This window comes from Mirounga angustirostris, unplaced genomic scaffold (genome assembly GCF_029215605.1).
Source record: "Mirounga angustirostris isolate CCGP_5_RB_7025 unplaced genomic scaffold, mMirAng1.0.hap1 SCAF_11, whole genome shotgun sequence".
Classification (NCBI taxonomy): domain Eukaryota; kingdom Metazoa; phylum Chordata; class Mammalia; order Carnivora; family Phocidae; genus Mirounga; species Mirounga angustirostris.
In genome coordinates this window covers 86,651,112-86,777,670 of record NW_026991719.1, presented here as the reverse complement: position 1 = coordinate 86,777,670, position 126,559 = coordinate 86,651,112, and the positions used below count along the sequence as shown (strand labels likewise).

The 126,559-nt window shown below is 42.4% G+C and overlaps 2 protein-coding genes across 7 annotated transcripts; one reads left to right on the top strand and one right to left on the bottom strand.

Moving 5' to 3' along the window:
• The first annotated feature begins 57,438 nt into the window (after positions 1–57,438).
• Positions 57,439–112,836, top strand: MORC4 (MORC family CW-type zinc finger 4). 6 transcript variants are annotated; one of them, XM_054508815.2, is made up of 17 exons: positions 57,440–57,837; positions 57,958–58,030; positions 63,513–63,645; positions 69,243–69,461; positions 70,088–70,234; positions 72,575–72,707; positions 73,018–73,146; positions 77,053–77,172; positions 78,581–78,681; positions 90,908–91,006; positions 94,243–94,371; positions 96,651–96,719; positions 97,124–97,175; positions 98,565–98,740; positions 110,336–111,029; positions 111,326–111,571; positions 111,917–112,836. In XM_054508815.2, the coding sequence occupies exons 1-17, from the start codon at positions 57,736–57,738 to the stop codon at positions 111,995–111,997; spliced, it is 2,703 nt and encodes a 900-aa protein (XP_054364790.1). In that variant the 5' UTR covers positions 57,440–57,735; the 3' UTR covers positions 111,998–112,836. The 6 variants fall into 6 exon arrangements, with proteins under 6 accessions (XP_064430519.1, XP_054364790.1, XP_054364798.1 ...); XM_054508807.2 differs by having other exon boundaries at positions 57,449–57,837; positions 111,326–111,609; XM_054508817.2 differs by lacking the exon at positions 57,440–57,837 and adding an exon at positions 60,150–60,204 and having other exon boundaries at positions 111,326–111,609.
• A 10,465-nt stretch (positions 112,837–123,301) lies between these two features.
• Positions 123,302–125,646, bottom strand: CLDN2 (claudin 2). Its single transcript, XM_045863832.2, has one exon. The coding sequence runs from the start codon at positions 125,505–125,507 to the stop codon at positions 124,815–124,817; it is 693 nt and encodes a 230-aa protein (XP_045719788.1). The 5' UTR covers positions 125,508–125,646; the 3' UTR covers positions 123,302–124,814.
• Positions 125,647–126,559: the final 913 nt, after the last annotated feature.

Genomic DNA, 126,559 nt, shown 5'->3' with positions numbered 1-126,559 from the left:
GAGATATCACTACCTGATTAGAATGACTTATTTATAGGGTATTCATTATTTAACAATTTGATCTTATCCACATATTTGCAATGAGTAGCACATATGTTACCCAAGTAAAATATTTACCAAGTATAAGTTAATTATGGTAGGTTTTTTTGGTAGGTTTGTAATAAGATACACATTGTAGAAATCAGCCCATTTACAGTGGGAAGCCTATCTGACTAGTGAACGTAAAACCTCTTCAAGTGAACAATTTTATCAGAGACTTAAAAGCAATGAAGTTCGGGCACCTGGGTGGCTCAGTCGTTGGGCGTCTGCCTTCGGCTCAGGTCATGATCCCAGGGTCCTGGGATCGAGTCCCACATCGGGCTCCCTGCTCGGCAGGAGGCCTGCTTCTCCCTCTCCCACTCCCCCTGCTTGTGTTCCTGCTTTCGCTATCTCTCTGTCAAATAAATAAATAAAATGTTTAAAAAAAAAAGCAATGAAGTTCATTTCATTGAGTTTTAAGTTCAGAAGCAATTGAGTTCATGATGAAATAGTTTTTTAGAAAAAATAAATTGAATTTTTTCATTACCTTTAAATTAGTGTTTCTCCACACTAAACAAAAATTGAAAATATGTCTAATTAATTTTTCTCAAGAGAGAACAAAACCAATCTTGTCCTTTTTAATCCCTGAATTTCAATGAAGTAGGGTAGGTCCCCACTAGTCAATTTGCAAATGAGACATTTCTTTTAGGTGGGCCTTAATATTCACAAACTTACTTTTTTTGTTGAGCAATTTCATGATATTCTTCACTGCAGTTGACTAGACTTCAAGTATTACTATTGATCTATGCTTCCTTTTTTTTTTTTTTTTTTACCATAAATAGCCCTTGAATTATCTGTTAGCTCCCTGGGGGACTCTTAGGTTTACATCAGGATCAGGAGAAAACTATATGAGAGTCAAAGCAATGCACAGATGAAACGACTCCTTTCCTACATTATTTCAAGGAGGGGGTGCCATTCTGTTTTACCCAAAAGGAAGGGGAAAATAGACCTGGCTGGAGCTTTCATGGTGATAAGAGAAGAACCATTCAGAACCCTGTTCTGTACTAAAATAAATAGTTCCTCTGTTGCTATGGCTTTATAATTTACCCAACAAACATCTAGAAAGACAGCAGCATGTTCCAAAAAAGTTTAGAGATGTTAAAAAAAAGTCTTAAATTTATTCATAAGGGAGATTCTATTGCATTACATGGGCCAATGTTTTACATTATCTTTATGTCTTCAGAGACAATGCTTGGAGTTAGAAAGACTTCAGTTCAAGTTCTAATATAAGTGTTTTCCCTTTCTCTGTGATTATGATGGGAGCTGGTGGAAAATGATGGATGCATGCATGTTTATTCACATACACAAAGTAAAGAGTCAAGGGAACATCATCCTCCATCTTAATAATACCAAGGAGTTCTGCCAACTCTGAGATTTTCTCACTTGGCTCTTAAGGAAGTTTTCCAATCACCAGGGTATTCTTTTAAAGGCTTAGACAGTAACATACATGTTAACAGAAGGGGCCTGTTAACTAAGGTAGTTGGACAACTCTTTCCAAGCATAATTTCAGAAGGCATGTCATTGATTCATTGATTCATTCAAAGGAACCAAAGTTTATAAACCTGACTCAGTGCTGGAGACATAATGATCAATAAACAGGGTCCCTGGCCTCAAAAGTCACTCAGACTAGTTGGAAGGACGAAGTAAATACCCAATTTTAATGTAGTATGATAATTACTAAAAATAGTGGTGAGATGAATGACACCAGGAGTCCTCTCAGGATAGCCTGGTGATGAGCTATATTGGACCCCTCTGCCCTGAATGATAGGAGCTGCACCTGACGTCAACTTCTCCCAAGGCCTCCAGATACTAAGAAGTTGGCATTACCAGCAACTCCCAGGAAAATTGACACCCAGGCTCAGATCATTTGTTGTCAAAACTCGAGTTCTTTTTGCTCTTCTGGCAAAGCTGCTCTCTCAATTGCTCTATAAAAAGGGAGAGCCACAGGGGCCTGGGTCCCTCTCCTGTAGCACAGACTCAATGTGTCCAGCTGCATCTGGCCCTTGCACAGCTTTCCTCAGGATTTCAGTAGGACAGGGAACTGTGCATCTACTCCTGGTGTCCACCTGAGCACTGTGCATGACATTTGAGGATTCTATGGGAGCATTTAGGAAAGGTTCCCATCCTGTCTGGATCATGGGTGCTTCTCAGAGGCAGTGAGGTCTACAATAAAGCCACCGGCCTGAGTAGTTAATTAGGTGAGGAGGAGGAAAAGCAAGGTAAGAACGCCTCAGGCAGAAAAAAACATCAGACTTGCAAACTTGAAGATGAGTGACACTTAGTGTGCTAGGGAAAGTTAAGACTAGTTCTGCATGGCTGAACTATCTTGGGAGGAGAAAAATGAAGAAAGATGAAGCTGAGGAAGTTAGCAAAAGATAAACACGAATGAAGCCATAGTGAAGACTTGGGATTATACCTTAAAAGTAACTGGGAAGTGCTCGTAAGATTTTTTTTTTTTACAACATATCCATAGGTTACTTCTACATATTTATTCATAGTTAAGGAAATAGCCACCACTCTGTAACCCCAGCTGCACAACCCAGAGTTATTATTTCCCTTTTTTATTTCTTCTGGTGTCTATTTTATAACTCTTAATTCTGTATCTATTCTATTTTTGATTTATCAATTTTACATATTATGATATAATGATATTATAATTATGATATTATTATGAGCCTATGAAGATGATTTAATTCATTAATCCCATTCTTAATTTTGATGTTTTATTATTTTTGTTCTTTGTAAATAATATATACTTGACCTTCCTTATCTCATTTTTTTTCTTAACACTACCTATTAACCCCCACTCTGTGAAATGAAAATATTGGCATGCAGGCTCTTACCTTGTGCTTACCTCCCTGCTACTACTCCTTCCCAGCCCCCCCAACTGTCTTGGCAAAACCGATAACATTATATTCTGCTTTATAACCAGATTAAGTCTTACATGCTTTGTTTATAGGTAGATTCTAAAGTTTAAAAACCCAAACCAACATTACATTATGATGACTATCTAAATACTGAGCAGTGATAGCTCAAGTTGTTTGCTGGGTTATATTCTTGTCTCTGCAGATCCAATGTCAACCCCATGTCTAGTGCATCAGTTGCCCAAATCATGAAATACACTTGGACAGCTTTCTGGTTTTTCCTATAGTTTTTAGTTGTTGAATTCACTTTCAAAGAACCTGCAGAAGAGCCAAGAACTTTGGGGCCCTAATCCTTAAATTTGGCTCAGTATATTCCACAGAAATCCCCTCTACATTTTTAGTTTTATAAATTCTCAGTCAAATGCTGATACCAGATAAATTCTGTGGAGACTATTGATATGAATGTGGGTCCAAAATGTATGCCTCATCGTCCCCACAGAGTTGCTGTGTGGCTTAGCCTGTCTGACTTGATGACATCTCCTCAGTTATTTGCTCGAAATTCACTTATTAATGGAGCCAACTTTATGACTCAGCAGTTTCCTAAGAGGCTCAAAGTCAGCCAGGTTGCAGCAATAGACTGTGCCCTGAAGAAAGTTGAGATTCGGGGCTTCTCAAGCTGGTCATATTTGTTATCCCTTTCCTAGTGCTTTATGCCAGCTGAAAAAAGGCTGTTCTCTGCAGGCTTGTACCAGTTGGATTTACAGCATGAGATGAAGCTGAACTTACTACCAACCCCAACAGTAAAAAGGAGTATGATACTTGGGGCATTTGCACCTTGAGGACAAAAGAACTTGATTTCTTTGACTTGTCCAGTTACCAAATCTTCTCCAGGTAGAAGTGAACTATTTTTATTTGACACGTGATGTGGCATATCAGCAAAAAATGAAACTGGAATTTTGCCCCTCCATAAAAACAATTATAAAACTGGCAAAACTGTCAGAATCAAATTTTTAGTTAATCTCAAAACTAACCAGAGGCTTTTAGCAACATGGGGAGCACTTATTGAAGAAAAACAGCTGATTTTTAGTAAGAACAGCAAGTTTTGTGGTGTTTTAACTTACTCTAGCCCTATCCTTCATCCTCTAGGTTGCCTTGAAAATACCACCCCACATTCCCAATATCAGAGGGAGCAAAAAGGACTGTATTCACAAAGAATTAAACATTATTATTCATAGCTAAAAAAGTGGAAACAACCCAAATGTCCATCAACTGATGAATGGATAAGCAAAATGTGTTGTGTTTGTACAATGAAATATTATTCAGCCATCAAAAGGAATGAAGTACTGATGCATGCTGCAGTGTGGATTAACCTTAAAAATACTAAGCTAAATGAAAGAACCCAGATGCAAAATGCCACATTTATGATTCCATTTATATAAAATGTCCAGAATAGGCAAATCCATAAGGACAAGAAGTAGATTAGCAGTTTCTAGGGAATGAGGGTAGGAGGAATTGAGAGTGACTGCTAATAGGTAAAAAATATCCTTTTTGGAGTGATGAAAATGTTCTGTAATTAAATAGTTGTGATGATTGCACAACTCTGTAAATATACTGAAAACTTTGTACACATTAAAATGATAAATTTTGTGTTATTTGAATCTCAATTAAAAAATTGCTAACACACAAGCTTGAGGAAATCCACAACTACCTTATGTCCCTACCAACTGTAGCTTTATTATTTGATCAGCTTTAGAATTTCCAGTAAAGTTGTAGTCATTAGGGGCATTGTCTATAAAAGTAAGATGTTGGCATGTGGAAGAGGGTGCTCCACTGATAGGAAAGCTGGTTTGGATCACATACAAGCTGCCATCGCAGGCTGTTTTCACTGGGCTCAAGGTCAATTTTAGGTTATAAAGACCTCGGACAGTCTTCCAAGAGGTATGGGAAAACCAGTCAGCTTCGCACTTTGTTGAGGAACAGCTGACAGCCTCAATTCCAAAAACCACAAAACCAAGATAAACAATAATGATGATAAATGACCTATAATTAGGTACATGTGTATGACTAAATTCTAAGTAGATTCTAGGTACTGGATATGAAGTGGGAAGGATGAAGAGAAAGTTGGCAGTCTTGATCTGAAAGATGTCCTTCTTGGTTTGTGGCCATTGTTGTGCATGAGCATAAGTGATACCCCATAGTTTTGGGCAATTTTTATGTGCCAGACACTGGGAACTGTGCTTTGCCTATTAGTACATATAGAAAGTATAACTATTATTCATATTATACTTCTAGATTGAATCTAAAAGAGACCAAGAAGGGCAGCTGGGTGGCTCATTTGGTTAAGCGACTGCCTTCAGCTCAGGTCATGATCCTGGAGTCCCGGGATCAAGTCCCGCATCGGACTCCCTGCTCAGTAGGGAGTCTGCTTCTCCCTCTGACCCTACTCCCTCTCGTGCACTCTCTCTCACTCTTTCTCTCTCAAATAAATAAATAAATAAAATCTTTTTAAAAAAATAAAAGAGACCAAGAAGACCCACAATTAGAACACAAAGCCCATGTTCCCAACATTTCCAAAACACTTCTGTGGATACCTATCTGCTAACCAACTCCATTAGCTTCTCAGGGATGTCTTAGACTGAATTGCCAGTTTTTGTTGGTATTTGGACACTGAATCGAGACAAATCTTCTGGAAACCTGGCTGTGTTCCCTTCAGAGGTGTGACACAGCCGCCCTGGCCTTTGGAGCAGAGCCAATTCCTACATCAAGGTCAGTTCCTTTTGTGAAGAGAGGCAGAGGTTCACAAAGGTGCAGTGGAGTCAGATGGAAGACAGACTCTTAAGAAAGAGACATAGGTTCAAACACAGTGGATGCTGGACTAAAGAACAGATTTGAGTCTGAGAGAGTTATGGGGAACTTAAGAGCAGACTTTCTAGGCTTTGTACTCCAGGCCTCACCTGAAAAGGATGGAATTTGAACCCTGACTCTACAAGTATCCTTATAGCCAGCCACTTTCTTCCCACAACTAGCTTGATTGGGTCTTGGTCCCTTGGTTCCAATCAAATGATCCTTACAGAGACAACATGTTCCACATTGCAAGTGTTGAGGGTTCTTCTGATCATACACCTTAAAGAGTCCATTTACCCCTTAGAAATCCTTTCTCCAAAGGCACTCATACTCTGGCAAATAATAGGCTAATAAATAAGATTTAAAATTCCATCCACCTGCCATGGGCCTCACCATTTCCTGTGGGCTCTCTCTCTAACACATTTATTAAAATCAAACCTGAATAAAGCTACAAGTTCGGTACACTGGGTGACTCAGTTGGTTAAGCGTCTGCCTTCGGCTCAGGTCGTGATCCCAGGGTCCTGGGATCAAGCCCCACATTGGGCTCCTTGCTCAGCGGAGAGTCTGCTTCTCCCTCTGCTCTCCCCCCCCCACCCCGCTTGTGCTCTCTCTCTCTCTGACAAATAAATAAAATCTTTTTAAAAAAACCTACAAGTATAATATGAAAAATAAATAAATAAAATGCCATCCACCTGAATTACCAGTTTCAAAGATGGGATCTTCAAACTTATTTCCTCTTCCTGAATCCACAACTACAGCTGCATCATTCCTCACTCACCATCCTTGGCCTCCTACATCAAACACTCAGAAATCTTCTCTGTAATTCCCATGTCAGATGAGATGGAGCCCTGCATAACTATGTTTTTTAACCAAATAAAAATTTGACTACAAATTTCAATAATGCAGCACCTACAGGTACTCAACTCAGTGGGTCTGGGTATCACTGACATATGGAAAAGAAACCACAACTAAAATTAATGAACACATCCTGTCTATTGATTCATGTGTTCTTAAATGGAAAACTGAAGGAGAATTCGAATGAAAAACTCACAAAACAATTAAGCAGTCCATGTTGGTATGATAGGAATGAGACTAGTTCTAGAAGTGTATCAGAGCTGGCATCTGGACACGACAGTTGGTCATGTCAATTCAGTATAAAAGCTACTAGACCATTAGGTTTTGAGGTGATTTGGTGAGGACCTGTGTCTCCCAATTGATAACAAGATTTGACTACGGTAGATGGCCAGGGAGGAATCCCCTTTCTTTATCAGGAGCTCTTTGTGTGCCTCCTAAAGCTGTATATTTTGTTGGAAACTATATTTTCGCAAAATAAAAAGAGCCTTTCTATTCTAGAGAATCCCATGTAGACTTCTAGAACTGAGACCTAAATATATTTACTACAATACCTGCCATGTTTGTGATACTCCCTGAATACATAATTGTCCAATGGAATGGATCTCTGCCATACAAATAGAGATTATTTATTTATTTATTTATTTATTTATTTATTTATTTAATTTTATTATGTTATGTTAGTCACCATACAATACATCATTGGTTTTTGATGTGGTGATCCACGATTCATTGTTTTCATATAACACCCAGTGCTTCGGGCAGTACGTACCCTCCTTAATATCCATCACCCGGCTAACCAATCCCCCCTCCCCCCTCCCCTCTAAAACCTGATTTGTTTCTCAGAGTCCATAGTCTGTCATGGTTCATCTCTCCCTCCAATCCCCCCCCCCATTTTTCCCTTCCTTCTCCTAATGTCCTCCATGCTATTCCTTATGTTCCACAAATAAGTGAAACCATATGATAATTGACTTTCTCTGCTTGACTTATTTCAGTTAGCATAATCTCCTCCAGTCCCATCCATGTTGATGTAAAAGTTGGGTATTCATGCTTTCTGATGGCTGAGTAATATTCCATTGTATATATGGACCACATCTTCTTTATCCATTCATCTGTTGAAGGGCATCTCGGCTCTTTCCACAGTTTGGCTATTGCGGACATTGCTGCTATGAACATTGGGGTGCATATGGCCCTTCTTTTCACTACATCTGTGTCTTTGGGGTTAATACCCAGAAGTGCAATTGCTGGGTCATAGGGTAGCTCTATTTTTAACTTTTTTTTTTTTTTTTTTTTTTTTTTTAAAGATTTTATTTATTTATTTGAGAGAGAGAGAATGAGAGAGAGAGCACATGAGAGGGGGGAGGGTCAGAGGGAGAAGCAGGCTCCCCGCCGAGCAGGGAGCCCGATGCGGGACTCGATCCCGGGACTCCAGGATCATGACCTGAGCCGAAGGCAGTCGCTTAACCGACTGAGCCACCCAGGCACCCTATTTTTAACTTTTTGAGGCACCTCCACACTGTTTTCCAAAGTGGCTGTACCCACTTGCATTCCCACCAACAGTGTAAGAGGGTTTCCCTTTCTCCACAACCTCTCCAACATTTGTTGTTTCTTGCCCTGTCCATTTTTGCCATTCTAACTGGTGTAAGGTGGTATCTCAGTGTGGTTTTGATTTGGATTTCCCTGATGGCTAATGATGATGAACATTTTTTCATGTGTCTGTTAGCCATTTGTATGTCTTCTTCAGAGAAGTGTCTTTTCATATCTTCTGCCCATTTTTTGACTTGATTATTTGGTTTTTGGCTGTTGAGTTTGAGAAGTTCTTTATAGATCTTGGATACCAGCCCTTTATCTGTAGTGTCATTTGCAAATTCTTCTCCCATTCTGTGGGTTGCCTCTTTGTTTTGTTGACTGTTTCCTTTGCTGTGCAGAAGCTTTTTATCTTGATGAAGTCCCAAAAGTTCATTTTTGCTTTTGTTTCACTAGCTTTTGGAGATGTATCTTGAAAGAAGTTGCTGTGGCCGATGTCAAAGAGGTTACTGCCTATGTTCTCCTCTAGGATTTTGATGGATTCCTGTCTCACATTGAGGTCTTTCATCCACTTTGAGTTTATCTTTGTGAATGGTGTTAGAGAATGGTCGAGTTTCATTCTTCTGCATGTGGCTGTCCAATTTTCCCAGCACCATTTATTGAAGAGACTGTCTTTTTTCCATTGCATGTTTTTTTCCTGCTTTGTCAAAGATTATTTGACCATAGATTTGAGGGTCCATATCTGGGTTCTCTATTCTGTTCCATTGGTCTATATGTCTGTTTTTGTGCCAGTACCATGCTGTCTTGATGATCACAGCTTTGTAATATAGCTTGAAATCGGGCAACACGATACCCCCAGCTTTATTTTTCTTTTTCAACATCTCCTTGGCGATTCGGAGTCTTTTCTGATTCCATACAAATTTTAGGATTGTTTGTTCCAGCACTTTGAAAAATGTCATTGGAATTTTGATTGGGATGGCATTGAAGGTATAGATTGCTCTGGGTAGCATAGACATTTTAACAATGTTTATTCTTCCGATCCATGAGAATGGAATATTTTTCCATCTTTTTGTGTCTTCTTCAATTTCTTTCATGAGTGTTTTGTAGTTCCTAGAGTATAGATCCTTTACCTCTTTGCTTAGGTTTATTCCGAGGTATCTTATGGTTTTTGGTGCTATTGTAAATGGAATCATTTCTCTAATTTCTCTTTCTACAGTTGCATTGTTAGTGTGTAAGAAAGCAACTGATTTCTGTGCATTGATTTTGTATCCTGCCACATTACAGAATTTCTGTATGAGTTCTAGTAATTTGGGGGTGGAGTCTTTTGGGTTTTCCATATAAAGTATCATGTCGTCTGCGAAAAGAGAGAGTTTGACTTCTTCTTTGCCAATTTGAATACCTTTTATTTCTTTTTGTTGTCTGATTGTTGTTGCTAGGATTTCTAGTACTATGTTGAACAATAGTGGCGAGAGTGGGCATCCTTGAAGTGTTCCTGATCTTAAGGGAAAGGCTCTCAGCTTTTCCCCATTGAGGATGATATTCGCTGTGGGTTTTTCATAGATGGATTTTATGAACTTGAGGAATGTTCCCTCTATCCCTATACTCTGGAGAGTTTTAATCAGGAAAGGATGTTGTATTTTGTCAAATGCCTTTTCTGCATCAATTGAGAGGATCATATGGTTCTTCTTTCTCCTCTTACTAATGTGTTCTATCACATTGATTGATTTGTGAATGTTGAAACACCCTTGTATCCCGGGGATAAGTCCCACTTGGTCGTGGTGGATGATCCTTTTAATGTATTGTTGGATCTTATTAGCTAGGATTTTGTCGAGGATTTTGAATCCATATTCATCAGGGATATTGGTCTGAAATTCTCTTTTTTGAAGGGGTCTTTGCCTGGTTTGGGGATTAAGGTAATGCTGGCCTCATAGAATGAGTTTGGAAGTTTTCCTTCTGTTTCTATTTTTTGAAACAGCTTCAGTAGAATAGGTATTATTTCTTCTTTGAATGTTTTGTAGAATTCCCCAGGGAATCCATCAGGCCCTGGACTCTTGTTTTTGGGGAGGTTTTTGATCACTGCTTCAATCTCATTACCGGTTGTTGGCCTATTCAGTTGTCCATTTCTTCCTGTTCAGTCTTGGCAGCTTATAGGTTTCCAGGAAGGCCTCCATTTCATCCAGATTGCTCAGTTTATTGGCATATAGTTGTTGAAAATAATTTCTAATAATTGTTTCTATTTCCTTGGTGTTAGTCGTGATCTCTCCCCTTTCATTCATAATTTTATTAATTTGGATCCTTTCTCTTTTCTTTTGGATAAGTCTGGCCAGTGGTTTATCGATATTATTAATTCTTTCAAAGAACCAACTTCTAGTTTCGTTGATCTGATCCACTGTGTTTCTGGTTTCTAATTCATTGATTTCTGCTCTAATTTTAATTATTTCTCTTCTAATGTGTGGCTTAGGTATCGTTTGTTGCTTTTTCTCTAGTTCTTTAAGGTGTAGAGTTAGTTGGTGAATTCGGAGTTTTCTCTTTTTTTTGAGTGAGGCTTGGATGGCTATGTATTTCCCCCTTAGGACCGCCTTTGCAGTATCCCATAGGTTTTGGACTGATGTGTTTTCATTCTCATTGATTTCCATGAATTGTTTAAGTTCTTCTTTGATTTCCTGGTTGACCCAAACATTCTTGAGCAGAGTGGTCTTTAGCTTCCAAGTGTTTGAATTTCTGCCAAATTTTTTCTTGTGATTTGAGTTCCAGTTTTAGAGCATTATGGTCTGAGAATATGCAGGGAATAATCTCAATCTTTTGGTATCGGTTGAGACCTGATTTGTGACCCAGTATGTGGTCTATTCTGTAGAAAGTTCCATGTGCACTCGAGAAGAATGAGTATTCTGTTGTTTTAGGGTGGAATGTTCTGTAAATATCTATGAGGTCCATCTGGTCCAATGTATCATTCAAAGCTCTTGTTTCCTTGTTGATTTTCTGCTTAGATGATCTGTCCATTGCTGAGAGTGGAGTATTGAGGTCTCCTACAATTAACGTATTGTTATCAATATGACTGTTTATTTTGGTTAACAGTTGGCTTATGTAGATGGCTGCTCCCATGTTGGGGGCATAGATATTTACAATTGTTAGATCTTCTTGTTGGATAGACCCTTTAAGAATGATATAGTGTCCTTCTGTGTCTCTTATTACAGACTTTAGTTTAAAATCTAATTTGTCTGATATAAGAATTGCTACCCCAGCTTTCTTTTGAGGTCCACTGGCATGGAAAATGGATCTCCATCCCTTCACTTTCAGTCTGGATGTATCTTTAGGTTCCAAATGAGTCTGTTGTAGACAGCATATGGATGGGTCCTGTCTTTTTATCCAATCTGCAACCCTGTGCCGTTTTATGGGAGTGTTTAGGCCATTCACGTTGAGAGTGATTATTGAAAGATATGAATTAATTGTCATCATGTTGCCTATCACGACATTGTTTTTATAGATTGTCCCTGTAAATTTCTGTTGTATATCACTCTTGGGGTCTTTCTCCTTTTATAGAACCCCCCCTAATATTTCTTGCAGGGCCGGCTTAGTAGTCACATATTCTTTCAGTTTCTGCCGGTCGTGGAAGCTCTGCATCTCTCCATTCATTCTAAATGACAGCCTTGCCAGAGAAAGTATTCTTGGCTGCATGTTCTTCTCATTTAGTGCCCTGAATATGTCTTGCCAGGCCGTTCTGGCTTGCCAGGTCTCTGTGGATAGGTCTGACGTTATTCTGATGTTCCTCCCTCTGTATGTAAGGAATCTCTTCCCCCTTAATGCCCTTAAGATGGTTTCCTTGGTTCTAAGACTTGGGAGTTTTGCTATTACATGCCGGGCTGTTGGCCTGTTTTCCTTGATCTTGGGAGGGGTCCTCTCTGCCTCTAGGACGCGAATGTTTGTTTCATTCCCCAGATTAGGGAAGTTCTCAGCTCCGATTTGCTCTAATACATCTTCTAGCCCTCTCTCTCTCTCCACTCCCTCCGGGATTCCAATTATTCTGACATTGGAACGCTTCATGGTGTCACTTATTTCTCTGATTCTATTTTCATGGATTCTGAGTTGTTTTTCCCTGGCCTCCTCTTTTCCCTTTTTATCTATTATATTGTCTTCCAGGTCGCTTATTCGCTCTTCTGTCTCAGTTACCCTAGCTGTTAGATTATCTAGATTGGATTGGATCTCATTGATAGCATTTTTAAGTTCTGCCAATTCCCCTTTTATTTCTGCCCTTAGAGACTCTATGTTGCCATTAATTGATTTCTCCATTCTAGCCATTGTCTTCACACTTGCTAGCCTGAATTCCATCTCCGACATCTTGGTTATATCTGCATCCATTTGTAAATCTGCAGCATAAGTCATAATCTCTGAGTCTTTTCTGTTTTGGGGGCTCCTCCTCCTAGTCATTCTGTTGATGGGTGTTTGAGGGAATGTATAGAGTCCAAATTATTGACCAGAACCCAAGCAAGATGCACCTGTTTTCTTGGGACCTCAGGGTTGCTGGCCTCTTGTTTTCCCAGCCTGTCTTCTGCGGGAGGGGCCTGCCGCGCTGTTACTCGGGCAACCGTGTTTGGGTGGAGTTGCCCTGCGCCCCTGTGGTGGGGGGTTGGGCTCAGCGGGAATCAGTTTTTGGGGCTTTTGTTCTCTGGCGCCTTTCCCTGGCGGCTTTCCGCGTCTCTTCCATGAGTCAGAGCAGAAGAGACCATTTCCAACCCTCTGCCTCAGAGCAGAGAGACCGCATTCTGTTCTTCAGTGAGCTCTCCAGGCCACACCGTCTCCGTTTCTGTCCGTGCTGCTATAAACTGCAGTGTCCTGGGTTGTGCGCCCCTCCACAGCGCTCCCAGTCCTGCCTCCAGGTCAGAGCTCGTCTCTGCCCTTTGTGCTTCTAAAACCACCAGCCACTCCCAGTTCGTGTACACGGGACCCCGGCGCTCTGGGTTTCTGTCCCGGGGGCTGTAGTTTGCAGGTGGGACCCCACCGCTCCAGGTTTCCACCCTGGGGGCTGCCCTAAAGTCCTTTCCCCACCGCTACTGGTCTGCGAGTCTGTGCCCCATTGGTAGCGCGCGAGGCTGTCGCTCACTAGCGGTGTAGGATCCCCATGGCCAGGCTCCCTCCCACTGCCGTTTATCCTCCGATATCTGCCTGTGGAATCAGGGCTCCCCGCTTCATACCTCAAAACCAACCGCCTGAGATATTCTGTTTGTAGAGATCCAGATCTTCTTACATCTCAGGCTGGTTTCGTGGGTGCTCAGAGTGGTCTGGTAGATATCCAGCTCAATTCCGGGAGCCAGTTGAAATAGGGTCCCCTACTCCTCCGCCAACTTCCCTGCCCAAGATTATTGTATTATTAAATCTTGTATGGAACCCTTTGAGCACACCAACAGAACAGTGAATTTAGTCATAATAAGGTAGAATGAAAATACTCATATTAATAGATTTTAGTCAAGAAGAAACTGGTGCATTCACACTTGGGTAATTTTAGAGAAAAATATAAGACTGTAACAGGCTTATTTTAAATAAAGAAGGCCTTTAATGTGTAGGAGATAATATTCATGCTGGTTAAACATGTAGGATACCTGGAATTAGAAAACTTGAGTGGAATTCCTTCCTGCAACTCTTCCCATCTATGTGAACTTGAGCACAACTTAGTTAACCTAAATCTCAATGTTCTCATCTGTAAAATGGAGGTTTTTTCCTCTTGGCTACTGCAGGGGCGTCTTGTACTGCCTTCATTTTAGTATTGATCACACTATGTTGTAATTGCCTACTCTGTATTCCTCACTTTTTCACAGTGGCATCCCCTGTCTATAATCTAGAAATTATATATTCTCACATCTAAAAGTATAAATACTGAGACTTAAGGAGTGTTTACCCCTAGAAGTGTAATTGCTGAACTTTAGGAATGCATATCAGGTGTTTCCGAATGGCTCTCTAAAGAGGTCAAACCAATTTACACTCTCAAACGGAGTGTGTGAGTTCCTACTTCCCAACATTGGTCACCACACTTGATGTTATCAGTCATTTTTTTTTACAGTGATGGCTATAAAATGAACAATCATTTTAATATGCATTTATCCAATTAGTAGCAAGGTTGAGTATTTTTTTACATGCTTCTTCTCATTGTGCATCTTCTATGAAATAACAAATTTCAACTTTGGCACAATTTCCTATTGGTCTGTTTGTCCTATTGATTTGTTGTCTCTACATATTCTGTGTATAAATCTAATCTATGATTTTAGAATTCTTCAGTTTGTGTCTTGTCTTTTCACTCTTTATAGTGTCTCTTCAATCTTTTACCTCAATTAGTATTTATAAATCAGTATTCTGTTTATTTGAACATTGCCTCTCAAGCATTTGAAACAAATAAATCATAAAGGTTTAAATGTAGGTGTCAAGGAATTAAAGATTAGTAGCACTAGGAGAATTCTTAACCTTTTCTTCTTGAGTGTTGGGAGACTGAGAATAATCTCAAAGCAAAAATACAATCCTCTTGAGAAGCTCCCTTGGCCTCCAAAACCTAGCTAACAAATTCTTTAAAAAAAATTAAAAGATGACACCAAATGCTGGCAAGCATGTAGAACAACAAAAACTCTCATTTATAGCTGGTGGAAATGCAAAATGGTATAGCCAATTTGGAATTGTTTGGCAGTTTCTTATGAAACCAAACATATTCTTCTCATGTGATCAAGCAGTCATGCTCCTTGGTATTTACCTAAATGAGTTGAAAACATATCCACACAAAAACCTGCACCCAGATGTTCATGGCAGCTTAATTGATAATTACCAAAACTTGAAAGCCACCAAGATGTCTTTCAGTAAGTGAATGGATTAATAAACTGTGGCACATTTAGATAATGGAATATTACTCAGCACTAAAAAGGAAAAGTTTCATGCCATGAGAAGACATGGAGGAAACTTGAATGTGTATTGGTAGGTGAAAGAAGTCAATCAGAAAATCTGCCTAATGAATGATTCCAACTATATAACATTCTGGAAAAGGCAGAACTATGAAGACAGTAAAAAGATCAATGGTTGCCAAGAGTTGTGAGGAGGAAGAGATGAACAGGTGAAGCACAAAGGATTTTTAGGGAAGTGACAATACTCTGTATGATAATATAATAATGGATATATGTCATTACAGATTTGTCCAAATTCATAGGATGTACAACACCAAGAATGAATCGCGAAGTAAACTATGGGCGTCAGGTTATGATGTATCAGTGTAGGTTCATCAAATATAACAAATTTATTGGTCGGGGGGGGATAATGACAAAGGGAGAGGCTATGCATGTGTGGATGCAGGGAGTATAAGGGAAATCCCTGTGCCACCTTCTTACTTTTGCTGTGAACCAAAACTTTCCCTAAAGAAATAAAATCTTTTGGGGTGCCTGCATGGCTCAGTTGGTTAAGAGTCCAACTCTTGATTTCAACTCAGGTAATAATCTCAGGGTCGTGAGATCAAGCCCTGCATCAGGCTCTGTGCTCAGTGGGGAGTCTGCTTGAGATTCTCTCTCTCCCTGTCCCTAAAATAAATAAATAAATAAATAAATAATTAAAAAAGGGTAATGGAGTCTTTTAAAAAATAATAAATAATAAAAAGTAGCCTTCCATTTCATTTTTTTAAATTTAAATCCAAGTTACTTAATATTTAGTACAGTATTTGTTTCAGGAGTAGAATTCAGTCATTCATCATTTATACATTACACCCAGTACTTATTCCAACAAGTGCCCTCCTTAATGCCCATCGCCCATTTAGCACATCCTCCCATCCTCCTCCTCTCCAGCAACCCTCAGTTTGTTCTCTATAGTTACGAGTCTCTTATGGTTTGCCTCCCTCTCTGTTTTTACCTTATTTTATTTTTTCTGCCCTTCCCCTATGTTCATCTGTTTTGTTTCCTAAATTCCACATATGAGTGAAATCATATGGTATTTGTCTTTCTCTGACTGACTGAATTCACTTAGCAAAATACACACTAGCTCCATCCATGTCATTGCAAATGGCAAGATTTCATTCCTTTTGATGGCTGAGTAATAGTCCATTATATATGTATACCACATCTTCTATATCCATTCATCAGTGGATAGACATTTGGGCTCTTTTCATAGTTTGGTTATTGTTGATAATGCTGCTACAAACATTGGGGTGTATGTGCTCCTTCTAATCAGCACTTTTGTATCCTTTGGATAAATACCTAGTAGTGCAATTGCCGGGTCGTAGGGTAGCTCTATTTTTAACTTTTTGAGGAACCTCCATACTGTTTTCCAGAGTGGCTGCACCAGTTTGCATTCCCACCAACAGTGCAAGAGGTTTCTCCTTTCTCCGTATCCTCACCAAGACCTGTTGTTTCTTGTGTTGTTAATTTTAGCCATTCTGACAGGTGTAAGGCGATACCTCATCATGGTTTAAATTTGTATTTCCCTGATGATGAGTGATGTTGAGCATCTTTTCATGTGTCTGTTGGCCGTCTGGATGTCTTCTTTGGAAAAATGTCTGGTCATGTCTTCTGCCCATTTCTTGACTGGATTATTTGTTTTCTGGGTGTTGAGTTTGATAAGTTCTTTATAAGTTTTGAATTCTAACCCTTTATTATATATGTCATTTGCAAATATCTTCTCCCATTCCAAAGGCTGCCTTTTAGTTTTGTTGATTGTTTCGTTGGCTGGGCAGAAGCTTTTTATCTCGATGAAGTCCCCAAAGTTAATTTTTGCTTTTGTTTCCCTTGCCTCCAGAGATGTGTCTAGTAGGAAGTTGCTCCAGCCGAGGTCAAAGAGGTTACTGCCTGTGTTCTCCTCTAGTATTTTGATGTTTTCCTGTGTCACATTTAGGTTTTTCATCCATTTTGAATTTATTTTTGTGTATGCTGTAAGAAAGTGGCCCAGTTTCATTCTTCTGCATGTCACTGTTGAGTTTTCTCAACACCATATTTTTAAAGATTTTATTTATTTATTTGAGAGAGAGAGAGGGAGAGCACAAGCAGGGGGAGCAGCAGAAGGAGAGGAAGAAGCAGGCTCTCCACTGAGCAGGGAGCCCGATGTGGGGCTCGATCCCAGGAGCCTGGGATCATGACCTGAGCCGGAGGCAGACGCTTAACCGACTGAGCCACCCAGGCACCGTATCAACACCATTTGTTGAAGAGACCGTCTTTTTTCTATTGGATTTTCTTTCCTGCTTTGTCAAAGATTGGTTGACCATATACTTGTAGGTCCACTTCTGGGTTTTCTATTCGGTTCTATTGATCTATGTGTCTGTTTTTGTGCCAGTACCATACTGTCTTGATGATGACAGCTTTGTAATAGAGATTTAAGTATGGAATTGTTATGCCTCCAGCTTTGCTTTTCTTTTTCAGGGTTGGTTTGGCTATTCGGGCTTCTTGTGGCTCCATACAAATTTTAGGATTGTTTGTTCTAGCTCTGCGGAGAATGCTGGAGTTATTTTAATTGGTATTGCATTGAATGCATAGATTGCTTTGGGTAGTATAGACATTTTAACAATGTTTGTTCTTCCAATACATAAGCATTGGATGTTTTTCCATCTCTTTGTGTCCTCTTCAATTTCTTTCATAAGTGTTCTATAGTTTTCAGAGTACAGATCATTTACCTCTTTGGTTAGGCTTATTCCTAGGTATCTTATGGGTTTTGGTGCAATTGTAAATGAGATCTATTCCTTGGTTTCTCTTTCTACTGCTTCACTATTGGTGTATAGAAATGCAATAGATTTCTGTATGTTGATTTTATATCCTGTGACTTTGCTGAATTCATGTATCAGTTCTAGCAATATTTTTGGTGGAGTCTTTCGGGTTTTCTACATAGAGTATCATGTCATCTGTGAAAAGTGAATTTTTGACTTCTTCCTTGCTGATTTGGATGACTTTTGTTTCCTTTGGCTGTCTGATTGCTGAGGCTAGGACTTCCAGTACTATGTTTAACAACAGTGGTGAGAGTGGACATCCCTGTCGTATTCCTGACCTTAGGAGAAAAGCTCTCAGTTTTTCCACATTAAGGATGATATTTGCTGTGGGTCTTTCATGCATGGCCTTTATGATGTTGAGGTATGTTCCATCTATAGCTACTTTGTTGAGGGATTTTATCAAGAAAGGATGCTGTATTTTGTCAAATGTTTTTTCTGCATCTATTGAGAGGATCATATGGTCCTTATGCTTTCTTTCTATTAATGTGGTGTATCACGTTGATTGATTAGGGAATATTGAACAACCCCTGCACCCCATGAATAAATCCCACTTGATCATGGTGAATAATTCTTTTAATGTACTGTTGGATTTGATTTGCTAGTTGTTGAAAATTTTGTTGAGAATTTTGGCATCCATGTTCAGGGATAATGGCCTGTAATTCTCCTTTTTAGTGGGGTCTTTGTCTGGTTTTGGAATCACGGTAATGCTGGCCTCATAGAAGGAGTTTGGACATTTTCCTTCCATTTCTATTTTTCAGAACAGCTTCAGAAGAATAGGTATTAATTCTTCTCTAAATGTTTGGTAGAATTCCCCCTGGGAAGCCATCCAGTCCTGGGCTCTTGTTTGTTGGGAGATTTTTTGGTTACTGATTCAATTTCTTTGCTAGTTATGTGTCTGCTCAAATTTTCTATTTCTTCCTGTTTTGGCTTTGGTAGTTTGTATGTTTCTAGGAATTTATCCATTTCTTCCAGATTGCCTAATTGTTGGGCATGTAATTGCTCATAATATTCTCTTATAATTGTTTGTGTTTCTGTGGTGTTGGTTGTGATCTCTCCTCTTTCATTCATGATTTTATTTATCTGGTTCCTTTCTCTTTTCTTTTTAATAAGTCTGGCTAGGGGTTTATCAATTTTGTTAATTCTTTCAAAGAACCAGCTCCTAGTTTTGTTGATCTGTTTTGCTGTTCTTTTGATTTCTATATCATCGATTCTGCTCTAATCTTAATTATTCCCCTTCTTCTGCTGGTTTTAAGCATTATTTGCTGCTCTTTTCCCAGCTCCTTAGGTGTAAGGTTAGAGTGTGTATTTGAGACTTTTCTTGCTTCCTGAGGAAGGCCTGTGTTGCAATATTCTTCCCTCTTAGGACTGCCTTTGCTGCATCCCAAGGTTTTGGACTGCCATGTTTTCATTTTCATTTGCTTCCATGTATTTTTTAATTTCTTCTTTAATTTCCTGGTTAACCCATTCCTTCCTCTTTTTTTTTTGTCTCAAGTATTTTATTTTATTTTTTAAATTTTATTATGTTATGTTAATCACCATACATTACATCATTAGTTTTTGATGTAGTGTTCCATGGTTCATTGTTTGCGTATAACACCCAGTGCTCCATTCAGTACGTGCCCTCTTTAATACCCATCACCAGGCTAACCCATCCCCCACCCCCTCCCCTCTATAACCCTCAGTTTGTTTCTGAGAGTCCATAGTCTCTCATGGTTCGTCCCCCCGTCTCCGATTCCCCCCCAATCATTCTTTAGTAGGATATTCTTTAACTTCCTTGTATTTGTGGTCTTTCCAAATTTTTCCCCGTGGTTGACTTCTAGTTTCATAGCGTTGTGGTCTGAAAATATGCATGGTGTGATCTCAATCTTTTTGTACTGGTTGAGGCCTGGTTTGTGACCCAGTATGTGATCTATCCTGGAGAATGTTCCATGTGCACTCGAAAAGAATGTGTTTTCTGCTGCTTTAGGGTGAAATGCTCTGAATATATCTGTTAAGTCCATCTAGTCCAGTGTGTCATTCAAAGCCATTGTTTCCTGGTTGATTTTCTGCTTAGATGGTCTGTCCATTTCTGTGAGTGGAGTGTTAAAGTCCCCTACTATTATTGTATTATTAACGATGAGTTTCTTTATGTTTGTTATTAATTGATTCATGTATTTGGGTGCTCCCATGTTGGGGGCATAAATATTTACATTTGTTAGATCTTCTTAACGGATAGACCCTGTTGTTATAATATAGTGCCCTTCCTCATCACTTGTTACAGTCTTTGTTTTAAAATCTAGTTTGTCTGATATAAGTGTGGCTGCTCCAGCTTTCTTTTGATTTCCATTAGCATGATAGATGGTTCTCCACCCCTCACTTTCAATCTGCAGGTGTCTTTGGATCTAAAATGAGTCTCTCATAGGCAGCATATACACAGGTCTTGTTTTTTTTTTTTTATCCATTTTAATGCCCTATGTCTTTTGATTAGAGCATTGAGTCCATTTATATTCAGAGTGATTATTGATAGATATGAATTTAGTGCCACCTATAAAGTTGGTGTTTCTGGTGGTGTTCTCTGTTCCTTTCTAGTCTTTGTTGCTTGGCCTTTTTTCCCACTCAAACAGTCCCCTTTAATATTTCTTGCAGGGCTCATTTAGTGTTCACAAACTCCTTTAGTTTTTGCTTGTCTTGGAATCTCTTTATCTCTCCTTCCTTTCTGAATGGCAGCTGGATAAACTATTCTTGGCTGCATATTTTTTCCTATTCAGCATGTTGACTATATCATGTCACTGTCTTTTGGCCTGCCAAATTTCTGTGGATGGGTCTGCTGCTAACCTCATGTGTCTACCTTTGTGGGTTAAGGACTTTTTGTCCCCTAGATGCTCTCAGAATTCTTTTTCTTTGTGTTTTGCACATTTTACTATGATATATCTTGGTGTTGACCTGTTTTTGTTGATTTTGAGGGGAGTTCTCTGTGCCTCTTGGTCCTGAATGCCTGTTCCTTCCCCAGATTAGGGAAGTTTTCAGCTATAATTTGTTCAAATAACCCTTCTGCCCCTTATTTCTGCTCTTCTTCTGGGACTGCTCTGAAATGGATATGATTGTGATTTATGGAATGGCTGAGTTCCCTAAGTCCATATTCATGACCTAATAATTGTCTTTCCCTCTTCTTTTCAGCTTCATTATTTTCCATAACTTTATCTTCTATATCATCTCGTCAGTCCTCTGCTTCTTTCATCCTCATTGTGATTGCAACCAGTCAGTTTTACATTTCAGTTATACCATTTTTTATTTTAGCCTGACTAGTTTTTAGGTCTTTTGTCTCTGCAGCCAAGATTTCTCTGGTGTCTTCTATGCTTCTTTCAAGCCCGGCTAATATTCTTATGACTGCTGTTTTAAGTTCTTGTTCAGATATGTTGCTTATATCCATTTTAAGCAAATACCTGGCTTTGATTTCTTCTTGCTCTTTCTTCTGGGGAGAATTCCTCCATCTTGTTGTTATGTCTACATTTCTGTCTTTTGAATCTTATGAAAGCTTATTATATTTTCTCCTCCTGAAACTAATACTATATTAAGAAGGGGTCATACACTGTCCAGGGCCTGGCACTGCAGAAGTGTTTCTGGTGTATGCTATGCACATTCTGCTGTTGTGTTTTAGCTACTCTTTCCCACAGGTCAGTCCTCTACAGAGTTTCCCCTTGCTTGCAGTGGGGAGTGTTTGGACCTTTAACTAGGTGTGCTTTGGTTTGTTTGCTAAGATAAGCCTGATTAATGGCATCTGGGTGGCTCAGTTAATTATCTGTCTTTGGCTCAGGTCAGGATCTTGGGCTCCTGAGATTGAGCCCCATGTCAGGCTCCCTGCTGACCAGGGAGCCTGCTTCTCCCTCTCCCTCTGCCTTCCTCCTGCTTGTGCTCTCCCTCTCTCTCTCTGTCAAATAAATGAATAAAATCTTAAAAAAGAAAAGCTTGATTAAAAAAAAAAAAACCTGATCCAAGAAAAGAGAAAAGGAACAAAAAAAGTGAACACACAAACAAAACACTATAAGCCTGATTCTAAAGAAAAACAAAGAAAAAGGAAAAAGGAAAAGAAAAAAAAATGAAGCCTGATCCAGAAAACAAGAAAAGGAAACAAACAAACCAAAAAAATGAACAAAACCTGTAAGCCTGATTCTGTTGCTAGCATAAAAACAGGGGCACTGGTTGAGGGCAGTGAGCCTTGGGACCAGCTTTCTGCTGCACTTTGCCATAAATTCTGAGCCACTGCACAGCCATGTGGTTGATTTCTGTACAAACCGGCAGGTGTCCACAGTGCAGAGAAATTCTCCCCCAGGGAAATGGCGCAGGTCCGTGACCACGTGGATCTCTAAAATTTGGAGTTTGGGAACTCAGCCACTCGCCTGAGATAAAACACAAGAGTGCTGTGCTGCCTGCGAGGTGGGCAGGTCAGATGCACGCAGGGTGAAGGCGGGGCTGTGATGGAGGCTGGGGACCCAGGAGAGGTGATTATTTTCTCTCTGTGAGGGCTTCCTGAATGGTGGTGGGTATGAGCTGCCTGCTCCTGGTCAAGAGAGCTGGGTAACCCATTTTCACCCTGCCCATCCTGTTGAAATACTTCAGGGAGCAAAACACGACCACCTACTGGAGGGCAGAGCTGCTTATACCAAGCCCCACCTCCCTGAGCCCCACAGGTGCATCTCCACTAGGGCAAGTTGGCCTGAGAATCATTCCATCAGGCCATCCCCCAGAAGACCAGCAGAAACCCCTCTCATGCACCAAGTCTACTGATCATAGAGTGCCCCAAAGCTTCAGCTCTATGGCAAATAAGATCCAGCTTCTTTTTTATTTTTATTTTATTGGGTTTTTTATTATTTTATTATTTCTTTTATCTTACTTTTTCTTTTTTGTTTTTATTTTTTAAATTTTTAAAATATTTTTTGTTAGCTTCTTTTAACAAACAAACCAAAATACACCTAAGATCTAGCTTTCTTTCATATATATAACTATTTTTTATTTTTTGGATCTGGCTTCTCTTAACAAGTGTACCAAAACACACCTAGGATATAGCTTCCTTTTTTTTTTCTGGACAAAGTGAGAAGATGGAGGAATTCACCCTAAAAGAAAGAACAGGAAGAAATAATGGCCAGGGAGTTAATCAATACAGATACAGGTAAGATCTCTGAACTGGAATTTAAAACAACAATTATAAGGATACTAGCTGGACTTGAAAAAAGCATAGAAGACACTAGGGAATCCCTACTGCAGAGATAAAAGAACTAAAATCTAGTCAGGACAAAGTTAAAAATGCTATAACCAAGATGCAAACCCAAATGGATGCCATAAAAACGAAGATGGACAAGTAAGAGGAACAAATCAGTGATATAAAAGATAAAATTATGGAAAATAAAGAAACTGAAAAGGAGAGAGAAAGGAAAGTAATGGATCATGAATATAGACTTAGGGAATTCAGTGACTCCTTAAGGTGTAATAACATTCATATCATAGGAGTCTAAGGAGATGAAGAGAGAGTAAAAAGGGCAGAAGGTTTACTTGAGCGAATTATAGTCGAAACTTCCCTAATCTGGGGAAGGATACAGATATGGAAATCCAAGAAGCACAGAGAATTACAATTAAATTTTTAAAAAGCCAGCCATCACCAGGACATATCAGGGTCAAATTCACAAAATAGAGACAAAAAAAGAATTCTGAGAGCATCTAGGGGACAAAAAGTCCTTAACCCACAAAGGTAGACACATGAGGTTAGCAGCAAACCCATCCACAGAAATTTGGCAGGCCAAAAGACAGTGACATGATATAGTCAACATGCTGAATAGGAAAAAATATGCAGCCAAGAATAGTTTATCCAGCTGCCATTCAGAAAGGAAGGAGAGATAAAGAGATTCCAAGACAAGCAAAAACTAAAGGAGTTTGTGAACACTAAATGAGCCCTGCAAGAAATATTAAAGGGGACTGTTTGAGTGGGAAAAAAGGCCAAGCAACAAAGACTAGAAAGGAACAGAGAACACCACCAGAAACACCAACTTTATAGGTGGCACTAAATTCATATCTATCAATAATCACTCTGAATATAAATGGACTCAATGCTCTAATCAAAAGACATAGGGCATTAAAATGGATAAAAAAAAAAAACAAGACCTGTGTATATGCTGCCTATGAGAGACTCATTTTAGATCCAAAGACACCTGCAGATTGAAAGTGAGGGGTGGAGAACCATCTATCATGCTAATGGAAATCAAAAGAAAGCTGGAGCAGCCACACTTATATCAGACAAACTAGATTTTAAAACAAAGACTGTAACAAGTGATGAGGAAGGGCACTATATTATAACAACAGGGTCTATCCGTTAAGAAGATCTAACAAATGTAAATATTTATGCCCCCAACATGGGAGCACCCAAATACATGAATCAATTAATAACAAACATAAAGAAACTCATCGTTAATAATACAATAATAGTAGGGGACTTTAACACTCCACTCACAGAAATGGACAGACCATCTAAGCAGAAAATCAACCAGGAAACAATGGCTTTGAATGACACACTGGACTAGATGGACTTAACAGATATATTCAGAGCATTTCACCCTAAAGCAGCAGAAAACACATTCTTTTCGAGTGCACATGGAACATTCTCCAGGATAGATCACATACTGGGTCACAAACCAGGCCTCAACCAGTACAAAAAGATTGAGATCACACCATGCATATTTTCAGACCACAACGCTATGAAACTAGAAGTCAACCACGGGGAAAAATTTGGAAAGACCACAAATACAAGGAAGTTAAAGAATATCCTACTAAAGAATGATTGGGGGGGAATCGGAGACGGGGGGACGAACCATGAGAGACTATGGACTCTCAGAAACAAACTGAGGGTTATAGAGGGGAGGGGGTGGGGGATGGGTTAGCCTGGTGATGGGTATTAAAGAGGGCACGTACTGAATGGAGCACTGGGTGTTATACGCAAACAATGAACCATGGAACACTACATCAAAAACTAATGATGTAATGTATGGTGATTAACATAACATAATAAAATTTAAAAAATAAAATAAAATACTTGAGACAAAAAAAAAAGAGGAAGGAATGGGTTAACCAGGAAATTAAAGAAGAAATTAAAAAATACATGGAAGCAAATGAAAATGAAAACATGGCAGTCCAAAACCTTGGGATGCAGCAAAGGCAGTCCTAAGAGGGAAGAATATTGCAACACAGGCCTTCCTCAGGAAGCAAGAAAAGTCTCAAATACACACTCTAACCTTACACCTAAGGAGCTGGGAAAAGAGCAGCAAATAATGCTTAAAACCAGCAGAAGAAGGGGAATAATTAAGATTAGAGCAGAATCGATGATATAGAAATCAAAAGAACAGCAAAACAGATCAACAAAACTAGGAGCTGGTTCTTTGAAAGAATTAACAAAATTGATAAACCCCTAGCCAGACTTATTAAAAAGAAAAGAGAAAGGAACCAGATAAATAAAATCATGAATGAAAGAGGAGAGATCACAACCAACACCACAGAAACACAAACAATTATAAGAGAATATTATGAGCAATTACATGCCCAACAATTAGGCAATCTGGAAGAAATGGATAAATTCCTAGAAACATACAAACTACCAAAGCCAAAACAGGAAGAAATAGAAAATTTGAGCAGACACATAACTAGCAAAGAAATTGAATCAGTAACCAAAAAATCTCCCAACAAACAAGAGCCCAGGACTGGATGGCTTCCCAGGGGGAATTCTACCAAACATTTAGAGAAGAATTAATACCTATTCTTCTGAAGCTGTTCTGAAAAATAGAAATGGAAGGAAAATGTCCAAACTCCTTCTATGAGGCCAGCATTACCGTGATTCCAAAACCAGACAAAGACCCCACTAAAAAGGAGAATTACAGGCCATTATCCCTGAACATGGATGCCAAAATTCTCAACAAAATTTTCAACAACTAGCAAATCAAATCCAACAGTACATTAAAAGAATTATTCACCATGATCAAGTGGGATTTATTCATGGGGTGCAGGGGTTGTTCAATATTCCCTAATCAATCAACGTGATACACCACATTAATAGAAAGAAAGCATAAGGACCATATGATCCTCTCAATAGATGCAGAAAAAACATTTGACAAAATACAGCATCCTTTCTTGATAAAATCCCTCAACAAAGTAGCTATAGATGGAACATACCTCAACATCATAAAGGCCATGCATGAAAGACCCACAGCAAATATCATCCTTAATGTGGAAAAACTGAGAGCTTTTCTCCTAAGGTCAGGAATACGACAGGGATGTCCACTCTCACCACTGTTGTTAAACATAGTACTGGAAGTCCTAGCCTCAGCAATCAGACAGCCAAAGGAAACAAAAGTCATCCAAATCAGCAAGGAAGAAGTCAAAAATTCACTTTTCACAGATGACATGATACTCTATGTAGAAAACCCGAAAGACTCCACCAAAAATATTGCTAGAACTGATACATGAATTCAGCAAAGTCACAGGATATAAAATCAACATACAGAAATCTATTGCATTTCTATACACCAATAGTGAAGCAGTAGAAAGAGAAACCAAGGAATAGATCTCATTTACAATTGCACCAAAACCCATAAGATACCTAGGAATAAGCCTAACCAAAGAGGTAAATGATCTGTACTCTGAAAACTATAGAACACTTATGAAAGAAATTGAAGAGGACACAAAGAGATGGAAAAACATCCAATGCTTATGTATTGGAAGAACAAACATTGTTAAAATGTCTATACTACCCAAAGCAATCTATGCATTCAATGCAATACCAATTAAAATAACTCCAGCATTCTCCGCAGAGCTAGAACAAACAATCCTAAAATTTGTATGGAGCCACAAGAAGCCCGAATAGCCAAACCAACCCTGAAAAAGAAAAGCAAAGCTGGAGGCATAACAATTCCATACTTAAATCTCTATTACAAAGCTGTCATCATCAAGACAGTATGGTACTGGCACAAAAACAGACACATAGATCAATAGAACCGAATAGAAAACCCAGAAGTGGACCTACAAGTATATGGTCAACCAATCTTTGACAAAGCAGGAAAGAAAATCCAATAGAAAAAAGACGGTCTCTTCAACAAATGGTGTTGATACGGTGCCTGGGTGGCTCAGTCGGTTAAGCGTCTGCCTCCGGCTCAGGTCATGATCCCAGGCTCCTGGGATTGAGCCCCACATCGGGCTCCCTGCTCAGTGGAGAGCCTGCTTCTTCCTCTCCTTCTGCTGCTCCCCCTGCTTGTGCTCTCCCTCTCTCTCTCTCAAATAAATAAATAAAATCTTTAAAAATATGGTGTTGAGAAAACTCAACAGTGACATGCAGAAGAATGAAACTGGGCCACTTTCTTACAGCATACACAAAAATAAATTCAAAATGGATGAAAAACCTAAATGTGACACAGGAACACATCAAAATACTAGAGGAGAACACAGGCAGTAACCTCTTTGACCTCGGCTGGAGCAACTTCCTACTAGACACATCTCTGGAGGCAAGGGAAACAAAAGCAAAAATTAACTTTGGGGACTTCATCGAGATAAAAAGCTTCTGCCCAGCCAACGAAACAATCAACAAAACTAAAAGGCAGCCTTTGGAATGGGAGAAGATATTTGCAAATGACATATATAATAAAGGGTTAGAATTCAAAACTTATAAAGAACTTATCAAACTCAACACCCAGAAAACAAATAATCCAGTCAAGAAATGGGCAGAAGACATGACCAGACATTTTTCCAAAGAAGACATCCAGACGGCCAACAGACACATGAAAAGATGCTCAACATCACTCATCATCAGGGAAATACAAATTTAAACCATGATGAGGTATCGCCTTACACCTTGTCAGAATGGCTAAAATTAACAACACAAGAAACAACAGGTCTTGGTGAGGATACGGAGAAAGGAGAAACCTCTTGCACTGTTGGTGGGAATGCAAACTGGTGCAGCCACTCTGGAAAACAGTATGGAGGTTCCTCAAAAAGTTAAAAATAGAGCTACCCTACGACCCGGCAATTGCACTACTAGGTATTTATCCAAAGGATACAAAAGTGCTGATTAGAAGGAGCACATACACCCCAATGTTTGTAGCAGCATTATCAACAATAACCAAACTATGAAAAGAGCCCAAATGTCTATCCACTGATGAATGGATATAGAAGATGTGGTATACATATATAATGGACTATTACTCAGCCATCAAAAGGAATGAAATCTTGCCATTTGCAATGACATGGATGGAGCTAGTGTGTATTTTGCTAAGTGAATTCAGTCAGTCAGAGAAAGACAAATACCATATGATTTCACTCATATGTGGAATTTAGGAAACAAAACAGATGAACATAGGGGAAGGGCAGAAAAAATAAAATAAGGTAAAAACAGAGAGGGAGGCAAACCATAAGAGACTCGTAACTATAGAGAACAAACTGAGGGTTGCTGGAGAGGAGGAGGATGGGAGGATGTGCTAAATGGGCGATGGGCATTAAGGAGGGCACTTTTTATGATGAGGACTGGATGTTGTATGTAAGTGATGAACCACTCAGTTCTACTCCTGAAACCAATATTGCACTGTATGTTAACTAACCTGAATTTAAATAAAAATTAGAAAAGAAATAGAGAACATTATTTACTGTAGCTAAAATTTGGAAGCAGTCCAAGTATTCTTTGATTCATGAATGGAGAGACAATATGTGGAATATTATTTAGCCATTAAAAAGAATACAATCTTGCCATTTTTAAGGACATGGATGGAACTGTGGAGTATCATGCTAAGTGAAATAAGTCAAGCAGTTAAAGAGAAATATCATATGTTTTCTCTCATTTGTGGATTTTAAGAAAAAACAAATGAGCCAAGGGAAAAGAGATAGAGAGAGACAAAGCAAGAAACAGACTCTTAGCTGTAATGAACAAACTGATGGTTACCAGTGGGGAGGGGTGTGGGAGGATGGCTGAAATAGGTGATGGGGATGAAGGAGTATACTTGTCCTGATGAGCACAGGGTCATGTATGGAATTGTTGAATCACTATATTGTATGCCTGATACTGACATTACACTGTATGTTAACTAACTAGAATTAAGATAAAAACCGAAAAGAAAACAAACAAAAAACCCCAAGTATATGAAGAATTCTTGAAACTCAAGGATAAGAAAACAACTCATTTAAACAGTGAGCCAAAGACCTCAATAGACACCTCACCCAAGTAGATATACAAATGACAATTAAGCATATGAAAAGATGCTCTACAGCATATCTCATCAGGAAAATGCAAATTAAAACAATGAGATGCCACTATGCACTACACACCTATCAGAGTGGCTATATTTCAGAACACTGACGCTTAAATACTGAAGATGATGTCTATTATACTATACCAAGAGTGAAATGTAATGCAAAAGACAGACTTTCGGTGATTATCATTTGTCAGTGTATATTCATCAATTGTAACAGATGTACCCCTCTGATGTGGGATGTTGATAATGGGGAAGATTATGCATGCGTGGGGGCAGGCGTACAGAGGAAATCTCTGTCCTTTCCCCCAGTTTTGCTGCAAACCCAAAAACTGCTCTTAAAAAATAAAGTCTAAATAAATAAATAAACAAAATGTATTTCTCTTATGAGTTAAGTTGAAAACTTTTTAATATGTTTAAATGGCATTTTAACATCTCTTTTATGAATGTCTTTTGAATCATTTTTTATAGAAGATTTGGTCTTTTAGTCCTTTGTTAAAACATTTTTCATGTTTTTGGAATATTGCCCGTTTACTATGATATAAACTTGGTAAATTATTTCTCCCAGATTGTCTTTTTAAAAAATTGTATAATCTTTTGTTATTATTGAAGCAGTACATTTGCATTGTAGTAAAATTAGAAAACATAAGAGGGCAAAAATAAGAAAATTAAATTACATATTCTTACCATCCAGAGATTACCATAAACATAAGTAGATTCCTTTGTGTTGATTAGCTAAGATTTATTGTGTAAATCTTTCTGCGTCATAATATAATGGTTTTGAATACATTGCTGGGTTGATTTCATTAATATTCTCATTGGCAAAATTGTTCTATTGCCATAGCTCTTTCTTTTCAGGTGCAGGATTGAATTTATTATTGAATTTGGTTTTACAGTATTGAAAAAATACTAAACTTACACAGATAAATATAAAATTGTGGTAGTTTAAAACGATGTGTGCAAATTACTTCACATTTTTCCCATTGATAGGAAGGGTCTATACTCCCTCTCCTTAAATCTATGCTTAGTAACTCACTCATTTAAAACTGCTTACCCGGGGGCGCCTGGGTGGCTCAGTCGTTAAGCGTCTGCCTTCAGCTCAGGTCATGGTCCCAGGGTCCTGGGATCGAGCCCCGCATCGGGCTCCCCGCTCCACGGGAAGCCTGCTTCTCCCTCTCCCACTCCCCCTGCTTGTGTTCCCTCTCTCGCTGTATCTCTCTCTGTCAAATAAATAAAATCTTTAAAAAAATAAATAAATAAAATAAAAATAAAACTGCTTACCCTGGGGTGCCTGGGTGGCTCAGTTGGTTAAGCGACTGCCTTCAGCTCAGGTCATGATCCCACGGTCCTGGGATCGAGTCCCGCATCGGGCTCCCTGCTCTGCGGGGAGCCTGCTTCTCCCTCTCCCACTCCCCCTGCTTGTGTTCCCTCTCTCGCTGTGTCTCTCTCTGTCAAATAAATAAATAAAATCTTAAAAACAAAACAAAACAAAACAAAACAAAAAAAAACCCTGCTTACCCTGGGGGAACCTGGCTGGCTCAGTCAGTAGAACATGTAACTCCTGATCTCAGGGTTGTGGGTTTGAACACCATGTTGGGTGTAGAGATTACTTAAAAATAAAATCTTTAAATAAATAAAACAGCTTACCCCGAAATAGCCTTATACTCTTCATTTAAGCTGATAGGAAAAGAAGCTTCATTCAAAGAGCTTTCTAAAAATGAGCTAACCCGGCAGGAGAATTTAACAAAAAGGTTATGAACTGATGTACCTTCACTATAGCCGTAATGGTCAGCTCAGGCTGCCATAACAAAATACCACAGACCAGGTGGCTTAAACAACAGAAATTTATTTTCTCACAGTTCTGGAGGCTAGAAGTCCAAGATCAAGGTGCGGTCAGGGTTGGTTTCTGGTGAGAACTCTCTTCTTAACTTGTAGATAGCCATGTTCTCACTGTGTCCTCACATGGCCTTTCCTCTGTGTGCACTCAGAGAGAGAGAGAGAGAGAGAGAGAGAGAATGATATTTTGGGTCTTTTCCTCTTCTTATATGGACACCAGTCCTTGGAACGAAGGCCCCACCTTTATTAACTCATTCAAACTTTATTAGACCTTCATAGGCCCCATCTCCAAATGCAGTCACATTGGGGGTTAGGACTTCAACATAAGGATTTTGTTGCCATAATTTAGTCTGTAACAACGCCCTAAGGTTCCCTGAAACATGTTGGAGGGAAAAAAAAAAAAAAAAAAAAACCTAATCTAATTCACTCAGCCTGCTTCCTTTACCTATGAAGAAGTAGGCCCAGAAAAGTACTGAGGCATTCCTGAAGTAATATGACTGGACTGTAACTCAGGTCTCCCAGCTCTCTAGGCTTCTTCCTGCTACAACAGAAGAGATGCTTTTTTTCCCTTTGTTCTTACCCATTTCTGTCTGAAAGCTTCCTCTCATTTCCCATAGGGCTCCTCGCCTAGGGGCCATTTTTAACTGAACTGCTGAAAACATCTATTTTTCCCAAGAAGCTGGCAGACAACCAAGATCCGAATCCTAGCTCAGCCTGGACTCAACTGAACCCTGGCAATCTCCACTCCATAGCACATAGCTAACTCTGGCAAGTTTTTGTCTCCTGGGCCTCAGCCCCACTGGTAAAGAAGATGACTATGCTTTATCTGCCAAATGGCTGGGCTTGTCCAGCAAAGTCAAAAGACCCTACAGCTCTAGGATTAACAGAGAATTGACTGCAATTCTGTGACAGGGGCTACTTCCCCCCTTCCTTAGTGGGACTCTATACCTTATTTTGTCATTAGAGTGAGTAGCAGAAATACATTTCAAAAAGTATCAGCCTGTCCTCAGCCAGAAGCTCTTTCCATTCCTGGGATGGCGAAGGAGGTAGCGATGAAATCAACATTATACTGGCATAGTCAGTTTCAAGAAGGCTGTGGTCTCTAAGGCCCCAACTTCACTTTGGCATTCCAGGAAATCCTGCTTTTATTGAGAGTTTTGCCTGTGTAATTATTATTCTATTTTTTGCGATATAATTAATACACCATCACCACAATTTTAGAACATTTTCTTTATCCCCAAAAGAAACCCCATACCAATTGGCATTCCCCTCCTCATTCCCTTCTCCACACCCCAGCTCTAACCAACCACTCATCTGCTTTCCATCTCTATAGATTTACCTATTATGGACATTTGATATAGATGGAATCATATAATACGTGGTCTTTTTTTTTTTGGCTTCTTTCACTTAGTATGTTATTTTCAAGGTTTGTTATTGCATATATCAGAACTTCATTCTTTGTTAATAGCCAAAATATATTCCACTGTATGAATATAACATATTTTGATTATTCATTCATCAGTAGATGTACATTTGTGTTGTTTTTGCCTATTATGAATAATGCTGTTATGGACATTTATGTGCAAGTTTTTGTATGGACAAATATTTTTATTTCTCTTGAGTATGAATACCTAGGGTTGGAATTTCTGGGTCATATGGCAAATCTATATTTAACCTTTTGAGAAATTGCAAAACCATTTTTACACAGTGGCTGCACCCTGTTACATTCTGACCAGCAGTATATGAGAGTTCCAGTTTCTCCATGTCTTTACCAACACTTGTTATCGTCTTTGTCATTATGGCCATCCTGGTGGGCGTGAAGTGGTATCTCACTGTGATTTCGATTTGCATTTCCCCAGGAATAATTAGGGATGAAAAATAATCATAAAAATATGAGCATCTTTTCACGCATTTATTAGCCATTTGTATATCTCCTTTGGAGAAATGTATATTCATATCCTTTGGTTTAAAATTGGGTTATTTATCATGTTTTCATTGAGGTGCGTATTCATATATTCTGGGTATGTAGTTTGCAAAAATGTTTCCCATTCTGTGTGTTGTCTTTTCATTTTCTGCATAGTGTCCTTTGCCCTGGGAATTAAAATTAACATCTTATTTTATAACAACCTTGTTTGAACTAATACCAATTTAATTTTAATAGTTTACAAAATCTTTGCCTCTATGTAACTCCATTCTCTCTCCCTCTCCTTTGTACTATTATTGTCATATAAGTTATACCTTTATACATTGTATTTTCATTAATGTAGATTTATAATTAGTGGTTTATGCAGATATCTTTTAAATTAGGTAGAAAACGTTACAAGCAAAATTTATACTATCTTGGGCGCCTGGGTGGCTCAGTTGGTTAAGCGACTGCCTTCGGCTCAGGTCATGATCCCAGAGTCCCTGGATTGAGTCCCGCATCGGGCTCCCTGCTCGGCAGGGAGTCTGCTTCTCCCTCTGACCCTCCCCACTCTCATGTGCTCTCTCTCATTCTCTCTCACACAAATAAATAAATAAAATCTTTAAAAAAAAATTTATACTATCTTTTATATTTACCTATGTAATTACCATTACCTATGCTTTTTATTTCCTCATGTTGAACCAAGTTACTGTCTATGTCCTTTCATTCCAGCCTGAAGTATTTATTCATTTCATTTCAGCCTCTAGTATTTTTGGTAGGGCAGATCAGCTAGCAAATAATTCTCTCCGTTTTTGTTTATATTGCAATGTCTTAACTTCTTCATTTTTGAAGGATAAGTTTGCTGCATATAGAATTCTTCACTGACGATCTTTTTTCATTATTGCTTTGAATATGTCTTCTCACTGCCTTTTGCCTCCATGGTTTTTTATGAGAAATCAGCTGTTAATCTTACTGAAGTTTCCTTGTATGTGTAAGTCACTTTTCTCTTTCCTACTTTCAAGATTCTCCCTTTGACTTTAATTTTTGACAGTTTGGTTATGATGTATCTCTGAATTTATCCTGCTTGGGAGTTTGTTGAGCTTCTTGGATGTGTAGATTAAGATGTTGTTGGGTTGTTTTTTTTTATCACATTCAGGATTTTTTTTTGACATTTTCTAATATATATATTCTGCTCTTTTCTCTTTCTCTTCTCCTTCTGGAATTCCACTATTTATATATTGGTATGCTTGATGGTTTCCCACATTTCTCTGAGGCTCTGTTTACTTTTATTTATTCTTTTTTCTTGCTGATCCTCACAGAGGATAATTTTAATTTCTCTCTTTTAAGTTGACTGATTCTTCCTTCTACATGCTCAAATTTACTTTGAGCCCTCTGAATTTTTTATTTCACTTATTATAATTTTCAACTCAATTTCTATTTGACTCTTATAATTTCTATCTCTTTATTGATATTCTCTACTTGGTGAAACATCATTCTCATACATTAGTTTAGACATAGTTCAGTTACTTGAATACATTTAAAATAGTTTAAAGTCTTCATCTATTAAATCCAATGCCTATGCTTCCTCAAGGACAGCTCCTAATTAGTCCTTTTTACTCTATGTATAGACTATACTCTTTTTTTTTTAATTCCTCATATTTTTGTTGAAAAGAGGACATTTAAAATAATATAGTGTGACAGCTTTGGAAATTGGATCCCTCACTCCACAGTATTTGTTGTTTTGTTTGTTTGCTTAGTGACTTTTCTGAACAGATTCTGTGAGGTCTGTATTCTTTGTTATGCATGGCAATGAAATCTCCTTAGTTATTAGTGGTCAGGTACTGATTAGATAATGATTTCCTTAAATGCTTGTGACAAATAAGCTTCCCAGTCTTTGCTATGGGGCTCTTTGTGTGTGTTGGGGCAACTTTTGACACTCAGGCAGGCAACTGACAACCATGTCTTAGGCTTCACTTCCTACTTATACAGAGCCTCAAGGACAGCCAGAGGTGAGAACTTATAGCCTCCTCGTGTCTTCCCTGGGCATGCACACAGCCCTAAACATGTGCATGGCTTTATAAATTCCCAGGAATGTGTTGACACTCATCAAAGCTCCCTTGCACATCTCATTCTCCAGCTCTTTCTTTTAAGTTTTTGGACAGTTTGTTGTTTGCCCCAACTATTGTCACTGCCTCAGGCAACTGCTATGTTGAACAATTGCCACTGATTATTTTCGACAGGGGAAAAGGCTTTTCACACTGAGTGAGCTCAGAATCAACTCAAATAAAAAGAAGCCTTGTGAGTGTGTATAGCTGAGAGGAAATTTTCATCTGTCATCTGGGATGGGAGAGGGAGGTGAGAGCAATAGTGGAGAGGGGTCAAGGTGAGGTTACTACGACCCTTTCTTTCCCTCTATCCTGACACACCTTTCATCATAGCACAGTCTTGATATCCTAAGGACCAAGATCAGACACCTTCTTAATGAATGAGAAGTATGATATATGCTGATTAAGAGTGTGAAATATCTGGAGTTAGAAAACCTAGTATGATTCTCTCCTCCAACTTTTTCCAGCTGTGTGTGACCTTGAGCACAACTTAGTTAACCTAAGTCTCTGTTTTCTCATCTGTAAAATGGGAATAACATTAATTATTTAAAGTGAGTTGTTGGGTACTGGCACAAAAACAGACATAGACCAATGGAAGAGAATAGAGAGCCCAGATATGGACCCTCAACTCTATGGTCAAATAATTTTTGACAAAGCAGGAAAAAAGATGCAATGGAAAAAAGACAGTCTCTTCAATAAATGATGCTGGGAAAATTGGACAGCCACATGCAGAAGAATGAAACTCAACCATTCTCTAACACCGTACACAAAGATAAACTCAAAATGGATGAAAGACCTCAATGTGAGACAGGAATCCATCAAAATCCTAGAGGAGAACATAGGCAGTAACCTCTTTGACATCGGCCACAGCAACTTCTTTCAAGATACATCTCCAAAAGCTAGTGAAACAAAAGCAAAAATGAACTTCTGGGACTTCATCAAGATAAAAAGCTTCTGCACAGCAAAGGAAACAGTCAACAAAACAAAGAGGCAACCCACAGAATGGGAGAAGAATTTGCAAATGACACTACAGATAAAGGGCTGGTATCCAAGATCTATAAAGAACTTCTCAAACTCAACACCCAAAAAACAAATAATCAAGTCAAAAAATGGGCAGAAGACAGATACTTCTCTGAAAAAGACATACAAATGGCTAACAGACACATGAAAAAATATTCATCATCATTAACCATCAGGGAAATTCAAATCAAAACCACATTGAGATACCACCTTACACCAGTTAGAATGGCAAAAATGGACAGGGCAAGAAACAACAAATGTTGGAGAGGTTGTGGAGAAAGGCGAACCCTCTTACACTGTTGGTGGGAATGCAAGTGGGTACAGCCACTTTGGAAAACAGTGTGGAGGTGCCTCAAAAAGTTAAAAATAGAGCTACCCTATGACCCAGCAATTGCATTCCTGGGTATTTACCCCAAAGACACAGATGTAGTGAAAAGAAGGGCCATATGCACCCCAATGTTCATAGCAGCAATGTCCGCAATAGCCAAACTGTGGAAAGAGCCGAGATGCCCTTCAACAGATGAATGGATAAAGAAGATGTGGTCCATATATACAATGGAATATTACTCAGCCATCAGAAAGCATGAATACCCAACTTTTATACCAACATGGATGGGACTGGAGGAGATTATGCTAAGTGAAATAAGTCAAGCAGAGAAAGTCAATTATCATATGGTTTCACTTATTTGTGGAACATAAGGAATAGCATGGAGGACATTAGGAGAAGGAAGGGAAAAATTGGGGGGGGAATTGGAGGGAGAGATGAACCATGACAGACTATGGACTCTGAGAAACAAATTGAGGGTTTTAGAGGGGAGGGGGGCAGGGGGATGGGTTAGCCCGGTGATGGGTATTAAGGAGGGCACGTACTGCATGGAGCACTGGGTGTTATACAGAAGCAATGAATTGTGGATCACCACATCAAAAACTAATGATGTATTGTATGGTGACTAACATAACATAATAAAATAAAATTTAAAAAAGGAAAAAAAAATAAAGTGAGTTGTTGGGGGGTTAGATAAGTTGGGACCTGAAATATGCCCAGCATTACCACTGGTCCTGATTAATGGGCTATTTTTTCCTCTCACTTGGATTAAACAGAATACAATGAACTCACCAAAATTACTTTTGAAATCTTTAACTTTTAAGAACTTGACTTTGATTACTTTGAAGAGCAGAGATTGAAAGAAAGATAATTCTGTTTAGCTGGTATCAACACAAATAGGACTAATGATTCCTCCTTTGGTCAGGGCTCATCTGGCTAGCTGTGGTAAAATGGATGGACTTGCATATATGGGTCGTATCTTGTAAGAATCAGACTAATATTCAGTTGGTTGAATATGGGTTCTTTGCACTATTATTTCTGTTACCAATTGCTACATAACAAAAACCCTAAGATGTAGTGACAAAATAACCATTTATTTGCTCACTATGTTAAAGCTCAGAAATTCAGGCAGGGCTCAGGAAGCTGCCTACATTCCACATGGTGTCAGCTGAAGCAGCTCAGCTGAGGCTGGAGGACCCAAGATGGCCCCATTCACATGTCTGGGATCTTGATTCTGATTCTTGAGTGGCATGTCTTGGTTCTCCATGTAGCTTCTCTTTCCAGTAGTGTGGCTCTCCAAAAGGCAAAAACAGAAGCTACTAAGGCCTCTTCAGGCCTAGTCTCAGATATTAAACAACATCACTTCTGTGGCATTCTATTTGTCAAGGCCAGTCACTGGGCCAGCCTATTTTCAAGGACAAGGCAAATAGACTCTTTTTCTTGTTGGAGGAGCAGCAAAGTCACATTGCAAATAGGCTGCAGGATTGAAGGGACTGTCATAATCATCTTTGGAAACAATGTACCATAGATAGATTGTGAGCTTTTGGACCCAGAACCCAATTATCTTTGTTAGAGCTGGATGTGACTATATTTCCATTTGCTAGTCCCCAGGTGATGAGGAAGCAGAACATTATCAAGTTTGTTTTGGGCAAGGATATGTGGGAAAGATGAAAGAAACAACAAAAGAAACTGAGAAGATGCCTCCCAGGAGAGAGGAAGAGAACCACAGGGGCTTGGGAGCCTGGAAGCTAAGTGAATACATGTTTTAAGGGGGAGGAAGTAAGCAACTATAAGACAAATGGTGCTAATAAGTCTAATAAAATACTTCTTTTCTGAGAAGAACTATAAGAAACTGATAAAAAGTATTTTCAGGAAGAGGTTCTGGTGGAGGGGAAAGGGAAGGCTCCCACTTATCATAACCTACCTTCTTCTGTTTGAACTTTCTAGCCTTGCATATAAATTACTCTTTTTTCCAATATGAATTATCTGGGAGGTAAGATTACAGATATTTTTCCAAAATCTTTTTTTCTAAAATCTGTTTTAAAAAGGGCCTCTTACCACCAACAACTTCTCTCGCCTTCCAACTGAAGTTACACAATAAGAAAATGCAAATGTAAGATTGCTCAACTGACTTATTGTTCCTTGATTTCTTCGCCACTTTTTCTCATGGATGTCATGTATAATCTAAAACAAGGCATGCAGAAATCTCTGACTTGAAGGTTGAATAAGGTTTTCAGCTTTTCAATAAGGTTTTCAGGTCTCTGAAATAAAATGAACACAGTGAAATTATCCATATATGAATTTAGGGGAAAGGCCAATTGGGCTGTTCAAATGTGTAGTTCTCAGAGCTACAATATTCCTCAGGCTGAATTTATTTTCCAGAGAAAGTGACTTTGCATCTCTGCACAACATCCCCCTGAAGTGGAATGTGGTTTGAGCCTTCACAGTGTCAAATCCAGTTTCATTAGCATTAGCTTCCAGTTCCCATGATGCTATTCTATGAGGGAGCTCTGTGGAAATTGGGAATTGCTGCAGATGTGACTCTTGACCCCTCTGCACCCTTGGTGCTCTACTGTTTCTCCCCTTCTACCCATGTTCATCAGTAGAAGACCCCAAGGCAAGGCCTGTTCCTGCACGTGAGACCCTCACCAGCCTGTAATTTCACCTTCTATCACAGCTCCTGACCTCCAAATGTCCTGTTCCTCATCCTTACACTCAGCACCGCCAAAGCTAGGCCCACCTGCCATGCTGAGAATCCTCACGTAGCGTCCATATCAATACCTTACCACTTACCTCACAGCCCTGCTGACAGGGCTACAGCTTAGTCCAGCCTGGGACCTGGCAGGGCCTGTAGCTTCTGCTTATCCTTACACTCAGGTCAGCCAAGGTGACCAGCCCTGATCAAGATACATAGACATACACATATATACACATTGACATATGCAAACACACACCATGCACACACATACACAAATGCTAACACACGCACATATATACATACACATGCATGCATGTACATACAGACATAACAAATACACAAAGATAGAGACACATGCCCTTTATTTGGGGCAATCCTTAGGCCCAGCACACATACATTCCTACAAACATACATAGGTATACACAGGTGAACATATACATACACTTACATGTATATGCATGTGTGGAGGAGCTGCTCTCAGGCCCAGTGAGGGCACCCGCCAGCCAGAGAGACTGTGTGTGGGTCTGTTGTTATTTAAGCAAGATGGAGGATTCTGAATTGCTCTCCATAGCATCAGAAAGGTCGAGGGGTCATTTTAAAGGACATCTGGTCCATTTTGTCATCTCCCATAGAGTCCCACCACCCTCAGCTCCATGAACCTTTTCAAATACAAGAGAATAATCTTTCCTGTTTCCATTTCTGGAAAAATTATTTGTCCCAGGTACCTTGCCAAGTGTTTTACATATATCACCTCATTTTACTCTCACAGTAACCCAATGATAGGAGCCATAAACACCATGCTATATGGTCTCCCTCCTGAACCCAACACAGGTGGCCCTCCCTCCTTTTGGTTTCCAAAATCCTTTCATATGCACTACTTTAAGTTGATCTAAGGCTTGCAATAACACTGTGAAGTAGGAAAGCTTGGCATTGTCATTCCCATTTTGCAGCCGAGACTCACATAGGTTAAGGAACTTTTTTAAGACTGTAAAAGCTCATAAAAATAAGCCAGATCTTACCATTTGTAACAATGTTGATGGAACTAGAGTGTATTACGCTAAGCAAAATAAGTCAATCAGGGAAGACAATTATGATATGATTTCACCCATATGTGGAATTTAAGAAACAAGACAGGGGATCATAGGGGAAGGGAGTGAAAACTAAAATAAGATGAAATCAGAGAGGGAGACAAACCATAAGAGACTTTTAACTCTAGGAAACAAACTGAGGGCTGCAAGAGGGGAGGTGGATGGGAGGATGGGGTAACTGGGTGACGGGCATGAAGGAGGGCACTTGATGTAATGAGCACTGGGTGTTAACATGCAACTGATGAATCACTAAACTTTACCTCTGAAACTAATAATACACTATATGTTAATTCATTGAATGTAAATAAACAAAAGAAAAAAGAAAAAAAAAGAAGCCAGATCTTAACCCTCTGTCCACATTCTCTGGTTCCAGTAATTTTGCGTATTTATTCTTTTGTTCCTTTATCGTACATTAATGCTCCTTAACCATTTCAAGAGATTGTACCAAGCACTATGAAAACAAACACTGAATAAGATACAGTCTTGACTTGGAAATAGCTGACATTCTAGAGGGGAAGAAAAACCAGTAGAGAGATATATCATAGTATCACATGCCGGATGCTGGACTTGAGACTTGGATAAACTGGGTGGAATAACTGGTTCTGCTGAGGGAACCAGCATGAAAAGGAGGCCATTTGCGACAGACAACTCAAAGGCCATGCTTTGTCCATGCTGCTGGAACATCCGTCAGCTTTGTGTGTGCAGTAGATGGTAGGCTAGTTGGCCTCTGAAAAATTGTAGTCAGTCACATTCATCTAACTTTTCCTTCTGCAAGGTATGAAAGGCAGTAGTAAATAACCAAAGTACATTTTCTAAGCCAATGCAATATCAGATCATCAATCATATAGGGACTTATAGGATTGTTGTTTGTCACAAATTGCTAAATTATTATAGGTGAGAAACTACATAATCAAAGGTGCCCCTTAAAACTGTTAATGTCGTTTCTTAGCTATTTTAGAAAGTGAGCTACAGGTGAGAATATTCTAGCCTAAATAAGATCAAATATTACCTTTTGCATGGGCATCTTATGGGGTTTTGTTTTACTTTTGATTATTGGATGCCTTTTAGTGTTTCTTTCTCTCTCTCTCAGAAAATTTTAAACATACCCAAGAGTAGAGAGAAACCCATCTAGTTTCAACAATTATCAACACTTTACTAATCTTGTTTCATCTATTTTTTTCACATAGCCATGCTTTTTTTTTTTTTTTTTTCTGGAGCATTTTAAAGCAACTACAGTCTTATTTTTGAGAAAGGTTTTAAGGGGTGTGAAATTAGAATGAGAAAATATATGTTCTTCCAAACCTCCTGGGTCTTTAGCCCTAATTAAATTGCCAGCATGATTTTTTAAAAACTACTCCAACTTCAGCAAAGTCTCTTTTATGGCATTAGCTCAGCTAACACACCGCTCAACTGGACAAGGTGTCTTTTGGCCCTTCTCCCTTTAAAAGTGTCCTGCCAGAACAAACAGAATGGAAAAGTTTTTTGACTGAACACTTCAGATAAGAACAAAGCACAACTCAGACATAGATACATAGCAGTTTGGGCTAAATATAGAGGATTCCACAGTTGTCGCTGTTTGGGAATTTCAGTAGCTTTGTGTTTAAGGTAACACATTTGTCCTTTCTGTCATTGGAACTATGATTTCATTTACTTCCTTGTCCCTTATTTTCAGGAGAGCCACCTCTTGGTTGATGAGCTTAAGAGAGCCTACTATTCACTGTGATGATTACAAGGTGCGAAGTTGTAAGTACCCTAATGGAATAGAATTGTCAGGCTATATCATCATCAGCATTACAAATGGGCAAGGATTTCAAATTCAAATCGTTTTTATTCCTAAAGATACAAGCTTCAATGTTACTTAAAACAGCAAAACAATAGAAACAACCGTTGAATAAAAGGGAAATGGTAGAGTTAATTAGAGTGCACCATATAAATGGAATCTTATAAAAGCATGGTGTGTGGGAAATTGCTTGTTTTATCGCATTTCATGAAAAAAGTAGTATATAAAATTATATGCCCAGGATGAGCTCCCCTATGTAAAAAAGCACATGGAAACAAAATTGGAAGGAAGTATGCCAAAGGGTTAGCAGTGGTTGCCTCTGAGTGGTAGGGTTATGAGTGAATTTTCTTCTGTCTCTTTTTATACTTTTCTGTCTTTTTCAAGTTTTCTACAGTGAGCATGTAATCACTTGTATAATCAGAAAAACATTTTTTCTAAATAAAAGGGACAAGCAAGTCTCAAAACCTCAGTGCCTAGAAGCAGACCAGCGATCTGTTTTGAATGTTTCCAAGGCAGTGAACCAGGCAAAAGTAAGAAGGATGATTTCAGAGTCCCCAGGGGAGACTTGTGTAGTTAGTTCCTAGGAAACCAGAAGTTTTAGCCACTCAAAACACATGTAAGTGTTTTTGGTGTGAATCAAAACCTTCCATTAGACATAATTGCAACAGCAGCTGTTACACAACCTGTATAAACTATTTTTGGTGTGAACCAAAATTTTAACAACATAGAAACTATTAACTATTTCATGGTCACATAGGTGTAAACCTCGTCCACCACTGGCCAGGCTGAGCTGCCCTAACGGGAAATTCCTGATACCTTGGTGGAGCCTGCGGGGAAGCTTAGCCAAGAATTAAGACAACTCTTCTGAGTGTGTCTTTCCTCTTTATCTTATTCTCTTTAAAGGACAAAAGGCAATTTGAAAATGGCTTTAAAAATTTACTGGATTTCTTAAAATGTCATGAGTAATTCATGCCCATTGTAATAAGAATAACAAAAGTATATAAAGACATAATCTCCTCATTTTTTTCTGATTCCATCCACTTGGAAAAACCAATATTAATCTGATGTGTATCCTTACACACTTTTCTCTATGCTTATATAGTATGTACACACACACACACACACACATACACCAAAAGATAGTTCCTCCTTCCTTTATGTTCTTTACAAAACTGGAGTGTTACTTTACACGCAAAGGAATCTGATCGTAGAATTGCCTTGAGTGTTTGTTTTAGAAATACAGATTCCTGGGCCCCACCCTAGGCTAATTAGTTTAGTGAGTTCTATAATCGGAAGAGCTTGATAAATGCTGCTCTCCATATTATTCTACAACTTGCTTTTATCTCTTAACAATACAATACAATACAACATGGTTATCCTTTCGGATTAATGCCTATACATCGAAGTCATGATCCTTTGGTAGATGTAAGGAAAGATGAGCAGATTTGATTACAAAAAGAAATCAAATTATTTGTTTTGCAAAAGACAACGTAGGCAACGTTAAATGATAAAAGACAGACGATGAAAAAGATCTGTGGCACATATAACCGAGGCTTAATATTCCTGATACACAAAGAGGTCTTACAAATCAAGAATTTTCTTTTAAAGGGCACTGTTGTGGTAGGAAGTGGACTCTGAGATGGTGTGAGTAAGCAGGATGTTAATTAAGAAGTAACCTTTGGATCAACAGCTGTGGAAGGGAGAGGGAGGAAGCAGGAGTGGGCAGAGGGAAAAGTAGGGTTGAGATGCAGGCCCAAAGGCAGTCTCAGCCCTGCAGAGTTACCCCTCATCACTTCTGTTCAAGGCCATCATGAGTCGGGCTGTATTGTGGCTGTCACTCACTTTCAGCTTACACCCATGCACCATGGCAATCCATCCATGAACCAAGCTTGGGCTTTTGCCTCCATTGTTGGCTGATCCTAAGGGATGGTCCCATATACCATAAGGGTGAGCAGAGGAAGAGATGCCAGTGAGATATGGTGGAGAACATAGAAGTCTAGGCCACCCACTCATATAGCTGCTTGTATCCTCTGGTCCTTCTTGTGCTGGATTTATCACTTCCTTATGAGAGCTTACTGTTAGGCCCAGTTGACCTTTGGATTTGGTGGGTCTAACACAACCCAGCTCATGATGAACAGTCATGGCCACATGCTCACTTGGTGTCCCATGACCACCTTATTCCAATTCTACCAATACCCAGTAGGCTGCTGGGAGTTGTTTGTCAAAGGCATATAATTCTCTAAGGATGTCACAGCTCTGTTCTGAAACTCCAGGGGTCTGCACTGTGATTACCCCGTGGGCTTTGCCATGAACCCCACCTAGCATCTTTTCCCACCACCACTACCTTTAATACTATAGGGTCACACGGCCCAAGCAGTGGGGCTACTTGCACTATAGTGGAGACATGTTGAAGAGCTCTTCCTGCCTGATGTGAAGACTGATGATGTCAGTCTTCACATCATCTAATATATGGGTCAGAGCAGTATTCCCAAGTGAGGAATATACTGTCTCCATGGCCAGATGTTGTGCTACCAGATACTGTGCTGCCCTTCCTCGTGGTGAGAGGTTCAAAGTGCAATCATTTGTCCTTTACCTCGGATATGATTACTCATTGTGCCCATAACTGATGGACACCTAAGAAATTTATTGATATGCCAAGCCCCTGAAACTTCATAGGGTTTATCTCCCATGTTGCGAGTGATTGTCTATCACCAAGGCCACCAAGATGCAAGACACTTTTTGCTCATCCAGGCTAATTAGCATCGTTTCTTTCACATAATGAAGCACTGTGATGTTCAATAGGGTATCCGGATCTCTTCAGACTGTATTATGATGGAAGGCAAGAGAGTTAATATAGACCTATAACAAAATTACAAACGTATGTTGTTGTTTGTTCCATATGAATTTGATCCTCTTTTCTGAATAGTATAGAAAAGAAGACATTCATCAAATTAATGGCAATATACCATTTACATGAGACCATATTTACATGTTCTAGCAAATATTTCACATCTAGCACAGTGGCAGAGTTAGGATGCTACTTGTTTGAGTTTAGAATAGTCTGTCATTTTCTAAGATCTGTCCATTTTTTTCCAGGGGTTAGATTGCTGAATTAAATATAGATATGACAGGGCCTAACACCCCCGCACGCTTAGACATTACAAATAATATTAATTTCCATAACTCCCTGCTAAATGCAATATTATTTTTCCTAATTTTCCATTATGGAAGAATTTTAAACTTACACAAAGTTGGAAGTACTATACAATTAACACCCATGTAGACACTAACTAGATTTTACATTTTATTACATTTGGTTTATTCTCTATTTTTTCATCCATCTATCAAACTTTCTAATTTTTATATGCATTTCAAAGTAAGTCACAGACATCAGAACACTTCTCTTGAAAAAACTCAGCATGTATATCAATGTTTGTTTACAGTTCTTATTTTAGGTAAAATTTTCGTATAATGAAATGCACAAATCTTAAGTGCACCATTTGATGACTTTTGACAAATGCACGTACCATGTATCATACCATTTAAGTACCTACCACCCCCAAAACATACACACATCTGGGACCAGCCCTACCTGGGTGAGCTAACAAGCTACTCAGCTTGTCCTTTGCGCATAAGTTCGACAAGTGCCTTCTTCCCTCTGAATCCCGCATACCCAGGGACTACATCGCCTTGACTCACAGCTGAAGACTGGTCCTGTGGCCAGCTAGCATCAACATCACCCCCATAGAGAGTCAGCTTGGGGTAAGCTAACAGCACGCTCTTGCCTCACCTGGGGGGCACCCCCATCCCCACCAGAGGTGCCTCCATCCCATCCCTCCAGGGAGCTGAAGCTTCCCTCTCCATCCCCCTGAGATTCTTGCCAGGTAGGAGCCAGGAGGCAGGTGGCCCACATTTGTCAGGATGGGAACATGGAAATCATCAATCACGCACACTCTGTGCTGACCAAGGCGCCAGGCCTAGGGCAGGTCCACTCAGGCTCCTGGTAAGGCCCCAGGAAGAGAAAGAAGGAGAAAGCCAATGAAGTCCAGAAGGGAGAGTGGCTTTCTGTAAGAAGCCCTTATGCCTGGCATGAGCTGGAGGGAAGCAGTCTTGTCCACTACCTGGGGAAAGGGACTGAGCTGCGTGGAGGTCTGGTAGGGCACAGGGGAGGCCTAGGGGTGCTGGGAGGGAGGCAGGGGGCTCATTCCACACTTCGTCCCTGTCATCTCTCTCACACTGGCAGGTACACAGGGTGAGTGCTGACCCCCCTCTCAGTGAGCCTTTTATGGAGCCATCCCTCTGGCTGGGGAGGAAAGTCCTTTGGTAATCCATACCCCTGGCCCTTAGGCCTGAGCCCCTGGCCCTGATTTGCCCTCTGGGATTCTCCCTCCGGGCTCCCTCTGGCCCCTGTCTGTCCTGTCCAGGCTGTCAGCCAGCCCTGCCGTGCCCCCAGCCCCCTCCTTCCCTGGTGAGGGCTCCACAGCTTAATTATTTCCCCTTGCTGTAAAACTGTCTGGTTAATTTAGCTCTCTGGCCTTGATCTGCCAGGTGGGGAGGATATCTCTCTCCCTCCCCCTGCCCTTTATTTTCTTTCTTTATTTTCTGAAATCTGTTTGCCTTCCCTGAGTCTTCACAACTGGAACTGAAATCAGAGCTGTAAAACACACCAAGCCAGTGGCTGTAATGAAACGAAATCTCTGTTCAAATTGTTTATTCATGTTGTATTCCAAATGCTCTGTTTTGTGTGCCAAAGGTTTTACCAGTAGCAGCAAGCCATTGGAGAAATAAGTACTAAATGGAAATCAAGTTAGACCAGCCACAGGTCCCATTCGAAAGGACTGGTCAGAAAAGGAAATCCCAAGAGTAAAGTGGAAAGGGAGTTCCTTCTAATTAGGAAACAGGGTTTCATATATCCTTCTCCATCAATTTGGTTTCATCTTTCTTTTTGTCCTCTGTGTAGTATAAAAGAAAGAGGTATCCAGAGAATGGGGAAGTTGAAAAAGCAAATTCAGCTCATCCTGTAGAGTTAATCTGGTTTGCAGTCTAGGCCAGTGGTGATTCTCAGCCTTGAGCCTGTATCAGAATCACCTGTCACAGGTCTGGGGTGGGCCTGAGAATCCGTGTTTCTAACATGTTTCCTCGTGTCACTGACGCTGTTGGTCTGAGGCCCACACTTTGAGATCAGGAAGTGGGAGTCCTCCTCTTTTGTTTTCCCTTTCAAGTGTGTTTTGGCCATTCTGGGTCCCTGGCAATTACAGATGAATTTTAAAACCAACTTGCCAATGTCACAAAGAAGTCAGCTGGGATTCTTTTTTTTTTTTAAGATTTTATTTATTTGACAGAGAGAGACACAGCGAGAGAGGGAACACAAGCAGGGGGAGTGGGAGAGGGAGAAGCAGGCTTCCCGCTGAGCAGGGAGCCCGATGCAGGGCTCGATCCCAGGACCCTGGGATCATGACCTGAGCCGAAGGCAGACACTTAATGACTGAACCACCCAGGCACCCTGGTCAGCTGGGATTCTGATAGGGATTGTCTTGAATCTGTGGATCAATTTGGGGAGCATTGCCATCTTAACATTAAGTCTTCTAATCCACGATCATGGGATATTTTGCTCCTCATTTAGAGCTTTACAATTGTTTTTTTTATTTGAGTATAGTTGACACACAATGTTAAATTCATTTCGGGCATACAACATAGGGATCCAACTTTCCTATACATTATGCTGCGCTCACAAGTGTAGCTACCGTCTGTCACCAGATAACACTACTACACTATCATTGACCATCTTCTCTATGCTGTACCTTTTATTCTCCTGACTTATTCATTCCATAACTGGAAACCTGCATCTCGCACTCCCCTTCACCCATTTTGTCTGACCTCCCCCGCTCCCCTGACAACCATCAGTTTGTCTTCTGTATTTATAAGTCTGATTCTGCTTTTCATTTTGTTTATTCATTTGTTTTTTTATTTTTATTTTATTTTATTTTTTTAAACTCTTTTAAATTTTATTATGTTATGTTTTTTTAAATTCCACATATGAGTGAAATCACATGGCATTTGTCTTTCTCAGTCTGACTTATTTCACTCAGCAGAATACCCTTTAGGTCTATCCATGTTGTTGCAAATGGCACAGTCTCATCCTTTTTTATGGCTGTGTAACACTCCATTGTGTGTGTGTGTGCGTGTGTGTGTAGAGATATATATATATCACATCTTTCTCATCCATTCATCTATCAATGGATACTATGTTGCTTCCATAATTTGGCTATTGTAAATTATACTGCAATAAACATAGGGGCACATGTATCTTTTCAAATTAGTGTTATCCCTTTCTTTGGGTAAATACCTAGTAGTAGAATTATTGGATCATATAGTATTTCTATTTTTTAATTTTTTGAGGAACCTCCATAGTGTTTTTCCACAGTGGCTGTACCAATTTACATTCCCACCAACAGCGTACAAAGGTTCCTTTTTCTCCGCATCCTCTCCAACTCTTGTGATTTTATTTATTTACTTATGATTTTATTTATTTAGAGCTTTTCAAATATCTTTCAACAATGTCTTGTAATGTTCAGAGAGTAAGTTTTTTACTTTTTATTAAATTTAGTCCCAAATATTTTATTTTTTAATGTTACTGTAAATGAGTTTTCTTAATTTTACTTTCAGATTGTTTTTATAAGTGTATAGAAATTGATTTATATATATTGATCTTGTATCCTGCCACTTTACTGGCTTCATTTATTAAATATAATAGTGGTGTGTGTGTGTGTTCATTAGTTTTCTACATGTAAGATCATGTCATCTACAAATAGAGGTGGTTTTTTACCACTTTCCAATCTGAATGTCTTTTGTTTCTGTTTCTTACCTATTTGCCTTGGCCAGAACCTCCAGCACAATGTTGAATAGTCATGATAAGAGTGGACATCCTTGGGGTGCCTGGGTGGCTCAGTTGGTTAAGCAACTGCCTTCAGCTCAGGTCGTGATCCTGGAGTCCCAGGATCAAGTCCCACATCGGGCTCCCCGCTCAGTGGGGAGTCTACTTCTCCCTCTGACCCTCTCCCCTCTCATGCTCTCTCTCACTTTCTCTCTCTCTCAAATAAATAAATAAAATCTTTAAAAAAAAGAAAAAGAAAAAGAGTGGACATCCTTGTTCCGGATCTTTCTGTTCCAGAAAGTATCAGTCTTTTATCAGTAAACATGTTGTTAGCTGTGGGTGATTTTTAGACGCTCTTATTTGGGTTGAGGAAGATTCTCTTTTCTTAGTTTGTTGAGTGTTTTTATCATGAAAAGGTGTTGGATTTTTTTCAAATGCTTTGTCTTTGTCCATTGAAATGATCATTTGGTTTTTGTTTTTTATTTCTATTGATACGGTTTATTACATTAATTGATTTTCAGATATTAAATTAATCTTACATTCCTGGAGTAAATCCCACTTGGCCATAATATCTAATTCTTTTTACACTTCACTGGATTCATTTTGCTAGTATTTTGTTACATATTTTTGCATCCACATTCATACAAAATAGTGGTCTATAGTTTCCTTGTGTTGCTTTTGATTTTGGTTATCAGTGTAATGCTGGCCTCATAGATGGAACTGGCTAGTGCTCTCTCCTCTTCTATTTTTGGAAGCTTGTGAAGAATTAGTGTTAATTCTTCGGTAAATATTGAATAGAATTCACCACTGAAACTATCTCTTACTAGGCTTTCCTTTATGGGTGGTTTTTGAATGACTAATCCAATCTCTTAAATCTGTTCACTTGTTATAGGTCTATTCAGATTACCTCTTTCTTCTTGAATCAGTTGCAGTAGTTTGTGTTTTTCTACAAATTTGTCCATTTCACCTGTTATCTAATTTACTGGCATATGGTTGTTCATAGTATTCCTTATAATCCTTCCTATTTCTCTGAGATCAGTAGTAATGGACACCACACATTGAGAACCACTGCTTTAGGGGCTGTGCTGAGTAGGCTTGAAGGTCAGGAGTCTCTGGTCCTGGGAGGACTTGTGCAGAGGCAGGGACTGCACCGCATGACCTGGAGGAGTTTCTCGGTCAATGCGGCCAGGCCTTGGGCAGAGCTCGGCACCTACTCCTGGGACACCCACAGTGGCTAAAAAGCATAAGTTATACCTGGGACATCCTGTCAAAGGTTTTGTCTCTATTGAAGTCATCTAACACCTGCTGTCATACCTCCCTCTTCCTGGGTGATGGAAGAAACTGAAGCACCAGTAAACCCCAGGACATGTGGCCCATTATGAGCTCCATGCCTTAGAGCAGAGGTAGCTCCCAAACTGAGCATGCGTCAGAGTCACCTGGGGCAAGGGGTGCTTGGTAAAATCTAGATGGCTGGCCAAGATCCCCAGAGCTTCTGGTCAGTAGGTCCCAGATGGTGGTGGCTGAGAATGTGCATTTCCAGCAAGTTCCCAGGTAATGCTGACTGACACTTCTTGGTCAAGGAAATAAGAAGACTTCTGTGTTCTCGTGCCTGAGGCAGAGAGGCCTTAGCCACTGAGAGAGATGCAGACCAAGGATCAGCCTGAGCAGAGACTGAGGATTTATTTGGGCATCAAATTAAAAATTCTGAGTGACTTGGTTTTTCTTGAGTTAAGGATTAGCGAGAAAAATACCAAATTATTTACAGCATTTGTACATTCTACCTATTTTTGGAACTAATTATTGGATGATGTTGTTTAGGTTCAGCCATTTCAACAAAGGGAAGAGGGAAGAGAACTAACATTTATGAGTTAGGCTAAGATTCGCACCAGGCCCTTTTCATATGTTACCTTATTTGTTTCTCGCGACAACCATATGAAAAGAAATCATTAAAAAAAGTCATCCCCACTTTTTTCACACGAGGAAACTGAACCTCCGCGAGCCTAAGTGACCCGCCTAAGGTCTCACAACTGATGGGAATTGGTCCCGGGTTCCAGCTCTGGCTCCAAAGCCCTTTTACTGGCTTTGTTCATGAATGCATGAAGGACTCGTCCTTACTGAAAGAGCAGAGGCAAGGAGGGGAGGATGTTTTCTAGGAAAACATGATAGAAACAAAATGTTCGCCATGGAGAATGAGGAATGGGACTGAGGGGATAGGTCGGGGCTAGATGGTGGAGGGCCTTGAAAGTCACCTAAGGAATTTGTACTTTGCCATAGTCAATGAGGAGTCCCTGCAAAAATGGAAGAGGGGGTGGGATGTTAAATTGGGTGTAGCTTAAGAGAACGGGAGGTGGTGGTAAGAGCCGAGGGGGGGGGGTTGGTGGAATCAGAGAGCCCTGGAGCTGAAAGGGACCCTAGAGCTCATCCTCAGCACCCATGTGACAGATGGGAAAACGGGCCCGGGGAGGGGAAGTGACTCCCTGAAGGGATGCTGTGGGGCACTGCCCAGCTGCACCCCCACCCTTTAGAGCTGAAACCCCCATTTCCCCCGCTGTAGGGGGGAATGTTGACGATCCTCAGCGTACAGCTGAGCCCCCCGCCAGCAGTGGCCCTTGGCCGAAGAGACCCACCTTGCCCAAAGTCGCGCACCCATCGCAGGTGACGGGTCAGTGCAGGAGCATGAAACACCAGCCCCTTTACCACAACTTAGGACAGCTCTGCGGGGCCATGCTGGCTCCAGAGCTCCCTGTGGGATCGGCTGAGGCTTTTGTTGTGGCTGCATTGCAGTTCAGCTTCCTCCTCCGTTCAGTCCTGCTTTCTTCATTCCCTGTAGGTGTTGACCCTGAGAGAGCTCCCCAAGAAACCCGCAAGGCTCTGTCTCACGCTCTGTTTCCCTAGGAACATGGCCCGTGACACTTCCCCAAGGTCACAGGCCACTTCAGTGGAGTCAGGACAGGAACCCGTGCCTTCTGACTCTCGACCCTTCTACCCCATCTTGCTGACCTCCCACACTGAGGCCTCTCAGACTCCCTCTCCGGCACATCCATCCAGGAACTTGGGACAGGTGACCTTAGGGACTGAGGCAAAAGAGGCTAGGAGAAGCCCCTCCTCCCCCAGGAGCACCCTGCATGGCAACAAGTACATGTATGTGTCATACACTCCGAACTACCTGTTGCAGGTGAATCAGCCAGGAGGAAATGCAAGGTGCCTTTCTGGTTCTCCCAGGGCTCCTTCATTTGCCCGGAGCAATGGCTAGGGGAACCCAGCCTGGACTAGGCAGAAATGAAAAAGATCAAGTAGATGGCTCGGGGCTTTAGACCGTAGGCCCTGGATTAGGGCGAGGCTGGCCCTGGATCAGGGCGAGACAGACAGCGGCAGGCTGGAGGTTGTCAAAGGGCCCCTCCACACCCTGCTCGAGCATTTCCTTGATCCTCATTTTGAGGCAAGACCCAGGGTTTCACAACCTCCACGCATGCTCTGCCCCCCGGCAGGATCTGTTCGCTGGAGTGCTCCCTTACAACGCGCCGGCAGCTGCTGCAGCTCTGTTGGGTGGTGAAGTATGTGGAACCTCATGGTATCGCCTTTTTCCTGCCCTGTGGAGCCAGAGTGATGGGGTTTGTACGCATTCATCTGCTGCTTTTGCTTCTTACTCTGCGGTGGCAGCAAGGCTCTGAGGAGGCCAAATCCTGGACTTCCAGCAGCTTCCTTGGCCCCTCAGGGTCATCCCTCTGTCTTGGGGAGCTGGAGAGGGGCTGAGAGGCAACCTCTGGCCCCAGCTGCAGCCAGGAGGCCAAACTCTTGGGAGGACACGAAGGTTTTGTTTAAACAGCAAATCCCCCAAGTAGTAAACACACCAGTAGTTACGCAGCATTCCCAATGGCCAAAGCAAAGGGGAGACACGGACGGCACACCCTAGAAGAAAGCAGTAAGGGGCGCCTGGGTGGCTCAGTCGGTTAAGCGGCTGCCTTGGGCTCAGGTCATGATCCCAGGGTCCTGGGATCGAGCCCCGCATCGGGCTCCCTGCTCAGCTGGGAGTCTGCTTCTCCCTCTGCCCCTTCCCCCTGGCTTGTGCTCTCTCTCTCTCTCGCTCACTCTCTTTCTCTCAAGTAAGTAAAATTTAAAAAAAGAAGAAGAAAGCAGTAAGTGGGCATTTTTAGTAGTTCCAAGTCTTGAGTCAAATAAAAGTGAGGTCCAAACAGGGCCTTTATAATGTTTCTGCTGTGCTCAGAGGAAGAAATGGCAATGGGTCACTCCACAAGGAAAATTCTGAATGCTCATTCCAGATATAGGGTTCCCGTCGGAATCTCACCAGAATGGACATTTATTGTCCCCGTCCATCTGTTCTGCCCCCCAGGGAAGCTGTATTCTATTTCCATAACTGCACTTCAGGCTCTCCGGCTCCTCCTCCGACCCTGCCACTCATTATGGTAACTGCACCCACCTGACTTCTTTTTTTTTTTTTTTAGATTTTATTTATTTATTTGAGAGAGAGCAAGAGTGAGAGAGATTGCAGAGGGAGAGGGAGAAGCAGGCTTTCCGCGGAGCAGGGAGCCCGATGTGGGGCTCAATCCCAGGACCCTGGGAGCATGACCTGAGCCCAAGGCAGACGCTTAACGGGCTGAGCCCCCCAGGCGCTCCCCCACCTGACTTCTGATGGTCACAGGCAGCCAAGGCTCTCTGTTATGTCGGAGCTCTACTGTCCCCACTGCTACGGTGAGCCTGGCCCCGTAGCGGACACTCCCCCTGGCAGGCCTGACTGTCGAAGAGAGCCAACACTGACTTTCTTAGAGGTGCTAGTGCCCCTCTCACCAGCTCATTCCTCATCTTTGCGACGTGGCGTATCCTGTGGCTTTCTGTTGAGTTTTCCAGGCCTGATTAGTATATCCACTCGAGGACGCTCACCTCTGAATCTTTTTATCCCTACTTCCTCGATTGTCCCAGCAATGCTGGCATTCCAACCTCACTTAGCATGGATCCTCACTTGTTCTGTACTTCTAGGAGCTACCCCAGGAGTGAGTTTGTACCATTTCTTGTGGTCCCTGCCGGGGTGTTAAATCCTATATTCCAGGAGAGTGTTCCCACATTGAGAAACTCACTTTTATCCAATGTTATAGTCTAGCTCCCTCAATCAAGCACTCGCAGAATCCAGTTCCATGTGACTTTTTCCAGCTTCTGCCAATCCATGCTGGCTAGATTTTGCGGCTTCTTGGGGGCATAGTCACTTTCCTCCCTTATCAGGCCTAGCAAGTTCAGGCTGTGCCTTAACCCTCCTTATAGGCCTAGTGGCCAGGAGGGAAAGCGAGTGCACACATTGCCTTGTGGAGCAGAAATTCTGCATCATCTCCAAGCAAGAGGTGAGGAGATTATCAGAAGGGAAGTCAGATCAGTTCTGTAGACAAATCTGGGGATTCAAGATTTTGGTGGCATCAATCTAGATAGTCCCAGACCGAGTGTCAGGGTCCTATGCTTTCCCAGGAAGCATTCTGATTTTGGCATTAGCAAACTTGGATCCATTGGGAGTTTAAGCTTTCTTGGGAGCTCGATAACCACTGCCTTCTATTGGGCTTAGAGCTCCTATTTTCCCCCTATTGCTCAAACAGTTGCTATATCACACCAGATCGTATGTTCCCTTCTACCAGTAGGCCATTCCAGTTCACCCCCTGGTGAAGCTCTTAATAATAATAGGACTGCCACCTTGTGGCAGGGGGCTATCTGTGATGCGGTCCTAACTGCCAACCGGGCAGTGAGTGACCTAGCTCCCAAATTGCATCTACGCACCAATTTCTTGGATAAATCTCCATTTCAAGTGTCATAATTTGAGTTCCCCAGGAAACGGACTGCAAGATAGATTGTAGCATGCAGGATGCTTACTTACTAATAGGTGTCTTTTGGATTAGCAGCTGTGGAAGGAAGCTGGTTAGGGCAGAAGGGAAGTAGAGGTGCACTGCAGACCCACCAGCAGCCTCAGCCAACCCCACAGAGAGATCTGGAGTTAGAATGACCCTTTGGAATTGTCCCAAGTCGGGCTGAGATGGTCAAGCCTTTCATACCCCTTCTTTGGTCCGACACCGTGGGCTGCCTCAGAAAACTTGGTTACCTTGAGTGAGGCAAGTCTCTGTACCTCGGCAATCCCTGAAGGGGCTGACAGCTCAAGTCGGCTTGCCAACAGTGTTCTCAGCAGTTCAGCCCAGAAAGTCCTTTACCGAAATAGGAGATGGGCCAGCATATCACAGCATTCGCCACAGGTACCAGTCCTTAGCCCTAAAAATTGCCAGTGAAAAGTAAAGAATCGAGCATTTATCTTGTCCTTCCTATAGGAATTATATTTCAGAGTAACCAACCAAACAGCCGTGGTTGAGGGTGAGCTCTCTACAGAAGGATCCAGTTAATACATGACAAGAACTTATGGATTGCGGTTTTGCAACTCTAATAAAATTTTTTTTCAGACAACTGAACATCGATTGATGAGACCATAAAATGAAAGGCCGATGGGGAACTTTATAGCAGAATATTCAGGCTGCCTCCACCTGAACCCACTGATCAATCTGAATATCATTAAGTATTGGATCGTATATACTTCCTGATGTGATGAAATAGGAAGTCTTTAGCACTGTCTATGAGCATTCCTGCTTTCAAAAAACTTTTGTGCTAGAATCTAATGAAGGCTTTAGAGCTAACTCATGATTCACTTATTCCTCTAACAAAAGGAGCAAGCTAAATGGCAATATGAAGAAGCAAACAGACAAATGAGAACGTAGGGCATTCAACAGTAGAGGGACTGGGTTTCTTCAGCAACTCAATAGCATGAAGTAAAAGAGGGGAGACTGTTTTAAATTAAAGTAGATTTAAGACAAATACCCCGTGCAATGTGTGCATCTTGTTTGGATCTAGGTTTAAACAAACCAAATGTAAAACGGCATACTTTTGAGATAACTGAGGAGATCAGGATATGGACTGGTACTAGAGGACATCAAAGAGTTGTTATGAATTTTGTTTAGTGTGAAAGTGGCATTGTGGTTATGTTTTTTTAGAAAAGTGTCCATATTTTTAGAGGACACTGACATATATAGGGTAAAATGATATGATGTTTGAGATTTGCTCTAGAATGCTTACAGCAATGAAACAGAAGAAGAAAAGAATATATATAAAGCAGGTCTGGCAAAGTCTTGATAATTTTTTAATCTGAGTAATAAGTATATAGGGATTTGTTATATCATTCTCTGTACTTTTGTGTATTTAAAAAAATTTTTTTTAGGATACTAAAAAAAAGGGACAAATGCAAAGAACCCAGTGGGAGGAAAATGATGCTCAAAGGATATAAACAGGCACTAACAGAAAAGGAGATTCAAATGTACAACAAACATTTCAGCTTCACTGGTAGTTGGGGAAATGCAAACTAAAACAATAAGGAGAGGGGCGCCTGGGTGGCTCTGTCCTTAACTTCTCAGGTGCCCCATATTGGGCTCCCTGCTCAGCGGGAAGCCGGCTACTCCCTCTCCCACTCCCCCTGCTTGTGTTCCCTCTCTGTGTCTCTCTCTGTCAAATAAATAAAATCTTAAAAAAAAAAAAAAAACAATAAGGAGAGCCTACCTTTTATTCAAAAAATCCGCAAGAAGTTAAAAGAGCAGGACCAGATATCTAGCACTATTAGCATGGCAAAATAGCTGACTTGCTGGGAGGGCAAATTGCTTCCATCTTACAATATTTATTAAGAATAAACCACGCCCGTGCTATTAGGCAACAATATTCTGTAGAAATTATAGTACCAGAAATTAATGATCTATACATGAGGATGTCTGAGGCAGCACTTTTTGTGTTGTCAAAAAAAAAAAAAAAGTTGAAAACCTGAGTTATCCTAGAAGGATGGTCAAATAAATTATGGTTCATCCATACCAGGGAATGTTATAGTTTTTAAAATTAAAATTTTTTTTTCTATAATCAAAGAGTGTAGGTGTAATAGCACAAAAACTAGAAAATACAAATAAGAAAAATAAGAAACAAATTTATAGTTCCAGACCTGGAGATATCTTGGAATACGTCATTTCAAGTGTTTTTCATTGTGTGTGTATATGCATGCATATGTATTATGTATGCGTGAATATATATATGCATATATATACTTGTTTTTCCAATAAAAGAGATATCACGTTACACATGTAACTTCTTGTTTCTTTCATTCCTTCATGAATATTTTCCACATCAATAAATATTCATCTACAAACATGGCCTTTAAGATCTGCATATAGTATTCCTTTTCATGCGTACTCCATAACTTAACCAATCCCGTATTAGGGGGCATGTAAGTGCATTCCAATGTTTTCTTTTATAAACAGCCTCCCTGTACACTCGCAAAGCTTTTAAGATGATTTCCCAATTGCCTTCCAGAACGTTCTGGGTGCTTCTGGAGGCACTGGAGCCAGCATAATCAAAATGCTTTCCCATCACGCGAGCCTGCTATCTTTGCAGATAGCAAAACTGTAGTCTTTCGAACTTGTAAGACTTGTCTTATCCTGCCCGTTAGTCATGCAGCCTAACTGGGACTCCGTTCCAGAAATCCCTACACCCTCTCCCTCCTCTTGCTTCACTCCCGCCCCTCCCCACGCGCCCGCCCCCTCCCTCCCCCCCGCGCTTTCCCGCTCGGCGGCCGGGCCTATGGCAAACGCCAAGAATTAATTAGGGGCGGGGATCAAGGAGCGGCTGTCAGGAGGTCGCCATATTTCTGTACGGCCCTGAGGCCGCCCCGGCAGGCAGTCGGTGGGTCGGGAGAGGTGCTGACAGGGCGGGGCCGCCGCTCGGCTCTGCCGGCCTCACCCCTCCCGCCCGGGACAGGTGGCTGGAGCGCGCCCCGCCCCCGCCAGCTGCGGGTGGGAGCGAGGGAGGGCCAGCCCCGGACGGCCGCCGCCAGCTGCGAGGGAGAGGGAGAGAGGGCCAGTCCGGGACGGCCGGGCGAGGAGTCCGGCGGCAGCAAACGAGTATCGTGGCGGCCAAAAAAATGCTCCTGTACCGAGGGGCCCCCGCGGGCCCTGGCGCGCCGGCAAGCGGGCTGGCCCGGCCGGGCGGCGGCCCACAGGCCTTCGGGATCCGCCTGAGCACGGTAGGTCGGGGGCCCGAGGGGGCGGACGCGAGCGCGCGGGCCCCGGGGCTGCGGGGGGCGCGCGGGGAGGGCCCGGCGGGCCGAGGCCTCACGCGGGACGGGACCTTCTCTCGCCCCCAGATGAGCCCCCGCTACCTACAGAGCAACTCCAGCAGCCACACGCGACCCTTCAGTGCCATCGCGGAGCTGCTAGGTGAGTGGCGAGGGCGGGCTTGGCCGCGATCGCCGGAGGCAGTGGTGCCAACGTGGTGCCGCGGACGCGAGAGGAATGCGCGGAGCCGCGCGGGGCGGGCCGGGGCTGGGGTGGGGGCGTCGGGACCGGCCCGGCTCCGCAGGCGGAGGAGGGGGCGGCTCTCCGGCCAGGGGGACGAGGTCCCGCGGATAAAGCTGAGGAAACAAGGTGTGTCCAAAGAGTTCGGACGCCCGTGTGGCTTTTCTCTCTGGATCGTGATGTTCCGGGCACTTTAGGATAGCTTAGTTAATAATCAAAAGGAGATGCATAAAAATATCGGGCCCCGAGGCAGCTGGGCACCGCAGGGACTGGCGGCCGACGGAGGGCGCCAAGCTAGCAGAGGGGCATCGTGGAGGACCCGGCAGGGTCCCGAGGAAAGGTCTGGAAAACGGACTTCTTTAACTTTTGGGACCAGAGAGTCTGGGAATGATGGGACATCTTTTAAGAGATGACACGAGTGCATTTGGCTCCCTGCGACTGCGGAGGGCTGGGTCCGTGGTCCACGAGCGCCCTCACACCGCTGGAATGAATACTGAGCCCTTAACCTCTCGCTCCACCGATGTTTGCTTTTAAAGCGTTTTCAGTTGATCCCTTGAAGCCAAGTACACCAGCTTTTGCAGTAGTGTGCTAAATACTGTGTGGAAAGCAAAGAAGAAAGGCATTCCCGGACAAAATGCAGCACACAGAGCACATTGTAAATGTTTCAGACATGGAAAGAAGGGAGAGACGGTTATGGGACGAGGTAGCACCGAACAAAATCTTGAAAAGTGGTTTGCAAGCTCGCCAGATGAGCCCCAGCCCCTACTGAAGCAATTGCTGTGGCCATTCAGTGTGAGTTACCTTGAGCAAGAAGTCAGCAGGCAGCAGGAGGGTCAGGAGAGTTACTGGGAAGGGTGATAGAGAACTTCGATGATTAATTTCACCATCACAAGAATGCTTACGTTGTGTATGACTGTTCTTTTGAAGGTGCAAGAAAAAAAAGTGACTTCGACACACTTTAAATCCTAGAGGACAAGGACTGTATCTTTAAGGGTTTGCACCATGCTTTGAGCGAAACTTTGCTGGGTGGAACCAGACCTCTGTGTGTGTAACTCTCAAAAAAAAAAAAAGGAAAAAGAGAAAAGTAACAATTTACTTACGGGGAAATGGGAGACGGAGGTGTGTTATTCCCTCACAGCTGTGCTGTGCAAAACAACGTATACCGATGCTGTGCTGTGTACTGAACTTTAGAGGTGACTTGAAGAGTGTGTTCTGTTTGTAATTTTCAATATACTATATTATTTTTGTCCCGAGCATTAAATTAAGGAACCTAAACCTGGCCCAAGATGTCTCCTATGAGTGCAAGTGTGTATGTGTATTAATTTACATAGACACACATGCCTGCACACATGCATAGGGAAACACAGATTTTAAAACCAAATCACAGCTATTTGTGGTAATATTAACAGTAGGAAGAAAAGGAGAGCAGAGGGTTAACTGGTAACCCAAAGCTTTAGGTTTTCCCTCAATTTTTTTCTCCTCCCCTTATGCATTAATTTTCTAGTGAATCATTCATTCAGTGAATATTTATGGAGCATTCACTGCGGGCAAGGCCACCATGGTAGGAACAAAAATGAATACAACATAGATTCACTTTTCTAGTAGGGGGAGAGAAAACTTGTACAGAAGGTTTATGCATTGTATAACAGCAAAATGGAAAGTGATATATCAGCGAAGATCTACGGATCGAGTGCTGCGGGAGTTCAGAAGAAGGAGGGATGACTTCCAGCTTACCAGGAAGAGGAGAGTTAGGAAAGGCTTTGTAGAGGAGGTGACATTTGAGCTGAGATTTGAAGGATTGGGACATGTGGATACGGGTGTGGGGAGGGGAGGGCATTCCAGGCAAAAGAAACAACTGCATGAACAAAGGCATGAAGAATACTGAGTCGCTGAGTTTCATTAGAGCGTGGAGTTTACAAATAGTTACAACTATAAGTCCTTCGATTATAAAGCTCCGGCACATTTTTAACTTTACCCTTTGAGGTATTATATGGCATTATTATAATTAATATTATTATATGTCATTATTCTCATCCTGCAGATCAAGATCCGGAGGCTCAAAGAATTTAACTGACTCTTCCAAGGTTACATGTCTAGTAAGTGGCAGGTCCAGGACTCAAGCGCGGGTCTTTTTACTCCCAAGTACCACGTAGGTCATGAGGTTAGAAAGGCGGCCCGGGACCGGGATGTGACTGGGAGGCCCAGGTATTTGGCCTTTTAGTCTGAAGCTTTCTGAGCAGGGGAAAGTCCTGATCATAGCTGGGCTTCAGGAGAGTTAATCTTGCAGCAGTGTAAAAGATGGATTGGAAAAGCGAGAGAGCCGTGACTTTGAAAGACTGGTTGGGAGGTTAACGTGATAATCCAGATGAGAGGGAATAAATTCTGTAAACTGAGAAAGTGACAGGGAGAATAGAAAAAGCTAGATGTGAGAGAGCTTAGGGATGCATAGGGTAAGAGAGAGTGAGGGATAAAAAATGATTTTCCAATTTCAAACTTGTGGTCATTTGAATGCTGGCTCTGTGTGTGGGTGGCCGGGGGGGAACAGGGGAAGAATAGGCTTGTGTTGGAAGGTGATGACCTTAATTTTAGACAAGAATGCTTTTAGGTACATGCAGGATGTCTGTAGGGCAGCAGCTTGGCCCTGGCGGCCTTGGAGGAATCCACACAGGCTGTCCTCCTGGAACAGGAGAGGATGGGAGGCTTGTAAAGTGCCACCTGGAAGCTACCTCCCACTTGCCATCCTGTCTGTCCAGGGAGGCTGTCACGGGACAGTTTTCTCATTGCAGCCCAGGTTCTGATGAGCTCTGAGGCTTCATTCAGTTAGAGTGCTTTTGTAGGAGACCAGGGGTCAGGTGGACCAAGTCAAGGGTAAGATAGATTCCCTGGGATCTGGTTTCTCATGTTCTTGCCTAAGTGGGGGGTGGGGAGGCAGAGATAGGGTCCTCCCCCTCCAGGTAGCGTGGGCCAAGATAGGAGAGAGAAGACTCCTTGGGATCTGGTAGCACGTGGGATTGTATGGGCCAGGTTAGGGGGATAAAGACATTCCAGGATCTGGTATGCAGGTCAGGCCTCCGTGGTGGGGTGGGGGGAGAGGAGCGGGGTGGGGGAGAGGAGCAGGGGTTCTCAAGGGTTCTCCCCCTGTCCTACCTGTCTGCAGGCTGGGCGGGCTGGGATAGCATGTGTTACGAGTTGATACATTTTTGGAAGGTTAAGCAGCAAGAGAGAGGATCAAAACCAGCCACCAGATTGGGGCCTTATTATTATACGTTCATTTGTTGAGGCTGAGGGAAAGGCCACTTCAAACTGAAAATAAGTGTAAAGCTGGGCTTGCTACTGCCCGCTGCTGTCTTGCTGTCTTGCTCCATGCTGCTGGAGCTGACCCTGGCCACTGGGGCGCCCCCCTGACTCCAGCTGCTTCTGGCAGCTACCTTGTAACTCCCGGAGTGCCTGTGTTAAAACCCTCCGGTATGTTTCCGTAAAAAAAAAAAAAAAAAAAAAAAAAGCATCTAATAATGTTTGGGCAAAATTTGCAGTAAACAGGAAAGAAAGAAAAGTGATTTTGTGAGCTGATTCATTGACTACGCTGTTACATACACTTAGAATTGGGATGGATATGTGTTATGTGCTTGAGTTGTCAATGTTCATAAAATGTTAGACTTCCTCCTGTGTTCAAAGTTTTCAAAACAGAAATGATGCCCTGGCCATTGACACAGTAAAGGTGTTAGTCTCAATGGCCCTGGCTTTCTGCCAGCAAGAGTGACTGATAAGTCCTAAAACAATTCAGGGCCTGCTTGCCAAGTGGTTTCTTGAAACAATGTAGGCAGCTTCACAGTGCTGAATCCTTTTGTCAGTTCCAGAAAAAAAAACTGCCTCTCACACAAAGTAAAACACTGTATTTCTGATAAAGCCTTTATTGCACGTCAAACTTACAGTTCCTGCCAAAAGTTGGCCCACTTGATTTTCCACATGACACAAGGCTTTGGCCCCACCTAGTCCTTAAAGATCGACCCTACCAGACCTCTTAATTCCCTTCTGGGGCTCTTGGTGATGGCTTACTACTGTTCAGATTTTTCGGCTTACAGTTGGTAATGGTTTTATCAATGGACACGGGCAACACCACTCTGGCCCTTGAAATCGATCCGTATCTTGTTTTCATTGCGGGACATTCCACACATCCAAGTGGTTGTAACCGAAACTGTTGATTATATTTTGAATATGAGTAATATTTCTCTTGCTTGTAAGGGATGTTCCCAGCGGAGAACTGCCATGATTTGGACAGTGGTGGCAGGACAAGTACACACCTGGCGTGCTCTCAGCCCAGCCCTGTGGTATCCGTGAGGTGGAAGGCTGCCAGGGGAAGGGAAAGGGGGTGGAAGGCAAGGTCTCTGGCTTGATTAAAGAGCTAGTAGGGACAGGAGCGCTTAGGGAACCCATCAGACACATGGTAAACCTGCCCTCCCACTCAGGCCAGCAAGTCCTGATGAGACTGTTGCAGTCCGTGTATCCGTGACTGACAGTCGTGTGACCTGGGGTCTGGGGCATGAAGATGTGGCTACTAGACATTGCCCCCCGACTAGGGGGGTTGTGGACTTTGCGCAGATGTTAGAATGTGGTTCTGTCTGGTGCCTTCAGAGTCTTAAATGATGAGCCCATTTTGAAGACGGGACTCAGGAGGAATCGTGGAACTTTACCTACAGTTTTTTCTTTTTCTGCTTTAATTCTGCCTTCTCTATTTAATGAGGGTGGGACAGCTTCACCTGTAAGACTATGACAGAGTACTTAAGCCGAATCCCTCCCCCTCTGTAAGCATGCTTCTTAGCATTCACTGGGATCCGGGCGGGCAATTAAATGTTTTGGTTTGAACTGCTAACTCTTTCAGTGCCTCTTAGGCCGCAAACAGGGGTGGTGATGTAAAAAAAAAAAAAAAAAAAAAAAAAAATTAGAAAAGTAGAAAATGAAATGTTCACGGATGCCCTGTAATGTGTGCAGTATGCACCGAAATTGCAGATTCAACTTTTCTCCATAGCCACCCTCTACTGTATGTGTTCATGAGCAGCAAAGTGCTAAAAGACAAGAAAGAAGTAATAAGATGAAAATGGAGCCAAATGCTTTGTGTAGAGGAGTTATTTTCCCCACAGACCCTGAAATGTGAAGGGAGAAAGGCAGACTGCAGTTTGTTATTATATGCAATCTAGAAATCAGCTTCATAACCCCATCTGCAGTTGTCATCTATTGTTCCCAATAACCCAGTAAGCGCACTACCATCAAAGCTCCCTGCCCACCTTTGGGGACATCCACTTGAAGGGAATAAAAGCTAGTTTCTGTGTCTTGGGGCACTGAACTAGAGATTTTACTGAAATACGAGAAAAAGGGATCTAATATCACAGATTTCTACCTTTTGCAGATAATGCTGTAGATCCAGATGTATCCGCCAGGACCGTCTTTATAGATGTTGAGGAGGTCAAGAATAAATCTTGTTTGACCTTTACTGATGATGGATGTGGGATGACACCTCATAAACTACACCGAATGCTCAGGTAAAAGTGTCTTCATTCTTTTCCTCTTGTCTTGAGTTCATGAACTCTACTTAGGGCTTCATAATTTTCTTTAATATTTTCCTTTCCCTTTATTCATTCAGCAAATATTTATTGAGCATATATTATGTGCCAGGGCACTGGTGATGCAATAGACACTATTCTTGCCCTCATAGAACTTATGGTTTAGTTGGCAATTCAGACAGTGAAGCAGCAATTATAATAAAAAATGGTAAGCATGCTAGAAAAGCATAAGATGCAATGGGGACCAGCAGGGGAACCAAATCTGATCCAGGAAGTCAGACAAAGCCTCTTAGAGGAAGTGATATTTAAACCGAGATCTGAGGGTGAGTAGTAGAATTTAACAAGGTAAAGGAGCAGGGGGCAAGGGTTGAGGGTTCAGGCAGAGAATAGCAAGCGTAAAGATCTGCAGGCCTTCGCTGGCCTGAGACCTCCTCCAGATTATATTAGCCTGAACTCACTCTTAGATCCGAAGTATTGCAGTTGGGATGATTTGTGGGTTAGGACCATGAATATACCTGGGTATAACCAAGCCCCATGAACGATGAATAGAAGGCATTCATACACATAATCTTTGAAAGGTTTCACAATAGAATGGCAAAATTAGGGAATTTTCTCTTCTAACTGCTGAAGCTAGTGATAGAGATTTCTGTTGCCACTCTCAGTTCATTTAATTACTTTGAAAGGTTTGTAGTTGAGAATGTAAGTTTGTACTTGATTATCTCCACGTATCACTCAGTAAAAGATGAGTGTTTCCTCAACTGCTTCCTTTCCTCTTCTTTTTTTAGCAGGTGAGGTTAATTACTCTCCATGTGGCTTCCTGAACTAGTGTGTGAAGCATGAGTAACAATGGAAGAGGGGTTCTGTGGAGGAGGGAGAGGACTCTGAACTATAAAAATGGAAAAACGTTCATTTGGTTGTAGTTCTCTTTAAACTTATTCTAATTCTATAGCCCTGTTTACAGGGAAATCCCTTTGATCCATCAAAGAAAAGAAATGAAATTTGGGCATTAACCAATTAAATTGCATTGTTTTACCACTCGGCAGTCTGTGTACCTTGTGTCTCAGACCCTCATAATTAGAGGAATGTTCAAGGAAAGCTTCTGGAAGTGAGAGAAAGATGTGGCCAGTATGTTGGTGAAGGTATGGAGTTGGCCCTATCTTTTAATTTATAGCATTACTTTTAGCTCCTCAAGTTAGTATTTTATATTAAGAAATACAATTTTAGATGGGATGGAACCAAAACATTGATATGTCTAATTATGTATTCATGTTTCCCCTAAAATCACTTATTTCATGTATGTATTCATTTTTTCCCCTAAAATCACTTATTTCTTTAGTAATTCCTTCCAACCACATTTCGTCCCAGTGACATGGGTGTCAGATAGTGGGCCCAGCAAATCTTAGTGCCTTCCATTTTGTCTGTGGAACCTCATCTATGAAAGTCGGTGCTTATAGTTACAAGGCAAGAGACAAGAGGGGGATGGTTTCAAAATAATCACAACCATTTTTGTTCCAGATTCATTCAACAAATTTTTACTGAGCACCTATGTGGAAGTCACTGAAGATAAAGTGGTGAACCAGATAGACGTCCTTGCTCTCAAGGGGCTGATGGTTTAGTGAGAAGGATAGAAAAGAACTGACTAGTAATACAACTAAATAGGTTATCTCACCTAGTGGTAAGTGCTATGAAGGAAGACTACAGTTTCTATGAGAGTATATAGTGGAAGGATCTAACCTAGTCTAGGGAGTCAAAAAAAGATCCCCTGAAAACGTGGCACTTGAACTGAAATATGAAGAATGAGTATCATCTGTTCATAATTTTGTTCCCTCCCCAAGGAATAAAACAGCAAAACAGGCAGAAACTTATTTAGCCATAGCATTTTTTGGCATTATCATACCAAATATCTTTCCCACTAATTTGAGCTGGGCAATTGTTCTTCATATGAAAAACTAATTTTAGAGAATTTTTTAATGAGTCTTGGGTTAATGTATAGTATATGTACCAGATTTTTTTTTAAAGATTTTATTTATTTGAGAGAAAGAGTGAGAGAGAGAGAGAGCACAAGAGGGGGGAGCAGGAGAGGGAGAAGCAGACTCCCCGCTGAGCAGGGAGCCTGATGCGGGACTCGATCCAGGGACTCCAGGATCATGACCTGAGCGGAAGGCAGTCACTTAACCAACTGAGCCACCCAGGTGCCCGTATATGTACCAGATTTTATTTGTGGTCCTATCTTAAACTTGAATGAGCTAGAAAGTCCCATTTATTTAAAAGTTCATTTAATCCAATCCTAACTCCTGGCCATGGATTCCATTTACCACAATTTTGTTATAAATAATTGAACTTTAGAGGAGGTAGCTTTGAAAATTATTAAGTATGTTCATTTTTCTGGATTTGGTTAGGGACATATTACTTTTGTATAATAATAGAGGTAATTATGCAAAATGTTTAAGCCCACTGAAATTCTGCTTCACCAGTAACATTCGTAATAATCCTATCCACATTTTCCAACTCTTCTTGCTACTCTTCCTATTTCCAGGCTAATAGAATAGTTATCTAATTGCAGCAAGTTTCTCCCATAAATACAAAATCCCAATGAAAATCAAATTAAGAAGGAAAAGCCTATCATTAAATTCCTTTAAAGTCCACAATGAATTCTCTTTAGCTTCTGGGGCTGGTGTGAAGCAGCTAGTCGAGATGTCCAGCTAGCTGTCGTTCTCTGCAAGGTAGAAAACCTCTTCCAAAGGTCAAGGATTAAAAAGAGCCACAGATCCCTGGATTAAAGGTATTTGCCACCTCTGCTCAGAAGTGCATTTCCTAGTAGGTCTGTTCTTCTGAAACAGCCAGAGAATAACTGTGCTTAGCAGTGTTCCATTGTTTTTTTTTTTTTTAAAGATTTTATTTATTTATTTGAGACAGAGAGAATGAGAGAGAGAGAGCACATGAGAGGGGGGAGGGTCAGAGGCAGAAGCAGGCTCCCTGCTGAGCAGGGAACCCGATGCGGGACTCGATCCAGGGACTCCAGGATCATGACCTGAGCCAAAGGCAGTCGCTTAACCAACTGAGCCACCCAGGCGCCCGTTCCATTGTTTTATATTCCATATTACGTTACCAGTATATCTAGGAAACAGCACTGCCTGCCCTCGTGTGTCCACGGATTCGCTGAGGTGTGTTTCATTGGTCAGGGTCCCAATTTAAATTGATCTCCTTGGATTCTAGAATCTTGACATTTTAAGGAACTTGGGAGTGAGCTGCTATCTCCCTGCATTCCACTCAGAGAGCTGGTATTCAGCCCCCCTGTCCCCCCTGGTGTGTAAACACTGCTGTCTCTTACACGAAAGGATAGAAGAGGACTTAACTTAGGGAAGCTGCCTGTCCAAGCCAAGAGATCTCTGGAAAATTAGTGAGCTCTACCAAGCTATGTAAAATGCAGCCCTACAATTCTGTTCTTCATTGTGAGGGCTTTTATACTCGGTAGTTATTTGATCGGGGTCTGGCATCCGTTCCACAATTTTCCGTTAAATAGAATACCTAGCACAGGAATGTAGATGGAATAAAAGAACACATGGGATGGGTTAAGTGGAACCTAACAACAACAACAACAACAACAACAAAATCCAGTGCTTCCGGCTCCTCTCTTCTCATTTTTCTTATCCTTTTCCATGTCTGGTTCTGGCTCTGAGCGATTACTTAGCTTCTCAACCTAATGTAGTCATTGGGTCTCTCCAGACTAAGTAACAGCATGGGGATTTATACTTACAAAGGGAAAAGGGAGTGGTGTTAGATGGCGGAAGAGTCAGGAATGGCTGGGAAATTAAGGGAATTGAATAGATTCTCCCTATTTTCACCACTTTCCCTTACCCACAGAATTGAAGCTTGTGGGGCACTAGAGATGGTTTGAGTCCAAATAACCATATAGATTCATTTCGTGTGATAGGTAAGAATAGTATTTATGAGGAGCCCTGAGTTTTAGGTACAGCATTCGATCTGAAGTAGAGGTAGAAGAGAGCCCAGGACAGTTCTCCGAATGACTTCTAGAGTTAGTTTAAAATTAAGGTTTAAATGCTACTTTATAATTTAAAATATACTGTACAGACAGTATATAATTTAATCCTCCTAACGACTCCCATCTTTTCTAGGCATTTCTTACACAAGAGGATTAGGAATGCCTGAATTTCACCAGCTTCTATAAGTTTATTTCCCGGATTACTGAGGCCCATAGACGGCAGAAACTCAATGATCTTTTGGTATTTTCCAAGGAACTGCTGCCCTAGAAATTACCTTTTACTGTGGTTAGATTTATCTGTTGGATATACGAAGCTCCTAGGAAGTGTCTAGAAGGACATAATGGTTTTATTGTGTGACACTTTGAAATAGAAAATTACAAGCTGGTCCCTCTTTCTTAGGGAGTAAGCACAAGCCACAGCCTTCAGGAAGTAGAAACCAGGCACCTCAGCCCTGTTCCAAAGAGTAAGAGCCAAGGCCAAGCCGCTCAGCCGTGGCAGATAGAGTGTCTCTTTTATTGATACTGGAGAAGCATCTAATCTGTAATCCTTCCTTAGACTGTAAACCATGAAGGCAAGAATCGTGTCTTTTCTTTTACTATTAACATTTGCGTCTCCGGCGCTTAGTACAATGCACAGCACATAGTAGGGACTCGGTAAATATTGATTGAATGAATGATAGCGTACGACATTGTACACTCTGTCTGGAGAGAAGCGGTCCTTAAAATTAGTTTTATTTGTGGTGAGAGAAGACCTGTGAGGAAGCCAATCACTGTTTTCTGGATTTTGTATCTTTCATTTTTTTTGGTTCTGTTATTCTGTTGTGTGTTTGAATGGGGAATCTAAGCGAGGGAAAGGCCCTGGCGGCACAGATTGTCGAGGTGACGCAGTGAAAGGTCCCTAATAAAACGAGAGAGACCTCATACTGCAGCTGCCTGCCGATATTCAGCGAGGGACATACCTATTTTTATCCCTTGGCCACATTCCAGTGAACTGTCCCAGCAGATGGAGCAGAGGTTAAGAATTGGAAGGGTTATCCTCTGGGGGGAGGGTTGAAATTGTTGAGATGTATAACCTCTGGCTTTTCAGGTTTCTAGAGGGTGATCTAGATCTCGTTCTTCTGACCAGCGCCGCTCCGCTATGGGTTCCTTTTGTGACCCGCGCTCGGGCGCACTCTGAGCTAACCACCCTCTTCACCCTGCCCTAACCTCGCCATTAGCAGTCAGAGCCATTGCATCTCGACAGGAAGGGCAGCTGCCCACGGCCTCCTGCAGTTCTCCCTGTTAGTCAGCGGGAAGAGGCCATCTTGACGTTCACCAGGTGCGACTCTCTGGTGGCGGAGGTGTCTGTGTGCACACACCAGCCACGCAGGAGAATCCGGGCCGTCACCTCAGGGTAATTTCCTGTGGTTCTCACGTAATGGTTTTGCCCCGAGGTACCGAAAGGAAGAAAGAAGGAGTGACTTTTTATAAGTGTGTTTCATTCGTAAGCCATTCTGCCTGTCTTAGGATGCTTTTTACCTTTCTGGTTTCTTTTTTTTTTTTTCCTGATTTCTTTTTTCTTGTGTAATTACAGCTTTGGCTTTACAGATAAAGTAATAAAGAAGAGCCAGTGTCCCATCGGGGTCTTTGGTAATGGTTTCAAGTCAGGCTCCATGCGGCTAGGAAAGGACGCTCTTGTCTTCACCAAGAATGGGGGTACTCTCACTGTTGGACTCCTATCACAGACCTATCTGGAATGTGTCCAGGCCCAGGCAGTTATTGTACCAATTGTTCCATTCAACCAGCAAAACAATATCCTTTCTGGAAGTAGCAGATGTTGGTTAAAAATTAGTCTGATCTGACTATTATGATAGAAAGCTCTTGTCTTTAGCTCAAATCTAGCTATCAAAAGTTTTCATATTTAAAGAGGTATTCAAGTGTCGTAAATTTACCTGGAATTTCACTGTATGAAATACTTTAAAAAATAAATGTACCATTGACAGAAGCTTAGAAATGTTTTTTAGTGTATTGAATCAGCTTATCTTGATAGCCGAATGGCGCGTTTCCCTATACCTAAGACAAGCTGTGATTTCTGTTAGATGACAGATTGTCTTGACCCAAGCAGCACAGCAATAAAGTTTGAACTCATTGCTTCCAAAGAGGCTAAAAATTCAGCCTTTGATCTGTTTCTTAAATAGCCTTTGTTTACACTGTATCTTTGAAGCTGTAGTCTGCAGGGGTAATCGATTTTGGTGTTTTGTCTCTACGACCTTTCTCCCTTTTCCCCCTTTCCGGAAATTTCTTCTATAGCAATAATGCCCATGCTTCCGACTGTATGTCTATATTTTGTCTAAACATGCAACCCAAAAGGCAGATCTTCCTAATTTGACAGCATCCTTTTAAGATATTAATTTTTCTTTGACTGTATTTGGTTTTACAAAAAATGATTATTACTGAGGATTCCTTGCCCAGCCTAGAAGCCATCTTGAACTATTCAATTTTCAACAGTGAAAATGACCTGCTCTCCCAGTTTGATGCCATCCCAGGCAAAAAAGGCACTCGGGTTCTCATTTGGAACATCCGCAGGTATAGTATCTCAAGGGTGATAGAGTCAAGTAAGCAAAGGTAGTATGATGAAGGACATTTTCAGAAATCTCTTCAGAAAAGCAGAGGGGATCAATTTTGATACATATTTGTGTCTTTGCATAGCTTTCCTTAACTCTCTTGGAACCACAGCTCCCGTTTGAGAAAGTGGTTCTTACTGGTAAAATGTGGAGCTTGATAAAGTGGAGCTTGATAAAGTGGAGCAGTGGAGATAAAGTGTATCCTGAGGCTGTTGCCACAAACAATCAAGACAGTTCAACATTATTCTAAGATCTTCAGAATCCATTTTGAATATCTTATATTCATGGACATTGTTTTGAGAGAGGATAATGATAGTTATTTTACATATTTGACAATGGCAATGAAGTATGAAAAAGACAAATTAGAATAACAAAGCACAGCATGATCTTTAAAAATAAGGACCTCTTGTGCTTTCAGAGTAGCTGGATTAGAAGTATGAAAATCCTTGAAGCATGTAAATTTGAACTATGATGAGGCTGGCTTCACATCATGCGTTGAGAGCTAATAAAACCATCTAGAAATACTCTAGGATATGTCATCATTTGTTTAATCTTGTCGTGTCAAGTGGAATACATTTAACAGTGTCCACAAGAATCTAGAGACCTTTTATATAAAATAGAGGGGATACGGGTATCTTTAGTAGAACAGGGTATCAGATGTATTCATTCTTCTTTTCCTCCTTAGGTGAAGTATTTTGCCTCATTTCTTAGCTGGGTAAAACTATATAAAAACTATGCTGGTTTATACAGAGTACTTTCAGTTAAAAAGAAGAACATAAGGAGGTTTTTTTTTTTTTTTTTTTTTTTAAATACACATTAGTAATTTAGATCCTCCTGTGTCCTACTGAGAAAAATCTCAAGTAATGTAATTTATATTATAAAGGATCATTTTCCTGTGGTGTTTCCAGTGATTTAAACATATTAGACCTTTTTCTTTGTACATTGTTTTTCAGTTACATGGTATTAGGCGTTATGTGAATAAAAGATTCCACGGTCAAAAAACTGTGGGAAAAGCTGGCTTGAACAAAATTTACCATGTTGCTTTATTGCAGGACTTCTCAGAGGCTTTCATATGCTAATGTCATTTCAATCTGCATTGAAAATGTTTAAGAGAGCAATATAGTATGTGGTATTTCCCAATTAAAAAAAAAAAAGTTTCTCCAGACCCCTTTTTCTTGAATGGTGAATGGTGAGGGGCAGGGAGGACAGGGAACCTCCTCAGAGTATGTGTGAGAGTGGGGTGAGGTAGCAAGTATCTGAAATATGCTGGAAAATTCAGAATATACTATTATAGTGAGGTGGGCTTCATACAGACCATAGTGGCTCTGGTCCAGCCCTGAGGAAGGAGCTACATTTTCAACACAGCAGCTCTGAGCTTGTGGAGCCTGAAGTGTGGGGGAGATGCTACTAGAGCTTGAGGTGGCCCTGAGGGCCAGCAGTTGTTTCTCAGTTTTATTCGGTCATACAGCCCTTATTACTTAGCTCTTATTTAAGAGTATTTGGGGGAGCTACGATTCCGCAGAACAGACTTTGGGAACTGTTGTTCTGACATACATGTTTGCTCGATAGCCCATCATTTGTTTTGAGTTTTTTCCAGGAACAAAGATGGGTCTTGCCTTTTTACCCTGGCAGTTGTTAGTGATCTAGTCCAGGGTCTTGGAATGGATCAAAGCTAAGTAGCCCAAAAGGATTATGAAAAGAAGAAAGATCCTTATGAAAGGAATATGAGTACCATTATAGTTAAATGATAATTCCAAAAATGATATTCCAGAGGACTAGCAGATATATGCTGTTTCTAGAGCGACCTTTTTTTCCCCTTGAAGAAATAGGATTAAATCTGGGGAATCTTGGTATTTCATTAGTCCTTATATCATTGCTGAAAGCAGAAGTAGGTTTTGATTCATTCCTCTATTTATTCAGTTGGAGAAGATGATGCTGAATGACCTACCCAGCAACACCCAGAAAGTTGGGATCTATTTTAAGATCCCACTGTGAGGGTAGCTGACATCCATTTGATTTATCAGATCAGACATTTCCACCTTCCCTTTTTTTTTTTCCTTTTCTTCTGTACCTGGCATCACCACTTCTATGAAACATAGTCGATTTGTTTAGACTGGGAATACCTCTAAATATTGTGTGATCTTCAAACCAAGTAATTTATAGTTCCTTTGCACTGATAGTCAGGGAAAGAAATAGGTGTCTGAGTTTTGGCTCATATTGTTTCTTTTCTCTTGGGTTCCTAGTGCATTTTTGTCCTTTGGAGCCAGTATTTGTTAGATTGGTACTTGTCTCTTTTACCCAGAAATAAAGATGGAAAGTCTGAGTTGGACTTTGATACAGATCAGTATGACATCCTGGTATCAGACTTTGGCACAGAAGAAAAAGAGACTGGCGGTGGTACCTGTGAGCTGCCAGAAACAGAGTATTCTTTACGGGTGAGTAAGAGTGGGTTTTCTTCAACAATGAGAGGTAAGATGTCTTGTAACATGAAAATATTATAGAACAAGATGTCACTTTAGTTAGATAAAGATGACCAACTTCTCGCCCTGTGCTGAGATTCCTTTTCACTATCTCCACTATAGCTAATACAGTCAATAGCACTTAAATGCGGCAGTTGACATAACAAGGAATAGAAACTAAGCCAGATCTTTGCCCAGAATAGATCTCAGTCACTAGCAGTGTTTTACGAGGCTGTCAGTAGAATTGACAATGTCATATAATAATTTTCCCTTCACTGTTCCATAGGCATTTTGTGGTATTCTGTATATGAAGCCACGAATGAAAATTTTTCTGCGTCAAAAGAAGGTGACTACCCAGATGATTGCCAAGAGCCTGGCCAATGTAGGATATGATTTATATAAACCTACCTTCACAGTATCCTTACAACTACATAAAGTTGACCTCTTCATTTCAGGATTAGATTTCCAAGCTGGCATAGGAAAACAAAAACCTTTCTTTTTCCAATTGAAAATGTGTGTTATAATACAAATCCTATTACAGTATATTCTTTTATTTTAGAGAGAGAGAGAGAGAAAGAAAGAGAGAGCAGGGAGGAGGGGCAGAGGGAGAGGGAAAGAGAATCTCAAGCAGGTTCCACGTGGAGCCCAACATGGGGCTTGATCTCACGACCCTGAGATCATGACTTGAGCTAAAATCAAGGATCGGATGCTTAACTGACTAAGCCACCCAGGCGTCCCTACAGTATAGTCTTTGAAAAGGTATTTCTTTTCTTTTTTTTGGAAGGTATTTCTTAAATCCCAATCGATGTATCAGTTTTATCAGAAATCACCTGGAAATTATTAAAACCATACAGCATCCGTAGATTTTGGAGATTCTGGTTCAGTAGATTCTGAAATCTCTTTTTTTAATAGGAAATATTTATTTATTTTTAAATCATCAGCTAATTCTAACGAGTAGCCAGGTTTGAGAATCTCTGCAATAAGGAATGATCCACGCTCTTTGGTTTTTACTGGAATTTTGTTATATGTTACATTGATTGAAATAAGCAAATATTGACTAGAACTTGTTAACCTTTTGGGCATAGTATGGTTTTTGTTGTAACAAGTCCAGACTTACATTGATGGAAGTTAGGAGAGTGGAAATTAAAGGTTGATTTTCTAAGGTGAGGTAAATCTTCAACAGGTTTGACATGGATTTCCTGGTACTTGTCATAATGGCAGCCACTCAAAGGAGTAATTACTGATTTTCACTTCTACCCCCCATTGCACTGGGAATGGATTTCAGATACTTGAGAAAAATCTTAAGATGAACTATGGAAATGGGGTCCATCTCTGTTGATGGCTTTTGGGGCAAAAATAAAGTCTTTGAAAGGGTGGGAACTCCTCTAAGCGGTCGTGAAGAATTGCTCTTATAATTTATTTTCTAGTAATTAAGCACAGCTCTTGGCCCAAGAAACATGTTCACACTCGATTTGCTTTATCAAAGGCATTACCTAGTTTGCTTTGTCTTTCTTCCCCAACCAAAAATTAGAAATTGTTGTTCCCTTTTTTAAAAGCTGTGTGAGTCCTTACTCATAAGTCAATTGATTTTCTCCTTTTTTTTGGAACACATACCTTCTCTACTACAAAAGCTCTTTTTTTTTTTTTTTCAAAGCCCATGTTAACAAATCCAGAGCTAGCATTGTTACATCTGTAGGTAAATTAGTTGTCATATCACTGTATATAGGCTAGGATCTTAGTGTCCTAGGTTTAACAGAGCCGGTTTTAAAGAAGTGCTTTCTAACTACTGTTTCAGGGGATACCACATTTCTGCCTCCAGCTTCTTTCTTTTGTGGGTATCAGAGGGAACTCCTATGCAGTGTTAAAAAACAACGTTCTCCTGAGTAAATTTGAAGATCTAATTGGCTTTATTAAGTGATTCGTGATTAGGGCAGCATCCCATCTAGCAATCTAGCAATTAAGAGATGTTCCCAGAAGCTGTATAAAATGGAAGGTATTTATAGGGTGGGGCCAAAAGTTGTTAGCAAAAGAAAAGAAAGGATTCTTTTAGGCCAGGTCATCTTTTTGTGGGAGAAGGGAACAGCAGGGTTTTTATCATGTACATAGTGCTGATCAGGAAATTTCAGACTGACTGTTGAAAGGTCATACTCCTGGGATTGGTTGAAACCATAACTAAGGCTTGGTTTGTTGTCTTGCAGGGGCAAATGATTCCAATTTGGACTTGTTTTTTTTTTTAAGATTTATTTATTTGAGAGAGAGGGCGCGCACGCATGCGGGGGAGGGGGGGCAGAGGGAGAGAGAGAATCTCAAGCAGACTCCCCGCAGAGCAGGAAGCCCCTTGCGGGCTTAGTCTCATGACCCATGAGATCATGACCTGGGCCGAAATCACAAGTCAGAGGCTTGACGGACTGAGCCACCCAGGCACCCCATTTTTTCTTTTTTTTTTTAACAGCAGTACATTTGATATGTATTTCAATCCTCCTTCCCATTAAACTAGTTACCTTCCCCTATTAGAATTTGGGCTAAATGAATTCACTATAGGCATGAGTGAAATGAAACTCCTGATAAAATTTCCCCCGGAGGTCAGTGAGGGACAAGATCACTGATGTTGACTTATTTATTCCTCAGTTATCAAAGGCCTCTTTTCTCTTCTTGTCCTTTCTCCTTATACTAATTTGGGGAACCTCCAACCCCAGTATACTCCCACCCCATGATTTAGAATTTTAAAAGCATGCAACAGAAGAATTTGACATATCTCTAAAAATGTTAATTTTATGGTATAGAGTTTTGGTCTGTTTGTTTTGGGGAGTTTGTCCTGTTTTGCTTTTTCATTGGAATAGAGTCTTATCTGAGGTTAGATTGGAACTTCTGGAGCCCAGAACCTATTTTCTGAGCCAAACATTACTGTGTTAGGTACCCACTTGTATGATGTCTTTGTATCATACCTGACCCATTTGTTACATGGATTTGATGTGAGTAGCTTATTACGTAGGGGGGCAATGGAGATCATTTTTTGAATCAGTAACAAATAAATTTTAATTCATTTGGACTTGAAGATTTCTTAGTATTTGTTTTAATGAAAATTTCAGTTTCTCTGTTCTCCCCCTTTGTCTTTCTCCCTCTCTTACCTTGGTTTTTAAATCAAATAGAACTTGTTAAAAACACATCATGTTCATTTTTTACGTATCATAATTCGCCTCATTTCTTCTATCCAAGCTTGTTCACTTCTTCCCATGAAATATATTGCAACAGGACTGTTCATTGACCTTTTAACTTTAGAGGTGATTTTGTTCTTGGTGCTTTTGCTTTCATTGTGTTTTGTATGATTAGCAGGACTTACCTTATTGCTTATACAGTTGACTCTTGAACAGTGTGGGGGTGGGGTGGGGTTAGGGGCACCTACCCCCTGCACAGTCGAAATCTGAGTATAACTTTTGACCCCCAAAAAACTTTACTAATAGCCTGCTTTTGGTGGGAGGCCTTACTGATAACATAAACAGTTAACATACATTTTGTATGATATATACTGCATTCTTAGAATAATATCTAACTTTTTCTTATTTTATTTGGTACTTCTGGGCTGCACAGTTTATTTGTCTGTGAGTCTTTAAAAATTGTCACAAATCTCCAAAAATTTTTCTGATGTGTTATTGAAAAAAATCCACGCACAGGTAGATCTGTGCAGTTCAAACCCATGTTGTTCAAGCGTCAACTGAACTTGTGTGGATTTGTGTTGTACTAGTTACAACTCTTGTCTTATCCAGCAGCAAACTGAGCAACTTAGCAAGGGTTAAGAAATGTTTTATGATTGTTTATGAATTTTTAAACCACTGATGGTATTTTAGTGTATTTTCCTACACTCTTTTCTCTGCATGTATTTATGTATACATATTTTTAGATAATGCTTATTGTTACATTGTGAACATTTCCTAATGTTACCAAATATTTTTCAAGGACATAATTTTAAGAGGTACATAATAGACCACGTGAATATACCAACATTTATTTAGTCATTCCCTCATTGTCAAACATTTGAATTATTTGTTTTTCTGTCATTATAACTAATTGATAAATCTCTGTAACTCATTAACCTTTATGGGCTTTCCTGACTGTTTCTCTAGGATAAATTCCTGGAAAGAGAATTGCTTGGTCACAGATTAAGAATATTTCTAAAGCTATTGCTACAGATTTTTTAAACGTCCCCTGGAAAGGGCATACCAATTTCTATCCAGTGGTATTTGATGTGTTTTGCTATAACATAGCGCAAAATGTTGTCTGCTAAATCCCTTGGCGTTTGTCTCCTTAATGATTTTCTTCTCAGAATAAGCAGGTGAAAATAACTTTTGGGTTCTCTTGCAAGAATAATAAGCAGTTTGGAGTAATGATGTATCATAACAACCGACTCATAAAGTCTTTTGAGAAGGTGGGATGCCAGGTGAAGGTGAGTGGTTAATGTTTCCTCATCATAGAAGGCTGAAAAGAGGAGGAGGAGGATTTAAAATTTGCAAAGAGTATAGACTCATTAATGGCTTTTACTCCCATCTTACGATGGTTGTTAAATCTAATCCTGGAACTCTATGTTACCAGTGAGCTGTCTTTTGTTGAAAAGCTCTTTCTACTTCTCATTCTTCACAGTTGATCATTCCAGGAGCTTTACTCAGTGCATTTTCTAGGTAGCCGTTGAGAAGAGATAGTATTAGAACACCAGCAATTTTGCCGTGTGTATCAGTTTATTAGTGTTTAAGGTAGCTCTTTCTATTTTCTTGGGGAAACAATAAGGCATAGTAGAAGAAACATAAAATTTAGTGGTTGATGACCAGGATTTGAGTTCTGGCTTTTCCACATAAAAGCTGTGTAACTTTCACTACATTGTTTAATTTCTATGAGGCTCGTTTTCCTTCCCTGTAAGATAGAAACAACAGTAATAATTTTACCTGCTCTGCCTCCTCTACAGCTTTACAAGGTTGAGAGACTTAAGTGGGATAAAGTATGTGAAAATACTTGATAAACTGAACTGTACAAATTATTACCATCATCTTTAATGTTTTCATGGCAATTTAAAGTAGTAATATCCGCAAGTGTCCTACTCATTCCTGTTTTACAGATAAGATTGCTAAAGCATGAAGAATGATAAACCGCTTTGTAGTACACATTAGGACAAAGTTACGTATGATCCAGGACAGCTAGTTTATAGCTTGTGTTGCTTTCCCTTGTTATATCCTCTTTATACATACAACTCACATTTGTATGCCAGTCTAATTACACCTGGACTTTTAAAATCTCTTGTAGCAGCTTGCCATTAATAACCACTGCAATTCCACTCCTTCTAGTAATTGTTTGGTAGCCTACATATATAAAAATTACTTATTGTAATAGAGTGTCATGTTCCCACAGCATCCTTAAAGTCATTTTTCGGATGAAGTTTGCTTCCACTCCCTAGAACAGTAGTACATAGCCTTGATTTTTTTTTTTTTTTAGCATTGTCATTCTTTGTTCAAAGGAAATCTTATGGCCATCCCATAATATACAACGGATGAAGGTGGAAGTGTGTGTGTGTGTGTGTGTGTGTGTGTGTGTGTGAAGTAGAGATGGCAATTAATCCCTGGAAAACCCTAGAGAATCTACAGATCGTAGTTTAAAAATCTCTGCCTTAGAATTGGTCAGAGCTTCCAGTTCAGTTTAACACTTGCAGTGTGTTGAAGTACATTCTGAGTATTTCTCTAGATGTTGCTGTACTTTCCTTGCCTTTGAATGTTATGTAACCTTTCTATTACTGCTTAAAACCAAAAGGAAATGCCTCCAGACAATCAACAGTAATGTAAGTGTTGAAATTAATATTTTTTTCGAAGCCAACCCATGGAGAAGGTGTGGGAGTAATTGGAGTCATCGAGTGCAATTTCTTAAAACCTGCCTACAACAAACAAGACTTTGAGTACACCAAAGAGTACCGGTGAGTCTCTCCCAACCTGACGTGTTTCTGATAGTTTCTTCAGATACGATTCTCTTCTATTCTCTGAAACCTCTAAAACCATCTCTAAAAGCCAGCCAGATGAGTTAACTGAGAATTCCTTCAAATCAGTCTTCCAAGATTAGAGATAAAATGATTTGATTTTTCAATTAAAACTTACTGATACATGATAGAGCCCAGTTGAGATAAACCTTACCTTTAAAAAGTATGGGAAGAGCATGGGAGTCATTTCATAAAATACTTCTGGTGAAACAAAGAGTTGGGATTGATCCTAATGAAAAGGGATGAAAGGATCTGCAGGTATCGAATATGTTGGGGGAAAAAAGTCACAGTTTGAAGTTTGTTCCAAAAGAGTTTCTTGAAGCCAGTGAACAGATTGAGAGGAAAGCAGTGGGAAAGACATGTGTTTTCACAGAAGCATCTAGATTTCATAGGTGAGACGAGAAAAGAATAAAAAAGGAACTTGACATTGAGGCTGAAGCAGCAAGGATATTTTTAGAAGACAAAAAAAAAAAAGGAATCAATAAAGCCAGGATAAAATAGTTTGTTGTAAAACTTTTTGGGAGGGATGGATCATTCATTCCTTCTTCGCCAAGTATGAGGTATCTCCTATGTGCTAGGTACTAGGAACAGAAGAATGAAAGGTAAGAATCCTTGATGCCTATGAACAAATGGGATGAGATGTATGCAGATGATAAACTCACATACCTATAAAATAATTGCTTCAATGGGGGATACGTGCAAAATGGGAAGAGCCTTTAAATACACCTAAGTGAGTCACGCAAGGCTTCATTCTCAAAGCAGATTCTATTTGAGCTTAAACTTGAAGGAGAAATTGGAGTTTGGAAATAGGGCAAGGACATTCTAAGCACAGGGAAGGATGGGTGCAAAGGGGCAAGCGGTGTTCTGGGAGTGAGGAGAGAGAAGGTATGAGGACATTTGGTGTCGCTCTCCTTGAAGCCTCAGTAGCAAATTTTAGAGTGGGGGAAAAGTATTTCCCCAAATCTCTTCTGGCGTGTACACAAAAAATGTAATAAAACTAGTTAACTCTTCTACCTCAATTTATCAGAAACCATAGGAATTTTAGGTTTAGTGCTTGAAAAAGAGCTGTTTGGATGGCAACCCTAAATTAATTTCGGGGCAATAGATTCTTGATCACTAGGGCTACTCAGTGGGTATGGTAACTACCTGCCCTCCGTTTAAGTAAAAAGACCCTTTTAAATGTGAGTCTGGTCCAGAGCAGAGAACTTTGACTGGGACTTGACTCTTCAGAGTGAAAGTTTAGAAATGACATCAGTTTGACAAGTCTCAGAGACAAGTCATTCTCTTTCTCTTGAGTGAAAGGAGCAGTGAATTTGTGGTGATTCACCGAATAGTTAAGATTTGTGAAATCCAAATATTAGATATTAAACATCACTTAACATCTTTCTTATATCCTTTCTGTCACACACACCCCCATCTACCTTTTAAATTTTAGAGGTATTAGACCTTGGCTTGTGATGTTTCGTTTCAGTATGATGAGTTTGAGGTGGTTGCAGGGGATTCAAATAGAGCTATTCCATAGACAGTAGGTTTATTTAGGTATAAACATCTAGGATTTTTGCCTTAAGTAGCTTAGTATCTGCTACACATTTTATTAAAAACAGGAAACTAGTATACTATCCTACATACAGAGTCTTGAGGATAATAAATTTGCATGACTTTTATCCCAGTTCTGGCATCATCATCCTTTTTCTAATTATATATATATATTTTTTATTCTTATGTTAATCCCCATACATTACATCATTAGTTTTAAATGTAGTGTTCCATGATTTCCATGTTTGTGCATAACACCCAGTGCTCCATGCAGAATGTGCCCTCCTCAATACCCGTCACCAGGCTAACCCATCCTCCCACCCCCCTCCCCTCTAGAACCCTCAGTTCGTTTTTCAGAGTCCATCGTCTCTCATGGTTCATCTACCCCTCCGATTCCCCCGCTTCATTCTTCCCCTCCTGCTACCTTCTTCTTCTTCTTCTTTTTTTTTTCTTAACATATATTGCATTATTTGTTTCAGAGGTACAGATCTGAGATTCAACAGTCTTGCACAATTCACAGTGCTTACCAGAGCACATACCCTCCCCAGTGTCTATCACCCAGTCACCCCATCCCTCCCACCCCACCCCCCACTCCAGCAACCCTCAGCTTATTTCCTGCGATTAAGAATTCCTCATATCAGTGAGGTCATATGATACATGTCTTTCTCTGTTTGACTTATTTCGCTCAACATAATACCGTCCAGTTCCATCCACGTCGTTGCAAATGGCAAGATCTCATTCCTTTTGATGGCTGCATAATATTCCATTGTACATATATACCACATCTTCTGTATCCATTCATCTGTCGATGGACATCTTGGCTCTTTCCACAGTTTGGCTATTGTGGACATTGCTGCTATAAACATCGGGGTGCACGTACCCTTTCGGATCCCTACTTTTGTATCTTTGGGGTAAATACCCAGTAGTGCAATTGCTGGATCATATGGTAGCTCTATTTTCAACTTTTTGAGGAACCTCCATACAGTTTTCCAGAGTGGCTGCACCAGCTTGCATTCCCACCAACAGTGTAGGAGGGTTCCCCTTTCTCCGCATCCCCGCCAACATCTGTCGTTTCCTGACTTGTTAATTTTAGCCATTCTGACTGGTGTGAGGTGGTATCTCATTGAGGTTTGGATTTGGATTTCCCTGATGCCGAGCGATGTTGAGCACTTTTTCATGTGTCTGTTGGCCATTTGGATGTCTTCTTTGGAAAAATGTCTGTTCATGTCTTCTGCCCATTTCTTGATTGGATCATTTGTTCTTTGGGTGTTGAGTTTGATGAGTTCTTTATAGATTTTGGATACTAGCCCTTTATCTGATATGTCATTTGCAAATATCTTCTCCCATTCTGTCGGTTGTCTTTTGGTTTTGTTGACTGTTTCCTTTGCTTTGCAAAAGCTTTTTATCTTGATGAAGTCCCAATAGTTCATTTTTGCCCTTGCTTCCCTTGCCTTTGGCGATGTTTCTAGGAAGAAGTTGCTTCGGCTGAGGTCGAAGAGGTTGCTGCCTGTGTTCTCCTTTAGGATTTTGATGGACTCCTGTCTCACATTGAGGTCTTTCAACCATTTGGGGTCTATTTTTGTGTGTGGTGTAAGGAAATGGTCCAGTTTCATTCTTCTGCATGTGGCTATCCAATTTTCCCAACACCATTTGTTGAAGAGACTGTCTTTTTTCCATTGGACATTCTTTCCTGCTTTGTCAAAGATGAGTTGACCATAGAGTTGAGGGTCCATTTCTGGGCTCTCTATTGTCTTCCATTGATCTATGTGTCTGTTTTTGTGCCAGTACCATACTGTCTTGATGATGACAGCTTTGTAATAGAGCTGGAAGTCCGGAATTGTGATGCCGCCAGCTTTGCTTTTCTTTTTCAACATTCCTCTGGCTATGCGGAGTCTTTTCTGGTTCCATACAAATTTTAGGATTATTTGTTCCATTTCTTTGAAAAAAGTGGATGGTATTTTGATGGGGATTGCATTGAATGTGTAGATTGCTCTAGGTAGCATTGACATCTTCACAATATTTGTTCTTCCAATCCATGAGCATGGAACATTTTTCCATTTCTTTGTGTCCTCCTCAATTTCTTTCATGAGTATTTTATAGTTTTCTGAGTACAGATCCTTTGTCTCTTTGGTTAGATTTATTCCTAGGTATCTTACGGTTTTGGGTGCAATTGTAAATGGGATCAACTCCTTAATTTCTCTTTCTTCTGTCTTGTTGTTGGTGTATAGGAATGCCACTGACTTCTGTGCATTGATTTTATATCCTGCCACTTTATTGAATTCCTGTATGAGTTCTAGCAGTTTTGGGGTGGAGTCTTTTGGGTTTTCCACATAAAGTATCGTATCATCTGCAAAGAGTGAGAGTTTGACTTCTTCTTTGCCAGTTTGGATGCCTTTTATTTCTTTTTGTTGTCTGATTGCTGTGGCTAGGACTTCCAATACTATGTTGAATAGCAGTGGTGATAGTGGACATCCCTGCCGTGTTCCTGACCTTAGGGGGAAAGCTCTCAGTTTTTCCCCATTGAGAATGATATTTGGTGTAGGTTTTTCATAGATGGCTTTTATGATATTGAGGTATGTACCCTCTATCCCTATACTCTGAAGAGTTTTGATCAAGAAAGGATGCTGTACTTTGTCAAAAGCTTTTTCTGCATCTATTGAGAGGATCATATGGTTCTTGTTCTTTCTTTTGTTAATGTATTGTGTCACATTGATTGATTTGCGGATGTTGAACCAACCTTGCAGCCCAGGGATAAATCCCACTTGGTCGTGGTGAATAATCCTTTTAATGTACTGTTGGATCCTATTGGCTAGTATTTTGGTGAGAATTTTTGCATCCATGTTCATCAGGGATATTGGTCTGTAATTCTCCTTTTTGATGGGGTCTTTGTCTGGTTTGGGGATCAAGGTAATGCTGGCCTTATAAAATGAGTTTGGAAGTTTTCCTTCCATTTCTATTTTTTGGAACAGTTTCAGAAGAATAGGTATTAATTCTTCTTTAAATGTTTGGTAGAATTCCCCTGGGAAGCCATCTGGCCCTGGGCTCTTGTTTTTTGGGAGATTTTTGATGACTGCTTCAATTTCCTTAGTGGTTATAGGTCTGTTCAGGTTTTCTGTTTCTTCCTGGTTCAGTTTTGGTAGTTGATGCATCTCTAGGAATGCATCCATTTCTTCCCATCATCCTTTTTTTAATTCTATTTTATATAAATGAAAAGGTGTTTAGTTAAAAACAAAAAATAGGGGACTTTGAGAAGGGGATTAGAGAAAGCTGTCTGCTATCAGAAACTCATCCTAAGAGTATTGTAGATATCAAAACTGCAAATGCTAAAAGAGATACCAGCCATCACAGTGCTGGAATGTCTACAAATAAATCATCCATAATATCACTCTTAATAGTTGTGGATATCAGATTCCAGCTGCAACTGTCAGGGCTCAAACTGACAACATTTTTAGAGTGAATTTCACCTTAAGAAATCCAGTGAATATGTACCCACTGAGCACCTCACTGGTGCATGGCACAGTGGCTGGGCTTTATGGGATTTTCCAGAGAAATTCAAAACCTGGTTGCTGTCTTTGAGGAGCTTACAGTCGATTTATAATAATGAATTTTCACATATGTGAAACAGTCTGGAGAGCAATAACATGGCTATGTGACCAATCAAAACCTAAGTGATACGGTATAGGAAAAAATGCCCTGATAGAGCAGAGAGAGTAGGGAAGGTTGTAGGTGGAAGATATGACTTGAGATTTGTCTGAAAGGGTACAGGACTTAGAAACGGGAGGGAAGGGAACGCCAGGATGGAGCTGTAGCACAATTGAAAGTAGTGACAGGAACCCAGAATGGTGAGAATATAGGGAGTGGGGGTAAGAGGGTACGGCGAGAGTGAAAGGAAATGGAGTCGACTGGATAGAGTAGAGCCGTTTCCTAGAGCAGGAGTTAACACCCTTTTCCTGTGAAGGGCCAGGAAGTCAGTATTTTAGGTTGTGCGGGCCATGTGGTCTCTGTCACAGCCGCTCAGTTCTGCTGTCATATAAAAGCAGCCGTAGATGAGGAGTAAAGGAATGAGCTGTGTCCAGTGCAGTTTTTTGGTTTTTTTACAAAAGCAATCAGCGGCCTGAGTTTGGCCCACAGGCTGTAGTTTGCCCACCAGTGTCCTAGAGCCACGGTCCCCAAACGACGTGCCAGGCTGCACGTAACAAACTCACAGGGAGCCATAGGGTATTTTAAATCTTTGAGGGAAGTACAGTGATACTTGACTTCTGCCTATAAATCCTAGAAATTGTTTTCTCTTCCTGCTGTAATGGATTACCTCCAACTTCGCCACTTAACACAATGCTCATTTATTGTCTTTGAGTGCTGTAGGTTCGAAGTCTGACGCAAATCTCACTAGGCTAAACGGAAGGTGTTAGCAGGGCTACGTTCCTTTCTGGGGGCTCAAGGGGGGGAATCCATTCCCTTGCTGTTTCCGACTTCTAGAGGCTGTTGGTATTCCTTGGCCTGTGCCTGGCCCTCTTCATCTTCAGAAGGTCGAGTCCTTCTCACATCACATCACTCCAGTGACCTTGCTTCTGTCATCACATCTACTCTGCTTCTGACTCTTCTGCCTTCACTCTTCTCCTTTTAAGGACCCTTGTGATTACATTGGATAATTCAGGATAATCTCCCTCTCTTAGGGTCAACTGGTAAGTAAGTAACCTTAATTCCATCTGCAACCTTAATTCCCCTTTGCCATGTAACCTGATATATTCACAGGTTCCAGGGATTAGGACATAGGTGTCTTTGGAGGACCATTATTCTTCCTACCACAGCCTGCTCCCTGGCCTTCGAAGATCCACTTATATCTCACCTGCAGAATACATTCATCCCATCCCAACATCCCCAAACGCTCAACTGTTACAGCGACTCTTAAGTCTAAACTCTTATCTTAATGTCAGCAGCTCAAAATCCCCAAATCTCATCATCTAAATCAGGCGTGGGTCTGAGGCATCCTGGGGTAAAATTCCTCTCCATCTGCAGGTGTTGTTTTGTTTTGTTTTTTGTTATTTCACTCTCAAAATATAATGGTGAGACAGGCATAGGATACCAGTTACAGGTATTCCAGTTCAAAGAGGGGGAAAAATGGAAGGCAAACAAAGTCACAGGTCTCAAGCAATTTCAAAATGCAGCCAAACTAATTCCATTACATTTCAAGACCTGCGACTAATCTCCTGGGGCTTGCAGCTTCATCCTGTGAACTTCAGACTCTGTCCTCTGGGCTCGTGGCTGCACCCTGGGTCCTCTTTCCTTTTTCAGGGAAGGAGCATGTCTGTGCAGCTCAGGAACCTCATCAGCCTGTTTCCTGACCCTATAGAGTTTCGGAGGTCCACCAGCCTTCTTTCAGTTTTATACTCTCTCCATCTCTTCAGTCCACTGAGGCAGTTTGTGGGCTAGTATGCCATCCTCGAGAACCTTGTGGGTCTCACATGTATGTCATGGATATTCATTTGGTCAGACAAGAAGCTCTTGACAGGTCTTTCCTCGATAATCCTATTTCTATTCTTGGCTTCTGCTGAGATGGCTGTGGAGGTCTGAGTCACATGTTTAAGCTTTTCAAAGAGCTTTTTGTGTGACTGAATACTCTGACCTTTTGATCTGAGATATTAGCAAAAGATTTTCTAGCCACAGCCTTGGCTTTTTCTCTAGAGCATGCTTTCCTGACAGGGAATGTCTCAATTTTAGCATCTTCTTCCGTCTGGATAGGCTGAAGATTTCCAAAATCATTAAGTCCTGGTTCCTTTTTGTCCAATAGTTCTTTCTCAATTTATTTGTTTCCTCCCATGTTTTATGTGAGCAGCGAGAAGACACTAGGCCACACTTTCAGCACTTTGCTTGGAAATCTCAGCTAAATGTCCAGTGTCATCATTTACAAGTTCTGCTTTCCACAGAACTGTAGGACACAATTCTGCTAAGCTCTCTGCCATGATGTAGCAAGGATGACCTTCCCTCAAATTTTCCAGTAGCATGTTCCTCATTTCCTCCTGAGCCTTCACCAGCAGCACCTAATTCATCAACTGTGATTCTACTAACAGTCTGTTCCCAGTGATGTAGGCATTCTCTGAAGAAATTTGCTCATTTCTCCACCATGCCCCTCACTTCCTTCTGAGTCCTCATTGGGGGGTTTGTTTAACATCCATATTTCTACTAACCGTCTGTTCAATCTAGAATCTAGGTTATGATCTCGGCCATTTTGGTCATGGTCCTCAAATTCTTCTGGCCTCTGCCCACCACCGCTCAGATCTAAAGCTGCTTTCCCATTTGTGGGCATTTGTTATAGCAGCACCCCATTGCCAGGTGCCAAAATCTGTTGCATTCCTTTTGATTACATTGCATCTTTGCAAGTCTGGGTGTTTAGTGGTTGCTGTGATGAAAAAGTAACACATGAGAGAGATGAGGGAAGCAGTGTCCAGTTTCCTTCCAAGGTTTGAGTGCCCAACACTGCCCAACAGGCTTGCCCACGCATGCATCCCATTAGTAATTGTGGCTATTCAAGAATGAAATAAAAATTTCTTTTTTAATTCATATGTATTATTTTCTCAAATAGATACTAAATTTTAGTACATAAATACTGATTAAATTGTTTGGACCTAATGGTGTGGTAACTGGAACTAGTACATACTGCTTTTGACCTAAGGGTGCCATGAAAAACTTGAGACACAAAGGGTGCCATGAACCGAGAAGCTTTGAGAACTTCTGTCTTAGAGGGATGTTGGGTAGAGTAGTTGATGCCTTAGACAGTGAGACATCATTGTGTATTCTTGAATGGGGGAGTGATTTGAAACCATTCTATCTTAAGGATATAGTATGTTATAACTGTATACTGCTTTATGGTTTTTAAGGTGCTTTACATGAATTAGGTCAGCTGATAAATCGGGAAACAGGGCACAGGATGGATTGAAGGAAGGATTAAAGGCTCTTGGAGTAACCTAGGTGTGAGATGAATGTCTAAAATAAGAGTAGCCGTGAAGAAAGAAGTATAGGACAGATGCTGTGAAGAAAAGTTCAAACGATTTTGGTGACATATTAGATAAGGGATATAAAGGAGAGGGAAGAATCCAAGATCATTGCAAGGTCTCAAATTTAGTACACTGGGATATTGGCAGGATCATTGATAGAGTAATGACTCTACTTTGAGAAAAGGAACTGGTGGAGTGGCAATGGTGGAAACTAGACCATAGGGGGGTGGTTAAGACAGGAGAATGAAGAGGAGGTAGTGGGTGTAGACCACATATACCAGGATTGGGGAAGTAAAGGGAAGGAGATGAATAGAACAGTGTTTTTTGAGAAGAAATGGGACTGTAGAATACATGGTAACAGTATCTTGGTTGAGATGGTAGTTACATGACTGTATACATTTGTCAAAACTGTTAGAACTACACACTTAAAAAAGATTAATTTTACTCTGTGTAAATTTTACCTGACTACATGAAAACAGAGCTTTATTTTTCTTTTTAGTTAAGATATAATTCACATAACTATAAATGTCACCATTATTAAGTGATTTTAGTATATTCACAAATTGTGCAACCATCACCACTGTCGAACTCCAAAACATTTCCACCACCCCAAAAAGCGACCCCGTGTCTGTTAGCAGTCACTCCAATCCCTGGCAACCGCATAATCTACTTCCCTTTATTCCCCCAGTATTTTTTTTTTCAAAGATTTTATTTATTTATTTGAGAGAGAGAATGAGATAGAGAGAGCATGAGAGGGGGGAGGGTCAGAGGGAGAAGCAGGCTCCCTGCTGAGCAGGCAGCCCGATGCGGGACTCGATCCAGGGACTCCAGGATCATGACCTGAGCCGAAGGCAGTCGCTCAACCAACTGAGCCACCCAGGCGCCCCTCCCCCAGTATTTTTTATTGTGGTAAAAGAACAGGTACCGTAAAATTTACCATCCTAACCATTTCTAAGTGTATGGTTCAGGGGCATTAAGGACATGCACACTGTTATGCAACCATCTCCACCATCCATCTCCAGAACTCTTGTCATCTTGCAAAACTGAAACTGTACCTATTAAACCATAAGTTCCCATTCCCACTTCCCCCAGCCCCAGGCAACCACCATTCTCCTTTCTGTGTCTATGATTCTGACTACTCCAAGTACTTCATTTAAGTGAAATCACACAGTAATTTGTCTTTTTGTGACTGGCTTATTTCACTTAGCATAGGGTCCTCAAGCTTCCTGCATGTTGTAGCATGTGTCAGAATTTCCTTCCTTTTTTAAGGCTGAATATATATTCTGTTGTGTGTGTATGTATCTGTACATATGCACACACACGCACGCGTGCAATACGTTTTGCTCATCCATTCATCCATCAGCAGACACTTGGGTTGCTCCCACGTTCTAGCTCTTGTGACTTACAGTCTGTTTTGTCGGATATTAGTATAGCCACCATTTCTCTCTTTTGGTTACTGTTTACATGGAATATCGTTTCCCATCCTTTCGTTTTCAACCTATTTGTGTCTTTTTTATCTAAAGTTCATCTCCTGTGGGCAGCATATATTTACATTCATAGTTTTGGGGGTGTTTTTTTTTTAGTCATTCCACCAATCTCTGTTTTTTGATTGGAGAGTTTAAACCATTTACATTTAAAGCACTCATGGATAAGGAGGGACTTCTGTCATTTTGCTCTGTTTTCTGTATGGCTTAGAAGATTTTTTTTTTTGTCCCTCATTACCTATATTACTGTCTTCTTTTGTGTTCAGTTGATTTTTTTGTAGTGAAGATTTATTTCTCATTTCTTTTTGTGTATATTTTATAGCTGTTTTCTTTGTGGCTACCATGGGATTACATGATCCTGTGATCAGGAGAAGCAAACAGCAATCAGAGCGCAGATCCCCAATATTTGGAGGACAGGCTCTTTTTGCCCACCCTGGCTCCTGCAGGCTGCTCCTAAAATGTGTGCACAGCTGCCTGCCATGGGCCTGTGGATGGGAGATGGTAGCTACTCCTGTTCTAAGAGCTGAAATTTGCCGATGTACCATTCAAGCCTTCTCCCGAAAGTTGCAAGCCATCAGTAGACTCTAGAGTTCCAAATAGTTCAGACAGTTCTGCCAGTGCAGTGGCTGTCTAGGTGGGGGGATAGATTCCTGGTGTTTCCTACCCCATCATCTTTCCAGAATCCCATCTAATCCACTTCTTTTAAAAATAGTTTTAAGGGGCGCCTAGGTGACTCAGTCAGTTAAGCGTCTGCTTTCAGTCCTGGGAGCCTGCTTTTCCCTCTGCCTGATGCTTCTCCCTCTGCTTGACACTTCTCCCTCTGCCTGATGCTTCTCCTTCTGCCTGTGTGTGTGCACACGCTCGCTCTCCTGACAAATAAATAAAATAAAATCTTTCAAAAATAGTTTTAAAATAGAATTGTAAGAGAAAACAAGGAAAAGTTCTTCATCTGCGACTTGAAGGAAAGATACAAACATAGCAGTGTGAATGTTAGTAGCTTGGAGGGGAGTAAGTGTTTATAGGGGAGCTCACGTATGATTACTCTTCTCTGTGTAGTCAGAATCTAACTTAATATTAGTAAGGTGGAGGTAAGGAAGAATTCCTCTTAAGGAGAGAAGAGGTCTACAAAACCCTTGGGAATGATCCAAGGAGTCCAGAGATTTTTTGAAAATACTAAATTTGTCCTATTTCAGGTGCGTACAGCTCTACAGTAAGATATAATCCTAGGTTATAGAATTAAATAAGGATTAGTCATTTGAAATTGGCAGTTTTTAAAAAGTAAAATTCATGTTTTGACTTACACACATTACATCGTTTGACCCTAGGTTTAATGTTGTTCATTTGGGCAGAGAGATAAAAGAGAAAGAGCAAGAGCCAGAGCTGGGGTCCAGCCTCCACTAACAGATGTGCAGTGGAGGGTTGAAGGGGACTTTGTTGTTCATTGGTGCCCTAACTGCTGTGATCAACATTTGAATGAAGAGCTATGTAGATTTTTTTTTAATTTATTCATGAGAGTCAGGGAGAGAGAGAGGCAGAGGAAGAAGCAGGCTCCCTGCCTAACAGGGAGCCCGATGCGGGACTCGATCCCAGGATCCTGGGATCATGACCTGAGCTGAAGGCAGACGCTTAACCATCTGAGCCACCCAGGCGCCCCGCTATGTAGATATTTTTAAGTTAGCATTGGATTGATTTGTAATAGGTAGGGTGCAGTATTTGTTATTTGATCCTGACTTTCAACTTGGTCCTGAATTGTTTACCTGTAGTCCTCTGACAGTCGGAGTAGCTCCCCATCAACTTATCAGTATGGCTCTGTCCTCGCTCTGCAATTTAGTCTTCTGTCATTGTCTACAATGTCAGCTCTCCCACCTCATGATTCTAAAAGCCCTGAAAATTTGAAGAACACAGTACTTTTTAGGATTTGTGACCATTTTACCTTTGCAACCAAAGTGACCACTTAACATTACGACTTCGTCATTTTGACATGTAATTGCAAAGGCAGTGGATTCCCATCTTAGTTTCTGAAAGTGTAGATGTTCACACTTAGGCTGAATATTCTACATTGTCAGCTTCTGCTAAATGGGAGCATCTCAAAAATCGTAAAATTGTTCAACAGATCCTCAGCATCGATGTGCTTCTTCTTGCTTTTTCTTTCAGGTTGACAATAAATGCCCTTGCCCAGAAGCTCAATGCTTATTGGAAGGAAAAGACATCCCAAGAGAATTTTGAGACCTCCGCCATCACCAGGCCAATACCGTGAGTAGTAAATACGGGATATAAAAAGTATCAGGGATGATATCCATAGAGCAAATGGAAGGAACAAGGGTAGTAAGATGGTGCTTTTCACGTAAGGAAATTTAATGAACTAAAAATAGGAAATCATAGGTACTAATTTCATCATTCTCTAGATCTCTTCATTCTGGTTTAAAACTTGTATGGTTTGGCTCATAAATATGAAGAGTTTAGGACTGTGAGTTTATCCTACAGGCAGTGTGATATAGTGGAAGATGATGGCCATTTAAATAAGACACTTCTGGGTTGAAAATCTGGATCTGCTTCTTAATAGTTGGGTGAGCTTCGGTAAGTTACTTCACCTCCGTGAGAATATGAAATTAGCATAACGTTTTTAGCATAGTACCTGGCATATAGTAAGTGTTCAGAAATGTTAGCAAACTTCCCTTCTCTTTATTCTTAGTGAACATTGTTGGACCTGTACCAAGGAATTTGAGGGTAGAAGTAGAGAACCCAGCATATCAGGAAAAAGGTAGAATTTATTGAATCTAAGATGGGCAATTACATACAGAACTGTGGATCAGGATGACATGCCTCAGTGAGTCAGGAAGGGAGCATAAAGCAGAGGATAGAATGTGTAACAACACATACATAATCAGTTACACCACCGTCATGACAAAGATTAGAGTGTAAAAAGTTTATTTTGGGGATTGTCACCTGTGGGTTTTTTTTTAATGGAAGTTATCAGGCAAATGTATGATATAAAATTTCATTTCAAATGCAGCATAATCGGCTGTTTTGTGAATCACTGTCTTATTCTGAAGATCTCTGCTCATGTCCAGACTCTGTGGTTTTCAAAGAAATGCCAACTTAGACGAGATGCCATTTTTTTTTTTTGCCTTGCAAATAAGCAGTGATTAATGCAGTGAAGCAGATGTTCATATATTGCTGGAGTGTGTGTGAATGTGTTATACCACCTTTCTGGAGGCAGAATTGTGATAATTATTATTATTTATTGAATACTTATATGCCAGGCCCTGGTCTAAATTCTTTACATGTAGTTAAATTTATTTGATCATTACAACAACCCTATGAGGTAGACAGAATACCTCTTTACGAAGGTAGACACTGATAGACTGAGAACTTAACTTGCTCAAGATGAAACAAGTAGAAAGTGGTAGATGCAAGGTTCAAATATAGGCAGTCAGCCCCCCAAACCCAAGTTCTTAGCCATGACACTCTTCTGGAAGGATGCAGTGAGGGGAATATGGTGTAACCCCTTCAACGACCTATTTATTGCAAGCATGAGCTAAATGCCTCTGCCTGGGTAGAAGGATCTACCATAGTTTGATGTAACCTGAGGCAAGGAGTTGCTGTCTCTAATGCTTGTCTCCGAGGCAGTAATATTGGTATACTTCTGCAGGCAGCTCTTCTGTGCATCTACATGTAAAACCAAAGCTAATATGACCTTTCCTTTCCCCTACCACTACTTCGGAAAGTGCTTTTTGCTGTCTCTGACTCTAAATGAAACAGTGTGGCTGTATGGAAATATGTGGACACCAGAGGTCAGGCCTGAGCTTGGAGCTTAGAGGTTACAAGGCTGGAGCAGCCTGGAGCTAGGAGAGAGGAAGCTATATATCTAAAAACACGTATGAATTCTCTTTGTTAAAACAGAGTTTTATTTTTTAAAAAAGATTTTTATTTACTTATTTATCAGAGAGAGAGAGCACACGCACGAGCAAGGGGAGTGTCAGGCAGAGGGAGAAGCAGGCTCCCCGCTGAGCAGGGAGCCCGATGTGGGACTCGATCCCAGGACAATGCGGGACCTGATCCCAGGACCCTGGGATCATGACCTGAGCCGAAGGCAGACGGCCAACCGATTGAGCCACCCAGGCATCCCTAAAACAGTTCTAAACAAGATGAGGACATTGTGTTTGAGTAGTAGAAATACGAGTGCCTTTTCTTTTTTATATCTTTCTGTATTTTCCAGTTTTTCTATAATAAGCTTATATTTTTATAGCTAGAAAAAAAGCATCATTTAAAAAGATAAGGAAGGGGCGCCTGGGTGGCCCAGTTGGTTAAACATCCGACTCTTGATTTCAGCTCAGGTCATGATCTCAGGGTAGTAAGAACGAGCCCCACATCGGGCTCCGCACTGGGCATGGAGCCTGCTTAAGATTCTCTCCCTCTACCCCTCCCCCTCCCCTCCCACTCCACTCCCTGCTCGCACGTGTGTACGCTCGCTCGCTCTCTCTCTAAAAAAAAAAGATAAGGAGAACATTGAACTAAGACATAAAAGAACCCTATCGCTCTATTGCAGTGGCCACTAGAAGAGCAGTATAAATGTAATATACACGCATCATACTCTAGGCTAAACTACATGTTTCTCAAATCAGCCCTTGGTGCCCTCTGCCCTCTTTCTGCTTTTCTCCAGCCTTCTCCCTCCAGTCTGCTTTTCACACCTTAGATGCGGACTACTTCTGTTACAGACAGACCATCTCCTTTCACAGAGCTACACAGTCTCTCTGAGGTATAGGTGACTGGGTTACGCTTCCTGGCAGCGATGGGAGTGGCTTTGTGTCTTAAGCATAGAGCTCTGGAAGGATTTTCACCTGAATTTAACCCAGTTGTTGGACTGGAGCCACCATATCTAGTTAGGAAATTTATTCACATTTATAGGACTTTTTAAGATTAATATTGGGAATATCAACCTAATAAAATTTTGATTGAAGTATAAACAAAGACTTTTGAACAGAAAAAAAGAGAGGACTAGGGAGTCTGCAGGGAAATGGGGGAGATTTGATGATGATGATGCTTCCGTGACTTCCACAAATGCATTTCAAACCTGTCACACAGTTGGATGGAAGCAAATAAAATGATTCTATGGGTTTTATTTCGTGGTAATATTGTTACATATATATTTATATGTATATAAATTTTTTCCTAGTTAATTTTTGAGTTAAAATTATCCTCTTGTTTGCTTAGAACAAGAGATTTTGGATAAATATGATTCACCTCCATAAATAATGGTAGCTTACCATGTTAATACTTGTTACTATTTTTCATATCTATATCTGGTATAGTTCTATTATTATTTGTGACGTTCAAGATACATATTTTAGACACCTTGACCATAACATAACAGTTCTAACATATTTCATATATAAAACTTTGTTCTTTCACTTTTAGGGTGTGCCTTTCTAACGTAAGGGCACAGAGCTAGGATATACACAGTCATACTTCTGTTTTCCTTCATTCAGGAAGATTCCTGACCAGACATGGGTACAGTGTGATGAGTGTCTTAAATGGAGGAAGCTTCCTGGCAAGGTTGATCCGTCTACATTACCTGCAAGATGGTTTTGTTACTATAATTCCCATCCGAAGTACAGGTAAGGTTGGGACTCAGTGCTGTGTTAGAGAAAATTCCTGATTTGTCTCTGTATTCTAAAACACTTTCAAAAAAAGATTTTTTTGAGTGTAGTTGACCTATAACGTTACATTGGTTTCAGATGTCTGACACGAGCATAGTGATTCGACAAGTCTGTACGTTCTGCTGTGCTCACAAGTGTGACTCCCCTCTGTCCCCATACAACACTGTTACTGTACCAGTGACCATATTCCCCCTTGCTGTACCTTTTATTCCCTGGACTTGTTCATTCCATAACCGGAACCCCACCCCCTTGCACTCATTTTGCCCACTTAAAACACTTGGCTTCAGGTCCGCACTCTGCAGCCTGGCGTCCGAGCCCCATGCTAACCAACCCCACCCTACCTGCCCAGCCTTCGTGTTCGTTGTACCTCAACACAAACCGTACGCTGTAGCCAGACCTGCGGCTCCAGTGTTCCCTGCACGCGTCGTGCTTGTTCCCTCCTCTGTGACTTGACCGTGTCATTCTGCTTGCTTACAGTGAGTTTCTGCTTTCCATCTGCCCACCCACACCACAGCCGTCTGGGAAGCCGGAGTGTTCTTGTGTGATACCCCTCCTGTTGACAATAGTTTACAGTGATTTTATGCCGGCTTCCTGTGGTCTTTAATTCTTGACACGTTTGTTCACATCCTGTTTTGTATTCTTTAGATGGTTTTCATATGTATATACTTTGGCTCTTCAAGAGACTGTAAACTATTCGAGACCGAGGGCTTTACATTTCAGGTGGGGTTGATGATTTTCTTCACATGCTTCCCTTCCTCTGCCTAAATCTATCGTCGTACCTTATTGTGCATTTAATGCCGTCTGTTCACATGTCCCCTGCAGGATCTAACATCTAAATACTGCCTGGCATATTGGTGAGCATTCATTTCAATTTAACAAATATTTTCAATTTGACTCCGTAGTCACAAAGGTTCAAAAGAATAACTCCTTTTGCTTCACTTCAGCTGTGACTTTCTTAATATTTTTTTCCTGTTGGATAAATGCTGATAGAAAAAAAAAAAAGATACTAAAACAGGGTATGCGTTTTCAGAGAAATGTTTAAAATGGAGGAAATTAAGTAAATGAGGTCTAGGTCTATGATGAGTAAGCATTCCCCCATCGTCGTCTCCTGATGTCCCGAAGCCCCTCTCCCTGGACAGTAACCAGGACTGTGGGACTAGAATGTGGGACTGAGTGCTTAGGAGTCTCCATTTTGAAGCCTGGATCTTCTATCGGTTTACACTTTAGTCCAGGAGACATAGCCTTCCAGGACATGCCTCCTTAATAAAATGGGTATATCATAGGGTTTCCAGTTATTACTAATTTTCGTTTATTTGTTCTAGGATTGCTTTTGATCATTGAATACATTTTCTAGTACTCCTTTTAGTGTTTACTCCTAAGATTCTCTTCCTTGTGCTCTACATATAGCAGATGTATTTCCATTTATAGAATCCTTTCTCTCCTCTGTGCTCTAGTCTCCGCTGTGTTGTTTTTACAATGTCAGCTCCTAATCCCTTATTGCTTCCCTCTGTCATAGCCTCTGATTTTCTTCTTCAGGTATCATCACTTAGTTTAGGGATTCTCATGCTTCTAGACTGCACCTTGGGAATTACTTTCTTGGTAAACCAGAGGCAAAAGACCCAGGTTCTAGTCACAGCAATCATCTCTTTGTGTGGATCCTCAGGCAGGTCTCTCTTGTGCTTGAAATCCACTGTGTAAGAATAGAGATTATGCTTCTTGCCATCCACCATCATAGGAGTTTTGTAGCTGTCAAGTACTTTGAATGTCTTTGGGGAAAGGTGATATATACACCAAAAATAATTAGATAATGGTATGCCTTGAAGTAAGATTGCTACATGTTGGATGCCTAGGTGGCTCAGTCGGTTAAGCATCTGCCTTTGGCTCAGGTCATGATCCCAGGGTCCTGGGATAGAGTCCCGCATCCGGCTCCCTGCTCAGTAGGGAGTCTGCTTTTCCCTCTCCCTCTGCCCCTCCCCCCTGCTCCTGCATGTGCCCACATGCACGTGCTCTCTCTCTCTTTCTCTCAGATAAATAAATAAAATCTTAAAAAAAATAAAAGAATTGTTACATGGTAACCTGGCACACGGGTTTTGTAATGTGAGTGGAATCTGAACTCTGTAGTGTCAGAGGGTTGTTGACCTCTATGACCTGCCTCGTCATAGTTGTAAGGAGAGTAAAGGGTAAAACCATAAGGGCGCATTTTGTTTCCAAAAGATGATTTCTTCTCTGTACTGCAGGAGATGCTCTGTTCCAGAGGAACAAGAACTCATTGATGAAGACCTGTACTTGAGCAAAGCTAAGAAACAGTTGAGTATACCTAAGGTTCTAGATCATACAGTAGAGGGGCCTGACCCTTCATAACAGGACAGGGGGAGTTTTGAGAAGAGAGATGATTTTTTTTTTTCTTTTTTGGCTTTGAACGATTTCGCTCTCACTTCTCTGTTCTCCCAATTCTTTTTTTTCCTTCTAATCTCCTGAATGTCTAACTCATGATTGTCTTCTGTCTCTCACCTTCCCCTCCCCCTCTCTCTTTTGATGGGACATTTGATCTCTCTCTTCAGTGGCAGAGTTTAGGAAGATACCCTCAGTTACTCAGTGAGGCCCACACTATTTCTAATTCGGAAGGAACATTATAACCTAAATCTACAATCTCCATTGCCGATGGAGAAATTTCACGAGTGAACTAAATAGCACTTTTATCTTCTCCTAGAGATCAAGCTGTTGAGAAGAAGCTGCCACCAGTGGACAATGAGAACCACCAGGTGAGAGACAGTCCGCCCTCTTTCTTTTCTCATACGAAATTTTCCCCAACAGAGGACATAGGTTGAAGGAAGCAGCAGTCTTGAAAGCTGCATAGAAATAATGAACCAGTTCTTCTGGTGGTCTTTTTTTCCATTGGATCTTTTGATTTTGCCTTGATCTGCTGTTACTGACGTTCAGATCACCAAAAATAGAAGAGCCAAATCTTTTATTTACCAGATTTGGATTTCGTACTGATTCTGGACAGTGTGAATGTCACGTTCAGTGTCACAGAACATTCAGGGTTGTGTTCCATCCTCATACCGGCTGCTCCTGTTGAGTGTCTGGTTTTTCCTCAGTCTCCTTTCTTCCAGGACTCAGGGATGATTCCTTCCTCCTTCCTCTCAGGAAGAAGGGGTGGTTCTCTGTGCCCCTCCCCTATCCCTGCTTTCAGGCTGGCTGGCTTTATAAAGACTCTGCTGTTTTGAATTTTCAGGAGCACTGTCTCTCGGACATGGTTGCCCAGCTCCGGACGCTGAAGGGTGCAATAAGGTTGGCCGTCCTCAGGGACACTCCTTTCCTGACAGCCACCATAGCACCCATGTATCTTCCCCACCCAACCTTGCCTTTCTGCATGATTTTCCTCTTGACCCTCTTTCCCAGAGATATCTGCTAGTAGCATGTTAGATTCACCTTCTCCCCCCGCCCCCGCCCCAGTCAGGGTAGGTCAGACTGGTGAGGATAGAGGCAATCTAATACTAATTCTTCTTCTGACATCCTGCCGAGACCCAGGCATATGAATACACAGGTTTCATACCTTAATGTCTTGGCTTAATTGTCTGATCTAGAGATTGCGAGATTTCCTGGGACCGCCCTGTCCTCATTCAGTTTACCTCCCCTTTATATTCCTCCACCTTCATCATTTCTACTCTCTTCCTCAGCTGGCTCTCCCACAAGATCTTAGATGCATGTCTCTGTGTGTGTGCACTGTGAATATGCGTTAGTCTCTCGCATGCATTTCTCCAAAACCAGCCCTGACACTTGCTGCAATGCTCATTCTCTCCACCCCTGCCCGCATCACAGATCTCAGAGGAGTGAGCACCCAGCCCTAAACTGGGTCACAGGAGAGAATTAGATGGTGGTTAGGGGGCCTGGGTGTGTGTTGTGGGTGGGATGACTCTAGGAGCCAATAAGTGAGTTGGGGAGGTCTGTTGGTGTCCAGTCGATAAGGTTATAACTGAACTGGGTTCAGTGGTCTAGTGTACATTACCTCACGCTGTTTGTTTTGTGTAGGAAACCAGTTTCTTTTTATTTGGCCAAGTGTTTTCTCCTAGCATCAGAAGGATTTGACTCATCCTTTTGGTATTTTGTTTGAAATTGGGATTTTTATGAATCGCTTCTTTCTTTGCTAGGTATTTGCTAATCCACTGAAGATCCCTGCTATTCAAGATACGGATGAATTGAACAGTAAGACAATTGGATACGAGGGAATGGACAGTCCTAGCCGGCCTCCCTCTGTTGGAGAAGAAAGCAGGACACCTTCTCTTCAGCTTAAGCCTCTGGATTCCAGTGTTTTTCAGTTTTCCAGGTGGGTAGAAAACATAGTCTGTCTTCAGGAGTAAGCCTCGGGGTCCGTTTTCCTGTAAAGTCGGGATGGTTATCGGGTTATGTTTCTCCTAAGGCCTAGCATGGACTTCAGATGGAGAAACATGATTTGGGGGTAATAGAATTGTGTGTTGCATGTACTTGCAATTTTTCAACATTACAACTGCTGTGTCAAGTCTGTCTGTCTCTCTCTTTTGAGGTAATCATCCGACAAATACTCTCTTATGTATTTTGTATTCACTTTATGTTGGGAACTGTGTTAAGTGAAATAATGGACGTGAAAACTCTTTGAAAAGCATAATGTGCAATCCAAATGTAAGGTAATATTACATAGATGAGCGTTCTTTCTTTCCTTAAGCTTAGGAATATTGAGGTCCCGTGGGGCCCCATAGACCTAGCACATGTTGGCCACATTATAAAAAATAACTATTAGAAGTTTGTGCCATCAGGCTAGCCTTCTCGTTCATTGTCTCCTAGAGCCAATTGTGAGTATGAGTTTAGTTTTGGGTTTCACTTGTCCATCTTCTAGCACCTCGTCGGTATAATTTTGTTAGTCTTTATAACAGGAAGGCGCATACCTTTTCTTTTTCTTAAATAACAGGGGTATTTGAAGTGTTGAAAGATATGACTGCCCCTCTACTACCATGAGACTGGAACTCAGGACTCCTAATTAGGACATGCCTTCTCCTCTCTGCTATGCTTCTCACTTCTGGCAGGGCCAAACCATAAGGCAGGTACAGAGTTGCTCTTTAAAAGTAGAAACTTCTGCAGTCATCAGTAACGTGACTATTATATCATGGGTTATGAACTTTTCATTGACCGTCATCATTTGGGGTATCTTCTTAATATATTCTAGGATAGAAGCGATGGTATATACATAACAGGATAAACAAACAAACAAACAATAAAACCCCCAAAAAACGACTCCTGGCTTTTCCCCCTAATGGTACTGATTCTTTTCCTTATGTCTTGCTTTGTAGGTGGGTCTTTTCAGCTTCTCATCTAGACAAACATCTCCATATGTGTCCAAGTCCCCTATTCTGTGATTCTTCCACAATTAAGCCCTGTAGACATTGGGAGAAGCCCATGACCCCCCTGAACATGAACAAAAGGTTTCGAGAGGAAGTAAGCTATTTTAGGAGCAACACTAACAAAACTCTAAAGGAATTAAATGAGAATTGGTATGAGATCACCTAGAACGATGCCTTGGAAGCTAGGAAGCACTCAGTAACTAATGTGAAATCGGAGTACTGTGGCAGGAGCCGTTTCTAAGATTGAACTGTGTAGCAAAATATAGTCCGGTCTGTCTCAGGGCCTTGAGTCTCATTTGAGTCTGTTCCCACCCGTAGCTTTCCAACTCCCGTTGTAGGTGGGGAGGGACATACAGTAAAGCGCTGTGTGTGTGTTTTTTTTTTTTTTTTAAAGATTTTATTTATTTATTTGAGAGAGAGAGAGAGCACATGAGAAGGGGGAGGGTCAGAGGGAGAGGCAGACTCCCCGCCGAGCAGGGAGCCCGATGCGGGACTCGATCCTGGGACTCCAGGATCGTGACCCGAGCCGAAGGCAGTCGCCCAACCGACTGAGCCACCCAGGCGCCCAAGCGCTATGTGTTTTTGAAGCATATTCTTGCCTCTCTGCTTCGATCTCCTTGAGGTGGCCATGCATCCAAATTGCCATTGGCATTTCAAGGTGTCGTAGCTCTTTTTTTTTTTTTTTTTTTTTTTTGGTGTCGTAGCTCTTGAAGGCTGTCCTTTCCCTGCTGCGACCACTGTCTTTTCCTTTTTCTTCAGGGTTTCTTTTGTTACCCTAGAGTGGTTTCCAGTCCCCTGAAGGAGGTCACAGACGCTGATACATGTATGCGTGTATTTAATGTGTGCAATATGGCAGTACAACCATTGGGTGGCAGACTTCATCAGGCTTTCATGAGATTTCTGTATGAATTATTTACCGAACGGCCACATCCAGATTCGGGGTTTGGCTATAGAGGACAAGCAAAGTGCATCATTTGTGTGTAATTTAAATTTGAGAATAATATTCTTTCAAGGGAAAGAGATAACGTGATCATTGATGTTGCTAATGTCATATTTTATGTAGGCCCAGTAAGCTGAGGATGTCGTTTTAAGCTACATGGATAAGGGGATTCAGATTGAGTGCAAAGAGTCCGCCTTTTCATAGGGAGAAATGAAGGTACACAAGAGTTTGGTAAAATATACAGGGTTTTCTTGGTACAACAATGTTAATGAAATAAGAGGTTTAGTCAGGAGTTACAAAGGTCTCCTTTGTTACTATCAAAATCTGAAGCTGATAAGGGTCCTTGGGTCATGTAGTATAGCTTTCCAACTCTAGATAAAATAAAGCCCACACTATCCAAGAGAGTTTTTAAAAAGTTTTAGGGGGGTAAGTTACATGACCTAGCAGGGGCCCCCGAAGGGTCATTGGAAATAGCTTTGTGAGTTTCACAAACTAGCCAAGGGGATGGGGAGACGCGCAGTGAAGGGTAGGTTCAGCCAGGATGCAAGCGGGCATAATCGTTCAGCTTATTTCTGTTAAAGGAAATAGTCCTTTTTGTTCATTCACACTGCATATATTTGAGTGCTTGCTGTATGAAAGGCAATGTTCTAAGGCAGTGATGGGATCAAAAATGAAGGAGCTTATGGCAGTCAAAGTTATACATGTAAGTATCTCCAATACATGCTAGGTTTCATATGTGTGGTTACAAACTTAAGGTCCAAAGTATCCATTAGCGTATGGACAAAGGAGAGAATTAGTAGCTGTAATTTATTTAAATGTTTAGAGACCCCTTGAATAAACTGTATGTCAAACGCTAATGATAAATAGTTCATGTTTTATTATTTTTTAATTATTTTTTAAAGATTTTATTTATTTATTTGACAGAGAGAGACACAGCGAGAGAGGGAACACAAGCAGGGGGAGGGGGAGAGGGAGAAGTAGGCTTCCCGCGGAGCAGGGAGCCCGATGGGGGGCTCGATTCCAGGACCTTGGGATCATGACCCAAGCCGAAGGCAGACGCTTAACGATTGAGCCACCCAGGTGCCCCTTAGTTCATGTTTTAAAAGGATAACAGAAACCATCCAAATTACACTATAATAGTCAAAGGAGAGGAAGACAGACATTCTAATATGTTTAAAAGAATATTTGAAAACAACAAACACAAGGTAGAAACAGAAGAACAATTTTATAAGTGAATAAGATGGATTCAGCAGCCAGTATTAACATTTTAATGAGAGAGACTTCCAGAATGGAGAAATGTGAAGTGTCATGGACTCTTGCACCAACAAATAACCATTTAACTGGAAAATATTATTAAAACAAGCATTTGAAGTTCCTGGAAATTGTCCTAGAGGCACTCAGCAAATAAATATTCATTCAGGAAAGTCTGTGACATCTCAGAGACAACCGCAAGAGTCTTCAGCATTTAGCTTGCTCCCGCCCCCTCCAAGCTGTATTTTACAAAAACTTCTCAGGGAGCTCCAGTCCAGGTGGGTGCGGTCAAGAAGCTGCGGGCTCCCTCTTTCCCTAGCTCCCAGTCTAGAGCTGTGGTTTCACCTGGTCGGACAGGCCTCCAGCATTTCTCGTGTCCCCTGGTTCTGTCTTGCTGAAGCTCTGTTCCAGGCAGACCCGGAGGACTAGGTCTCTCTTCTCCCACCCAGCCCCCCTCAGGGAGGAGGCACTCCCCCAGGGACGGCGGGCGTGCTGACGATGCTGGACTCCTGCTACTCCAGCCCCAGCGTGCTTATAGGGCAGAGGTTCGTGCCGGAGGCAGCAAGCCCCCAAAAACATCCCAGCATCCACATTCGTTAAGAAAGTGTTCTTTCTTTTATGCCACTTCTGCACAGTGGCACCGAGGTTCTGCTTAGGGCAAGAGGCCTTAAAGCTGAAGAGCTCCTTCGCTCTACCGGAAGGAGCTGACTTTTATGTGGAACAGATCATGGAGCATTCCATTCGTAAAAGCATTGTCAAAAATAACGGCGATCTCGGTGAGCAGTAATTGAGAGGGCACTCATAGCTCCGTGATAACACGTTACAACGAGCAAAATGGCTGAGAGGTCAGAAGTTTGGTAACAGAGAGAACCAAGGAGAGAAAGCCAGTCAAAAAAGACCTCTCCTGGGATCACAGTCAGCCCTGGGATTAGGAAGGCTGTGCATAAACACAAGGCTCCATTTACTCAGGAGCAGTCAGACTAGGACATGAAGTGGACTTTAAATCAGTCCGCGAGCCTCACGCAGATCAAACAACAAAAGGACAGGGCCCTCACTGGCACTAAGGGCACAGCCTCTGACCAACCACTGGCCCTTTCATAAGCTTCTCTGACCCAGGAACAAGTCCTAGGAAGCCAGGCTCAGAAAGAAATCACACATATCCTGATAGACTGGAAGACCGCGTACATGCTCAAAGTTGTGCCCTCTCAGAGGAGAGTCGAGAGGGAAAAATCCAAGCTGCTACGGCCTGGCCGGATGTGGGGCCGAAACAGATGCCTTGGACTGTGATAGCAGCCTCCGAGCCACACATACGTCCAGTGGGAGAGGGTAGAAATCCAACTGGCTCAGGGGGCTTAAGCACAGTCTTTGACCAGTCAGTGGCCTATGCTGACCCAGGGCTGACCCCTAGGTTGCCAGGTAAGAGGAAAAACCAAGAAGAAATCTGTTTCCTCTACAGTATACAGCCTCTGATATTCCTGCTCAGATTTCTTCAGCCAAGTCACTAAGTAAACAACCAAGCAAACAACGACGTCAACCACTCAGGGAGATGGGAGCAGTAATCAGAGTGGCTGTGCTGTGTTACCTAAAACATCCAACTGTCAGGGCGCCTGGGTGGCTCAGTTGGTTAAGCGACTGCCTTCAGCTCAGGTCATGATCCTGGAGTCCCGGGATCGAGTCCCGCATCGGGCTCCCTGCTCCGCGGGAAGCCTGCTTCTCCCTCTGGCCCTCCTCCCTCTCATGCTCTCTGTCCCTCATTGTCTCTCTCGCAAATAAATAAAATCTTAAAAAAAAAAAAAATCTTTAAAAGGCTAAAATAGCCAGTTGGCAGCAAAAAAAAATTATGAGATGTGCAAAGAAACAGGAAAACGTGATCTGTGCATAGGAGACAAAAAGAAGCAGATAATAGAAACTGCTCTTTAAGAGACCCAGATGTTGGATTTAGCAGACAAAGACCTCAAGGCAGCCATTATAAGGAAGGGATAACTGGGTGATGGGCATGAAGGAGGGCACTTGATGGAATGAGCACTGGGTGTTATTTGTAACTGATGAATCACTAAATTCTACCTCTGAAACTACAAATCAACCAACCAGCCAACCAACCAACAAAAACATTGTAGACCAGAGGGCAGTCGGATCACATATTCAAGGTAGTAAAAGAAGAAAGAGTGTCAAGCAAGAATCTTAAATCCAGTAAAACTCTCTTTAGAAAATGAAGGTGAAATAATACATTTCCCAGATAAATAAAAGCAGATGGAATTTGTTTCTAGCAAAACTCCCCTTCAAGAAATACTAAAGGGAGTTCTTCAGGCTGAAAGCAAGTGATACCAGATAGTAATTCAAATTCACATGAAAAAACAAGAGTACTGGCAGTGGTAACTAATTCATTATAAAAGACAATATAATGGCATTTTTTCCTGTTTCTATTCCTTTTTTTTTTTAAGATTTTATTTATTTGAGAGAGAGAGAGCATGAGCAGTGGAGGGGCAGAGGGAGAAGCAGACTCCCCACTGTGCAGGGAGCCCGTGGGGCTCAGTCCCAGGACCCCAGGATCATGACCTGAGCCGAAGGCAGATGTTTAACCGACTGAGCCACCCAGGTGCCCCCTCCTGTTTCTATTCTTAACTAAGTTAATTTAAAGAATAATTTCATAAAACAATATGTATATGTTTGTATATAATTTTATATATGTGTACAACTTCATTGTTGGGCTCCTCCACAGATGTGAAATGTTTGACAATAACAGCACAAAGGAGGTGAGTGGGAACAAAGCAGTATTGGAGTAAGGAGATAACACCATAATAAGAAATGAAGAAAATTTTCAATGGAAAAATAAGGTTGATCTAGCAAATTCTACAAGCATTATAAATATGGAATTGCTCTGCTTTCATCTCTCAGCTTCCTCAAAAGATATAACATTACATAAAGTAATAATGATAGCAGTGTGTTGTTAGATTTGTAAATGCTAAACCAGAAAATATCCGTATAATATGAAAAGAGGAACAGTAGAAGAAGAAAGGAACAAAGAAGGCATGGCCCATATAGAACACAGCAAGCTAAATAGCAGAGGTAAATTCTGTCATCTCAATAATAACATTAAATACAACTAGTTCAAACTATCCAATCAGAAGACAGAAAATACCAGATTGGATTTTTCTTTAATATCCATATATACAGGAGATATGCTTTAGATTCAAAGATACAAATCAGTTGAAAATAAAAGAGTGGAAGCAGATAAACCATGCAAACAGCAACCATAAGAGAGCTGGAGTGCTTACACTAATATCAGACAAAACAGACTTTAAACAAAAAATGTTACTAGATATTACACAGGACATTTTATAATGACAGAGTTCATCAGGAAGATGTAATAATTATGCCTATATGTGGACCTAACAAATAGAGCCCCCCAAATATATGAAGCAAAAGTAGACAGAATCGACAGAAGAAATAGGTATCAATAAGACTTCAATGGCCCACCTTCCATTATGGGTAGAAGATCAACAAGGAAACAGAAGATTTGAAGAATGCCATAAACCAACTGGACCTAGCAGAAATGTGTAGAACACTTCATATTCTTCTCAAGTGTACGTGGAATCTTCTGCAGGATAGACCATATGTTACACCAGAAAACAAGCTTCAATAAATTGAAAGGATTTCTAGCATACAAAAGATGTACTCCAGTCCCAATGGAATTAAAGTAGAAATCAACAACAGAAGGAAATTTAGGAAATTCACAATATGTGGAAATTAAATAACAAAATAAAAAGCTTTTGCATAGTGAAGGAGACCCATCAACAAAATGACAAAGCAACCTACTGAATGGGAGAAGATATTTGCAAATTATATGTCCAATAAGGCGTTAATATCCAAAATATATAAAGAACTTAACACAACATAAAAAAAAAAAACAACACAAAAAAATTTGGTTAAAAAATGGGCAAAGGGCCTGAATAGACATTTCTCATACAAATAGCCAACAGACACATGAAAAGATGGTCAACATCACTGATCATCAGAAAAGGCAAATCAAAACTAGAGTGAGATACCACCTCATACCTGCCAGAATGGCTAAAATCAACAACACAAGAAACAACAGGTGTTGGTGAGGATGTGGAGAAAGGGGAACCCTCTCTCACTGTTGGTGGGAATGCAAACTGGTGCAGCCACTCTGGAAAAGAGTATGGAGGTTCCTCAAAAAGTTGAAAATAGAATTACCATTTGATCCAGTAACCCCACTGCTGGTATTTACAGAAAGAAAATGAAAACACTAATTTGAATAGATCATATGCAGCCCTATGTTTACTGCAGCATTATTTACAATAGCCACGATACGGAAGCAGCCCAAGTGTTCATTGATAGATGAATAGATAAGGAAGATGTTGTGTACACACACACACAGTGGAGTATTACTCCGCCATAAAAAGAATGAAATCTTGCCATTTGCAACACTAGAGGGTATAATGCTAAGTGAAATGTCAGATAAAAAGAGACAAATACCATATGATTTCACTCGTATGTGGACTTTAAGAAACAAAACAAGCGAACAAAGAGAAAACAAGAGGCAAAGAAAAAGAATCAAACAAAAAAACAGACTCTTAAATAAAGAGAACAAACTGGTGGTTGCCAAAGGGGAGGTGTATGGGGGGATGGGTGAAATAGATAAAGGGGATTAAGAGTACACTTATGGTGATGAGCACTGAGTAATAGATAGAACTGTTGAATCACTATATTGTACACCTGAAGCTAATAGAGCACTGTATGTTAACCATACTTCAAATAAATAAATAGCCACTAAAACATTTAAGAAAACAGTAAAATGATTCCATTTACAGTAGCTTCAAAAATGAAGTCTTTCGGAATAAATTTAACAAAAGTGCAAGGACACCTTGTAAACTGAAAACTATAAAATATTATTGAATGAGATTAAAGAAGACCTGAATAAATGGAAAGACATGCCGTGTTTATGGATCAGAAGATACAGTGTTGGGGCGCCTGGGTGGCTCAGTCGTTAAGTGTCTGCCTTTGGCTCAGGACATGATCCCAGGGTCCTGGGATCGAGCCACGCATGGGGCTCCCTTCTCCGCAGGAAGCCTGCTTCTCCCTCTCCCACTCCCCCTGCTTGTATTCCCTCTCTCGCCGTGTCTCTCTCTGTCAAATAAATAAATAAAATCTTTAAAAAAAAAGATTTTATTTAAAAAAAAAGATATAATGTTAAGATGGCAGTATTCCCCAAATCGAGCTATAGATTCGATGCAGTCTCCTATCAAAATATCAGCTGGCTCCTCTGCAGACAGACAATTGAGGAGTATGACAAAAAGAAAGAAAATGAGAAGATGGGACGGACGCCTGGGTGACTCAGTCGGTTAAGTGTCTGCCTTCAGCTCAGGTCATGATCCTGGAGTCCCGGGATGGAGTCCCAAATCGGTGGGGAGTCTGCTTCTCCCTCTCCCTCTGCAACTTCCCCTGCTTATGCTCTCTCTCGCATGCACTTTCTCTCTCTCTCAAATAAGTAAATAAAATCTTTAAAAAAAAAAAAAGAAAATGAGAAGGAACTAGTTATATAGTTGGAAAAGAATTCCTGGTGTATAAACCCACAGTCAGTCCTTACTAAATGAGTGAATACAGGCCTGGAATAAGAATCAATCCCTAGGGCGCCTGGGTGGCTCAGTTGGTTAAGCGACTGCCTTCGGCTCAGGTCATGATCCCAGAGTCCCGGGATCGAGTCCCACATCGGGCTCCCGGCTCAGCGGGGAGCCTGCTTCTCCCTCTGACCCTCCCCCCTCTCATGTGCTCTCTCTCTCTCAAATAAATAAAATCTTAAAAAAAAAAAAAAATCAATCCCTAAAGGGAAGAACCAGACCTTTACTTACAGAGCTAGTAGGTACTTCTAGAGCCACTAAGTAAAATCCACTTCTTTTTCTCTCGTTCACACGATAGTTTCTTTTTGATTTCCTCTTCTGTGCAGTTTTGTCCCTTCCTTCCCATCCCGCAGTTAGTTAAGCTCTCTTCTGTCAAGGAGCCTGTACTTTAGTATTTTAGGAGGGAACTTACGAGACACACACACGCACACGGTAAAAAGCGATGTAGATTATAATCGAGCGCTAAGGTGCAGTAGGAAGTCAGAAGTAGCACTTGAGCCAGTCTTGGACGCGTGGTGTTGGGTAGGAGAAGGGCATTCCAATCAAAAGAAGCAGCATGAGAAATCATGGGCATTTCTTTCGGCTGGTGTTTTTGAAGGGAAGTAATGAGACAGAAAGCTGGGGCCCAGCGATGTCCCAGCCCTGCCCCTGACTAGCCACATGACCTTGAGAAAGTTAACTTCTCTGTGTCTGAGCATCCTCTTTAACAAATGCACATAAACATACCACTTACCTTGGGGTTGTTGGGAAAACTGAATGAGACCATAACACATTAAGCTTAAGTATTTAGGGCCACATAACACTTATCACACTGTCTGGCAGAGTAGGTGCTCAATATAAACGTTTCTTACGTTTGGGAATGGAATACCAAGCTAAGGCATTTGAGCTTTCATGTTGTGGGGAGCAATAAATAAAGATTTCAAATGAGGGTGTAACACAATCAGGGCAACACCTTGGGAAGATTATTAACTTGGCAGCGGGCAGTCTGGAGGTGAGAGAAGGGGAGACTGGGGGAAGCCATTGCAAGAGCTCAGGAGAGGGAACGTGAGGTCAAACCTGAGTACTGATAGTAGTAGAACTAGATAAGAATACTGAGAGTTTGCCAGTGTCATAACACAAATGGGACATAGGAGAGGAAACAGGTTTGACCTTGACAACGGAAGGCCAGTTTTCTACATCCTGAGACACCAGTGGGACCACGAGGAAGGAATGTGTGCTGGGCAACTGGAAATTCAGTAGAGATCAGCGCTGGGAGAATGACCAGAGGTTATAGCCGAGAGGTGGTATGAGATTACCAAAGAAAAGAAATATGGGGAGAGAAATAAGGACAGAACCCTTGGAGGTGGGAAAACAAAGAGAAGGCAGATGATTTGACTCTAATTGCCTTTCACAGAAGTTTAGTGTCGCTATCTGGTATCACATACCCTTCCTTCATCCCTCCGAAGTGACTGACTCTCTTCCTCCACACCACAGCTAAATGGGACCCTCTGCAGTGGCCCTGTTCTAGTTGAATACATTTGTTCTCACATTGGCCCTAAATACTTTTGCTTTCCCACTAAGGTTGACACAGCAAGACCTATGAGGAGGCAGACCGGTTTTATTTCTGGGTGAACACTAGTTTCGAAGAATATTCAGGGGGCTGTGAGAAGCTAAGGTTTGAGATGTCTTACAGACGTTCTCAGAACTTGCAGAGAAAAGTGGGCAGCCTTGAAATACTGTGAGGTGGCTGATAGATAACATGCTTGACTCTTTCTCATTGAAAATTTGAAATTTGGTTTTTACCTTGAAATTTCTGGGTTTTCTGCAGGGAGGACAAAATAGTTACAGGGGTAAAAATGAGCCGGGGTGGGTGGGGAGGTGTCCCATCCTACTGCAGGATTTTAAATTGTCTGTGGATTTCACAGGCACCAGTCATTTCATTAGTTCCTTCAACACTTAGTGCATATAGCAGCCAGAAATGGAAGGCGATTTGCGCTTACTCTCCTGCACTTTCCTGATGAAATGAGGGAGTGCCTGTTTGCCCTGACAAGAGGGGAGTTCTTTTGCCCTAAGAGGGAAATGACTCGAGTTGGCCGAGTCCACTTGTTTGATTCTGACTAGGGCCCTGTGTTTTAATTAACTTTTACAAGTGAATAATGGGCAGTAGCCACAATCCGGTTGGCTGGCAAAGGAACTGCATGGTGTTCTGTTGCAATATAAAAAATGTGCCTAAGTCTTTGATGCTGGGAGGTTTTTGTGACACTTCAAAATTAACGAGCTGGCTCAGCTTTCCTCCGCATACTCTACTAGGCTTTTTATGACCTTTTTTTCCATTCTCGTGTTAGGGGATTTTGCGTGTGCGTGTGTGTGTGTGTGTGTGTGTGTGTGTGGTTGTTTTGCTGCTTTTCCTTGCATTTCGGAAACTTCCAAGTCAGGCTGGTTTCAATCCTATTTTCAGAATTCTTACCAAGATCAACTTGGTCTTGTTATATCCAGACACTGACTCTCGTACCTTTTGATTTCATCTCTCCGTTCAGACTGGTTGCTGTCTCAGCAAGGTGCATGAGGGAAGGGTTTGGAGTTCAGGGGTAGAGTTGTATTTTCCTAACCCGAAATGATCTGTGGATAACAGCTAGAGTCAGTTTTAAACGCAGGAAGTTTGGAGAGAGGCTCCATAGGATCAGAATATACCTAGCTTGTATTTTGACAGTTTAACATTTAATTCCCTCTTCTTGCAGTAAGTACAAATGGATCCTGGGAGAGGAGCCGGTGGAGAAACGAAGAAGGCTCCAGAATGAGATGACAACACCTCCTCTAGATTATTCCATGCCTGGCCCTTACAGGAGGGTGGAGGCACCTGTCGCCTACCCAGAAGGGGAGAACAGCCATGATAAATACAGTTCCGAGAGAAGCACACCACCGTACCTTTCTCCAGAATACCCAGACGCAAGCAAGAATACCAGTCAGAGTAGGGAGGTGTCAGTCCTGTATTCAGGGGCCCAGGACCAACACCAGGGGTCCCTGCTCCCTGAAGAATTAGAAGATCAGATGCCAAGATTGGTAGCAGAAGAATCTAACAGAGGCAGCACAAATGTAAACAAGGAGGAAGTAAACAAGGGACCTTTTGTAGCCGTCGTCGGTGTTGCAAAAGGCGTTAGAGATTCAGGAGCTCCCATTCAGCTGATCCCTTTTAACAGAGAGGAGCTGGCTGAGAGGAGAAAAACAGTGGAATCCTGGAGCCCGGTGCCTTATTCCTCCGTGGCCCCTGGTCCCCCCCCTGCCACAGCCGCTGGGGAGAAGGGCCGAGGTTATGAGGAGAGCGGAGGGCGCAGTACGCCAAAGATGAAGAACCAAAGAGAGCTGGAAGAACTGAAAAGAACCACCGAGAAACTGGAACGCGTTTTGGCTGAGCGGAACTTGTTCCAGCAAAAGGTTAGGGCAACACCTTTCCACTGGGAATAAGAGATCCTTTTAACCAAGAGACCAGAGAGTCACAGCTCTTGACCGTTTCCTGCTCTGAGGCCTTTACACAGCAGAAGCCATCAACTCGTTCTGTGTGGTGTCTCAGATTGAATGCCCCCGAGTGGGCTTCCCGCCCCTGTCTGGGGATCGAGCAGGGCCCTGAGTGGAACGTGTACGGAGGAACCGCAGAGTGAATGTATCAGGGACCCGTTTCAGCGCGCGCCTAGCACGCGGGGCTCATTGAATTTCTGTTTCTTGGGCTGCAGGTGGAGGAGCTGGAGCAGGAGAGGAATCACTGGCATTCTGAGTTCAAGAAAGTCCAGAGCGAGCTGGGGACCTACACCGCCCAGGAGACGGAAGGCTTGTACTGGAGCAAGAAGCACATGGGCTATCGCCAAGCCGAATTCCAGATTCTGAAAGCTGAGCTGGAGAGGACCAAGGAAGAAAAGCAGGAACTCAAAGAGAAACTGAAGGAGACAGAGACGCACCTGGAAGTGCTGCAGAAGGCTCAGGTCTCCTACCGGACCCCAGAGGGAGATGACCTAGAAAGGTTAATTCCCAGGGTTTAGTTATCAGCTTGGGAGTGCTAATGGGAAGCATCCCTTAGGACCCCCAGTGACTGGCCATAGCTAAGGGAGGAAGCTTTAATTAATTTATAGGCCACCAAGGAGCAAGGAATTGCTTAGAGAGCTGCAGTCAGTCTCCCTGTGCTTGGTGGCACCGTGCTTTCTTCTTTCTGTCTAGCTAATGGACACATCATTGTTGAGAGACGTAGGCCCATTTTTAAGGAGCTTCATTTTGTTCTGTTGGCTAATGACTTCATGTCATCTCTTCTGCCCCCTCACTCCATCATACAGGGCTTTGGCAAAGCTTACGCGGCTGCGTATCCACGTCAGCTATCTCCTTACTTCTGTCCTCCCTCACTTGGAGCTTCGTGAGATCGGGTTTGACTCAGAGCAAGTGGATGGGATCCTGTATACGGTGCTGGAGGCAAATCACATACTGGACTGAGCACCGGACTATATACTCTATATACCCTTCTATACCCTACCCTACCCTACTCTTCTCTTGTCTTGTCTTCTCCCTTCCTCTCTCTCCCTCTCCCCCTCTCCGGCCCCCTCCCTTTCTCTCTCTCTCTCTCTCACCTTTATGCCTTATATAGAGAATCTTTGAGTAAATCCTGGCTCTCACTCAGTCTGCTTCTTACTCAGTTTTGGTGTGGAGAAGGAGGCTAGTTAATAGGCTTTCGGGAGTTCCAGGAACAGAAAAGCAATAGTCACCAAGCCAGGTGACCTGAAAGCTTTAATTTTCATGATGTAGACAACTTGGCCTGTTTTATATCCTTTCTGAAATGGTTTGTATTCATTTAGGTTAAATCAGTTGGCAAATCCTGGGTCCAGTGTGGTAGATGTTTGGGGATAAATTAAGAAGTATAATTCACGGTTGCAGCCTTCAAGGATCTAACAACCTAGTTGGAAGTGCAGGACACACACCAAGTTAACTAACTGTTACAAGTGAGTGGTACAAATATGATAGAGAAGTTCTGGGGGAGGCAGTTGAAGGAAGGCATCACATCAGAAATGGGACCTAAACTAAGATTTGTTTCAAGAACGATCATGACCACACTGTCAACAATGGCGACAGTGGTGGTTCTTTAGGGGGTAGGATTATGGTTGATATTTTTTTCTTCTTGCTATCTTCCTGCCTTTTTCAAATTTTCTATAATAAACCCATTATTCTTCTTACATTGGAAAAAATAAATTGTTTTTAAAAAGAATGAGTAGGTTTGGATTCAGATATCAGTTGAGAGACTCTGTTGAACATATAAGGTAATTTTATATTTACAGTTCATGTTATATTTAGCATTACCTCTGGAAGAATAGCATGAACAAAAGCGTGGAAAAAGCTGGAATGTGAAAAAGACGTTTGGTAGAAGTGATGGGTTAATGTAAATGGAACTGAGGTTAAATCATGACCCATCTACTCACGCTCACGTGGCATTTGCATGTCAATAAGGAATTCTTGAAAAAAAGAAATCTTCAGGGCTCAAATTCAAAAAATATGTGCCACCAAACTAGGATTTCAGGAAGTGGGGGAGCTCTTTTAGAGCAGGGAGATGTGTTTGATACCCTTCACAATTCACCACCTACCTACTTCCTCAGGCTAGTGCTGAGTAAGGGGTTGGTCTCATATTATCAGAAATTGTAAAACCTACACTCTTGTAAAAGTAGACATTTTGTTTATCCATTGCTTTATTATATTTATATAGCGCATACTCTCCAAAGAGTTCAAGGTACTCTTCACAAGACATTGAACAATGAACACATAAAGATATACCAGCAGTGAAAAAGAAGAAGTAAAGGAGAAAGAATCACAGGGGATGGGGGTGGGGGTGGGATCAAGCAATCGCAATAGATCAGGTAGTGCAGAAGAATGTTTCGGATATTCTGTTTTCCCCTGCAGAGTTACTTTGGAAGACTCTCCCAAGCTTATTTTACCTCCTTGGAGAGGAGGCCCATCACAGGTCTTCCAGGGAGACCGTAAGGCCCAGGGGGGGGAGGTCCGAGCCAGGCTTCAGCATCAGAATGAGTGCTGACAGTTGCCCCCGCCCCCGGGGCCCTCACCACCCCGCACCTCTAGCCTGCAGCCTGGTTAGTTCTCATGCGGGACATTTGGACTAGGATATTGAAGGCCCCTGTTGTCTAAATAAATATAAACATTACTGAGAAGGGGGGCGGCATTTTCAGCTATCCTCTCAATGATACTTATTCTTCAGAAGGGAGCTGTGAAAAGCTGGGACTTGGCACAGATATGGACAATATGGAAAAAAATGCGGAGCAGTGAAGGTTCAGCCTGAGAGGGGGAGAGTGAGCATGTGTGAGTGGTGCGTGCCTGTGTGTGTGTGTGTGTGTGTGTGTGCGTGCACGTGCGCATGCGCGCACACGTTGGGTGAGTGAGGAGCAAAGCAGGAAGGAATATGGGCAATTGGGGCTTTATTTTTTTTATTTTTTTAAAGATTTTATTTATTTATTTGAGAGAGAGAGAATGAGAGAGAGAGAGCACATGAGAGGGGGGAGGGTCGGAGGGAGAAGCAGACTCCCCGCCGAGCAGGGAGCCCGATGCGGGACTCGATCCCGGGACTCCAGGATCATGACCTGAGCCGAAGGCAGTCGCTTAACCGACTGAGCCACCCAGGCGCCCTGGGCAATTGGGCTTTAAAAAGAAAAAAGTTGGGCAAAAAAGTTGGAAAAATGTAACCCCTCTTTCCTAGTGCTTGCTCTCGGCCCATTTCCTAGGCCCAGCCCCGTACTGCTGCTTCCAGCAAGTTAGGTGTGCGAGTCCATCTACTGCGACGCCGGAGCTACCTCTGATACCTATTTGCAGTGAAACCACACCAGCGGGAGGCCCCTTGAACCAATGTTAAAAGCCACGGTGGAGAGATTCAAAAGTGTCCCCCAGCGTTAACCAGAGCTTATGTAGTGTGTGGAGGCAAAAGACAGCGGAAGAAAAAAGTGGGTGCCTCCTCCTGGCTGTCCAGTTAGGTTCACAGGATCATAACTGTCCTTTCAAATGTCCCTCCTATTTACACTTTAACTTTTCATTTCCACAATCCATTTAGGCCCTTATTATCTCATGCCTGGAAAATTGAAATCGGCTCTTAACTGGCCTCGCTTTCCTCCTGTTCACACTCCTTCCATCCACTCTACTCACTGTCACGAAACTGCTTTCAGTGACCTCCCCAGGTTATGCCTCTGCTCAGAGACATGCTAGTGCTCCCAGTGTCCGAGCAAGCGCGGTACAGAGACCCCCGTGGCCGTCCCTGTGCTCTCCAGACTCCTCTTCTAACATTCCAAACACAAACCTCATTCCATCTAAGCTGCACTGTTTCTCAGTTTCCGAACCTGCCTGGAGATTTTCTCCTCCACCTTTGCTATTCCGTTCCTTTTACCTGGAACGTTCTCCCTCATCATCTTTCCTTTGGCTCAAATGTCAACCTTTCCCCCGCCCAAGTTCCCCCAATTAACCCAGGCAGTCGTAATGTTTTCTTTGAACACGTGTTTTGTGTCGCAAGGCTTTTTATCACAAACTTCCTTGTCCTGTCTTCCTATTAGAAAGCTCTAGATTCAAATATATAGCTGCCTACTTGGCATTTACATTTCCATGTCTCACAGGCATTTCAAATAAAATGTGTTAAAAATAAACAGTGACACACACACCCTGGGACTGTTCCTTCCCCCAGTTTTCCTCATTTTAGAAAATGGCACCTCCACCCACCCAGTCACATAAGCTAGAAACCTGGAAGTCATCCTTAAATTTTCCTCTTTTGTAGTCCCCACATCCAGTCTGTCAGAAAGTCTGTCCGTTCTATCGCCAAAGTGTATCCTGGCTTCACTGACTTTTACCACAGCCACCTTAGTCCAAACAACCATCGGCTCCCATAGATGTTTTTGTGGCTCCTAACTGGTGTCCTTGCTTCCACTCTCATTCCCACAACCGTCTTACCACGACAGCCAGATTAAAAAAAAAAAAAAATACAAATCAGATTATGTAACTCCCTGCTGAAAGCCCTTCAGTGACTTCTCACTGCACTTAGAATAAAATCCATCCTCCCTACTTCCTCTGCTTTGTGCCTTGCCGCTTTTCATCGGATCTCTTTTCCCCTCGCTCACTGTGGTCTTCCCACGGAAACACGTCAGGCTCTTCCCCCCGAGCCTTTACCCATACTGTTCCCTCTTCTAAAATGCTCACACCTCCAGTTTGGGCATGGCTGCCTCATCCTCATCCTTCAGGTCTCGGTTTAAGTGTCCACTTTCTCAGACAGGCCTTCTGTGCAGCGTTTTTTTTCTCTCTCTCCCCTATTCTATCATTTCCTGTTTTCAACTCCTGGCACTTCTCACAATTTGCTGTTACATATTCGGCTGTTGACTTGCACTCATTCAACAAATACTCACTGGCTACCTACCATGTGCTGTGTGATAGCTGGGAACGCGACCCACGTGATGTCTGTCCGCCTCTTTCCCTAATAAGGTCCATGAGGGGAAGGGGCACGCCCGTTTCGGCCAATCCCTTTATCCCACAGCTTATCCTAGTACCTGGTATATAGTAGGCGATCAATGATTCTTAACCAATCAGTTAATGTTGGGAACGTGTCAGTATCTCCATCTCCCTCAAGAGCCTATAGCAGCAGCCCATTCGTGGAAGGGGCTGGCTAAATCGGTGTGAGTGAGGGAGGCAACAGTGCTGGACATTAAAGTCTGCAAATGCAAAACAGACCATAAGTGCTTCAGGTTTCGGGGGGCAGGCAGGCTGAGCTGGAGTGACCCAGCGTTTCTCTGTAGCTGAGTTTTCACTTGAGTAATTGGAGAGGCTACCAAAGGAAAAAATATATATATATATGGGTGTTCTTTCCCACAGACTCTGAACGTTATCAAAAGGAAGCTCCCTAGCATGCAATTTTAAAATACTGAGAATTACAGAATGCAATCTGGAGAAGCCTAGAGAGAGCACATCTTGAGCGTGAGAACTAAAAGGAGAAAAAAAAAAAAAAAAAAAAACATCTCTGAGGGGTCTTCTGTTCCCTTTTGCCAAGAGCAGCGATAGTGTCTTTCAGGAGAAGAAACGGGGGCGCCTGGGTGGTGCAGTCGGTTGAGCATCCGACTCTTGGTTTCGGCTCAGGTCATGATCTTGGGGTCTTGGGATCAAGCCCTGCATCGGGCTCCACGCTTGGCGTGGAGTGTGCCTGAGATTCTCTCTCCCTCTGCCCCTCCTGCCTGTGCTCTCTCTCTCTCTCTCAAATAAATAAATGTTTTTTAAAGATTAAAAAAATAAATAATTTTAAAAATGTTAAGAACAAAAGAAACGGGAGCTATCCGTAAAGAGAGTAGACAGAGCAAGCCTCAAGAAAATAAGTTCCTGGCACATGTTAGGAAGTCAGTACATGCTTGTGGGATGAACAAATGGGCTCCTAGCAGAGGACCAAGTCAGAGACTTGGTGATCCCAGGGGGGGAGGCAGAAAGATACCATTGTCCCTGTCTGGTGATTATAGATGATCTGGGGCAATAATTTTGAAGCAGAGGCTTAATTGGCAGGCTCTCGGTTCCCAAAGGGTAATCCCCAGATAGAACATGTTTCAGAGTTCTGTACTACGAATTAAAACTCTTTCTGCAGTACGGGGTTAGGTGTGAAGCATGGGGGTATGCTCAGGAAAGCCAGGGGTGAGCTCAGGTGAAGTCAAGCGTAATTTCCCCCAAGGAATACCTTGTTCTTGATGACAAGGACATCCCAAACTTACGACTTCTCTTAGGCAGAGAGGAAATTCAGGAACCATACTTCCTGAGTTCAAAGTCAGGGCACACAGCTGTAATAAACTAGGCAGCTGGAAAATACTAACCTAGATCATCTTGGGCAGATTGTAGCTTTAGTCATTAAGGGAGACATACATAGCATTCATTTTCTGCAGAAGGAACATGTTTTGTTACTTGCCCCCATCCTCAAGTCCAAAGTTCTGATGTGAATCATCAGAAACCCCAACCCCCTTTTAGATGAGATTAGTCCAAATGTTTTGGGTGCCTTCTACTCGCCAAACACATTTCATACATCTGACCATTGAGTCCTCAGGGGCAGAGGCAGGACGACTTTAGGCAGAGGCTCAAGAAGGTGTTCCCAAAAGGCCCAATTTTCCAGAAGGCTGTGGAAACCTGTAAGGATCGGAATGGTGGAGGTGTGTGGGGAGGGTTTCCCAGGTTGTAGGGAAGAGTATAAGTAAAGTCACTGGACTAGGTGGTGGGGAGGGGTTGTGAATACAGGAACACCCAAGTGCGTTTGAGGAATATTGAATTACTTAATTTGAAGCATAAGGAACAGAATGGACCAAGGGCTGGGGAATACAAGCAAGAGGGGGGCTATGCTAAATCTGCTTACCAATGGAGCCCTTGTAGGCTATGAACTAGAAAAGTGGTTGTTGTATCTCCCCAGTTGTCCCCAGAGTTGGGGGCATTAATCAGTTTGAAGTTCCCCTTGCACTAAGATTTTCTCTAGAAGCAGGATGTGATTGATCATGGTTTTGTTCCACCTCAGATTTTCACAGAGCTTGATGAAGGGCAAAGAGCCATCACCCCTCCTTTCTCCTCCAACTTCTCGAGTCTGCTTTTCCTCTGGCCTCTGTTAATGGAATCTTCAAGGTATCTAGACTTTGGGGAAGAATCTGGAGAAGTTTTGACCTGGGAAAGAATATCCTTTACTGATGTAGATTCAGATCTGTGGTGGGAAATAGACTTTGTCATCTGCCCCCGCTCCCCACAGACACACATTTTGGTGTGACTTTGACACTGCCCTTTGGGTCACCAATATGCTTAGACCACAGTTAACCCCCTGTTGAGGACCTACCAGATGCCATGACCACGCTAAGAGGCAGGCATCATTTCCATTTGATGTATGGGGACCCTAAAGTGTAGAGAACTGACATGCCTCTCCCAAGGCCACACATCTAGAGAGTGTGCAGAGGCCAAACCAAACCCAGGTTTGTCTGACTCCAAAGCCCAGGCTCTTTGCCCACGACACCGTACGGCCTGTCTTGAAAACGGTTAGTCTCGTCTTCGTCCTTTTGATAAGAAAAAGCCAAAGCCAGCCCAAGCTAATAGGAATTTCCAAGGAAGAAAGTTCCACAATCCCACACAATGTTTAACTGCCCTCATGATCAGGAAATCGTTCACTTATGTAACGAATATCCCTCCAAACAATGTGGAAATTCATTTCCTCTTGACTGGGTTTTTCACGCAGGGCTGTCCCTTGGCAGCTTTCCTGATATCAAAACAGCCATCAAGATCCTATTCTTACACTCCAGGAGGTCTTGGACTTGTTGGCCTCTGCCTGTGAGGGTTCTCACTGGCTCCTTGGTACCGCACCCCCACCCCAGACAGTGCTGAGGTGGGCAAGTTTCTCAGGGAGTGAGAAAGTGACACTTGAGAACATGCTGGTTTATTATTACACACAGAAGAGTAAAATTAACCACATGAGGTTCCTCTGGAATTGCCGAGAAAAAGATGGCACCACCTTTCTCGTCTGCCTTTTTCTTGATTTCTATTTCACCTCCACTGAAGGCTGTTGAATCATTTAGTTGAAGCGTGCACGCGTTACTCAGAGAAGGCCCCTGCTCCGCCAAATTCCAGCGTCCGCTGCCTCTGAATTGATCGTCTATTTTTCCTTAAGCTCACTGGACTCATCTTCTCATTCGGGCTCTTTTAAAAAAAAAAAAAAAAAAAGCGCTAAACTGAGAAACTAGTGCAAATTCTGACGTCAGTGGCTAATCTATGACTGAATGGGTTTCTCCTGCTAGAAAAATATACGTGCTTCCCCCACCCCCATCAAGGCCCTCAGTGCCTTTAAATCAAGGGAGCAGAGTCTTTACAGTATCATCAGATAGCCTTTGTGAGGGATGCTGATGCACCTCTTGCCTCCCATTGGGTGATTCCAGAAAAAAGCGAACGAAGAGGCTGCTTGTGATTTGGGTGTGACTGGCCTTTCTCCTGAGCAACCCACACGGAACCTTGTCAGATGTCACAGGCTCGGGAAGTGCTGTTGGAGTAAAGGGGCTCCCACTGAAACTCGGGGGTGACTACCACTCTACTCATGCTCATTGGGCACCTTGATTCACATTGCATTATACGTATCTGTCTGAAAGCCTGTGAGCTTTCTCGGTGTTCCCTCCACAAGGCCATGTTTGCAAAGAGAAAGTTCTTCGAAGCCCTCCTCGGAGGTGACTTGTGAAGTGGCAAGGGTGCCATTCTGGAGGAATGGGACTTCAGGGATGACAGGAAAGCAGAACCTGACGGGCTGCCCTTGTGGAGTGACCTCCTGCTTTGTTAAGCCCGAAGAAGCCACTGCCACCTATGTTGTGGAGAAATGAGGCCCAGAGCCTGGAATTGCAGGCAAGAGTGAGCCAGGAGCTCCTGAGCAGCAGTTCTCAGGGAAGTGGTGGCTTGCGGGAGGCAGAGGGATGGCCCCTTACAGCTTTTGTATCACCGGGCCTGATAACAACCTGTTAATATTTTATCAGTGATCACATCACACGCAGCACGGAGGAGCCACCACTTAGGGCAAAAGAGAGAGAGAACCTGCTGGAGTTCCTGTTTGAGGTTTTCTCTCCCAGGGAGATAACAGGATTTCTCATCAAAGCCAGCAGCCGCTTGGGCAGGGAGAGCAGGCTGGGCAAAGGCCAGGCTTCAGAGTGGGCAGCCACAGACGGAGAAGAGTCTCCTGCCCGTGGAGCCAGGGCTGAGTGGGCGGGAACAGTTGACCCTGCCCAGGCCCCATCTGCCTGCCTTTAGCGCCGTGCCCTTCTCCTTCCCCGCTCCCTTCTCCCACATCTGTGTCTCTCCTCCGGTCCGGGGCCAAAAGGCCTCCGGTTCCTGGGATGGGCGCTGCCTCTGCTGCCCCCACCAATGTCCAGAGAGCTGCCCACGAGAAGCAGATGAGGGAGATGAGGCCGAGCCCCAGGGTCCCTCTTTCCCCTGGAGCCACTTAGGAGTCCTGCGAGGCAAACTCAAAGCGCTTCTGGACGAGCTGTGCCGTGGAACCGTGTTGCCTCCTCAGCGCTGCTGTCCACCCTTTTGCTCCGTTTCCCATGGTCCTTCAGCTGCAGGAGGCAGTTTCTCGGGCTCATCCTTCCCCCTCCAAAGCTCAAGTGGTGCCAGGCCCTCTCTTCATACGGATTGGGGTTTGAGGGGACTTACAAGCCTTTCTGAAGTAGCCCCTGGCACCCCTACCTTCTGGCACTTCCCTCCTCTCTCTCACAGGACACACTTCGGTGTGCACGTCTTATCTGGCCCCGGATCAGCGGTCACCTCCTGCAAGGCACAGACTTTACCTCGCCATTCGCCCTCGTTGCCCTCGAAGCCTTCTGCACGTCACCTGACACGGAGTGGGGGTGCAGGCGGTGTGGGCCGCCTGGCTGCGGGGCCCGTTGAATGAATGGCTTGTCGGAGCGGCCGGATGAAGGTCTCTCAGGAAGCCGGAGCTCGCCGTTCCCCCACGAAGCCAGTTGCAGCCTCCCCCTGCCCTATTAATGATCACATAGCAGTAGGTCAGTAGGACCCCCCGGGGGAGAAAACATGAGTCACACTATTACCGGAGGAATGAGGGAGGGCAGAGACGTCTTTCCTTGTACAAGGGTCAGAGCCATCAGTTTGGGGCATAAAAACAATGGCCTTCACCATCCCCTCGGTTGTGGCTAATCTAAATTACTTTATGATGGAAGGCAATGGCATGAGCTGAAAGCCATTCAACGTGGACTCAGACGCCTAGAGGTTTCGAGGAAATTATTTAGAGCAAGGCTTTCCTTGCTTACCCGGCCAAAAGGAGCAGTTGTTCTTTATCGGCTCGGCCCTGATTTTTCTAGTTAAGGATGAAATTCTAACTCCTCTGTCGAATCTTCCCAGATTACAAGCAAGGAGGACGTCCCAGGGCAGCCTCATCCTAAGCCGAAGGGAAGCTCTGGGCCCTATTTCCCTCGAAGGCCCTTCTATCGCAGCAGCTGCGGGAGTCTGAGGAGCAGAAGGCATCCTTCCACCTTCCCAGGCAGAATCCCAGGCCCACGTTGCTGTTGGGTGGAAGAATTTTCCAAGCTTACAGTCAGACTCCGACACTGTGACTTTCAGGAGGTCTCCATTTTGTCTCCTGTAAAAAGGCCTGCTTCTTTTCGGGTATCATTTCAGGTATTTGGACAATGCGAGGAAGTTGTGGACCCGAAAGCGCTTTGGCTGCCAGGTGGTGGGTCCTCAGAGCCCAGACCAGACAGCTGCCCCCTCAGCACAACACAGCAAAGCACCCGTTTAGCAGCCTCCCCTGCCCCCTCCCCGAGCCAAGTGCTCTAGGGCTCCTGGTGCCGGGCCAGAGACACGACCCCTTGTTCGACTTCCATTCAGACAGCCCACTCGCTCCAGGGCCTGCGTAAGCTGAATCTTCTGGGGCGGGGTGGGGGGGGAGCTGTTATTGTCAGCGACGCCACAGCTAACATCTTTACGAAATGAGCTTTGTTCATTCCCCCCCGGAGGTTCGAACACGGCCAAATCATTGGCCTCCCAAACTCTCACACCTCCCGAGTTTGGGAAATTAGAACGGAGGTGTCGTGTCTCATTCAAATGTGAATTGGTCCTGCTCCCCCAGATCGCCTCCACGGGAGATCTCCAGGAGTACTGCGTGTGTCCCCAGTGTGTCTTTGCTGGCCATGAGTTGCTTTCCTCCGGCAGCTTGGGGGGACCCCTGGCAGGCTCTCCCAATGAGTGGATCAGCAGAGTCCTATTTGGGGAGTCTAGAGTCTGGAGCACCAACACCAGCAATGTGGCCCTGGGAAAAACAATCTCTTTATTCACGTTTCCCCATCTGCTGCATGGAGATTGTCAGATCGACTTCCCCTTACCTCACAGTGCTGGTTCAGAGAACGAAAGGAATAAACACACAGCCATTTAGTAAATAACTTCGATGAAAGAACTGTGGAGAGGGAGGAGCCCTGGGCGAGATGAAAAGGTAAAGGTTCCCTGGGAAGGTGGAGGGGGTGGTGTCTTGTTTTCATAATGTCTCCAATAAAATCTAGAATTTTTTTATCCACCCAATAGGAAGAAGAGCCAGTTTCCATGCTACCCTCCCCCGACCTAGTTCTCTCTCACACCTGCCCTGCCTGGGCCCCCTTTGAATGAATAAAACAGTAACCAAATTACTCAATCAACAAGTGTTTATTGATCACCTACTATGTGCCCAGCACTCTTACAGATAGTCTGGGGAATAGAGAGAGGTCTCGGGTATGGCCCCCACCCTCCCAAAGTTTACAATGTACTTGTGAAATCAGATTCGCGCACACAAAAACATAACTATCCATCAAAAATTGTGAATAATAAGCATCAAAGAAGCAATAGTTATACACTGAGGGGTGGAGGAGGGAGGGTAGGAGAGGGACGGAGTGGTCAGAGGAGACTCAGTGTAGGAGGTGGTGCTGAGCAAGTTCTCCAGGCAGCAGGAGGACTCGGCTAAGGCGACAGGGCCTTCCAGCTTGGGAGAAGAGCTTAATCATAAGCAAGAAGGTGGAGAGGCGAGAGGCATGTTAGAGACAACGAGTGAGCCCCTTCTGCTGGTACTGAGGTTTGGGGAGGTGGACTGGAGTTTGTCAGAAGCCGGGCATGCTTGGGGGGTGGGAGGATGAGGGAAAATGCCTTTGGTCTATCTGTGACTCCCACCCCCACCCCCACCCCGGGGAAATGGAGCATTTCCACACCTTGGAGCTGGAACTCTCTGCCTGGGAGACATTCTCCACCGTCCCCCCACCCCCCACCCCGCAACTGAACTTCCAGGCAGCGGCTCAGCTGTCGCTCAGATCGGGGCCACAGCTCCTTGGGCATTATTGTTCCATGCCAAAGCCCTCAGATGCCTTCTAGCAACTCTGAGGTGTCTGGCGAAGGATGGCAGGGCACATCTGAAGGGTGACAGGGGGCCCACCGGGGGCTGCTGTCGTCTCTCAGAGGTTCTGTAGTGCTCTGTGGGGAGACCCCGGGGGACTGATTGCAGGCTTCGGGCTGCTTTTCTATTAGGTCTGAAGACCGTCTGGGGAAGCCGCCTCTCTCTGCCCGATAGAAACACCCACTGGAGCCACCTCACATGCCCACCCAGCTTCTTAGAGACCCTAGTTCTTATTCTTTCTCGGGCAACACCAAGGAGTGGTCTCCGCTAAGGAGCCCCAAGGCTCCCATGCAGTCATCCCCCAGCCAAGAGCCATCTCTAGAAAAGCCAGGTTCCCCTCCCTAAGGAAACCACCTTGTAGGACCAGCAGTCTTGTTTCTTAGCAGGGGGTCAGGTCAGAGGGAGGCAGGGGCTTCAGTGAAAGTTGGGGCTGCAGCTCCTGAGGCAGTTCCTCAGCGGAATCAGCATCCACTGCTGCCTTGAGCTACCCACCCTATCTTCTTTCTTTGTGCTTTCCCCTAGCAGGAGCGGGGGTGGCTAGATCCCCAAGCCGCAGTGGGAGGGAATTCCAGGAAATGCCCCGGGCCCGTGAGTCAGGTCTTTTTTTGGTCCTTGGCCGCCTTCCCTCGCTCTCATCCTGCACCCAGTTGTTCTCTGTTCCCTCGGTACCGCGGGGTGGTTTTATTTCAGTCCACGCACAAACCAGTCCGAACACTGTGGAGTCATAACAACAACGGGATGGAGGCTCTGGGCTCCATTACTGGCCGAGCAGTTTCTTTGGAGAGAAGCTTGGGAGGTTGGTGAGAGCCGTGCCCATAACAGCCACCACTCCTCCTTCCCCCCACCCCACCCCAGCAATGAGCTAAGAGCCAGCGTGAGCCAGAGGGAGGGTCTTTGATCACAGAGAGGGTTAGTCAGTGGGAGGTAATTAATGCGTGGGTTTGGGGACGGACTGCGGGTCAAGCGAAAGGCCGAAAGGCCGAGAGGAGCCTCTGTGGCATGGCCTAGGCTAAGGGGTGGAGTTTGGAGTTAGGGCTGGGGACTCGGGCTGGGGGGAGGTGGCAGGGCCGTGGGCAAGGTGAAGGAAACAGAAAGGTTGGCTCGGCAAGCATCCTGACGATCCAGCCTGCGTGCCGTCACACCCGTTCCGGTTTCGGCCTTCCCTTGATCCAGCGGCCAAAGTCAGTCTTTCCTCAGCAGCACCATGTCCCTCACCTGTGGCCCCGGGGGATGGGGGTGCGGGCGCTGTCCACTGGTTTTCACAGACCCAGCCCCCGCCCCCCACCCAGGCTCTGGCCCCTGGTTCTTCACACATACCCTGTCAGGCTGTAGGAGTTAAACTCGCTCTTGACTTTGGGCGGCTGACCAGACCTTGGGGAGCCCCTAGTTGCGAGGGGCTGGGTCTGGTAGGAGTCGTAGTAGTTGGAGCGATTTCCCTGGAATGGGCAGGAAAAGCAGAGGATGATTCCAGCCACCAGGGAGAACAGGGAGGAAATAATGCCCAGGTAAAGAGCCTCTCCGATCTCAAATTTCATGCTGTCAGGTACCAGCGGGGAGTAGAAGTCCCGCAGGGTCCCATGAAGATTCCAGGCAACCGGGATGAAGCCCAGGAGGCCTCCGAGGATGAAGAAGACTCCGCCCACCACCGCCAATCTGTCCTTGGCGCGGGAGTCCTGGCAGAAGACTGTGCACCTCAGGCCCACCACAGAGACAATGCAGGCCAGCGAAGAGACCGCACTGGATGTCACCATCATGGCCTGGGCGGCCTGGATGTCGGCAGGCAGGCCTAGGAGTGTGCTGTAGATGTCGCACTGGGTGATGCCCGTGCTGTGTGTCGCGCACTCCATCCAGAGGCCCTTGGAGAAGCCAACCGCCGTCACGATGCTGGTACCGACGTAGGAGCTCGTTCTCCAGCTGGGAAGCAGCATGGCCACCAGGGTGCCCATCAGGCCCAGGAGGCCCAGGATGTAGCCCGCGAGTTGGAGGCCAAGAGAGGCCATGGCAGACCTCTCAGCAGTAGCGTGGTTGGGGCCTGCTCCCTTGCCTTCGGGCTGTGGTTCTTGCTCCTTGGATCCTGGCCTCTAATCCCTCATTTCAGAGTGTCTCCAAGCGGGCCGATTTCTCTCCTCCTTACAAGTGTCTGTGGGTGGCCACAAGCAGGCTCAAGGAGGCATCTGGAAGGCCTAAAAAAAATCCATAAACCAGATTAAATATTGACCAGAAGCTTATGAGAAACCAGAAAATGCTGGATGCCTTTTGACCTTTGTTATCTTTAGAAATAACACATGAGAAAGAAAAAAAAAAAAGAACTTTGAAAGCGGAGCCAAAATGTCATCGCCTCCTGCGTAGGCACATGCCTTGGGTTGGGTTGGCAGCCAGACAGCCAGGGGCCAGACGGGTGGCCCCTTTCCGAGAAGGTGGCGGTTGCGGCGGCTGCATTAGCTCCCGGGCAGGCTCTCGGCTGGCACAGTTCTGTCTCCCCAGCCTGATGTTTAATGCATTGCCCAGCAACACTGCCACAGGGCCCCTCAACTGCAGACTGAGGCCAAACTCCAGGAGCCTGGAACAGGAGGAACAGGTCCCAGGGTATAGCTGTGGACTCCGGCTTATTAGAGGCCTCTCAAATCTCCAGGGGCCCAGAGAGCTGGGGTCTGGCCCTCGGGTCATCGTCCCCGCAGGGGCACATCGACACCAGGGCGGGTTGGGATTGGCCAAAAAGACTTCTGTCCACACTCTGAGAGTTCAGGTCCACCCAGCCCTGCGCAGACTCCCTCCACAGGCCAGCCTAAGGACATTTTCCTGTCTGCTCTCTTCATAGATTCCCCTACCAGCCCTAGCCTCGGAGATAATGTGGAAGGATTTTGGAGCAAAAGTTGTGCCAAGGCCTGGGGGTGGGGGGAGTCCTGAAATTCCCTAGGCTATCTCCCAGCAGATAGCCTAGGATGGACAGAGGAAAGGGAAGCTGTTCTACCGCAGAGGGCTTTGTAAGAAGACGGCGTCTGAGCTGATCCTTGCGAATCTCAGAGCTGTCTAGGATTGTGCGGTGTTCAAG

Coding starts and splice junctions, on each gene's coding strand:
- CLDN2 (XM_045863832.2), bottom strand. CDS start 125,507: ATGGCCTCTCTTGGCCTCCAACTCGCGGGCTACATCCTGGGCCTCCTG.
- MORC4 (XM_054508807.2), top strand. CDS start 57,736: ATGCTCCTGTACCGAGGGGCCCCCGCGGGCCCTGGCGCGCCGGCAAGC. Junction 57,838..57,957: donor TCGGGATCCGCCTGAGCACG/GTAGGTCGGGGG, acceptor TCTCGCCCCCAG/ATGAGCCCCCGCTACCTACA. Junction 69,462..70,087: donor CCATTCAACCAGCAAAACAA/TATCCTTTCTGG, acceptor TTTGGTTTTACA/AAAAATGATTATTACTGAGG.